We start from the raw sequence: 144,179 nt of genomic DNA, 5'->3' as shown, positions 1-144,179 counted from the left end.
TTGTCATCAGTTTGCTTCCTCTTGTGGTCTCGTCTATCCTTTCATCGTCATCTTTCCATCTCTTGGTATTCATTTTGCTTCTTTGTTGTCAGTGAATTCACTTTCCAACAAGAAATGTTACACAATTGTAGATTTTGGTTCTGTTCCTCCCAGTCAGTACCCATGAAGCTTATATAAATATAAATATAATAATATTTATAAATATAAATAAATAAATCAATTAACTATCCCTTTGTCGCTGTAGTATATGGTTGAGCACCACCAGTTAGATTCCAAGTAAAAATGCCATGCATGCAAGTCAACCTTTGGTTAGACCTAATTTTTTTCAACCTGTGGGATGACCTACACTCTGCGCTGTCACTGAATGTCTCACAACATGGATGACCTACACTCTGCGCTGTCACTGAATGTCTCACAACATGGATGACCCACACTCTGCAATGTCACTGAATGTCTCACAACATGGCTGACCTACACTCTACACTGTCACTGACCATCTCACAACATGGATGACCTACACTCTGCACTGTCACTGAACGTCTCACAACATGGATGACCTGCACTCTGCACTGTCACTGAACGTCTCACAACATGGATGACCTACACTCTGCACTGTCACTGAACATCTCACAACATGGATGACCTGCACTCTTCCCGGTCACTGAAGCAGCAGTTCACAGATGTTAAAGCTTGCTCCTGGACACACTGTTAATATCTTAACATAAAGTCTGTGCACAAAGGTACAGTAACTGATAGGTCCTCTAGCAACACAAAATAAGGAAATGTTTATAAAGAAGATGGTTTCTGGGATATTGTATTGACTTTGGAGATGCCATCAATTAATAATACACAGCAGACTCCAACAAGCTGGCAGCGGGTTGGGAAGGTTGGGGTGCTGTCATGTCAAAAGACTGTGGATGTGTGTTTGGCGGTTACAATCTCAGTTTTAGAACCATTGCACCCATCATGCGTTCAGGGAGTATCGCCTGAGGATTGCACCACATAACAAGAAAAGGAGACTTGAGAGATAAGATCTTATCTCGCATTATACAAGTAGATAACTTGTACAAAACCTTATCAGTGCGATGGTATCTGTCTCACACAGATTTGGGGCGTGTTAAGTCTAAATGAAATATGGCAACAATTATCCAGTTGCCTGATATTAGAATTGGCAGCAAGATGGGGCCAGCGTGGCAGAATGATGTTATAGTTGTAAAGCCTATGTATGACAACCAGTGACTGTCACTGCTTCTGTTGACCTAATTCAATTTTCTTTTCAATTACCTGTAGTATATTACCATCAGAGTCATTGGTATTGTGGTATAAATCACCCAACCGGACCCTGTGGCTACAGCAGACAGGCATCCCACTGGGTGATGTAGAGCTGTGTCCTGTCTGGCCCCTGTCTCCCTTAAATATATTTTAGATTAAAGAAAAGAACACAAAACACTCACGACCCACATTTCACCAGCCCAACTGCGCCGCTGGGCTCCTTCATAGGAACGTAATATATAATTACAGTGACTCAAGGTTAGAAACAGAACAACTGAAAACTGAGAACAAAGCTCATTGAGCTCTGAGATCTGAGAAATATTTGGGTTTGTGTAATTAAAAAAAAAAAAAGCCTGACTGCAATGTATTCTCAATTTTGCATCTTTGTTTCAGTGTTGAGTTTTCTTTACTCCTACAAACTAGTGGCAGGTTCATTGAGGTGAATGTTGGTTAGTGAGTGGGAGGCCCATTGACTGGCTTGTGTTACCAGTGTCACTTCAGTGTCCTGGGGTGAGGACATTGATTTATTCCACAGGGAAGAACCCAGAGGAACCAGGTTTGAAAACACCCTTTAATCAATAGCGGCGGTTCATCCAGTGTGTTTAATGTGTGAGAAGAATTAGTCATGGTGGTGCATGATGTGGTTACAGACCAACACTAATACAGCGGGTAGATGCTAAATGAAATGTCACACACAACTACAGGCTTCTGAAAGGTCATGTGCATCAGAGGTGAAGGTGTTTTTAGGTTTTATTGGCAGGCCAAATCAGGGTTAACAAGCTGAGCTGCTGTGTCTTTTGAGCAGTGGAACCAGCATCTAAGGCACATGCCACTTCCTGGCCATGATGGGGACATGTGTGTTTTGTAAAGGGGAGGGAAATGCGGTGGGAAGAATACATACCAAAGATTTACCATTTGCCAGTGCTAAGCGGCTTTGTAGAGGCTAGTTAATTAAATGAGATACCCGAGTTGACTTGCCTAAATTCACGGCCTTAATGAGGTTGATAAGCGTGTTCATTTTAATTAAGCTCTATTGTCTCTGACAACTTGTAAATAGAGCTGTAGTCATGGAAAAACAATGCAAATTGCTTGTGATGTCCTAGGACCTTTTGTTAAGAGATTTTCACACCAAACGAGTAAGATGCAGAGTGTGTTATACCTTGACAACAGGCTGTGTAGTTGTAGATGAGGCTAATTAACAGAACTAATACTTTACTAATAAATAACAGCTACATTCTTCTTACTAGGATTTCCAAATTCAACAAAGCTAGAAAAATTAGGAATATAAGGTTGCACTGCACTTTTTGAGTGTATTCTTGATGTTTTTACAGAACAGTGAAAAAATACACATGGGTTCACTGTATTTATACAGTTGTAGTAAATGTAAATGTTACAGTGTGTTTTTAAATACACTATAAACTGGTGTACTACTACTACCCCCACCACTGTTACTACTACTAGTAGTGGACTGACTATGAGTTGAAGATATGTGGACACATTAACCCAATAAATACATTATAGAAGCTCACATTATACCTGTGCTCTGTTTAGTTGTGCTGTTAACTTTCTCTACAGCATCTTTAAGCTGTATTAGACTGCATGATCCAGTGGAAGAGCAGGAGAGAAATCAAGTTTAGTTGGGAGGACAGAGCTTAGGGGAGGCCTGAAAAGACAATGTGCAGCACTTTATTTGCATTAAGTAATTTGGAGTTTTAGTTATATAAACATTTTTCAAAGGCAAAAATGCTCCACGGACAGAAGTAATCTTATTAGTTTAGTTAAACCTGGCAATGTTAAATGACCAAAGTTCGCCTCTGCCCCAGTTAGACCAGCTCTTCTCTAAGAGACTTAATTTAAGGCCATATATCATTTGCCAGAAATACTTTATACTTCAACAAGTTGGGGACGGAGGGCTGCACATGAAAACAAGCAGTTTGTATGCTAGTAGATGCATGGTTAGGAAAATCAATAGAAAACATTTCTGTCTCTAGACTGCATTTTATTTAAACTTTTTTTTATTTACCACTGGTGCATTGCACATTTTATAATGTTGAATGACAAAGTGGTCAAAACTATTCATCAAAGATGTCCAATAGACTTTAGTACTGATATACAGCCTTAGTCCTGCAATCTTCTATATTTATTGGCCAGAAAGTAGTTAAAGTTCAATGTACTGAGTCTAAACATGGTGCAACCAGCATGTAAAAGCACCCACAATGTGTAACGTCTCACAGAATAAACAATTTTTGATTCGATTTGATGGCACATGCAGAGAGAGTACTTACCACAGCTCAGTTTATGTATGATGAGCATGAACTTGTCAGCATTGCCTGAGACAGAAAACAGTTGGGACACACGCACTCACTTCAACTACCAACTTCATCAACCACTATCAATCTGTCCGTTAAGGTGACACAAGTGATTGTGGCTCAGTTTCACCTGCTTTGATGCAAATGTGACAACAGGTGAATGTCGTAGGCACAGACAAATGCTCTGTCCTTAACATTTCTGATGTTTTTTCTTTGCTTTGCTAGTGTCCTTGTTTGTGGTCCTAGTAGCATAAGGCAGTACATGCAGCCTAATCAGGTTGCTCAGGTAATTCAGTTACCCTAAGATGGCACCTCCATATGTGCATTCACAAGACAATTTTCTTAGTCTCCTAGCAAAGTCTCAAGAACATGGAGGAAATAGCTGGAAGTCATCTGTTACATTAAGCGTACTGGAAAGGGTCATACAAACACAACATCTCAGCAGCAGAACCAGTATCTGCTTCTTTGTGCAAGGGGAACTGAAAGAGTAGTGTGACAGTCCTACAAAAGGACCACCAGCAGGCCACCTCAGAAACAGACACCATAAGGGAGGCATGAAGGCCTGACATCCTGTATGTATGATCTGTGCTCAGAGCCCTGCACACTGCAGCTCATGTATAGAACATCAGAATTGGCAGTTCTGCCATTGGCCCTCTGGTCTATTTACAGATGAGAGCAGGTTCACACTGAGCTTGTGACAGGCATCAAGGATTATCATCAAGCATAACCGATTTGGTGGTGGGTCAGTGATGACCTGGTAAGGCATGTCACAGCCAATGGCACTCTGACTCCTGTGAGGTACCAGGATGAAATCCTCAGAGCGACTGTTAGACCTTACTCTGGTGCAGCAGTGCAAAAAGCAACCTGGAAGGGTAAACACAATTCCAGGAAGGAACCCAGGGCCTGTTGGACAGTGCATGGGCTCATGTGGATAGCGTGTGTAGGCAGTTCTTGAATGATGATGATGATGCCACTAACTGGCCTTCACTTTCCCCTCATCTAAATCCAATTGAGCACCTATGGGACCTTATGCATTGATCAATCTGACGCATCACTGTCCTTTAGCTCATTAATGCCCTGATCCCGATCTGGGAGGAGATCTCCTATGGCACAATTGCCAACTCCTTAGGGGCATGCCCAAACAACTTTGATCTTCAGTACAGGCCACCATGGGAGTTTGGTTTCCTGTGTCAGTTATGTCACTTTGTTCAGAACAAATTCTACATTAGTAAAGATTTACAACTCGCATAACTTGGTTCAGCAAATTTAAGTGATTTAACTTAACTTAATATGTTTGAGCTGTGTTTTTTTTCTAATCAAATCAAACCATCTTCTATAACACTACAGACAGAATGAGAAAATGAGCAGCAGTAGTTTTTACTGTTCTTATGCTGATTTACTATTATAAAGAAAATAAAAGAAGAGTCACAACAAAGTCACTTTAAAAAGAGTGGGCTGTAAAATTAATTTAAGCCTAATTATTCATGTTTTAGGATTGTTCTAAAAAAAGGCAAGCTATCGTATATTGTACCCAAAACAAAATTTAGAAAAGAAAGAAAAACAGACTATAAATATTTAATAGAATTGGCTTGTTCTATTGTGAATTGTGTTTACCCTTCCAGGTTGCTTTTTGCAGTCGTACAGCTTGTTGTAATGTGGTGTATTGCCGAAATTTCTGAGTGGGAAGGATGAGCGCCTGCCAGTGAAAACAGTCCATTTTATATTGAACTCCAGCCAGCCTGCTTGTCATTGACTGACGATTAACGAGGGCACCCTGTAGGTGGCTTGCTGTCAATTATCAAATCAGAGCTCTATTCCTGCTGCAGAGATAATGTCTGGCCTATTTTAAGTGTCCCCCTACTTCAATGGTCCTGTTTCATCAGAATTTGTTTTGTTGCCTGATGTCTGAAGAATTTACAATATGCAGTAACAATGGAGGGGAGTTGGGGCAATTTATTGAAGGTGGAATAATGTGTGTGTAAGAATGGTTGTAGAAAGTCAAACCCTATTACCACCAAACCACACTAAACAAGCAGGAAAACTGAAGAAAAATAAATGAACAAGCAGCCACACACGAGTCAGCATCATCCACAACACATTTTTCAAACGTGTTGCCTCCACAATATTTTGGAAATAAATATATTTCAAGACTTATTCTAGACATCTGATAATCTAAAAACAAATGTTAACCGCACACACAAGGATGAGCATGCACATGCACAACATGACAAACTCAGTAGAGATGGTGTCACATTGTTTCATGATTGAACGTTGTGTATCTATGCACCAACAAATGCAGGAAAGACGACATCTAAGGAAATGTGTTTAACACCTTTTAGACCTGATTTATATATGTAATCTCTTTACTAATAAGCACTGAATGTTAACATGTAACGTAAAAAAAAAGCTACACTACACACTTTAAGGTTATGAGAATTGTACCATTTACATTTTAAACTGAGCAGATTTGTGTTGATGTATTGATACACACTTTCTATAATATATTTAATTTCACTTTAAAATTGACCTTCAATTTGCTACATATTCATTATGAATCTATTTACTCACAATATATGGCAACTCATACGGTTATACAAATAATTTGTACACATTTAAATCAGCTCGAATTTACTTTCCACATATACAATAACAGTGAACCCAAAGTGATTTAAAGTGCAGAAAAAAATTGAGTCCATTCCATTTAGTACTAAAATATTTACAACAGCTGAACCTGCACAAAATAACAACATATTAGAGACTGTATTTGTTTTAGATTAGGAGCACTGTATAAACTGACAGCTATTAGGGTATGCGTAACACAATATACTCGGCTACACCTACATGTTTCACACATTTAGCCAAATGTCAGTGCATACTGTATTTCTCTGTGCGTGGGTCCACTTTGACCAAATGTGCCCCAGCGGTCAGACCTTAAGTTTCACAGTTACACAGACTAATGGAAATACTGCCCATTGTTGACCGCATTGTTAAAAAAGGCTGAGTGAATGTGGTTGTTCAATCTGAACTGCAATTAGCAGCAGAAAAGTTCCCCTCTTTGCCGTGTTCCTGTTTGTGCACTTTCCCAAAGAACTCCAGCAACAGTTATGTAAATAGTTTTGATCTCTTTAATTAGTTTCTTCCAAGTAATTGTGTCTCTAGGTGATTTCCATTATGTGTCCTTTTTGTTGTATGTTTATCTAATACGCTGTTTTAATATTTTAGAGCATTTATTTATTTTTTCTTGTTACATTTTAGTGATTTTTTTTTTTCAAATCCTCTACAGATGCTCACTTTGTGAGAACAGAACCAAACTTGACACTAACAGGAGAACACAACGAGCACAGAGTGGCCTCATTCACTGAGGGATGACCAAATGGTCTGACTGTACAGTCTGTCCCATCATTTCTGCTCTTCACAAGGATGTGTAAAACAGGAGTGCACCTGAGCTACAGTCACCAGCACTGCCATTATACATCAGCACTGACTGGTACTATATGTATGGAGTATTAAGTGTGTTAGGAAGAAAGCGCCACCTCTGCAGTTCCGCTATATTAGTTTGTCCTCACCAGGGCAGAGCGACAAAGACACCATTGCCATGTATCTGCTGACAGATCACTCCCCCAGCAGTGGGAGAAACCCTTATGTCAACGTGGTGAGACTGCGTGGTTCACCCTCCCCTCTGAACAAATAAGATCACAGTCAAAATGAAAAGCATTATTACTGCTGACATCTTTATCTCCGGTCTAGCTTATTTAATAACCAATTTCTTTCAAGGCTTCCTGGAGGAGTTTATCCTTTGGGCAAGCCTCTTTGCTGCTGAGAATCTGCTGTTTAGTTATGTACACTCTGTTGCCAGAGGGAAGACGCTGATTCATAGCTGTTAGCCTTATAGTTACACACTGCCTGCCACCTTGCCTAGTATTGTGTTTATTCCAATAAAGCTCTTGGGAAGTGTTTCACAAGGTGAAGGTGTTTAAAATACAGCACAGCAAGCAGGGGAATGAAAAAAGAGCTTGTTAAAAAAAATGTTTGCATAGTTTGCATATAATTTGTCTTTGAAAGCAAGAAAATGAGTAATGATTAATCATTTATTCTGTGTACTATGTGTCATTCCTGTCATTTTAATGTGGATCTATTCATACATAAGGCTAATACAATGTGTATCTGCACAATGGCTAAGAAAAGCAAACAGAAGTCTATGCAGGCTTGCTTGTGGCTCTGTTGGGCTGTACTCAGTCACGGCAGTATGTTACGCTACATGTGCTATTAGTGCTGTTTGTTTCTTCTACGTTAACCCCATTAAACATTTGATTCATTATTGCACATTAGAGTTCAGGTGGTAATTATGACTCCACTGATAAAAATACAGCATGGCCTGCAACAATACGTGCACATGATACATCAGCTCGTAAGATTAAAGGGCCTGAACCATGTTTAAAGTCTTATTAGCAATATTCTGCTATTCTATAAAAAGGAGTAATCTACTTCTACTATGCTTCAAGTACATTTTGGTGGTAGTGTTTACTGCATAACTGGATTGGCAGGAAAGAAGTATGTGTTTATTCAGTTTATTGATATGATCAGTATCAATGTACAGTATTTGCAACTTTCCATTAAGTTAGTTTTCAGCATATTCTTACTATGTCAAGAAAAATTATGTGTTTGCAATTACACTCCCTTCAAAGTTCAACATAATTATTACATTAGATAAAATGCAATGATATATAACAATATTTTGGAAGACCATCACTTCTACCATTCATGGCAAACTATTCATTTAAGTGTTGATATTTTGGTGTGGACCAGCTGACACCCCCACAGCATGCCACTATAATGGCAAAAAAATGAGACCACTTTATAGCATTTTTTGTTTGCTTATACTGTAGGTGTTTTCACAACATGAGTCAGTGTGTTGACATCTTGATGAGAGCACTCGGCTCTCAGCCTTGACCTTTAAACCATCCAGGCATCACATATAGCACAGTGAAGCTCAGCACTGTGCAAGTCACTGTCTCTTAGCTCTGGCGCTGTCTGCCACGGCAGACTCTTTATTGAAAACCGATGTAAAGCCACTGATGAATGAAGTTTCAGTTTTAGAGTACAACATGTGTACTGTGGAGTTTGTGATTGAGAGAGGATTTAGAATTAATGGTACAGCAAGGGGGGGGATCAATTGCAATTAGGTGTCTGTAGCACACTGTGGCTGATAAGCATCCCCATCATCGATCAACGTGCCAACAGTTCGGTCCCGTGAACCAGAGGCACTCTGTGTCTTCACGCAGCAAACCTAATTGACCCCACAGGGTCAATGAACAAAGCTCAGGATTTGTCATGGCTCCAGGATGATCCTGTATGTGAGGGGAAAATAGCAGATTTTGCATTTGCAGCTGTACTCATTTTCATGCAAATGTCCACTAATCTACAAACACACCAACACAGTTGGGGCAATGTGGTGGCATCCTGCTGTATGCTAATGCTAATGCATGAAGACTGTGAGATGTTATGAATTCTTCTGCATTCTCAGCACTGCTCAGCAATCCGAAGATTAGCTCACGGCACAACAGAGCCAAACACGTCAAGTCTGGTCTTTTAACACATCTGGACTTTCTCTACACTTCTCAGGGTCTTGGTTACAATTGGATATGAAACTATTTAACCTATTTCTCCATCTTTTTGGAAACAGTTGGTATTTTTCTTTGTGTGGTTTATTTTCTCTGCAGCACGACAAACAATTCAAAGCATCTCAGCTGTATAAACCTGCGCACGTGCTGAGCCTAATACCTCTGTGCCTTGATCAGTCGGTTCTTGTGCATTGATTAGTTGGATGTTCTGAACTACTGCAGTGTGTAGATTTGCAGATATACTGTAGTAGATCAGCAAAGTTCAGCAAAACGTTAAGTTCTCGAATCTAATGACCAGGTTTTGCAAGCTTAGGCAAAAAGTACCACATTTCACATGAACAGACATACATTAGGGAAAATAAAAACTTGAACAAGCTTACAAAAAATGTTAATCAGTTTCAATTTTGTTATTTTATTTCAACAAAATCACATTAATGAAAAATAAGGTTACTCCAACATCATCATTTTATACACTGTTGCAGAATAGGTCCCCCTCAAATATAATCACAGCTTTTAAATTTTAATTAAGATTGTGGTCTCAGCGTTTCTTGGATTCAAAAGACTGGTTCTAATTTTAATCCATACAGTTTTCACTGGTGCCAATCACAGCAGAAGTGAGGCAGACACAGCGCTGTACCCAGAGGGATGCTGACCCTGTCACAAGGCTACAGTATTTAGAGAAATGGAAAAAAAGAATGGAGGCGTGATAGATTAAAAGGCAAAAAAAAAAAAAACTAAAAAAGCAAACAAAATTCAAGAGCTGACTGAAAAAGAGTCAGAGGCTAAAGTGAGGGAGATAAAGAGCAGCTCAGCAGAAGTGTAGGCTGAAGACACAGGAGCCAAATGTCACCATTTGTCATATGCATCCAGTTTACACACACACACACACACACACACACACACACACACACACACACACACACACACCACACACACACACGTGAGCATGTGAGGCTTGTAAATGTCTAGTGGTCACTTGTTCACATGCCAATGATAAACATTCATTTACATTTACAGTAGTTATGACTGTAGTCAGCAGCTAAATCAAGGGTGGAAGTACTGGGACTATAGTTCTATAGAACATGACTACTGAGTTATGTTTTTGCTGTATGATCAGCAAATATACAACCTTTTGCTAGCAAACTATATTGATTGAAAAATGTCTAAATGTCAGTTTTACGTATGTTTATAACTCATTTCAGTTCCTGGCACTTCAAGTCTTTTCCGCTACCACGGTTAGAGATTCACTCAAGTAGGTAGTAGACGATTTGCGATACTTGCCAATATCACGAAGACAAAAAAAAGATGCACTGTGTGTAAAGCTCACTCTATAAACTCCATTCTGTCTCTATTGGTCAGGTTTGATGCCTTTGTGCTGAAACATCCCCTCCTCTGCTAAACAAGTGTGAGACCACTGACCTTGACCTTGAATCGCGCTTGTACATTAATACGTGTGACTCTTCCCTGGAGCATTCACAACACTGATTTATGATTTAGAGAGGTGTTCGGCAGCTTCTTGCCTTAAAATGTTTCTCATGCATTTGAAATGCTTCTGTGCACAACACTTTTCATACTAGCAACACCATTTGTTGGCAAAAAAAAAAAAAAGAAAATATTCAGAAGATGCTTTAAAATATCCACCACCATAATAACAGAGAGTGAGAGAGAAGCTCGTGGAGAGATTTTAACGCTCCTGCTGTTAAGGTCAGCGTCGCAGAGGAAGAAAGAAAATAAAGAAATAACTGAAACCAAGGGTCTTGACATTGTTATGTGCATTAACCTATTTTATACCAAACGTTTGCCTCTAATAATTCATCAGCACACATTGTAAGCAAGTCTAATTGATAGTGTGTTAGTACAGCATACGCTGCTAATTATCACTCTGTGCAGTAATGCATGGACCAAAACATGCATTACTTTCTTCTATCCTCATTCTACTTCTATTATTGAGCTAAATATGTCTTAAATTCCTCCGTGTTCTGTAGTATATTCTTTGTTCGGGTGCTTAATTACTGAGTTGTAAACTTAGTGAAATGCTGTTCTGCATTCTGACTGATATTTGTTAAGAGGTCAGCTGTAGCCACACATGCACAAAGACAGCAGCAACATGTGTGGGTTATATCACATCATATTGAATTTCACTTGATCCATTTCACTGGCTCTTATCTGATCTTGTGCAAATGGAATATTTGTCCATTCCCTAAGTGACAAATAAAGCTCTTAATACCTCTCTAATGAAATATGTATAATGTAGCAATGCACAGCTTATAACAAGCTTCTGTGGGAAAGAACTCCAGCATAAAGCATCGAGCAACATGAAGCGCAGAACCGCGTTCACTTTTTCCTGGAGCTAAATACAGAGAAGCAAAACATAACAAAAATCGTAGAGCCAACGCAGCCAGCCATCAACGTACTTTCATTTTAGGGGGAAATTCTCAGTCTTGTTGCTCCTGTCCATACGCCAAGAGGATTACACAGCTAACACTGTAATCAACATTTCCTTTCTCATGTATTCAAAGCCACAGTATTACTCAGTCTAAGAGGGTTAATACCTGGAGTGTTGCTTTGTGTGTGTAAACAGTCTTATTCAAATTCAAGCTGAACAGACTGCAATGCTTCCATAATTTATTTTAACACTTCTGAATCAGTTAACGTAGTGTACGTATGGTTTAAAATACTCTATACTGCATTAATTAGCTAAAGACAGATGTTGTTCCTTTAAAAAAGTATCTGGTGGGTCCTAAAATCTTTTTATATTTATACTGACAACTTTAAAAGAGACTTTTACCTAAACAGTTTGCAGCTTAATATTTACATCTCTTTGATGGTGCACATTACCGGACAGCAGTTAGTGCACCATCATTGTTTATTGCATCAGATGAGTCCTCTCTTAGAGGAGCTCTTAAAAGATGTAGTCCTGTATTCCTCGGGAACTGTCTGTATTTGTTATCGTTTTGTGTCATCTCTGGATTGCGGGGAGGAAGTGATGTATGCTTCTGTCTCTTGTCATCATGAAATAACCAGAGACAGAGCAACTATTGCAATTATTCAATTCATTCTGATGATACTGATGTTCCTACACTTTCATTCTTTGTAATCTATGATGCAATAGTTGCACAAGGTGCATCAATAAAACATTACACAAATGTAAAAGCCAAAAGCTGTGCGACATATGAATATGCTGATGAGTCGCCTTTAATGTTTTAAATGGTTGGAAACTTTGCTAAAGATGCACTCTTTCTCCACCCAGATATATATCGCAGACTGACAGAATTAGGTGAAATAAATTGGAGGTGGCACTTGGCAAGCCCCGAAGAGACCAGGTCTGCTGTAGTCGTAGTTGGCACCGAGAGTTTTGAAATGTCGACCGAAGAGGCCATGTTCAGATCAGAAAAGAAGTGTGAAGGGTTAAAGATTTGCAAATTCAATCCCCACCACCATGTTAGCCTCAGATACACCGCTTGATAAGGTCTTTGGATCAATATACTGATGGACACAGTGACAGAGGCAGGGTGGTTATGTACTCCGAACCACAAGGATCTCTTCTTGTGTTGTGTTATTGGAGGATTGGCTCATCAGGTTGGACCTTGACTGGCCAATGAATTACTTCACTGTAACATACTGCTGTAAACATATAAAATCTACCTGCATTATTATTTTATTGTTCTGTTATTTTAAACAATAGTGCTTCCAAATGTGAAGCATTGTTTGGGGAGGTCTCGTTCTGATTTTGACATGACCGTGCCCCCGTGCACAAAGTCAGGTCCATTAATAAATGCTTTTCCTGTCCCAGGTGAAAAGAAACTTGGCTGCCCTGCACAGAGCTCTGACCTCAACCCTTTCCAACTCCTTTGGGATGAACTAGAATGCCGACTATGAGCCAACCTCACTAATGCTCTTGTGGCTGACGGGGAGCGAATCCCTGCAGCTAGATCACAAACAAGAAGAATGGAGACCATTAGAGCAGCGGATTTATGCCCCCAGCTTTGGGGTTAAGCTCACTAAGGTGCAAGGTGCAATATTTGGCCATGCAAAATACTGTGTGCAGTAGTGCCAACCCTGGATGTTGACACGTTGATGCATCTGTTGATTAGACCTTGATGTCAAGTTTTGTTTATTTTTTTTATAGAAGCTATACTGTGGCAGCGTATAATCTATTACAAAGTGACCAAACCACAAAGCCAACTGTGATGAAAGTAGAGATGGGTGATGGAAACAGAGGGCAGAACAACCTCTTCTGCTGCTGAGTGTTCGACCTGCGGAAGAGAGACTGCATTCTGCACTAGGATTTTATAGCCGAGCTGTGCACATGTGCACATGTTTACTTTCTATGACTGTCAAGACATTTGATGTTTTTACATCATGATGATGAACAAAGACAACAAAACATGGCTGTCATAGATAAGATTTGAGACTCATGGGCGGATATAGGCATTTTAGGTTAACTGATGCAAACTGGGCAGGAGAGCAAATAATACGTTTCTCACATTTGTAGGGTGTTTTGCAGTGAAGGCATCAGAAAATAAGTGAACTAATACATCACAGGCACATGTTTTATTATCTGTTGCACTGAAGAGTGGACAGTTATCCTAAGAAGCTACCTGTATTTTGTTAGCAACTTTTCTTTACATCAAGTAGCCTACAAAAACATTAAATTACTTTATCTGCTGCTAAATACAGAAATGTTATTGCTGTGGACAATGTATTGAACTCAGCACTCTAATGGAGATCCTGCTCTTAATGACAGCAGGCCAGCAAGAAAAGAATAGATAGACATAGAAAACACAGCTTTTCAGTGTTCTATATGTGTTTTATTTCACCATGGCACTGATAAACATTTGTGGATGTGCAGTAGCTACTTGTGCCAGTGCAGGGCATGTTGCCAACTGCAGTTGTGTATGAACACTCTCCTGTACAGCAACAAAATCTGTGCTCCCGTGATGTTAGTGACACACACTGGCGTTCATACACACGAAAAATGAACAGCCAGCCGTGCCGTCCCAGTACGCTCTGCCCTAGAACGTGTACGGGCGAAGAGCAGTGTTCAAATGGCACAGTATAAAAATGCTATCATAGTACTGGGCCCAGGGACAGCAGAGATTATAAAACATTATAAACTAAAATTGGTTTGTTTGAGGTTGGTGTAGTGGTTAGAGCTGTCACCTCACAGCAAGAAGTCACAGGTCAGTTGTGTGTCTTTCTGTGTGGAGTTTGCATATTCTCCCTGTGTCTACACGGGTTCTCTCTGGGTACTCCCACTGTCCAAAGACATGCATATTGTCCCTGCCTCTCGCCCAATGACAGCTGGGATAGTCTCCAACACTCCTGCGACTCTTAAGAGGACAAGAGGTTAGGAAAACGGAGGGATGGATGATTTGTCTCACAAAGAGAGAAAGACAAAAACAAGCAAAAGGCAGTAATTTTAATAGAAAAAATCAACTGTGGCTGGGCCAGAATAAAAATAAGTAAATAATAAAACAGTTACATATCATAAACACGATACAACCACTATAGACAAAGCAGCTGCAGGCTTTTCTTCAATCTTGTTTTGTTATTCCAGGTTCCAGCGGTGACTCTCTCGAAGTTTTCTTCCATCTCACCTGTTAACCACTAAAAACAGGTTTGATTAACAAGCATTCATTTAACACATTCTCACTAAAAGCAAAGCAAGTGGTGCAAGATGAAAAAGTTAGGAAATCACCAAAGTCAGTAGGAGTCATTATCTAGCAATCATTAATGTCTGTATCAGATTTCATGGCGATCAATCCAATATTTGTTGAGATATTTCCGTCTTGACCAAAGGTGGTGGAGTGTTGAACAGGCAAACATGGCCTTTCCTAGGAACGTGCCTCTAGCATGACTAAAACATTAAACATTAAAGGCAGCAAAAAAATAAAGATCTCCAGTATCTAAATGCACTGCAGATACAAATCCTGAAGCTGTTTTCTTAGCAATTAGCTGGGATTCACTAGAGGCTGAGTTTGCACTAAATGTTTGTTTGAGCTGTTACAACCAAATGAGCTTTAGCAACAATCGCACTGAAGTGGAGGAGGTTAATCTGTCCATTAGCATCATGGCTGTCAAACTTGCGATAAGTACAGTGATGTATCTTGAGCAGTTTTATGAAGCTTGTGATGCCTTTTGTGAGATGTTGAACATGTTCAGTTTCCAAAACGATATCTATCTGCATGGCGCTCCTGTAGATTCCATTTAATTGAGCTACAGTTTGAAGTGCTTTGTGGTCTAAAACATAAAACCATGTGTCAGGAGACCTTGGGCAAGGCCTCCTTATGCTTACCTTGCCTTTGTATCTTGTACGTCACTTGTAAGTTCCTTTAGATACAAGCGTCTGACAAATGTCTAAATGTAAATGTCCCTTTGTGAGTAACTAAGCCTCTATCAGTGTCATTAGAGCTGCTTGTTTCTTTTTTTTTTTTTGTAAAGCTAAAGAATTGTAATAATGATAAAATAAAACTAAATTATATTCATTTATTGATTGTAATGTCAAAATCAAGATTTAAGATTAAAAACTCTTTTTTAATCTCAGGGGGAAATTAGTTTGCATTCTCACAGCCGCTCTCTGCTTTTTGTGTTGATTTAGTGTTTACTTCAATGAAGCTTCTTGAAATAACCTTTCCTTTTTGTATCTTAAACGTAATCACTGTTCATTATTTATTAAGTGAATTGACCACATTTGTCAAAATGGAAGTAAAAGATACAAAAGCAGGCATCATCGGCAGAAATATTTAACCATTCAATTTAATCTCTGTTTTCTCAGCTGAGACATCATGCATCATAAAAATTGACACTTCGCCTGTTATTCAGTTTGATTCAGTTCAATTTAAATTTATTTAGTTCAGTTGCTTACAAAGTATAACTGCTCTAAAAATGTAAAAGCAACAAAAGCCTGAGGGAAAGCAGGTTTGTGATGGAAACTGATTAATAGGGCTTCAAACAGACACAAGTGTTTCACTAATGACAGCATTTTGCAGGTGCAACTTTGAAGCTTACATAATATCACACGTATTTCAGACATGTCGAACAAAACGCTTCTTTGAGGTTTATATTGCAAATGTTTCTGCAAAATCACTGCATGACAACATGGGTGCAACTATAACATATATACTGTAACCACATACAGTGACCTTATAGTTACAGTTAGGTAGAATAAATAGATATAGAAAATCTAAATGAGAGATGATAAGATGCAGCTCTGTACTATTAAGACACAAATGACTTTTCAAAGACCTTCCTGCACCACTGTGTGTGTGCCCATCACCCTGTCACTAATAACTTTTTATATTATAAGGTGGAAAATAGTAGAGTTGAATTCTGGGATTTTTATAGCATAAAACAATTGTTTTATTAACAGTTTACAACCAGTTTCACAATTTTCCTAAAAACCTGGGACCTTGGACTAACTGAGTGACAGTGGAGCCTCCCAGACACAGCAAAACACACAAGTGTCAAATAAATCCCCCAAACTGTTATAAAATATTAGCTAATCTTTATACAATTCAAAATGACACGGATGGGGATTTTTTTTAACAGGTGCATTACTATTGAAGTGCCTTGGGGGCAGAGATTAGCTACTGCGCCACTGCATGACTGTAGGGCTGAATGAATAATGCCAAAAGCTGAGTAATACTGTGACTGCTACTATGAAGACTGATTCTGCTGCAATCTGAATGGCAATATTCAGTCTTATACTGTATTTCCCCCAGAGCTGACATTTGTTCACCCTTCAGCTATTTTGCAGCTTAAGAAATAATGTCAGAATCTGCAGTAATTTGTAAACTCATCTATTATTTATCATACACATAACCAGCTAGAGTGATGAACTCCTCGGGGTCACAATATATCTACACATTAACACATTATAGTGTGTGTTTATATTTTTTTATTGAATATACACCTTCTAATGAAATGCCATCTTTTCAGGCTGTAATAAATAGCAGAATGGTTGGAGGAGCAACTGGAATGGCACCTACTCAGCCTCCAAAAGAAGGTGCAAAAATCTGGGTGGCACAAGTTAACAAGACACGCTGTTCGCTGCACTTGTCAACATGTGTCAAGATGCCCTTTGGCTTGCATTTTAACTACCAATATGTCAGATGAGCTGCATGTGGCTATAATAAGTCGCTTGTACCATTTCACATCTGGCGAATGTACTTTGCTTGAACGGTTAAATTAGATCTTCTTGAAGTTTAGCTGAAATTATAATATAGTTTTGATTTGCTACCATACTGTATATGCATGAGGTTTAATTTGTTTGGACAGAACTAATTCAAAACCAAAACCAAAAACCAAGAATTTTAGGTTTAAGTAAATCAGCTAAAAGGATTACCCAAATTCATGCAGACAGCTGAGGTTCTGCAGAGTAAACACTAATGAACCCTGATGTGTCCTCGACAAGGATGCCTCCCTTCAGGCATGATGATGAATGGTACAGAATATGTCCATTGACAAATTATCAATGCATCAATAACGCGAATCGTTACACAAGGGGTTCGCTGGACACTTTGGAGACACGTTTCTATACACAGGTGTGAGCGGTGATGTGTCTCGGCTGTCCACTTGTGTTTCGGTCACTGAAACACATTTTAAAACGTGTAAACAGGGTGTTACAGGCAGACGGGAACAGAAGGAGGGTACAGGTAACTGGAACAAGCAGCAGGTAAAACAGCGCAAGGTACGAGTCCACAGCGAACACGAACAACTTGATAATCCTCTTTTAGGTGCAGGCAGAGATGTGCAGGTATGTATTATAAACTAGGAAGTAAATGGAGCAATGGGAAACAGGTGAGCGGGGAAGAGCCAGGTAGCTGTAAAAGGAGGGAAAGTATGAGGGCATCTGGTGGCTAGACGAGCAAGAATGACAGGAGGCATAAAGAAGGCGTGAACCATAATGACAAGCATGACAGATCGTTTGTATTAGTGTACCACTGTAACTATCAAAATCTTTAGCAAAACACGTTCTCCATTTTCCTAGCAACAGATCTTAGCAGCGTTTTTCACAGGAAGACCTTGAGGACCAGTTCTTAACTACTCTGCCCAATGATTGCTGCAGTATGGAACAGCTGTCTACCAGCACTGCCAGCACAAATCACTCATTAATCACCTGTTTGTCTTAAATACTGCCGCACGGAGGTGCCAAAAAGGTGCCAACAACTTTTATGTTTTCATTAGTCGCTAACGGTGATGATTACCTGGAGGGCATTTGAAAGTGATATTGAAGTTTTATAGAATTCAGAGATTATTAACTCTCTAACCTGTGTTAAAAAAAACATAAAGGGCTATACAGCAGCAGCAGCAGCAGCTTCGTGACAGATATGTATTTCGGTGACACACAGAGATAGGGAGCCTCTGCTGTGACAGAGATGAGATCACAAAAGAGCTAAGATGTTGACACCGTCCCTGTTGTCCTTATATAACGCATTCCTGTCGCAGGTCTTACACTTAGCCTTCCACTTTTGCTCATGTCCCCAGAGGTGGCTGCTTCCCACCAACTCAAGGTAGAGGACATTGTCAGGACACGATAGCTTATACATGTTAATGTTCCCTTTTTCCTATTCCACTCCTGTTAGATTGATGGCTCAGCAGTGGTTCTCATTGATCAATCAGACACAATCTGCGTCTCAAATGAACCCAGGCCACGGGGATTGTGCATTCTTCCAGGGGAACCACATCCCTAAGGGTATGACAGTGTGGCGCACTGGATCGATTGTTTTCTACTTATTTGTATAAATACATTGTAACCTTGCCGATTTATCATCTGCATTTCTTTGCCGCTGAGTGAGAAAACTACAATAGCCATCGCCAAGGCTGCTGACACGGGCCCCCCGCTTGTAATTCTCATCTTTGCGGTCAAGTCTAGAGAAGGATTACAAGAATGATGCGAATTAATTATGCATTTCATCAGCATGATGGATATCGCACGTTCAACTCAAAACTATATTTCCCTTGAGAACCGAGAGGAGTCTGCATGCTCCTTCAGAGAGTCCTTTGAGAGATGCCGTCAGTTCTCACGCTCAGGAGATGAAACTGTGCTGACATCAAATAGAAAAACAGTGTTATGACTTTTTATAACCACAGTGGTTCAGGTAGGTGGCTTTAGTTTTAGACTAATTTCAAGTGCAGTGTAATTGGGTGCAAACAAGTAAAATCACTATGCACTTATTCAAATTCAACAGTTCAGATGCAGTTCTTTCACGTTCCCTGTTACTTTTTACAGTAGGAAACCTTTGACTGTGTTATTGCACATAAATCACGTGATCTATCTATTTAAGCCATATCCACCAAACTAACCCACAATTATGGTTTGAGGTACAGAATTAACACTGTGGTAGTGTGTAACCTTCATCTTAATATATATATATATATATATATATATATATATATATATATATATATATATATATATATACATACACACACACACACACACACACACACACACACATATATATATATAGGTTGTGTTTTAATGATACCAACAATATTACTCAACATAGACACACACTAGACTAACAGAACATTACATCCTTTGTGTTTATTTGAATGTGTATTTTTGAGCAAGTGCTTTGTTTTCGTCTCAGTTAGATGAGGCAGGTGGCTCACAATACTTCAATACCTGCACTCTTCAGTCTTCAGACAAAGCTAACTTAAAACTCTTTCAGCCAGGAACAAAATGCTACACCGTACTTACTAATTCCTTTTTAAAACTGACCCTGAATTCCCAAAACAAGAATATTCTAAGTAGTGGATTGTGCATAAGTGAAATTTTCTTCTCCCCACATTAGAAGAACATGTAACAGAATTTTAAATCAAAATGCACCACAGTAGTTGCAGTTAACTCCTGCTCTGATGATTTTATGTACTCAAACTTGTACCTTTGGCTTTTTTTATTTGGAAGAAATTTACTTTTCTAACACTCTTCTATATGGATGATTTAATCAGGAGGGTGAATGTCCAAGCAGTAGGAGTGCTCCAACTACATCATAGGCATTTAAGATCTGATCTTTTTTTTTTTCTTTCCAGTTGGGCTTGAACAGCAGATTCTTCATCAATATCCAACAGATCTGACGGCTCACCTCGTCTCTCCACTGAGCCCTATTGTTGCTTGTTTAGCTTTACTTGCCTGTGAGCTGCCGACACTGACTGATGACGACAGGCGATGTGCACGTGTTCACACAAGTTGAGAAAGAAGGAACACGTGAATGAGAGCAACTGCGTTGTCAGTGATCAGATATGAAGAAGATATATGGCCGCATGCAAAACGTGGGCCAGATCTGATGTGATTAGTTTACACCTCTGAAAAAGAAATTGGGCCAGTTCAGCACCTAATGTGAATGCGGCCTATGAGTCACGTATTGTTGCCTTTGGGAACAAATGGGGTTGATGTTAGCATCTTAGCAGTCGTGGTGAGATGCAATATGCATTGAAGACCTTACTTATATTTGTTTTCTATCATGTATCTGTTTCATGTATAAAAAAAATGAAATAAAAACAAAACACTTGTTCCGGGAGATTTGCCTTGTTTCCCAGGGGTGCAGAGTTAGTGCTTATTTGGCAGATTCATGGAGGATCTGGGAGACCTCAGACGTCTCTCAAGTGATTGGCCAGCAGCTGCTCAACAGCTGGCTGCCAGCCACCACTCAGCTGTCTGAGCTGTTGCTTCAAATCTGCCTACGAATATTTAGGAATTAGACAAACAGTGATGTAGGAAGCTTGCTTTGGTTGAGCATTGAGAAAGCAGCTTGCACTTTTTTTTTTTTTTTTCCTTTAAATAATGTTTTGGCATCTTTTGGACTTTTCAATTGTAACCCAATTTCTTTTCCCCTCCATCAGCTGCAGGCAGTCTGACATATGCGCAGTCTCGTGTGGAGGAGGCAGACGCTGGGAAAAGACGTTGATGTTTCCCGTCGAATGGAGAGATCCACCTCAGACAGCGTCAGCTCCGTCCTTATTTGTCATAAGTGTCTGCTGTTTCCCATGGCTATAGACAAAGGCCAAAGAACGTATGAGGAACATGCATTTTTAATGTGACATCCTCATCAAATTCACCACAGTGGACTGAGCAGAATGCCAATGACGCTTTGTTCTTCCTCCAATTACACAGAGATGGAGCAACAATATAAATGTAAGCTGTGAAGGGCACATCTGCCTCGAACATGACGAAGCCCGAACAGTTCCGTACTTTGTGTGTTGTGAACTTGTGAACTTGAGGTGAGTGTTGTGTTGGATTAGAAAAGAACTTGTTTTTCAAAGCATTCATCTTTTTTGGGCAGAACAGTGGGTAAAATGTGAAAAAACAAATCATCGGTTTAATGTCAGAGCAACATTATCTTCCCTTTTTGCCTCCTGCGAAGAGAACGATGTCTCCAGTGATAGTGAATAATACAGGGCATAAGTATGCTGTATATCACCATTATAGCTTACGTTATTTATACAACATGACATCCCTGTGAATGCTGATTTGACCAAACTCACCTTTATCTTGTTGCAAATATGCTGACCATTAGACGGTGCCTATTATTTGACAGCACTGAAATGTCACCAGAGACTGAGAGATAGTCGGATTCACTGCTGTGTTCGGAGAGACGAACAGAGCAGGAATGTAAATAATTCTTGCCGGCACTAAACCATAGCTTTCATCTCTGATGTTCTTTTGCAGTGGTCGGTCCACACTCCATCATTATAATGAGGGAGGCTCAATTAGACAAGGTCCACAATGAGGGTTTTAAATGTCACAGTGCAGGTCCTGACATTTCTCTGTTTGATATGGAATCAGAATGGGAGTCGTGGAGTTCACAGAGAGAACTAATCTCAACTTCCGAAATAACAAAAGTCCACGCTGTCACAAAGCTCTGAGCGAAGGCTGGTGCAGCCACTTTGGAGACATTTACACCCAACAATGTCTGGCCCTCTTAGAGCCTCGTAATGATTGAATCTATTAGCATTGTTTAGGCTTGTAATTAGCCCTCGAAGGTTTACATGTTTACAAGAAGCATGTAATGAATGCTCTTTGGGTATTTCACCCAAAAGGTTATATGGTCATCAAATTAAAAATGACTCAGGAATGACAAAACTTTTAACTTGCCGTAATTGGACTGACCACAATTACCAGCAGGACTGAAGTGGAGGGTACATTGTGTGCCCCTCAAAGCCTTGGAAATAGTGTTTGTCAGCTTCCTGTGAGCTTTTAAGCATATTACACTCTACACTTTACACTTGCACTAAAAACTGGTCTCCCTGCCGCAGTTCCTTTTTGAACTGTTAGCATTTTGTGTTCCGCGCTCTGCGAAAACTTCTTGTCTTAATGCAAATGTAAGCAATGGTTGATAAATACTGTCTGAAGTAAGCTCCTGGAGTTTTCCTTTGTGCACCATTCCACTTCTTACCCTTTCACACTGGATGGATGTTTTTAGTATTTTTCCACTTCATAATAATATTCCATTATTCTGAAATTGGTAATTACGTGACTCAAGTAAAACAACATGAACAACAGTACAACATTTCTCCTGTTGTTCGCGCACTAAGCAGAGCACCTTGCGCACCTACAGCATGGCGTGCCCATTAACCCAGCGTCACCTGTGCAATACAAATTAAAACAAAGGCACCCTTACACAGATGAGGGAGAAACAAATAGTCACCTAATCACAGTCTTTAGTTGAGAAAAGGTTTTTGCCAGCTGACATTCAAACTCACGAGTTCAAGATGAGTCATCAAAAATATCACAGTGTTTAACAATATCTCATATAAAAGTGTTTATGATTAAACATATGTGTTACAAATATCTGCAGATAATTAGCTTAGAAATAACTGACTAATTCACTCAGGGGTGCACAATTGTACTTGTATTAGGCTTGTTTTCCACTTGTGTGGGGTCACCTAAAAATTTGGCAGCAATGGCTACGAGTCCATGTTTTACATGACATATAAACAACTGGAAAAATGTGTCCAACAAACAATATCCGGACAGATTTCGCAACTGGGTGTCATGACAGTTCATTTTTTAAATGTTACCATCTTAGGACGAGGAACACACAAAACAACAGCCTGAATGTCAAAAAAACAGACTGTTGCAGTACTATCATGAGCAGAAATAGTGGCGCTACAGTGGATGAATTACCATCCCCTCCATGTTTCAGTCCGGCTCTAATAGGCGCTGGATTGTTCACAAAAATGGAAAGAAAAGAGCAGGGAGGGCAAATGGATAGAAATCCATTTGTAAGTCGGGGCTGTGACTATTTGCATGGCGATGAAGGCCCTGAGTGTTCTGCACTGTTCAGATGTGAGTCTCAGACAATAGAGCCTGTGTTTGTTCTTCCCCGGGAAGTTTGAGGAGCACAGAAAAGAGGAGAAGAAGAAGAAGAAAGGGGAGGTCGTCAGCAGAGGGGATTACGCATTGTGAGAGCCACGCACATTTGCTTCTGCTATTGTGGTGGCTCAATTGCTTTCCAGTACCAGGGTTTTTAGTTAAGCAGCTTGTGGTTTCTTACACCCTATGATGATCTCTCTTGACAGCGGATGGTGGCAATTGGCTTGAGGGACGGCAGAATAACGCAAACAGGTGGGTGTGGTGACGGCATCATATAACAAGTGATCTTTTGCCTCAACGTTTATTATTATGTACAGTGGAGTACATTTTCAACGTAGGACTCAGCATGTTTCAAGTTAGATGCTAGCATTTAGGCAGCAATTATATTTTTAATAGGTATACACACATTTTAAAACGCGAGTAAGTAACAAATTAGGGTCAGTGTGAAAAGCCTTTTACCAAGTAGACTTTTTGGGGTCTCCACATAGTTAATCTGAAAGATGCTCCATTGAAATAAATAAGAGAAGTGTTTTCTTCTCTTATTGAGTCACTGACCTGTACAATGACTCTGCGACAAAACATGAGCTGTCAAAGTATTCCACCTTTGAAAACGGGATATTATTCAAACTGTGGCATAATGATGAGTTTCTGTGACCTTTCTTCAGTCAGAGAATTTCAGACATGCTTGCGCGGAAATAACTTATCTTATCCATTATTTTTGGTTCAGTTATTCAAGGACAGTAACAACTAACGCACAAAAAACATCTGCCACTGCAGAAAACCTTGGTAAGACAATAGGACGTCTGGAAACTGCTAACACCGTTACAATGACAGTCTCTAAGCAGCTGTGGGCTCACGGGCAACAAGACTTGAATGGACTGTGGGAGTAAACATGACAGTGGACACTCAGCTCTACCTTTAAAATGTTGTGTCGTAGTTGTTGGGTACTCTCAGAATATCAGATATTTACATTTACATACATTTAGTCATTTAGCAGACGTTTTTACCCAAAGCAACTTGAGTGAGGTACAAAGTACAGGCAGGGTACGCATAAGGAGGTCTTGCCTAAGGTAGACCACATCTAGGATTCAAATCCCAGTCTCCGACATGGAGGACAGCGATGTTACCCCCACACCATACAGACAATTGGAAGTTATTCTGAAACTTTTATTACAAACTCTTTTTTTAACACCATAATTAACAGTTGATATCTAATTTTCTGCGGTTTACTTCTTTTGTCACCTTCTTTAAGCATCAGTTAATTGTTTTCAACAGAAGAGAAAGGAGACAGATAATAGGGTGTTGTGCTACCGCTGATAAATGTCAGCGGAAAATTCCTGACACTTTGCTAAACAGCAATGATTTCCACTCGTGCACATAACAAAATCAAACAAATTACTTGCTAACAAGTACATGATGGCTTGACATTCCCCCTGTTGTTCTAGCTCGGTCTCTGGACTCGTTTGAGATCCTGAATTAGGAAACGTAAACTACATGACAGCGTTATTGGCTTTACAGAGCTGAACAGTAAACAACAAGTCCCATGATAGGCTCCCAAATGACCAATTAAGCACATTTTGACTTGGAAGGGTGATTTTAAAGAAGCAAGACTTAACAGATGGATTCAGTTTTTTTCAAGACTGCAAATAACTGTATTTAAATGAGAGATCTGAGTTTATATTTAGACCCATTGTCACATTTTAGCTTTACACGATCTCAGATATTTTCCACTTTTTTTTTTTTTTTTTTTAGCAATTATATAAACGTCAGGAGACTGATGCATGAAAAACAACATAATTAAGTGCAATGAAAAGATAAAATAACCTCACACGAACTTCCTCAGAAGTCGATGTCAGTGGTACATATCGATGCTGACGTGTCATCGGCGATGTCAAGTCGAAGCAGCTCTTCCGTTAATGCCGCATTTCAACATTTGCGTTGGCACATTAGACACATTTTAATAGCATCCCGGAACCATTACTACAACAGAGTGACATTTTATTAGCTAGAACACATCACCATATAGGAAAATAATGTGACGGTCTCGGCGCATCTAGTGCTTAACATTGTGAGACTGCAGCTCATTGTCATTCTATCATGTGGTAGAGTAGCGTACTGTACATACAGGCTACAGGAGGTCTGCTGGAAATGGGAGGAAGGCCTATTAGAGGTAATGAATGGCTGTCAACCACAGGGCACTCTGCATGTACTGCGTGTCGTGTAGAAATGAGAGTTTCTTTTGAAAGGAAAAAACTGACCGTATAGCTCGATAATGGCTCTTTATATTTTTAGCGTCTCTTCATTTTGCCTATATACACTTGGAAGTGATAACTGATTGTATTTTGAAGGGTTCCTATTAAGTGGATCTTTCACTGGATGTGTTACTTGAGACTTTGGCAGGGTCGCCATTATTATCAAGCACTATCAACACAGCTGTCACACACGGACTTGTGTTTTACCTCCTCCCTAACACCTTTGCTATTTACAGACCTGGAGCTAGGGTTTTTTTTTTTTTGTCATACCCATTAGTTTCCTAGAATTTCATCACTTATTTCTTGTAAGGCCCATCTTGTTAAATTGGCACCTAAACATCTGTTGACCTGTGCACTATTCCAGCCACATCAGATAAGTCTGATACCCCCAGGATGATTTTTTAAGCAGACTTCTTGGCATGTTGGCAGCTGAGCAGTTGCTCAGAGTAACATCATTGAGGGCTGTTGTCTCGTTTTGGCTCAAGGCGCTCAGTTTGGGCGCGTGCTTAGCCACCCTATGAAAGACCATAACAGCTCACGATTCACTGGCCACTAATTGGAATGTCACTCCACAATGCTCGGAGATATGACTACGGCCTGTAAAGACATACATAAGCACAAACTCATATTCTCTTCACATTCTATATCGAAATTGAATTTCAGAAAGGAAAGCCTGTATCAGTAATTGATTTTACCAGCTCATTACAAATGGGTCTTGACAGCTAATTTACTTTTACAAGATTAAACATGAACATTATGAGCTGTTAAAGCACTAATACTGCAACTACTGTAACTGCTGAAACAACTTCCTGCTATATATATTTTAAATTTCCACTGAGACCATCCATGCTTAAAAGCAAGCACTTGTGTTTCTGTGCACTTTGGATTAAAGCGCCCACATTCTGGGACTCTATATGTTATGTGCTGATGTTACAGTGTCAGAAAAACTCTATTAAAAAGATTTAGAATTATGGCTGTCGTGATTTCTAACTCTTAATAATACCTGATCCCAGCGAGCATATGGTTTGCTGCTTGACTAGAGAACAGTATAAAGTTAAGTTCAGTGTTTCATGCCCATACAATTCATTTGTTTTGCTTTTCAAAATGAAGACGCTTGTAAGCCGTACACTTACACTATGCTATGGAAAAAAAAAAAAAACGAAGCAGTGCATTCCTGAGTTCAAGAGGGCATTTTGGCAAATTTGAAGAAATTCCCTGATCGTGTTCACAACAATAAGGTAGACAGACAACTCAAAAAGATAAAACCTCTAGCTATGACAGACGCTGGTGTGCTTTTCCTAAAGTAATTTCAAATTGAACCACAACTAAAGCGTGTGTCTACTGGAAATTGAAGAATTTGTTGAACTTTAGGTCTGCTAACTGTACTTGGGATGGTCACTGCAACATATTGTATTTGTGTGGGCCTGACTAATTTGCTGTCTTGTCTGACTTTCATTGTCCTTACACTCTTGAACCTGAGCTTGGTGCACATTATAATTGGCGCATCGATTCAACTCATAGTTTGTCAGAGGCATGTGCGTCTCTGTTTTCCATGTCTGGGGAGACATTGATCTAATTAGAAGTCTTCATTAGTCAGCTGCAGAGTGCAGTGTCATGCTTAAGGAATGATGCTCATGCCCTGCCCCCCCTTGATGAAACACAATACGGGGCCTTGTCTGCATTCAAAACAGAGGGCTGTTTTCAGCTGCCTCTGCAGGACCACAGGATGCAAAACAAAGAAGGAGAGCTCAAACAAAGGATTTGTCTTTTTGTGGTAAAATGTAATTCTGCTCTGACTTTCTTGTTGTTTGCTTGTGTAATATATACATATACATAATACCACATATCTGACACTGGTTGTCACCTTCTGTATAATTTAATGATGTAACGTTATTATATCAACGCTGCTGTACTCCACTCGTATTAATAGCGTTTGTGTTATTTATTTATTTATTTTTTTTAGCATTTTACAACACGACTACAAATTTCAATTTCATCATTTCGCAATCTCTTGCACTCTTGGAAATTTCTCACCGCAGCCCTTAATTAAATTGTTAACTTTTGTTTCAGAGACATGAGCATGCATATAAAGCACATCATAACAAGGTTGGATACAGCATTGCCGGGATCATGAATTGCTGCACTGCTGAATGAAGAATTGGTAGCACTGGACCAGTGACACCTCTATCTGTCCACTATCCATGGGAAGTGCAGAGGAAATGCATGGATGGACAGTAAAAATGAGCACAGCGAGTGTTTTGGTCATGGTGGCAGTCTTTTCTATGATTCCTGGCGGGGTGCTGAGTGATATGAGAGGTACTCAGGGCCTGGAAATCCAACAATTGGCCCAGGGGTCCACTCATCTGCACCGTCGCCTGAAGAGAGGCTGGATCTGGAAACAGCTGTTTGTCCCTGAGGAAGATCCCACTCCTCGTGTTATTGGCCAGGTACCAGCACAGATTGAATGTCTTCCATGTCCTTGATACGGTACTTCACTGTGAAAATGCATGTTTTCTAGTAACATCTGAAGAACATGTTTAAAAAAATCAAGTCTCCATAACGCCCCCCCTTCTTGTTTTTGCAGCTCAGATCTGATTCTGATCGGGGCGAGTTTTCTATCAAGTATATTTTATCAGGAGAAGGAGCCGGAGATGTGTTTGAGATAAATGAATTTACCGGTGAGATCCGGACCCTGAAGAAGCTTGACCGCGAGGAAAAGGCTTTTTATGTCCTTCAAGCCCAGGCTATCAACAGGAGGTCCAACGAACCCGAAGAGCCCCAGTCTGAGTTTATCATCAAGGTCCAGGACATCAATGACAATGTTCCCCAGTTCCAGAACGAACCGTATGTGTCCAGCATCCCAGAGATGTGTCCAACTGGTATGTTTGTGAAAGATAAGAAGAAAGAATTCCTCTAATACTAAGAGTTGAAAATACAGACAGCCATAATGAAATTTAAAGCCCCGGTTCACGCAGATTACTTAAAAAGAAGAAGAAGAAAAACAGCATATATGACCTATCTTTTCAATAATTCTATCACTTGCGGGCGGGGTTGTCATCGTCTGTTGTAGCTTGTTTCTTGTTTACATGAATGTTTGCCTGATAAAAACCGTGTTGGTTGAAAGGTTGCAATAAGCTTTTTGGGAGCTTGTTTATTTCACCCTCTCTTCTTTCACATCAATTATTAACAGACTACTACTGGATATATTTTAATTACAACCAAATCATTTGCCAAACATGAGGCATCTCTTTTGACTTCTCACTTCTCAATATTTAACCACAAGACAGTTTTCACTGGTAACCTATATAACTAATGTTCACTATGCAAATTCCTCTGAACCAAAGGCATCATCACTGGGCACAGGAGCAGCAGATATGCAAATAGTGCAGTACTGCTCAGGACCTGTGTGTTAGCATGCCATGGATCCAGCCCACTGACAGAAGTATCGATACCCAAAAGACTTTGTATAAGTATCATTCATACTAGAGATCAGTTCTCTACAAAACCCCCAACATTCCCATCACTTTGTGTTTTAAGATGCTTACCATGTTGTACTAAACAGGAGCATGTTAACATGCGTATGTTAGTATTTAGCACAATTCACAGTTTCACCCAAATACAGCCTTTTTAAAACAACCTTCCTCAGTTTTTTAAGACAATGAACGGACTCTATAATGATTTGCTTTAAAGCTACGTAGGATTTCGAATTAGATGACCTATCTTTTAAAACAATAGCATTATTCAACAGCCAGGTCTGTGCCAATAAGATCGGTGTGTCCTCCAGGAAATTACATTTTTCAAATTTTAGACATAAAAGCATGATTGTTTGTGTGTGTGTGTGTGTGTGTGTACAAATAAAAGTTATCTATGGTTTCTTTGATATGCTTTTCAAATGAATCTTCTTAACTTAAATCTTCACTGAAGATGATGAAAGTGGCATAAGTTGGGGAGGTGCAGGAGCCGAGGGGAGGTTATATGAATGTCTGTCATCTGTCCTCATTCAGGAAGTAAAAGGTATTAGAGTCGCTATCACAGCTTGGATGCCTTTATGGATACATTACTTAAATAACTTTATTATAAACACTGCCCCTTTCGTACCACCAGCAATACCATCTCAATTTATACTTAATCTGCTTTTTGTAGCATAAAATTGCACTAGTGATGAGTCATAATACATAGGATTAAGAAGAGAGAGTGAGGGAGAAAGGTTGGATTGTGGTCATTGGAAAGTAAGAAATGCTGCAGTAAATCCCGGCCCGTGTGGGAGACAGAGCTCCTTCTGGGGGAAAAAGAATAAGAGACAAGAAGATGACAGGGGAGAAAGATACTGTAGAGAGCAAGGTGAGGAGAATGATATGGTCAGGGGAGAAATGGGTAGTAAGTGTGTAAAATGGAGGTGGAACTGAATCAGGAGCACGAAGGACAGAAAAGGAGGAGCAGGTGGATAGAGAGATGTCGCTATAGGGCTGGAGAGGCTGTCACACACACCTGCACAGTCTTACTGTGTTGTGGACGGCCACAATTCCTCCCCTCCCCTCCCCTCCCCTCCTGCACCTCCCACACCATTGCCACTTTGTCAACATCCCTCCTCTTACCCTACCTCAACCTCACCTCCCCCCTTCTCTTCCATTTCCACTGCTCCCCCCCTGAGCCAGACAGACAGGCCCTGCAGGACTGTGGCATAATCACTTTATTTCCCTGTCGACTGGAACTGCTGCCTGAGCTAACTCTCACTGTGTGATCTGCCGCCCCCCCCCCCCAACCCCCCTACAGGGACCACAGTGGCCCAAGTGGCAGCCACAGATGCTGATGATCCTTTGTTTGGAAACAACGCCAAGCTCATCTACTCCATCCTGCAGGGGGAGCCCTACTTCTCTGTGGAGCCAAAGACAGGTATCTCTGACAGCCACAGAGGCGCTTAGGTTGAACTCTGCTTTGGTTGTTAATCACTGGAGGCGAAGCACACTCTAGAGATTTGACTGTACAGAAATAATGCTTAAATTTATAACAAGTGTGCTTAAAAAAGACAGATGGATTCACATGTCTCCAATTTGAGCATGCTGAGATAGGAAACTGTTTTGTCTTTTGGCTGTGTCCCTCTGGTCCTACTTACTTTTGACAAGTCAGACACTTCTTCTCACTGTGAAAACTGTGAGCAGAAATCCCCTGACAACGCTAGCTCTTAAAACAACTGTTGACAATATTTAGCTACTTTGTAGGCCACCGGGACTGACTACACCAAATATCTGATTCAGAAGTCAGTTACACTTCCCACACATGTTCTTGACCTGAGCTGTGAAGAGCTACCGTTTGTATGGAAACAATTGTTAGTTTTCACTGAGTAGTGGTTAGCACATGACATCGGACCACTACATGTCATAGTTCATTGCCTCAGTTAACTCATGAGAATATCTTTGGTAGATCTCTGCTATTCTATCGTTTTCTCACTGCCAGCAAACTGCATTAAAAAATCTCATATTGTCTGTGTAACCGAGGACCGAAAAAAACTAAGAAACTAAATTAACAAATTCATTATGATGAAGTTAAGGTATTTGAAGTGGATTTTAAGGACATAAGAAAAAGTTGAGAACTTAGCTACTAAGCTGTAGTTTGTTTTCAGTTCTATTTTTACAGACCTGATGACCCGACATACTCCAAATATACAATATGTCAATGTGTATTAATCTGTAGCTAAAAGTAATCCCCAAAAACAATATTTAGATTTAATTATTTAGCCTTGTTTTGTGGGTTATCTGTCATTTTTCAGTAGGATTAAAAGATTTTGTGAAAAGTAAGGAAAACACCAGCATTATCCTTAAAAGCAGATGTTTTTTGGCATTGTTACTTCACCAAGCTTTAAAAGCTCTGCAAGATCCTATAAGTCAAGTGGCTGAAGAAAAGCTGAAGTCATGATTAGTCACTGGGCATTTATAAATTAGCTACTCTAATTCACTTAAAGGGGTCTGATACTATGTTCTTTTTATGTTCAGATGTTAGATACACTGGCGAGAAAAAGCTTGGAGACTGCAAGACATGGATTTGGATTTTTCCCCAAAAAAAAACAAAAAAACAAACAAAACAGCAACAATGTTTTCTGTTTTCATAAGCTGCCCCAGTATACAGCAGGATTTACAGCTTGGTTGTTACTGGTCCAACTAGACATAGCTCGGCCCAAAGGAAAACATCCACAAGCTGGCCAATCAGAGCAAACCCACAGGAGCCTTTTCAGGCTCAAGGACATCATAAAGAGGCTATAGTACGTTTTTGCACTTTTTAAACTTGAATATCTTATGATTGTATCAGTGGAGCCCCTAAATAAAATTAAAACCAATTGGCATAATGTGGCCACTTTAATTCAGATCCGCTTACTGTTGCCCACAGTCTCCACTTTGGCGAGACTGCGGGCAATGTGGAGACGGAAAGCCCTTTTAATATTTTATAGGAGTATTGATTAACTTTACAGACGGGTGTAGTTTGACTGCGTCACAATAATCAAAGGCTACTTGGTCCAAGGTTTGTTCATTTATATTGTGTTAAAACAGAATAGAAAACCACCTGCAGATATTCTTGATGCTGTTTTAATGAACCTGACTCCTATCTTGTCTACCCACCATCTATCTGTCTCTTCCACCTGCAGGGATTATTGTAACGTCTTGGCCAAACATGGACCGCGAGGCCAGGGAGCAGTACCTGGTGGTGGTGCAAGTGAAAGATATGCTGGGCCTCAGTGGCGGCTACTCCTCCTCCACCACAGTCACTGTCATTCTGACTGATGTCAACGACAATGGACCCACATTCCAGCACCGTGAGTCACTTATATGAGTCACAATGATGCAAACACCAGGCTACACACACACACACACACATACACACTCAGGGAATCAATGAAAGAGTACAAAGTGTTGCAGACATCGAGGACACGTTTAATATTATACCTAAGAAGTTTTTATTTGATCACACTTCTCCGGTCCGGGTGGGTGGTTTGTGCTGCTGGTGCCGCGCTCGGCTGTACACGTCTTGTTATTCAGCCGGCAGCCAAAATTAAAAGGAGACAGTGAAAGAATGAGAGAGAGAAAGACAGGAGGATAGAGGGAAAGAAAGAAAGAGTGAAGAGGAGGTGGGGATATTCTGTTCATCTGAGGGTGCACGTGTGCATGCGTCGTCGTATTGGATGAATTTAATCATTCACACATGAAAGGACATTTGTCATGACCTTTGGAAACAAACCTACCCTCTCAGCAATAAACCTCACTAAATTAAGGCCCTAGGAAGAAATCAATTTTGTAGCAATGAGACAGAGGATGATGCTTTTAACTATTAATGTCTCATTCATGGAGGTGTTACTGTATTCTGTGACTTCTATGCTCGGGTCTGATAAATATTGTATGGCCACACTTCACTTTGAACTGTACCCTCTGTTTTGTCACATTATTGCAAATGATTATCAGCAGGAATTGTTTTCGGGGGCAGCTAGATGCCTGTTGAGTTGTGGCAGCAATCCAAATGTCGTTGCTCAAAGACACGATCGTATTTTTCATCATCTTTTTAGAATTACAAAATAAATCTGCGTCTCACACAAACTGACCCTCCATCACAATGCTCTCCCTACTTATTGCTTTAGTCACCTTAGCAGAGTCTCTTGACTTGCTATTAACAATTCATGGTCAGATACAGTGAAGAAGCATTGTTGTTTTTTCTCTATTTGAGAATTCATCATTACGCCCTGTCAAAAAGTACACGTCTTGTAAAATCCAGATTTTGCATTCCTTTTGATTTTCTATTCCAACATGTGATTTTGCAGGATAATGCAGGAAACACCTTTGTTTTTTTCAGATCTGTACACCTTTGTTGTCTCGGAAAATGCAGCTGTGGGCACGACGGTGGGCAGGATTATGGCAGAAGATGGAGACATTGGCATTAATGCCAGAATGACCTACAGTCTGGAGGATGATCTGGAGGAAAGCTCCACTTTTATCATCAAAACAGACCCAGTGTCGCAGGAGGGAGTGCTTGTGCTAGCCAAGGTGAATACATATCTCACTGAATTTAGTGGAAATATATTTCTACTACATTCCTAATTTCAATTTTAATGATGTTTCAAGGGCAGTAGTCCAGCCAGAAATCAGAGTATGGGTGAGCATAGACAAACATTCTGTAATGGTCTCCTGTTAAATTAGAGCTGTTTAAGATTTAATTACCATTATAGTGAGAGTGGCAACATGTCCTGGCATTTTACAGTAAACATGTGAGCATACACACACACTGACAGCTGCTAGACACGACTGTAGCAGCATCAACATTATTAGTTATAGTTAACAGTTCGACAGCTTGGCACTGTGTTTCCAGTGCAGGAACTTAGAGAGCCAGAAGTGATCTTCACCCCTGAGTTCAGTTTCTGATTTTGTTTTCACTGACCTCAGCCAACATTTTTTTTTTTTTTTTGTTAATTAGTTTTGTGACTCCAACAATATTAAGATTGTTATGGTTGCATTCAGGCACTCAGCTCTGGATTAAGGTCAGGGAAATATGTGGACTATGTTAATAGTTCCAGGAACCTATAAAGGGTAAGAGATTGTAGGGTTGTCACTTAAGATTGGTTAAAGTAAGAACTGCCTCATCTCAAGCATAGAGAGCAGTGTGTGATCCATGTCAACCAATACAAGAGGAGAAGGAAAATTCAGTCCCAAAGCAAATCAGAACTGATCACCTTTACCCTACGAGCTCAGGTTATGGGAGGCTTCAGGAAACTCCATGTGGAATAGTCACACACATGTCAGTAAATTGCATAAGGCAGGTCTATAGGGTAGTCTAGGCCCACATGTGCATAATATATTAGTGTATACTAGGCTATGATGTGACAGCAGATAATGTAAATTGGTTGGGTGATGATGGCACATCAGCTCTGAAATTTATTACAGCCTAATTATTCAGCCAGTTTTGTTTCAGGGAAAGTGTGAAGAACTTGTAATAACTGTCATCAGTGATGCCCTATTGCCAGGCATCCAGACCAGCCAAGTAGCTACTGGGAGGTTGTTGGAAAATTGCGGGCCTGAATTAGCAGTGATGCCTGCCAACATAATGACAAGCAGCTAAAACGGTGCAGGTCCAGAGAGTAGGTGTTTTTGAGAATCTGAAGCAGGACTTTTTTTTAACTGTGTAAAGCAGCTGGTTTGTCCACTAATTGCAGGTTAAGAGGTTTCAATTCCTGTCTCCTCCTTGTCCACGGGCAAGACACTGACCTCCAAGTTACCCCATGAAATGGCAGCTAAAACATGATCAGTGTGGCCTGAATCTTCTCCTCGCCTAGTTAGATGAGAAGATTGATGCAGCCCGTGTTTGAGACTTAAGTATGAACTTAGAAAATTCAATTAAATTCAATTAAATGTTTTTGTATAGCACCATATCACAACAGAAGTCATCTCAAGGCATTTTACAGTGAAAGGTTTAAGACCTTACAAAATATAACTGTATACAGAATTATATCGCGGAGAGGAAAAACTCCCTTTAGTGGTGGGCGACCATCTGCCTCGACTGGTTGGGGTGAGTGGAAAGAGGAGAGGCAAGCAGGCACGTTATGATGGAGCTTGATTATTAAGGACTTTATATGTGAGGAGAAATTTTTTAAACTCTGTTCTGGATTTTACAGGGAACCAATGGAGCGAAGGTGATGTAGGAGAAATATGATCTCTCTTGCTAAGTTCAGACAGAACTCTGGAGGCTTTTTAAGGAGTTATTGGGACCCATCATCCCATCAATAGTGAATAACAATAATCTAGTCTGGAAGTAACAATTTCATGGACTATTTTTTTCAGCATCACTTCGAGAAACAGCTTATCAAGACAGAAAACTATTCATTATATATTTTGTTTGTGTAAAAAAGAAAAAAAAAACTGTAAAAACGACAAATTGCTGTTTTACAAGGGGGCTGCTTGCTGGATTGCTCATTTGCAGGTTGTCTGAAAACTTACGGTGAAAACAAGATAGAAAGCTAAGCAAATAAATATAATTATCTAAGTTGTAAGAAAAGTGCTTTGTTTTACTAGCAGACTGTACAAAAAAGGCCCCACAAAGAGTCAATAGTTGGATAAGTTACACTTGTGTGTTTTTTAGTTTTTTAATTAGTGACTTAATCCAGAATTCATTGAACAGTTATTAATCATTACAAAAGTTAATAATTGTAACTTGTTTTTTGCTCTTAGACTTGAGCACCAAACCTACATATTTTATGCTTCTCTATCATGGTACAGGAGGTTTAAATTTAGATGTCGAGATAATAAGAAAACATTATTGACTGTCTGTAAATCATTTTGGGAACACTATAATGGTTTGCATGCTGTTTTCTTATTACTGGCATCATAATGTTAATCAAAAACACAGCATTACTTAAGTGCATGCTCACAGCTGGTAACTTATTGACATTGACTAAACAATTTAAACATCCAGTCTGAGTCATGTCCAGCTCTTAGTGGAATAATCATCTGTCTTAAGCACACGTTGCCAAAGCGCATTTGAAAAGATATCAGTCTTTAAGCTTTCTTAATGATGATGAACAAGATATTTTCTGCTTTCAACAGCCACTGCATTAATATGAATTGTACGAGTTGTTTCCTTCCTCCGCAGCCTTTGGACTTCGAGGTGAAGAGACGCTTTGTCATGGCTGCAGAGGCCGTTAATGATCACGTGGACACTCGGTTTTTGCCTCTGGATGAATTCACGGACAAGACATCACTCAAGATTTTTGTGGAGGATGTGGATGAACCTCCAGTCTTTCTTTCACCGCTCTACGAGTGGAAAGTTCCTGAGAATGCCGCTGTGGGTACTGTAGTAGGCAGTGTTAGTGCCAGAGACACTGACACAGTCAATAATCCCATCAGGTATGTGAATTGTCTAAACTAGGAAGAATGGCATCTGCCACCTAACTGCCAGCATGATAATGACGAGGTAGATACCCAGGCTGGTGGAAGAAGAACATCCCTAGACAGCTTCCTGCATGGGGTGAAAAATCATCCCATTTCAAATAGTGTTACTGCCTCGGTGCATCCGTTTTTACCCTTGATCTCTGGATACCCCGTACATGGTCATATTTATCTCTTATTACTTTAGTAGGAAATGAGCCCTGCTGAATAAATCATGACGATTTTTTTTTTTATACCTCAGAGGCTTTTCTATCTATTGCTGTGGTATTATCACAAAGCAACGTTGCTAAGACGTGGGAATGTAATAAAGCACCATACCAGGTAGCATATGGAATTGAGATTTTCAGTAATTTGCAAGTGGGGCACGTTGCAGAGGAGACAGCAGCACTGGTGCCTGTAGTCCATCTCAGCAGAGCTTAAGAGTGGCAGGAGCTGCATATCATCCTCAGTATAGCGTCTATTACTGTCCCTTTGGTGACATTGTCTCATTGATTAATAAATTCACGCTGACATTTAACAGGGTTCTGCAGTTCTAGTAAATATGATTGAGTTAAGCTTTGTTCAAATTGGCTTATTTTCTCTTTTGTTATGAGGTTCACAGAATCAGCTATAATAACTATTGTTACAGTGGAATGAAAAAAAGGTGCAGTTACAACATAACAATATATTTTAAATAAAAAATGTATTGATACTTATGCATTATTTTAATTTTATGTCTACAGGTCCTTACAAGTCTTAAAGCTGTGACTTCTGTCATGGCAGCTGCACCACCTGTAAAATGTGAAGAGACTAATCAGTTTGATCACAGCACAGCGTCACTGTTCCTAAATGATTGGACACTTCCTCACTTATAGCAAAATTGAAATAATCTGCACTTAAAAGAACAACACAAAAATGTGCCCTCTGTCTGAGAAGCTTTGTTTTCACAGTCGCTGTCGCCTTTCACACTAGTTTGTGTGTATATTCTCCTTGTTGGATATCTGTCAACAGATTAAAAAATTGAGCAGTTTGCCTAATTAATTTCCCAGTGGCAATCCAATGTTTTGTTTGCCCAGACAAACAATCTTGCCTGCTAAATGTGTGTCTCTGTGATTTCTCTTCCAGATATTCAATTGACAAAAGAAGCGATAGCACAAAAGCTTTCAAAATAGACCCAAACAATGGGACTCTAACTGTTGCTAAAGCTTTGGACCGAGAGACTACAACCTGGCACAATGTGACTGTTGAAGCCAAGGAAACAGGTAAGGTCTTCATATGACCAGCATATTGCACTTACTATTTTTTACTGTGCAGTCTAGTGTCTGGTTTGGAGAAAGCAGTGAAGCATCACTCGCCTTTTTTTTTTTTTCGAGTGTTTGCAACAGTCATGATCAAAGAAGATGTTACATTTATCAGTCTTAAGTATTATTTTGACAGAGCTCTTACAAAGCATTTATGATACATGCACCCAGTGGATCTCTAGCAAATGTCTGTCTTCACTACTGCAGCCCAGAACCATTTATCCTCCTCTGTGGTGGTGTTCATCAAAGTGCTGGACATAAACGACAATGTGCCGAGGCCTGCAAGAGATTACCAGCCATATATCTGTGAGGGGACACAGGCGGGAGAGGTATGTATAATATCATGTGCTGATTTTTATGATTTACTATCAACATTTCCATCAATGTGGACGGCACAGGTTCTCACGTGTTCTTTTATTCTGTACGCCATTTTTAATATTCCATTGCTACTAATTTACTGATTTACATTCATAACATTGCAGGCTGCTGAACGAGAGTCTAAGTGTCACATCTGTCCTCCATTCAGCTCATGTGTAGCTTGTCTATATGTGTTGCTCATATTTCCGGTCTTTATTTCTTGCAGGTCATTCAGCTGCTTAGTGCAGTGGATCCAGATGACCCTGTGGAGGGACACCACTTCTACTTCTCCATGGTCCCCGAAAAGCACATCAATCCCAACTTCACCATCAGAGATAATCAAGGTGACATTCTGCTGGATAATAAGGCGCACAAAATACTGCGGTGGTGTAAACCCATTCATGATTGCATATTCAATTTTCAATTTCATATGGGACCAAATCACAACAAAATTAATCTCAAGACACTACATCTTAAGGTCAAGACCCTAGAGAATTAAAGGACATATCAAATACAGCAAAGGAATGCAGCCTTGTAGCTGAAATAGCTTCTTCTACATACTCTAGACTCTTGTGTGCTTAAGAAAATAATTCATAGAAGATTTAAGGGAAATTAGTTTCCTGCCCATGCATAGACTCATCTAAGCCTCAGTCAGAAAATATCCTTTTTATGATAACATAATACCAGGCTATCTGTGAATCCAGTTTCTAATCTTTATTGTAAGCTAAATTTTAGGTTCGCTTTTGGGAAACAAACATAAGTGGGCAATAGGAGTTCTCAACTAGCTCTCAGCAAGAAAGCTAATTTCAAGCACAGCCATTAAAAACCATGCCTGCGCATGTCAACATTAAAAGTCACATATCTTATTTCTTTCTTACTGCAGAGCTCAGATGTAGCTCTGAATGTAAAAAGCTAAATACCAGAGAAAAACTCTAAACTAAAACTCTTTGGGAGATAGTTCATAGTTAGCTATGAGGGAGGTCTTTGACCAGATCTGGATCAGGCCTATCAGTGAAGCAACTCCAAAAATTAGTTTTTTTAATATCCAAATTGAATATTTACATTATAAAGTGCAATGAACCAGTTGCAGAGTGACTCAATACCTCTTGTATCAAAATAAATCATCTTGCAAATTATTGGCATGAAACTAGATGAAATCATACTTAGAGCCCTGTTTATTGGCTGGAATAAAGATTATGAGCAGTGACTGAACTACAACATGTACAAAAAGTGCTGTGTAACTGTGCAACTGTGCGACAATGATAAAATGACAGTGTACTTTTTTATGGATACAAGAATTTTAATTTTAATTAGTACTGTAGGTGTTTTGGTGCATTCAGGACTTGAAATCCTTCAGTAAGTTGTAGTTTTCTATCTCTGACAACCGTTGAAGTAAGTAAATGGAGAGCGTATATGCCTTGTACTCAGTGGGCAGTGAACCTTTTATACAAAGTTTATAATGAGAGAAAAATCAAACAAACACTGTTGCGCAGCAGAGGGACGTTTGGGTGTGTTGAATAAGTTAGAATGAAATATATGCTGGTGCAGTGTATTGGTGGTTAACCAGGCAAGCACAACAGTCCAGTCAGCAACCAGGGAATGAATAATGAATCAAGAAGGAGCACTTTTAATAAAACACATTTCCATATGCCACAAGGCATATTTGACTCCCCAAAAAAGTTTATGTCGAGTGCGTTGATGAAGTATTTCAAGTGCACCCAAAACTAAAGCAGATTTTCTGAATTTACTTTACTTTACTAATATCTAATTTACTTAAAACTGAACGTGGTGCGTAACTTTCAGACAGCCCACTGTATTTAAAAATCACATCACATAAGCCACTTCACTTGTTATTTATCTGATTATTGAATTCACCTAACGCACACAGAGAGCAGAACTTTTTGTAAAGCCTGACATTGTACCTCTCCCTTTCAACGTGACTTTTAGACAATACGGCCAGCATCATGGCACGCAGGAGTACTTTCACTCGCAAGGATCGAACCCAGTACCTCCTGCCTGTGGTGATCACAGACAGCGGCTCTCCAGCTCTGTCCAGCACCAACACATTGACCATCAGAGTGTGCAGCTGCCAGCCGGCCGGTCATTGTCCGACAGGAGGGGTAGAGGCCCTGTCTCTGTCTATGGGGGTCAGCCTGCAAACATTGTTAGGACTTGTGGTGTGTCTGGTCACACTCACAGGTGAGTAAGTAAGCATAGTGTTAGCATGGCAAGCATAGCACATCCCATCCTAGTCAAGAATATCAAACTATGATACATAATGGCAATGATATACAGTACATAAAGAAATGCTATGGATTCTTTGGAGTTCAGTCTCTAGGAGGTTTTGACATTAAACATTTTAATTTAACATTAAAAAAAAACATTCCTATCAAAAATGAAGGTTAGAACATTAAATCTAAATCTCAAAACCAAGTCTCAAAACTGATAATTATAATTAAAGTCAAAAACAATAAATAAAACAGGATTTCAAATAATTACAATGAATGCATAAAACTAAAAAAACGTATACACTTACGCTGCTGTAGTATCACTTTCTAAACTCTTAACTTTAGCTAAATCAGCTGACAAGCAAACAAAGCTATCTGAGATTATTGGGAAGTTTTTTATCATTCTTGTTCTTATTCGCATTAATTCGTGTTTTAAATATTAAATCCCAAACATTTATATAGTTATATACTTTTATTTATGATGAGTAATAACAAAATGTATTGAAGATGTTTAATGTTCTTAGTTGCTAAATGCTTTAGCTGCTGTTACAAGATTGTATACAATTCATTTTATTTAACAATATTATTGACTAATGTATCCAGGTATTCTTCTGGTAACCATAGGTCAGTTTTTGGGCTCGACAAGCCCGACACATTTGTTCAGATACAGAAATGTTATCATATATCAGCAACCGATGTACTATGTCAGTAACAGACACCTTCAACCTCTATAAGGCAAGCAGCAGGCCAAAAACAGACCCTTCATATACTTTTCTCCCAAAACCAAGAAAATTACACTTGGCAGGAGAATTACAAATCCTCCAGAGGTGCCGTTTCTGAATCTTGGCATTTTCAGGTTTTTAAATAGTTGATAAAAGGTCTGAACAAAGATCTTGCTCTGAAGATCTTTGGCAAGACTATGAGAAGACAGATTGAACAAGATTACTCTTGTTGTAAATGTAGCTTGTTTTGTTACTTTACAATAACAGTGAAGTGAACTGGAGAGATAACATGTTTTTTTTTTTTTTACTGTGGATTCACAAAGGGTTTCACTAATGATGTAAACTGGGATTTTTGGAGGATATAAACTCCATTATTGGATGCTAGTTATCTATTATTACTTAACCCAGTGGCTGAAACTCCAACGTATCAAACTCTTGGAGAAATTCAAATAACAGCCTCGCTGATGTTTCATTGTAAAAAAAAAGTTGTTCTTTTTCCAGCTGATCTGTTCTAGAGCAGTTCCACCTCACATCATTTGGCAAGTACAAACGTGTGCTAAACAGTGGAATTCTTCATTAACAAATTTTCACTTTCGTTTAAATTTCCATTTTAAAACTCACCGGCGTGCCTTTAACACACGCTTTCGAAATGCTGCAAGCTTGCATACTAGCAATGATGTCAGGTAATGAGCGTATTGGTTGCAATACATCAGTAGCAATGCCATCTTGGGACGTTGATGGGTTTGCATAGTGAAGAGCTTTATTATGACCTCGGCTGCTTTGTGTCCTCCCTGTGCCCATCACATGAAAGATTAATGACAATACCTGCTATGCTAACATTGTGTCGGATGTCGAGCACAATACCCAGTGAAAACACGGCATAATAAATAAACACTCCTTTAGCATTCTGTGCCATGTGGAGCAAATAAAACATTTTTTTTATGTGCAAGCTTAAATTAAAAAACATAATTTATAGCCTAATTCGACTTCATTTTGATTTTTGCATCCACAACAAGTTGCAGAAAAACAAATCTGGCTGCTATTCTTTTCAGTGCACTTGTACATTCTACGTGCATGCTCCATCAGGCACCCCAGTTGCTTTTTTTCCTCACTAAGCTCATGCCCTGGTGTTTATCTGTAATGATCTCCTACTGCGTTGCGTCTGCAGTGCTGTCTATTCTAATGCTGATGGTGAGAAGACACAGGCGGAAACAGCAGGGAGGGGTGGAGGTGGTGGCGAAGGAGCTTGAGCTGCCTGAGACGGTGTCACAGAAGGTGCTGTATTATGGAGAAGCAGGGGGTGGAGGAGAAGGCCTGGACTTCCGTCAGCCTGTCGTTCCGCTGCGCCCCCATCCCAGGAGGAGACAGAGAAGACTGCGGAAGGAGGACGTCAGGGCTAGCATACGGATGTCCCTCAGAGAGTCACACCTCATCGGACCTGAGGACGAGGTCTTCAGGCAGTTTATTCTGGACAGGTTGGCTGAGGCTGATCAGGATCCTTATGTCCCCCCATTTGACTGCCTCAGAACCTATACATACGAGGGGTCAGGGTCCCCCACAGGTTCCCTGAGCTCGTTGGAGTCTTCCACCTTTGAGATTCTAACAGAGCAACCTGTTTGTAATACTCCCAGACCATACTTAGTGCAACTTAGCCCCTGGTACGGTAGTGGAGAGGAGGATACCACCTTCTGAGGGATTTCTTTCATTTTAAATGGCTGTTATTATTTTTTGATGTTTGCCCAGGCCAGTGAATTTGTCACCATGACAGAAAGAAGACTTGATAAGTCATGTTAAGAGTTGCTCTTAAAGGAAAATCAGTAGCCTAACTCCATCTTTAGTCTGGCTTTAGAGGATATGGGCACTGACCTAATTGATCTTTATTAGCTTCTTTTACTGCATTTCCTAAATTGTTGACCTCTTACTTTAAAATAAAGTTAAGTATCAAATAAAACGAGCTATTGTCAACATGTTTTTGTGGAACTGTATCTATTTCTGTTTGCTGTAATTGTTTAAACACTGTATCCCTGTTCAAATAGAGATCACGTAACTTCATATTACGATATTGTAGCTACAGCGCAGGATTCTGAGGACATGTACAGCTATATGGCATTGCATATTGATGGTTATATTAGAACATGTGCCAGTGCCTTACAATTAAAGTGTGAGATTCACTGTTTCGCAGCCAGGAGAGATGATCTGTAGGATGTCTCCTGAAGAACAATACCAGCTGTCGTTTGTACAAAGGCTAAAAACTGACAAGTGACCTTTTGTATTGCAAATTGTATGTTCTTTTTAAGAATAGCATGAGTGGAAGTCACATGATATAGCTCGTGTACAGTATATATAGTATAACTCCGGACACAGCAAGTCGTGTCCTTTCTGCTTTTAAAAGATTTTTTAGCCAGGACCTTTTCCTGGCCTTAATGCCACAAGTCACACCATGACACATCATCACCTTGTTATGATGAAGCAGACAGCAGCAGTTGTTTTAAGTTAGGATGACTGATAAACTGTGATGACTGTGGTCCAGTATTCACTCTCCTTATTTTAATAACCCTCGGGTGGTTGTGCAGTTATTTTCTACTTGGCAGGTAGCTTCCAGTGGGTAATCTGTAATATCATTCACTGATGCAACTTTAACTTAGTCCCTTTAGGTCTTAAGCTTTAACTAGTTATAATCAAATGTGGCAAGTTAGAGAATTCATTGGATTCGTTTTGGGATTAGTCACAACAATCAATTACTATATTGCACAGGTACACTGTTAGTTCTTATTGCTTGTGCAGCAGCAGCCAGCGACCAGAATGCAATCCATCCACGAGACAGATAATGTATGCAAAAGTTTTTTGATAGGATGAACCTTTGCATTCACTAACTAACTGTCACTGACATAATGATGGTGTTGAGTAAGCAGGGATGCATTTAATTTTTGTGCACATAAAACATGAATATGCTTTAATTATAGCAGTTGTTAAAATTTGATTATTATTACTGTATATTCAAGATGTCCAGTTTCTGAAATATCATTAGTATTATTTAGTTATTATCATGTTGCTGTTCATATTTGTTATTCTATGCTTATAACAGTTTGTACTATATGTGTATTTGTATTTTACATCATGAAATTAATAATTTCCCTTAATATGTGCATTGTGATATATAAAAATGACTGAATAGCTTTATTCTCACAAAGATTTGTCCTACTGTACAAAATGATACGTGTTAAATATGAAGTATTTCATATGGACTATGCTGTAAGATATGATCATTCTATTGAGTCACTGGAGAGTCAAGACACTACTCATATCTGCCGATCAGCAGTGACGGGGCACATGGGTGACGTCCAGCAAAGAAGGGTTAAGTGAGGAGAAAAAGTTTGAAATGCATAAAGGAAGTTAAACTCTTCAGAAACACAACATCTGGAGCCCTGTAAAAAAGTGCATAATATATAGCATCTGGCTCGCCTTTCTTCACAGACATTTACACAATTATCGGCAAACACTACACGCTTGCAGTTAGCTGTGGGGGCAGCTGCTTGCAGGGTGACTCGAGGTATAATTGCATGGTGATCAGGTCCAGCCCCCTTGACCTTCTCATCCACTAATTGGGCTGTTTGCTGTTAGTGAAGGTCAGTGTTTGGACCACAGATAATTTAACTCCCACTGAGTTAAAAACTGATGGATTTCATGTACAGTACGAACCTCCTTTGTCATGCTGTAACTGAAACACCTAAAGGCAAGAGAAAATATGAGGGAAAGAACTTCTTGCACAGCTCTATTCAGCTTCACCTTTTCTGCCGTGGCTACTTGTATGAGTAGGTGTACCGCTCAGCTGGGAAATTTTCAAACATCAGTGCAACCGAGTTTCAAATAGTTGCCACTGTGGGAAACAATCTATCCAGCCAGTGCTCGTTAGACTAAATCATTGTCTCACGATCGTTTCTAAAGACACAGGTGTTCACAAAAAAGGCTTTTCTAAAGTCTTTTCAAACCAATCTTTGTAATCCAACATGTAGGGTATTGGATTTGCCCATAAAGGCTCTCTTATAATTCCCTTTTCAATAGTACCTTAATGTCAAAAGTCATTCAGCTCCTGGTGTCGTTTAACCTTCGGAATTTCTGTCATTAACCATGGTGAATATCACGGGTAATTTAACCTAACAGCCCTTTTCTTTGTGTAATTATACCCATTATAGCAATGTGAAGGATTTCACTCAGTCAACTGTCTCTGTCCTCTCTGCTCTCCCGCACAGGTTACAGATTCAGCTCTTCTTTTCAAACCCAGTGCCAAACTCATCACAGAGTGCCACAATGCTCACTAGAGGGTCTTTGAGTGGGGGCTCTCATTTGGCAGACAGTGGGTTGATTGAAAAGATGCCTGAAAGGATTTTGAGAGCCATTTTAAAAAAAAAAAGAAAATCATTAGTAACATGCATGCCTTAAGGTTTGGCTGTAGAGAGATAAAAATCATTCATGTGTAATTTAGTAAAATGAACATAATTATACAGTGTGAAGATTAAGATCTGGACATGATTCTGACACAATAGTGTCAACGCGTGTAATAGTTGTCATCCAACATAAGGTTTTAATGGACAGTGGAATGACTTCTATATATGTATATCTGTAGACTTATGTACATAAAGGCACATAAACAAACACATACAACATAGTGACAGTAAGACAGGTTTTTAAGATATTTAGAGTGACAAAATGAAATGTACTCAATCCAAACAACATGCACACTAAATATGGCTGATTGCTGAATCTGCTGTTGATGGATATCATTCTCCAATGGTTATACTATGCAAGAAAAGAATTGAATGAGCTGCACAGCTGGAACAAAACAAAAAAACAAATTGTGGATGGTGGAGAAACAGCTCTGTAACGATCTTAGAAAACACAAATGTGTAATTAATCCTGAAAAATACATTTTGCTTGCAGATTAATTTGAGTTTGAGTTTGATGGATGTGTGACACATGTATTATGCCATTTGCCGTTAGCATTAAGTGATTAAATATGTTGATGTTTTGTTTTTCTAAACAGTATATTGACATTAGAATGAACAGCCATGCTAGAGCACTGTGAGGCTGAGCTTTGAGTTAAAAATCCTAAAGTCAGCACGTTAAAATAGTCACAATGTCAATCCCTTTTGTTGTAGGGAAAAATGTTAGTGGGATTTATAATCTGGGAACACTGAACACCCAACATGTTCCAATCCCACAACAGCACATACTGTTGCTTTGTAAGTCCTTTGACATCTACCAATGGAGCGCCACTATTTGTTGCCCCAAGAGTCAATATTTGATGTCATGGGAATGATGGACCGCTGCCATGACGACAATCATAAATGCTTGGGTACACTTGTGTTTGGTTCTATTTAAGCAGAAGGACACAAAGACAGATTGTTTTAATGTTCTGGCTGATGTATTCTGGCCAGTGTTTAGAGAGGGATGAAGCTAGCAGGCTTAACTTTGTGAGAGGTTGAGAGGACAGGGCACGTGGTGACAAATGGTTGTTTGTTACATGTTTAGCTTGTGAGAAACAAGGATGAGACAAGTCAAATAAAGCTATGTAGCTAATGTAAAGACATGTTACATCAGGATGTGGAAACCTAAAAATAAAAATCTAAATGAAACCTATGCACCGGTATTTGCTGTTTGACTCTCACCATCCACTGCAACACACACTTAGATTAATCAAAACTCTCTCCCCAACTCTGTGGAAGCCAGGAAGAAAGAAGACAAGCATATGAAGACAGCTCTTGAGGCCTGTGGATATCCTAAGTGGGGGAAGAAAGTGTAAATAACCAGCAGAAGGACGACAGACAGAGCTGAGACTCTGTCTGAGACATGGCTGCTGTACGAGAAGCTAAAGAAGGCCCAGTGGAAAACACCACATACCTGTTGTCCGTGTACCAGTAGAAAAAGGGCATAAAACATAAGAGTAGTGCAGAGTATTCAGAGATCTACATTGGAGATACCAAGCAGTCTCTACACCTGAGGAGGGCGTGGGAGGGGTAACTCCTCAAAACATGTACCTCCATCTGTAGGAAAAAGGACACTCGTTTGAACACAATAACACAGAGGAACAGTGGTCTGAGGGGAGTGAAAAAAGTTGTCAGTGTTCAAGTGTGATCTTTCTCCGAATAGGGAAGGAAGTCTCAGACAGTCTGTCTCTCATTTTCCATGCTGCCTTTTCATCACCAGGAAGACTGAGACCATATTTTCAACCATTCTGGGTCTGGGGTTATGAGTGGTTGAAGGAGTTGTTACAACTTCTCTGTTGTCCACCTAATGAGTCTATTTAGGTCAGGGGAGACCCTGGAAGACATCCAGTGGCAAGAAAAAGAATGTGAAACTCTGGAATTTCATGGTTTTCTGCATTAAGTCATTAATTCACATACTTTTTCCAATAACACTACCAGTTTTTTATGGTTGTTCTCAATAAAGACATGAAAATCAGAACAAAACAGATGGGCACATTATATTTGTTCACATTTTATGACAAATGAATTCAGAAAACAACAAAATTCAAGGTTCACATACTTTTTCTTGTCACTTGTGTTTTGGATTCCCTAACAAACCTTCCTCAGACCGAGGAGGCTACTTGGATGAGTAGTGAAACTGTTGAAACTAACAAGAAGTCAGATTGCCATGACTCAACTTTCAGATATAATGTACTACAATAATCCCTGCCAGGAAAGCACTAAGTCTTCTTCATGTAGAGCTAAGGTGTACCTAAATTGTTTCAGTAATTTTAGTGCAGGCCTATGTTGGGCTGACTGTGTGCTTTCAGTACTAATATAAGAAAACATGATTACATTTAGACAATGTTGGCTCATAAAACATAGTCAAGACGTTCATACTTTAATGTCAGACACTGAACACGCTTGCACCTCACTACAGAAATAGAGGTTGTCTGGAATGTGAAGGAGCCACAGAGTCAGAAACCTGGATAAGATTAGAATAATACTAGAGCCATGAAGGAATATGTACTGCCAAGTTTCCTATGTTGTTCTTATGTTGGAACATTGAGGCTGACAGAGAAATATAATTCAATTATTATAATACCTATCATTATACAGTATTGTAATGAAAACATCCACCCCGTCACACACAAAATGTCCAGAATTCATTTGCACAAGTGAACACTGATCAGGAAACAAAAAATGGCCACACAGTGTGCACAGTTTTGATGAGACCACAGGATAGGTTCATGTTTCTCAGACTAGTTCTGAACTGGGGAGGACTGCAAGCAAGAACATAATGAGATAATGAAAATTACTGACAATGTCAAAGCTAAATACAACACAATATACAATTTACCACATGTGAGGCAAAGAATAATAAAAACCTCGCCGATATCTGCCAGTATATTAATAGGTTTAGGGAGATCTGTCAACTGAACTAGGAATCTGTGCATGGTTATACATTAAAATTTATTAATTAACCAGTGATCCAACATTTGGCTATAATATTTAAGCAAACTAAGACGGGATGAAATAGCTTTCATGTGTGAACTCTTACACGCAGTCATGCTGCTATCACCACAGCGTGTGTGCTGGAGTCAAATCTGACAGCGAATGTGTTAAAAGATTATGCAAACTTTAAGGATTTACAGAATACATTTCCTGCAAGTTATTTCAAGCAAGCTTTCACTATTCTGGCCCATTAATGAGCTTTTGCTCATTGCAGTGAGACTTTGGGATTGCCACCATTTGAAACGAAATTAATAAATAATAATAGACAGAAACTTTGGAAACTTGTTTTGTTGAGTCTAATTGGCGGCTTTTTGGGGTGTAATAGCTGTGCAACCCTGTTTACGGCACAGTTTGTTGAAACAGTTTGATATACCATAGGAAAACTGGATTATTATCAAAACTTGTAGAGGTTCAACTTCTGGTTTGGGAGGGATTGCTGCTGGCCGTTGTCCATGTTTGTTTTGTACAAGAACAATTGGCATTCTTGCAGGATTTGTGCTGACAGAACCCCAGTCATTACTGACCAGTCACTCAGTTTGTGTTTCTACTGCAGGCTTCAGCTAGTCTTCAGGTTTGTCTGGAGCTTTACTGTCATGAAACTGTGCTTCATATAGTTAAGGTTAAGCATTTGCAGCTTGTTATACTAATGCTGATGCATCTCTAGGAAGCAGGCATTGCCAAGCACTAGCAACACGACTGACTTCTTCTAAAAATTAGAGGAAAGCAGAACAGGCTGCCCTGTGATTGGGGAGTTAGTGAGCCTGTAGCTAATCACCAATCATCATTTTGACTCCAACATAAAATGAACATGAAATCATGCCCTGCCATTTACTTTGACAAATCAGACTGCAATTCACCACAGCTCATGAAAACTGAATGGCGAGCAACACAAGAGGCAGCAGAGTGGTGTTATGAATGGTAGATAGGTCATCTTTCAACAAAAGGCTCCGCTTCAAGCCCCATCACAGCCACTGTCAACACTAGCACTGGCATTGAATGTACTTCATATTTCCACTTACTGTGCTTCCTGTTTGCCATTTATTTGTGGGAAAGAACTTTTCTTTTTTAAACTAACCTTGCATTCATGGTGAAAAATCAAAATAAATGAGCTGCCCTTGCTGTGTAGGTGTAGGTTGCAAAGAGGATATCGATGAGGTGCTTGAATTAAAAGATTGTGGAGTTTTTCAAGGTCATGAAAACGTATTTATTTAGTCAAATATTGTCGTAATCATTGAAGACTATTTTGTAAATACAACAGTTGAACAAAAAATGTATTTAGTGCGGTTTTTATGTACTCTTTTGAAATGAGAAGCTATTTAAACCCAATAGCACTTAAGCTAGTACGAGCTTTAGCACATTTAGTTAAACAGCATTGTCAAACCACGTCAAACAGATAAAACACATAACGATTTAATTCAACAGAATACAAAGATAGAAAGTTAGTTACGACCAAATGAGCACTCACAGCTACTCACCGCTAACTAGAGCTGCTCCTGCTCCAGAGCCAGTGGCGCCCTCAGAGGTACTATCCTCACGCCACAACCCCCAGTTGCTGTGGCTAACACTGCATTTGCAAGCTAGCAAGTTAGCTCTGTCAAATGCACACACGCGAGCAGTTAGGCGAGTGGAGACGGGAAAGCTGGTGGCTGACAGAGTGCAGGTGAGTAGACAAGATGGCAGAGTGCAGGTGAGTAGACAAGATGGCAGAGTGCAGGTGAGTAGACAAGATGGCAGAGTGCAGGTGAGTAGACAAGATGGCAGAGTGCAGGTGAGTAGACAAGATGGCGGAGTGCAGGTGAGTAGACGAGATGGCGGAGTGCAGGTGAGTAGACGAGATGGCAGAGTGCAGGTGAGTAGACAAGATGGCAGAGTGCAGGTGAGTAGACAAGATGGCAGAGTGCAGGTGAGTAGACAAGATGGCGGAGTGCAGGTGAGTAGACAAGATGGTGGAGTCAGAGGCGAACAGGTGGACAGCAGAGGCTCGGCCCGGTGTCAGCATTGCCGACAGACACGTGCTCAGAAGGAGACACACACATAAGCACTGTGCCTCGTGAAGAAACTGCACAGTCTCTACTATACAGAGAACTGTAGAGCAAGGAAGTCAGTAAAAATCTGAGGAAAATCCAACATCAAAATCCACAATCTACCTAAACCTAAATCCCCTTGACACAATGACACAACCGAAAACTAAAATCCAAGGAGAGACGGGGAGCACGTCAAGAATAATGTTCAGACAGGACTTACAACGCCACAGGTGGAGACGTCTGGTGGATAAGTCATGGATGCTACCTTCACGCGGGTCATCTAGTACATTCTTTTACACTTCCTCGTCCCCGTCTCCTTCGGTTGTCTGGCGAGATTTTCCTCCTCCATCAGAGTTCAGCTTCTTATAGCTCATCGTTTTTTTTTTTTTTCTTCTTCTGAAAAGGTGCTGCTGAATTTAGAAAGAAATACCTTCCACTTATCATTCATAACACATCCACTTGATCTGATTTCATATTGTTCTTTCCTTAGTCCCGTAGTGCTGTAGTGAAACTGCTACTGTGGAATACCAAAGGCCTCGGGTCCAAAGTGAAAAGTCCCATTAATAAAGAAGAGATTACTTTCACTTGCTGTCAAGGCCCTGTGCTGCTGAAGGATTGATGCTCTCACATTAAATCAGCCCCTTGAAAGGTCCTTCTAAAACTGTATGAGTGCCAACTGTAAAGGTAATTTTTTTTTTCTCTATTATGTTTCACTTTCACGGGGCATGTTCAGAAGTATTATAAAGGCATTGATAGTGGGATTTTTGTTTGTTTACTGGTCAGATTTTGAAGAAATACCCTGCACATTTGTCTTTTTTTTCCTAAAAAAGTTTGCATACTTTCCTTCCTTCTTTCTTTCTTTTCTTTTCTTTCTTTCTCTCTCTCTCTTCTTCCATTTCTCTCCTTAGAGCCACGGGGTTTGTTGTTCACTTTTTGTTGTCTGAGCCATCATACAAAATGCAGGGCTTTCTTCTGACAGGCACTGAAGCAAGGAAATGAGAAATGACTTACACAGTTTAGCTCCTCTTCATGTTCACTTGCCTTATTATTATCAAACACGTGCACGGCCACGTCTGCACGCGCACACACACACACAGACACACACACACGCAGACACGTATGCTCGTGTGCACGCACTTTTCACAGATGATTAGTGAAGTCTCCTCAGCGAAAAGACACCCAAATCTGTAAAGTGCTGAGAGGTTTTTTGTCAATGTCCACACTTCATGACATACAGCACATTTAGCAGACGTTGACACCGCACGGAGCGATGGCCCCTGCCCACCGCTAATTAGCTGTCGCTCATAAGTGATTAAAGCCCAAATGTAAATAACACAAATGGAAACTGAATTTTATTTTCGGGGGAAGTCTCGTCAACTGCCTTCGTTTGGGGCTTCGCTGATGCCAAATGTAAGCATGAATGCATAATTTACGTAACGATGGTAAAAGGTGAAAGAGGCTAGAGGTGTCACGTGATTTAACTGAAGAGAAGAGTGTAAGTTTCAGTCCTCACACATTTCCTTTCTAAATTCTGGGCACGAGGGGAGTAGACACAGCACTTAGAATCTGACATTGAGTCCGTCTTGACTTGACTTTCTGTACGTGCATTTTTTATTTTATTTTATTTTTTTTGGAGATTGCAAAAAGAAAGTCATTATGTTGAGAGTATTTTTCACTTTCCTTCACTGTCTTCTTTATACACTAAGAAGCAGAATCTCACCCTGTGTGTTTCTTTGATGGGGAAATTAAATGAATGAACTCTGCAATTTATCTATCAATCATTGGAAACCAATGATTTACTCTGAAATAATACGTCATCCTTTTCATTTACACTGTTAAAGAAAAAGAATGATTTATTGTTTAAGAAATGTTTGAAAAATAAAAGGATGCACATTACGTACTGTAGCTCTGGCTTTCACATCAGGTCATGTTAAGAAACTGAAACTTGGACAAACTTGGAGAAGAGCTCCGCAGTGCGTCTTATTTCTTCTTTTTATTTTGTTGCATAAAAATGATTAACAGACACACGTCATTGTCTTGAATTTGACTGCAGGACATTTACCTGTAACAAAAATGTTTTCACATTGTGTTAATACCAAAGACATCATGAAGACTTAACACGGCAGCCAAATGCAGTTTGGCTAATGAATTCAGGATCCATCAGATTAGATGGGAGGAGTCTGTGAACTGACATCTGGAAAACAGATGTTTTATGGTTTTAAGGCTGAGCTTTGGCCAGGACACTCTTATTGACTTGTCCTGAAGCTGCTCCAGCACTGTTTTGGCTGGATGCTCTGGGTCATTGTCATACTGAAAGGTTAACTGCTACCCAAGTCTAAGTCCTGTGGCTGACTTCTAAAGAGCTGTTAGAGTGAACATTGGGTTCTTATTATCCAGTTACTCCTGGTGGCTCACAGCTTTAGAAATGGTTTTGTGCCCATGTCCTGATCTGTGCCTCTACATGAAATGTTATTTTGGAGGGCTACAGAGAGTTCCTTAGATTTAATGGCTAAGTTATTTTTTCCTGACACACAGTGTGAATTAAAAGATGTTATATACACAGGTCGGGGCCTTTCTAAACTATGTCAAATAAGTTCAATGTGCCACAGGTCGACTCCAGTCAATGTCTAGACTCATCTCAAGAGAAGCAAAGTGCAACAGAGTGGAGAAGTCCCTCAGCAAATAGATTAAAAAAGAAAAAAAAGAAAACATATGTAAATGAGAGATTTTTTAATCTGTAATTCATTTTCAACATTTATAGAAATATGTTTTCAGTTTGTGTTGTTTGCGATTCTGTCTTCTATGTGCAGTACTTGTAAATCACAGCATGTAAAAATGAATAAATAAATAAATAAAACCGAGTCCAGTACGTGAGTGTGCATTTTAGACTTCAGTGTGGCAATTTTAGGAATCACTACCAGCCAGGCACCAGTGTCTTCTCACATTTTGGGTGTCTGTGTGTCTCCATTGTGTATGCACATATTGTGAAGAATGTGCTCGTCGAGTCAGAAAAAAAGCCATCGATGCAGTCCTCAGAAGTAGCACATCATTAATAACGGAGGGACCTTTGAAGATCCTGCATAAATGTCTAATTAGGTTTGGTAACCTTTAGGAAACTCAAGTGGGTGAATACTAAACAGGCTTGGAGATCTTGTACTGCATGGCAAACTAAGCACTCAACATGTGGGAGAGAGCGTTGACATTGAGGAGGTTTGTTCCCCTGCCTGAAAGGGCATGCAATTTAAGCTGCATTACAAGCGCGTCTGAACTCATTGGCCAATTTCGGGCCAATTTATTGTAGTTAACCATCCTGTGTATGCACATCATCATGGAGGTGGAACAAAAATATGCAATTTTTTTTTTGTCCTGCCCTTCAAGCTATGTGGATCATTGTTCTGCATAACTGTGACAAGCCTATGTGGCATTTAGCAGACCCTTACGTGTGAGTGTTGGAGCCACCAGCCATGTTCGTACTGATACAGTGTTAGACGGCTGTGACCTAGAAAATACTAGAAAAAGACAAAACAAGACAAAACACTAAGGCTGGTTTAGTGTCCTTGTCTGTCTAATAACATATGTATTAGAAGATGACAGCATATAACAACAGAAACGTTGCCTTAATATACCCACTCTGCTGCCATCACAGTATTGCAGATAGCTAAGCTGCAGCAGCATCCCATGTGATACACTGCTGTCTCACTGTGACTTTGTTGTTGTGTAACAACAGATTTTAGCCAGAATAAACAAGAAACTGCTCTCAGACAAGTGAAAGCAGCTAAAAAGAGTCATGCTGTGTATGTACGCAAATATCTCCTCAATGTAAACATATTACAGTGAACAATTTACTGTTTAATACGATATATTTGAAGGTAGGAAATTCCTCTTTTAATGCAAAAAAATGAAACAATAATAACATAATGGAGTAATACCAACGTGTAATAGAAGCAATCGGCTGCATGCATGACGCTTGACATACCAAATACTAGCAAATGAAGGCACTTTAATGTAGCCCAACCTAAAAATAGCTATATATGATGTGTGACAGAGATGCATGTTGTGACTTTAAGCCTAGAAATACAATAAAAGGTGTGAAAGACAAGAAATGATACCCTCTAATTTAAGCAGTAGGACAGGATCCAAAACTACAGTGTGTACGAAATGTCTATGTTATAGTTACAATAGGTCTGAATGGAGTTTTATAAATGATTTTTGTGTGCTCTATTACCATAAACAGATTTGGGCTGTCCACATATTTCTATAAATAAACAGACTGTCCCGGTCATGAAGCATTACCTCAAGCTCTTTGCTGTAAAGTTATATAAGCATATGCATCCCAGGACACACATCACAGGCAGAGACACTCAAACATATTTATTATATGCACCCACAGATGCACATACAAATATATAGTCACACACACACACACACACACACACACACACACACACACACACACACACAGAGCTGTCAGAGCACAGTGTAAAATCAGAGGGGCTGTTAATGGAGGCGGACAGCTTGGCTGCTGTTTCATCAAAGTGCAGAGGAAATGCAGATCTGTGTCCTGCAGGATGCAGGGAATTGGATCAGCTTCCTTCTGTCTACCGAATTTGAATCACATACCACCAGTGTACAGTGACTTTCTAATGCTCATCCATGGGAAATATTTACTCACTGGGTTGCATGCGTAGATATGCCTATCAGGAGCCCAAACTTGTCCCCTAGCCAGATTTTTATTTAGCTGCCAGCTATGAGACAACTGCGAGGATATTTTCTTTATTTGACTGATACAAACAAGCCCGAGCAGCTCAGACTTTTTGTCTGACTGTGTGTCTAGGTATCTGGGTTTTAATAATAGCATTAAAACGTTGCAGGTCCTTTTTGGCAAGTCACATCAGCTCTATGTTCACACACACAAAAATGACAAATACAAAGAAAAGAACGCTGTACCAACTGTGAAATACAGAGGAGGCTCGGTTATGTTCTGGGGCTGCTTCACTGCGTCTGGCACAGGGATTCTTAAATCTGTGCAGGCTACAAAGAAATCTCAAGACTATCAAGGCATCCTTGAGCAAAACGTGCTGCCCAATGTCAGAAAGCTTGGCCTTTGTCACAGGTCATGGATTCTCCAACAGGATAATAACCCAAAACACAGCCAAAAACACCACAAGAACAAAACATTATTCTGAAGTGGCCTTCTATGAGTCCTGATCTATATCTTATTGAACATCTGTTGAAAGAGCTGAAACATGCAGTCTGGAGAAGGCACCCTTCAAACCTGAGACAGCCGGCTGCTCGAGAGGAGTGGACCAAAATACCATAACCCAAAAGCGATGTCTGATGTCTGAGTTCATTTTTAGTGTTTTAGTTTTTATTTCTCATTACTTTTGTCAGTTTCAAGTTTTTTCAGTGACCTTTGTGGGTTCTTTCTTTAAGTAAATTTTGTCTACATCTGTGTGTCATTTTTCTTATGTTTAAAACGAATCCTTCTGTTCTGAGTTTTGGTGTCCAGCAGCTCTCTTAAATGGATAACATAACTGGTTAATGTTGCTATGACTGGTTGTTATATTATCAGTGGGATCTGCAGCGTCTCAAAAGTAGAGGAATTTTAAGCCATTTTCAGCTAAACACAAGCATTAATTGATTAATGGTTTTGTTTTACAATGCTGAGAAGTACTCATCACAGTGTCACAGTGCCCTAGGATTTGTCTTCTAATTTGAATGTTTTGTCTGACCAATAGTTTGAAAACAAATTACTCAATTATAAACCAAAAAGCAGCAAATACTCACACGGAGACGCCGAAATCAACAACACCTCACATTGTATTCATGCATAATTGCATGATTGATATTCTGTTAGTTGGCTACCTATGCTACTAACCCTTAACCCCTAATCCTATACCACTGCTACTACCTGTACCTTTACCCCTCCTGTAAAAACTACAACAAATGAAGCTGCCACCATACTCTCATTAAAAACTACCACTGAATCTGCACATTTAGCAACACCTGCATTTTAAAATATTTACAGAAAATATGAATTTTTAGAGCTAAATTCAGCACAACTCTTTAGCTAAACCTTTATTCCACCCCTTGAGAAAAACAATGAAATGTGTGTGTGTGTGTGTGTGTGTGTGTGTGTGTGTGTGTGTGTGTTTTAAGTTATTCACAAAATATGAAATCTATGTTTATTGTTACTTTCTCACGCTCACAGTTGATTAGAAAGAAGAGCTCAGACTGGGTCTGAGCAAAGAAATCGAAGGAAAAACTACTAAAGTATAAACGCTGATTGGAAACATATTTGTGTGTGTCTTGTGGGTTAATTAGAGATGCCAGCTACAGATTTTTACAATATTAGTGGTTAATTGGAACTTAAATTACTCTGTACATCTTACATAAATTGAATATTGATATTCCAGGCCAATGAATATATGTAAGAAAATTAGAAAGCCATGCTGTTGAAATAGTATTTTGTTGTTATTATATTATTAACTATGATCTTCCTTTGGATTCCAGGTTATGCGCACAGCCCTTGATTTATTTCCTACAGTATATAACTGCAGGAGTGATAGATTGTATGTTTGAGTTGTTTGCATGACAAATATATAATTGCTGTGTTGGAAAAACACTAAAACCATCTCTTTGTCAGTAATCCAAAAGCCCTTCAAGTTCACTAGTTATGGAGTGTTCATAGCCTTCTTTTTATGTTTTCATTTATTGTGAGTACTACATCCACTTCTACTTCCAAGATTGCTCCTTCCAAGACTGAATATTTTTATGTGTGGGAGAGAGGAGAAAATGAGATGAAATGGGCATTGACTAAACCAGGCTGACCTTGGATTTGGGCACATTAACATCCTGAGCCACCACTCTCCTGTAATAGACAGAGTTATTTGTGGCAATGCACATTTGGTATTTCTATGTGGATTTAATTTTAACCTCTAATTATCCCAGAGAAGAACTGCTTCAATTTACAGCAGGCAACAAAAACAAGTTAGGCTTCCTGCCATTATAGGTGTCAAAACAAGGTATTTACTCAGACTAAATGCTGGAGCTACAGCAATTCCATCACAGCACAGGAACAATCTACCAGATGCTTTGTCATTAGGTGTGAAGACAGCACAGTTCATCTCCACCATTCAACAAGGACAAGGTTTTTACAATAGCATTTAACGAATCACTTTGAGGCTGATGTTACTTTAGGAGAATCCATGTGAGCCCTCAGGAGCCATAATATGCAATTTTATCACGTTCCACAATCTGTCAGCAGTGTCTTTCTACTTCAAGACGAAGGTCAGGTAAAAAAAAAAATGTCAATTTGATTCTTTGCTATAGTTATATTCCATCAGTGGCAGCCACAAAGTTTTGCAAAGGAATATTATCAAGAACCACCTGAAACATCAGTCTTACTCCAACGCCGCTCTTCATCCCGTTTCTCTCTTGAGAACCACTAAGAGAAGGTGTCAACTGGTTTTGCCAAATTGATGGAGCTGGGGGTCTACGGAGACCTCTAATTTTCTGAGTGAATGGTCCCAGAAAGAGCTAATGATATGTTAATGCTGAATGGCAGACATTAGGGAGGCCAAATGACGGCAATCCCAATTACCTCAGAGGGACGTGCCTTGTGTGGTTTCGTCACGCAAACAAACTCTGTAAATACAAATAATGTGCGGAACAGTGGCTGGAAGGACTCAGGGGTTGCTGACAAAATGTCATAGATCTGAGTCAAGAACAGAGGAACTGAAGACCATGCAACTTATACTCAAACAATGATTACGCCTCCGCACTTTGTTTAGCTGTAGGAAATAAAAGAACATAACGGCACCTCACTGTGAGAGATTTGCATCTTTCATTTCCCGTGAGAACAATTATGTCGGTACCTTTCCAAAAGTGTCACAAAAGTTGGATGGATCTTTGAAAATATTGCTGCAAACTTTTTGATTGTTACCTCCGTTTGTCCTTTCATAACTTTTTGCCGCTACTGACGCAGACTCCAGTTTGGCAGGAATAGGGGGATATCATTGTGTTTACTTTAGCAGCAGTAGCTGCGTGGGGTAGCAGCAGTGGGAGGAGGTTACTTTTGAATGGCATGAGATTGAAATGTGCCACGGCAGATTTTCAAATTCCCAAGCATTCCCACTTGTACGTATCCCCTTGTGTGGGTTTTACCTGTGAATGTATCTGTTAGCATGTATGTGTTCCTGTTTGGCTGGGCTTAGCTGCAGATTGCTTTTCCCCCATCGCTTCCTCTAGTGTATGCAGCATATGGCCATTGTGATGGAGGGTAAAAGGAAATGACAGGCCATTTGAAGATGCTCTAGTCCCTGCATCATGAATAATGCAGAGGGTGCAGTGAGCAGGTTCTCAGCGCAAGCTTCAAAGTTTATCGGCCTCCCATGTCTCCCTGGGAGAGAGACTACAGTGCTGAGGGGAGATTAGAACGACACTGAGCAGGGACCTGGTCAAACTCAATTAAATACAACCAAGATAATTCCATCCTCTCATTGCGCCATTCGGTTTTATTAGAAAAATAAACCCTGCACGCTCACACCTTGAAATGACAATAGAAAGGGAAAACAGGCAGTGAATTATTAAGCAGGGAAGTGGTTGTGTGCTCAGTTGCTTCATGTAAAAATATGTAAATTAGTTGATGGCAGAAGACATGATCGATGAATATTTTCATTAATTATGTCAGTCATACATCTTAGCAGCAAGCAGAGAGAGACAAGCCACAAACAATGTTCCAGAACGATTCAAACTCTTGTGACTCGGACAATTTTGCTAATATCAACTCAAGTAACTCTGAAAATTAAACACACTGTGATAATAAAATGAAGAAGTGGTGTTAAAACAATTGTTCATGGCTTGTAATATTCCCATTGATAGATGATTTATTAGCTAACCTGATCTGAATGTATAATTCACCTGAAACCCCCCCAAACGCCTATAGTCAATCTTGCTGTTTGTTTAAATATGCATGTTTCCTTTCACAGTTTCCAGAGTCTTTTGAGATCTAATTAGCCCTGAAGCCCCTCCTGGTGGCAGATGTAGGCCTACAGAAACACTCCCCTTCACCAAGGCTGTTGTAGCATGTAACTATTTTCCATGTCTACATGATAAACAAACACTTATGCCACCCACACATTCAGCGCTATATCAAGCCAGGCTTGGCTAATGATGATAAACCTACGTAAAAGTACAAAGTACTGCTAATTAGGCCTGTGTTGATTATAGCTCATTAATGCTGATGTTGCCCTGACGGGTTTTTGCCAATCATCACTGGAGAAGGCTTCGGTGCATCATTTTCTAATTACTTTAATTCATCATTGTGCTGTTGCTCCAAGCATGTTCCTACCGGTTCCACGGTCACGTGTTTGAACGGGAATTTGTAGGAAAAAATGACCCAAAACGAGTGAAAACGGGGGGACGGCTATGCAGAGATTGTCCTCAGTTTCAAAGAGATATTGATCCGAAAGATTTTCTTTCAACTTTCCAAAGCAAAATAGTTATTATTTAATTATTTAATAGAAATGTTTTTTCTTCTAGGGTGTGATTTTAAAGCTCAGAAGTTTAAAAAGTCAGAGAAAGAATTGCAAGAAATCAAGAATAAACTAATTTCTATGATTGTGTACAATATAGTAGTGTAGTAGTAAAGAGACCAGTGACTAACAGATATAGCATATCATAGTGCAAACAGGGGACGCAATCAAAATGCACATTTTAACAACTTCTTATTTATACCTGAAGCCACTAAATGTGCAGAAAAATTGGTGTATAGTTGTACAGTTCACTCTTTAACATGAGTGAAAGCTGAATAAGAGTTGACTTGTTCTCACAATTATCTTGTGACCTTTTCTGAGACGAGCGGGATGGCAGCCTCTGAAAGCTGAATGTGCTGTTGATCTTGATGATCGCATTTCTTTTTTTTTTCCCACACTCACCTCGTTACAACTCTGTCCAGTTTCTTTGGAGATTGATGCATCAAACGATAGATCAATTTCGAGTTATTTTCCAGTTATTATCCTAAATTTCTCTTCTTTTTCACCCTATTACCCTAATCTTGCCAGTTTGACCTACTTTTCAGCTTCCTGCGTTCCCCAGGCGCTGGAGCAAGCTGTTGCACTCCCACTCAGACACACACCTCTCAAGAGAATTATTTATATTGCCCAGGTCTGGGACCAGTCTAATTTGGGTGGAACTATAGAGTACACAAACCTCAGGTCTGACATTTCTCTTGCTGAAGGCAGGCGAACTGTGAGCGCAGCTGGGAGAGACAGAGAATAAAACATGGTGCTGCAATAGTCTTTGATCTTCCTTTCACTCCTTTTCTCTTTTTCAAAGCACCAGTGAGTCCAGCCGATGTCGGAGCATGGGGCCACATTTCTCTGCCACCAACAGGCACCTCAGGATGCACAGCCAGCTGATTATTTATTTTTATTTTTGTTCTGTGTGTTTGAGCAGGAGCAAGAAAATGGAGACCGGCTCTTTGGAGTTTTGTCTCATGCTGGGTAATTGCAGAAATAAATATTCACCCACACGCATAAATATGCAAGGACTTAGTCCCCAGTTGACTTGGAGTTAAGCTTATATTTCAACTAATTTCTCTGTGCTAGAGAGGAGAGGAACCTATACTAGAGGTAAATGTCTTAAACCAGACATACCTAACGCAAGTTTTTCACCGTAGAGTAACGTCTATGATGATATTGTTTCCTTAATTCATTACATTCTGGCGCAAACATCACGCATCATCTAAATTTTGTCCTTCTCAAGTACAAACAACACATCCCGAGTAAAGAAAATCATAATGTTGATCATGTAAAAGTTGTTGTCTGTCGTGTAGAACACTACATGACAGACGATCTCAGACACGTGTTGCGCACGGAGCCAAAAGGCTGCTGTGGAGAATGATTTCTTTAACAGGCAGCCAAGAGGTCAGACTCTATTAGCGACGTTCCAGCAGACAATCTAAAGAAAAGCATGTTCCTCATCTCACTGAGAGTCTCTGAAAACGGGCGCCTCTTTGTCAAGGCAATTTGTTGATGATGCACGGTTATGATAAGAATTGAGTGAAGTGTCTGTAGCTGCCCAAGGCTTCCCATAGCCGAGGTGCCTGGGCCAACTCCAGTAATCAACCAAGGTTCAGATTAAGCCCCTGATATCAGAGGGTCCCTGATTGCTCATAAGTACCCCGAGGCATTTAAGACACTTTTTTTTGCTGATTCTTTTTGATGGACAGCTGCTCAATCAAAAAGAACATCTGGTCGCACTTGCTATCAGTGCTGGAGTTTACATCAGATATCTGTGCTCATGCCACTGTGCATCTCTGTAGAAATCTCATGAACTCTACATGTGATCTACCAGCTGTCTACCAGCTATGATATCACTAAAATCCTAGCGTGGGTTTACTTGTCTTCCTTTTTTCATAAATGTTCCTGAAGCCCAGAGGGGATTGCATTCGAGTTTTAGCACATTCTACCAACTTTTGCAGCAGCAAGTAACAGTTATGGGATGATTCTGTAAATTACTGTTCAACATTTCGCTAAAATGTCAACCCTGTCTCCTCAAAAAAGTACATTCCTTTGTAAGTAAACTGCAAACGTGATAACATTTCTGAAAGGGATGTGTTATACCAAATGCAGTAAGTTGTGATTCAGTGAATTTTGTTGAATGAGTGACACATTGCATTCATTATTGGAAAGTGAGTCTCAACGCGTCGGCTGAGTAATATGGTGCATGTATAATGCTTAGGACTGTCATATTACCAACTTGTGTTTGGCTCCAGACTCCTAAATATGGCTAAGTATGGGCAAGAAAAGCACGTTGGGTAAAGGGACACTACACTCTATATTACTTATACTATATCGTCTAAATGAAGTTTGGTTGAATCAATCTTCTGGCCTCTCCCAAATCGTGACACAATAGATCTAACTTGGGGCATTGTTACGTATGTGGTGATGGACATCAAGTAAGTAGATTTTTGGAAAAAAGATATTGTAAAATGAGGTTAAAAACCCTAGATATTTACAGTGTATACCTGGGGAGGGTTTCAAAAGTTGTTTTCCTATAACAGCTACATGCTGCTGAATCAAACCACAGACTAGACAACAAGCTGAAACTTGCTATGAAGCCAATCAGAGCTGTAAATTCGAGTGATAATTGCCTGTAGGATTTGTGTGCAATCAATTTCACATTGTCACATTGTTTTCTCATTGTCAATTGATGCATTCTTAGTGTAAAATATTGGTTATAGCAGTTTTGATGTTGTGCGGTGTGGGTTCTCTCTCTCGTGTGTTCTTTCTCATTAGGAGCTACGCTATATTGCAGCAAAATCTCAGAGAGTGTTGAACTGAAAGTTGGTGTGCCTTCTTTCTTCAAAAGTTACATGGTACTACATATGTCTTTCAATTTAATTGCATGTTTTTTTTTTTTTTTTCATCTACCCACGCCTACAAGAACTCTTGTTTGCTATGGTACATCTACCTCACACGAGCGTTCTTCGTTGTTTTGAATACGCAATGCAAGCGGCCATCCCGTGTAATACCTGTGAATTTTTAAGAAAGCACACACTCGCCCCGCAAACTGCATCATAATGAGTGCACACTGTGACCTTGCTTACACCTGACTCATGCTCAAAAAAAAACCTCAGATATTTTGTTTTTGCCAGGTTCAAAGCTTTGGAAACTGTGTCAATACCTGTAAGGAGACGACATATTTACCAAGCGAAGACGCATAACAAGTTCCTTGCAATCTCTTGCATCATCATCAATTATACTGTCAGTAGCGTTCATGAAGCTCTGAGTGCTGTCGAGATGCAACAACAGATGCTATTCGGCTACTTTTTTAACTTCAGTCTACAGTATATTGTGCAGCTCGTGGACACAGTGAACAGCAGAATTTCCTACAACAAGGTCAATTCAGCAAATTCAAATAGCAAAACTGAACAATTATGTGGTCAAAACCAACTTTATGTGGTAGGAACAAGCACATGTTCCAGTCTAGGTCCAAAGCTGGTACCATATTGCACCAACAACAACAACAAAATAAAAACCAGAACAAAACAACACTCGAGCTGCCCACTAACTGGAGTGACTCAAAGCCCCAGTCCAGCTGCTTGCAATAGCAGCTCACTGGAGGGTGCAGACATGCTGATCTTTAGCTACAGCAATGTTAATTCTCTCAATAGAGACACACAGAAAAGCTTCCTGAAGTAACAAAAAGTCTTTGTTATGTTTATGATGTGTCTGATTGTTTTGGTGCTTTCTGTTCTAGTGTAGATGTTAATGCAGCCGCTGGAAACGTGATCTATGTGTTACTGTTATATTAACACTGATTTTGAATGAAGAACGTGTATGCAGGTTACAGCCTGTCAAAATATTGACATGTTTTTCACACCATATGTGTAAAATGTGTACATGTTTTCTTAGACAGTGTTACGTGAGATATAGCACGCCCGTGTGACGCAAGCATACTGTAGCTCTCTTGCAAAAAAGGCTGTTCAGATGGCCGATGGTGAGCCCCACAGTCATCACACACACACACACACCTTTGTAGAGAGTCGGTGCTTTCTCTCGATCAGGCCTTTCAACTACAAAAGCCTCATCAAAAAGAGATATGAAAGAAGAACATTCTTTTTTTTCTACTCCTTCATCTCTAACCCCCTTTTCTTTGAGTTCCCCTAAATTAACTAGAAATAAGAAATTCTGAAATCATTGCTAGAAATAAAGACATTTCTTGAGTGTTTTAAGGAACTGAATGTCAATTTTATTTTCAGCAAAAGGATAAAAACATCATTTGCACAATTCTGCCTCTTGAAAATAAATAATAATACATATCGGTTGTACATGTCGACACCCAACTGTAACGTAATTTGTTTAAGCTGTAAAAAACAAACAAACAAACAAATAAAATAAAAAAAAAACTGGCACAATATGATTATCATACATTGTGTCCTTTCACCATCAATAAACAAACCATAGACATTAGTGATTTCTTTTCTGAATGACAATATATGCTGGACTCTGCAAACTACAGAAGCAAAATTCATTTACTTACAAACGGCAGCTTCGCCCAGGTGTGGGGTCTGTCGCTCCCGAAACAAACTTTTTTTTTTTTTTTTTGAGTCTCGTAATCAAGCACAACAAAGGGTGATCCTTCAGTGAGGCTTTGTGATGTAGCAGACATTCCCACACTCCCTGCCTCGTACAAAAGCAACTGAATCCAGACATTTAGTAGCTCGGAAATCATACATTAGATTTGGCAATAGAAAGTCGGAAGAATAAAAAAACAAACAAACAGACAAATACTTTGCAGCATTTGCAAAATGTATTGTTGAGAGAAATTATACACGTCGCTATTTCACCTTGAGGAGACATCAAACTGACGAGTGTCGAAATTCTTTTGATCATTTGCACTTCTATCTTATCACGTCACTTCCTTAGCACGTCAACTACTTGTTTACACTGTACTGTGTGTGTGTGTGTGTGTGTGTGTGCGCTTGCACCCTTCATATAGTGTTGAGAGGTATGACTGAGTCCATGAATAATGTGGCTCTGTATTTAGATGTTTATGAAAAAACACCCCCTCATCACCCTGCTCCTTCAACCAGAAAAAAATAAATTATAAAAATAATAAATTAAAAAAACAGAAGAGAAAAAAACATAGAGTTGTCAAAATTCATATGAACAGTCAAGTGACTACTGATTAGCCGCCAAGGACACAGCATTTCATGAGAAACTTTTTTTTTGTTTTTTTTTTTAGCACAAAGATAGCAAAGGAATGCATCAAAGCAAGAGTGCTGGGCCCGTGCCCATCGCTGGAATGAAAGGACAGGTGCCTCACAGTAAAAATGCTCCACATGTATGCATTCTGCAGTCAATGGTTGGACTTGAGCCCAAATTCTGAAACCTTTAATGTCTTTTGCACACAAGGTTTCTTCCTCACTCAAGCCACTTTTGAAGTCTCTGTCAAAACCCACCATGGCACGCTTTTAAAAATCCATACAAGGAGGTAAACAAACAAACAACAAAAAACAAACCTTTGAAGTCAAAGTGTTTTTCTTTCAATCTCTCTTGTGTTGTCTTTGAATCTTTTCCTCCGGAGCACTAAGGCAGACAAAATCATTTTCTCTGACAATAATTTACTCTTATTTCTTTTTTTAAGTCCAGGAAATGATAAGAAAGACATTTAGAGGCTATGACAATACACTGGTGCCGTCGCTGTTGCCGTACAGGTCAGCCAGCTTTTTGAAGCGCGGCCCCCAGTTGCTGAGATAGTCATAGTTCTGATCTGAGTCTGTACTTAGTGACTCCAGTGAGCTTAGCGATTCTGCTACAGAGCCACTGCCTTCAAAAGCATATGTCTGCAGCGAGTCATATGGGGGAGCTGACGGATCCACATCAGCATCCTTGAGTCGATCCCAGATGAACTCTCGAAACACCACATTGTCCGGCAGGGATTTGTAAGACGGGCGAGTGCCTGATGGGTAATGAAAGAAGGTCGGTGTATCAGGTGTCACGTCTCGCCGCACGCTGGGGTCTCTGATGACATTGAGGTTGCGGAGGGTAACCATGTCAAAGGCCTCCGTGTCCTCCTCTCCCCCTCCTTCGTCGTCGTAACGGACAATGTTCTCTCTGATGTCTCTCTCCTCCTCGAGAATCAGGGGCTCCTTCCTCCTCCGACGCATCGTCACAATTAGCAGAACCATCACTGTGGAGTTAGGGGAGAGATGTCTTAGTCAATATTGACTGACGTATATATGTATGCATAAAATGGTATGTGGCTCTTAAAGACATTATGCCAATGATTCCCCACTATACAAATTACATTATGTAATTGTAGGAAATGTAATCATCGGATGAATGCAACATATGTTTTGTGTTTTGTATGTTCACTGCATTTCATAAAAGAAATCAAGAGGCAAAGAGGTGGCTGAGGTGGATGGTGGGCTTATGGTGTGAAGGTCAATCAGAATTTGAATTTAGGCTAAAAAACACTAGATAAGGTCTAAGAAACGCTACGGTTTTGATTAAAGGTTAACAGTCAAAGTTCAACCTCTGCAAAAATAATGCTGTTAACAGAAAACTTCAGGTTTCAGAAATCAGGTTGCAGTTACATTCTATACAGATCACATTCATATGTAGTTAAGTTGTGTAGTTGTGCACACATATGTTAAACTTGAACCATTTTAAATAATTATAATTACCAGATAAAAGTAGTAAGCAACAAGTTACATTATCATAACAACAGATCCACTTTAACACAGCTAACCTCCAACCATTCATTGTTTTAACTGCTTTTCCTGCTGGGGACTGGTGTTGCAGAGTAAACCGTGCACAGGCTGTCCATCTATCACGAGGCGGACTAAATACCATCCATTTTATGTCAGTTAAAAAGTACATGTGGAACAGTGCACATGGGGTCAATGAAGGGTTAATTGAGTTCATCTGATGGTGCTCAGGCAATATGTCTGACAAAGAAGGGTGGGACCAGTGACCCTTCTTTGCAAATTCTATCAGAGTTTACTAAATCAATTATTCCTCTAATCCAATATGTTGTACCCCTCTGCGATTTTCCTACACCAACATTTTGCTTCAAGACCAGTGCAAAACTCCAAAAAAAAAAAATGGAGTCCATGGCCCTCTGAGATCTTACCAGAAGCCGTCCTCCAGCCCTGCTCCCTCTCCCATACATTATTGCTGAAAATAACTCTACGCCCAAGCAAACTGGCAAATGTCTAATGATCCTCTATCCATCAATGTCAAGCTGGTGCCAGTGAAATATCGTTCCGTGGGCCCATATTTCTTTCCCTTCTCGGTGTCGAGCTACTGCAGGCAGCAGAGAGGCCCAGGAACCGAATTCAAACACCACTTCACACCCTCTAATAAGAGAGCAAATGGAAGAGATGGAAGGTAGCAAAGGCTGCAGGAGATGAATGGGTAGCTCTCTGTTGGCTATTTGGTGACTGCTGGGACCCTACAACAGCAGCACTGGTATCTCTACTCAACAGTTCCTTTTTTGCTTTTTGTGAAATACTTGGAATGGTCCCTCTAGTCTAATAGCACCACTAATATCCATGACATTTTTTAGTGCTGTGAGAGTGAATGCCAAACATTTCTGTCTCAGATTGTTTCCTCTGATTTCAGGAACTTGAGTCATTCTGAATTCTTTTCAATTCAGTAAGGCTTCTCCAAAGTGAATTACAAAGTGGCACATTGAAATGGAATATTCTCAGTGCTTTCCAGCAAAGCTCTTTAGGGCTTAATGGCTAGAAAGCAACTATGATGCTTCATGAACTGGAAACAGTCCAATGCCCAATCGCAGCCTACTAGGACGAGCAGGTGGATGGCCGAGCATACGTATAACCAGTCTGCGCCGGCTCGGATCCGACAATTAGCAAAGGTCCCGTGAAGCTGACGATGGTTTCCACCTCTGACAGTTTAGCAAATATATAAATGTGACACGGCGGGAAACACACTCCTCGTAAAACACTTACTGATGATGTACACTAAATGAAAAACAGGAGTAAAGCAGATCAATTTTGTGTTACAAAGCCTTTTGCAGTAATTGAATTGTTTAAAGGATCTGCCTCGCACAATCAATAGTGAACAAGGTGAGTTTTCTGTGTTGCCCTTTTCTTACCAGCGTGCATCACTGAATGCACTTCCTCATTAGTACCTCTCCTTCTATGCACTGTGTGATTGTGGTGAACCCGGAACTGATTATTCACTCATGTCCTATGTCTTTGTTGGATGTTTTTTTTTTTCACCAGTTCTTATGCACAGTTTGCAATATAGGTAACACTTTATACTAAGTGTAAATGGATTATCATAAATGTGTGCATGATTTCTAAATAATCTACATATTAGGACCCTACAGGAATTAACACTAACGCTACAGCATGTGTGTTAATCTAAGAACAATGCATTAATTTAACACCACAGCTAGGGTATTTCAAGCATCATTTATGATTTATGAGCTATTAATGATGTTCATATCTTCTCCATAGTTAATTCTGCAGTAATCCTCACATTCGAGAAGGCACGGCTGGGGAACTGGGGATTGTTTAGCTTTTGTGCTTCATAAATGTCTCAAACAATTACAGTGCGATAAATAGAATTTACGGACTTAAAATGTGTAACTATGAGCTCAGAGAACACGAACATGCATGGAGGAGAGTGTGTCAGAAAATAAAGGTCTCTTGACAAATGAACATGTCTCGCGCCTCCTGAACAACATGACAGATTTCACTCCATGGATGATACTGTTGATCGCAGCAGCAACATTCAGCACGAGGTGATGGAGGGTATAGACACAACCAGTCCACGCTGCTTTATATATCGTGCATGGTTCAAGTTGCTCCTATAGTGTCTTTCTTTCTATCTGTCACATTAGTGCATTAGTTAGTTTATGCCTCTGTGCTTTATTTTTGTTTTTACCATTTTATCAACATTTCTGTTTTGTATTTTGTTTTCTGTATCCCTCTGCAAGCTGTTAGCAATTCCCTTACAAGAGGTCTTTCTAGCATTTCCAGGCTTTCATTAAAAAGACAAATTTTGTCTTAACTGGCTGATTCCTTCATCTTCTTTTTTTTTTCAAGCACGCCAACCAGTGTTGCAGTGATCACAAATAATTACATCGCTTACACATAAAAAAATCGAATGAGGTCATTTGCAGGTTATAATGTGCACAATTGAGCTTAAAAATTAGATCTGAAAAAGAAATCGGCTTCTGTCTGAGCACAGACACATAAATATAAACGCAGACAGACGGCTACGAGACAGACAGTAAAATAAGTGACACATGAATGGACAGGGTGATTTATAGAATGAGTCTGATAAGCAATACTCAGACAGAAATAACTGTCTGGAGATTTGGAGTGCTATGTAATGTCCTAATTGGCCCTCTGGAGGATTGAGCAATACCTGACCTGCACCGTGGAAAAAAAAAAAAGGCACAGGATCTTAACAAGATAATGACTGTCTCAGTAGTTCGGATGTATCATCCAAAAGTCGCTGCATCATTAAAAAACGGTTTTAAATGTCATTTACAAAAAACATATTTGTGCCCAGGTATTTTCAAGAGTATTATTGCGAGGAGTAGAGGACAAGCACAGTAATTAAATCTAAAAATATAAACCCATGATTAATGAGCACTTAGCTTATGAGTATGTAGAGCCAAAGCTAATGTGTGCGCAGCTCTACAGTATGTGGGTTAAAGGCAGTTAGGTGGAAACGGCACAGTTTGTATCAACTCTTGTGCTGTTGAAGATCTCAGACACAAATCCTGAACACTGAGACAAGAAGGAGGAGTGGCGCTCTGAAGAGCTCTCCAACATGCATTGTAGTTATTAGACTAACGACAGATAACTACAATCAGTGCTGCTGGTGGTGGCCGTGTGTGCTCCTCTCACCTGATGAGAAAGAGAGAGATCGATGGAGGAAGCAGGCAAAGGAGAAAAATAAGCAGATTTAAGACTGACAGCACCTGAGGACGACAGCAGCGAGACGCCGGCTCGTGTCGCATCCGAAACAATACAATCACACGCAATCATAGTCTGAATTGCCACCCACAGATTGAAAGAGGTTTTGATGGAAGACCATCAAGGAAGATCAGAATAAAGGATTGCACAGAGTGGTCGCGCACGGGCCGTTAATAGAAGGAGCGAAGAGGGAAGAAGGACGAGCACTGGGGAAAGGGAATGAATATGCAAGAAGAGGAAACCGAAACGCAAGCACAGAGGCTCATACAATTGAGCAAAACAGACTGATGGGGATAACTAAGCACACACACTCACACAATCACGGAGACAAGGCAACTTGGAGGTATATTAAAATGGAGGCCATTAGTTCTCAGCCTGTGGCCTGAGGCCATGCTGAGCAGAATAGAGGCAGTCGGTTCAGGGTTGCGCGACCACGTATTTCCCCCTGTTGCTCTTTTGAAGTTTTCATTTATCACAGAAAGTACTCTCTGTTGTAATAAAAAGAAGAAAAACTTCAAGGGGACTGAAGTAAAAAGCAAAGTTTGACCCCATCAAAGAACTCATCTCAGTTATTGTATATGCAGTATAGATCCTCCTCAGCTTTCAATGACGATCACCTAAGCGTTAAACTATGACTCTGCCCTGATGGGGTAATGCTTTGTCTGTGGGTTTTATGAGCAATATCACAGCCTGGAGGTGATGGCTCAGTGCTGCATCATCTTTAAGGATATGCTAATGAATTCCCATTTACAAGTGGCTTTACTAACATCTTAACATATGGTGCAACACAGAACACAACAGGGTTTATGTCCTTGAAATACAGTTTTCCATATAGTATGTATAACTATAAACTCCATGAAATATTAGACTTAAGTACACACTTACCCATATCTGGGGAATGCCATCATCAGTGCACCCTTAGATGAGGAAAACAGTCTAAAATCTGAAATCTCATCACTGACTCAGCCTGCCTTCAAGCACTGCTTTCTCTATGCACATCATTACACTTTATTTTTTACTGTGGTGTGTTCAAACGCAGTAGGGGCTGCCTGTCACAGAAATGACACATAATCATAATTGGCAATAGAGGGTTTTAATAAAGGTTTCTGGAGACTTTAACTTAAACTATAAATAGATATTGAATATATGGTAATGTCATTACAGACATTGTGCTTATTTTGGGTAGTGGCAGACTGAACATTAATAATCATATATAATGAATTACAGTGTATTTCAGATGTCTCAGTTTAGTGAACAAGACACAAAATGAATATTAGCATTCAGCTAAAAACCCACTAAATGAAATACACAAATTTCCCAAAAGCCAGGGTACCAACTGTTAATTGATCATGTTGGCAGGATTTCACTTGTAAATGCTTGTAAACATCCCTGCTGCTATTCAGAGCTGACTGACCTGGGTCATGTGTATTTACCAAAGAGGAAAAATGAGGGGAAGATATCCACCCTAGAGATTTGACCTGTGCACAACCTCAAGATGCAACTGTGTTTTAGCAAGGTTTCTCTCGCACACAGTCTTAAGAATGCAGAGCGGGGCGAGGAAAAGCCTGAGTGTGGTAGGTACGCAATGTTTTGTAGGTTCTTAGTTTTAAAGGAGTACGTCAAACATGAAGCATCTAAATAAAAGTTTTCAAATGCACCAAAATACAGTAACCATGTAAATACAATGTATTGATTAATTAAAGTACCGTATCAAAACTAAAAGTACTAGTTTGACAGAATTCATGAAATATCATTAATCATTACTCTAATAGATTATTAATACATTAATCTGAAAGTAGCACTGTATTGTTTTAAGTGGTCAAAACAGAACTAGTTTTAAGTATTTTCTTTACAGTAATTTCATTTAGTGGATCCCAACCTACAGTACAAGGGTCAGGTCCTTCAATCTGAAAGGGTTATGACATAATTAATCATAAACAACTACAACAAAAACTACATTTTGTCACAAAACCCACAATTTAAATTCTCTATCAGTTTGTACCGGTATTTACTTCTTTTATCTTTGGGAGAACCAATGACAAACAAAACTTTTCTGAATTAACGTAGTTAACATCTGCCATGATCTCCTCCTCATATTAATGCTATTTTGCCTTGAGGTGGTGGAATGGAAAATGTTATTCATGCTCGTATCAAAGGGAAGAAGTGGCATGGTATAATGTGGATGTGGATGATACGATATGGTACAGCATTGCAAGCCAAAAACTGAATCCTGGCATTGTCATCTTGGAATATGAAAAAATCCATTGATGGAATAACCTGGTCATTCAGTATATTCAGGTAGTCAGTTGACCTCCTTCTTTGGTCACATGATGACTTTTTTTTTCTTTGGATGTCAGTGTAGAAATGCAGCAGTACACAAAGCTACATAAAGCTGTACTGCCAAAGTATTGGCTGCTACAACAGTAAGTTTTCGCAGCACGCTGGTCTATTTAAGCCATCAGTGCCCTGCCCACTCTTTATGCTAATTTGCTCTTTGACTAGCACTGGAATTACACATTCAACAGCTTGCATGCAAACTGTCCAATCATGACAACTTAGGAGAGTTTTTAGGAGACATAACCATATTTGTGTTCTGCTGCTACATGCCTGCATTCAGTGACTCATTTCGCTTGTCGCTGATCACATTACAACTGTAACGGCTGATCGGTTTGCTCACCAACACACATTTCAAATCAAAAGTGTAGCTCTCCTGCTCTATGATCAGAAGCAAGTGGCGGCAAAAGCTCTTCCCAAATGTTTTTCTGTTTACTGATATCCCAGGCATCACTGCTTTACTTCACCAAGCTAAATATTTGCTCCTAGTACTAATATCTACGTCAATAGTTGATGCTTTGGCTCTGCTTAATTTGTGTTTGTGTGCCTGGTAACAATGGTATCTTTTAGCTGTGGATACTGCCGCTTAATTACTTTCCTTTAGATCAGCCTTTGCTATCTGCTAATTTCTGCTTATATGCTGCTGCCATCTACTTGTGTAGTAACTCAACATTCACTGTGCATTAGCTGTTGTAGTAATTTTCTTGTAGATTAGTTAATACCTTTTGCTAAAACAAACTAGACTGTGGTACATTTATTCAAGTAATGTACTGAATTACAAGGTCCAGTTTATAATACAACACTAAATTTCAGACAAGAATCAGTAATTTAGTGTCTTGTCTCCACACTCTGTAACATATGGCCGGTGGAATTAGGGCTCAGACCGCCAACCTTGTGGTTGATAGGTGACCACACCACCCGCTGAGCCTGCAAAATAATCACCTGTACAATAATGACACTGTTCAGTGGCTTCATATCAATGTGCAGCTACAAAAAAATCAAACATCAGTAGTTGTGACATGAACTTTTTTTTTTACACTAAGGTAGTACATCTTACCCAGAAGTGTGATGATGCAGCCCAAAATAGCCAAAAGGGCACCGGTGCTAAGGCCGGTTGCCGTGTAGGCCACCGCGCCACAGGACAAGGCCACACCATCAGAGTCACAGTCACACACGCGCACTGAAAGTGTGTTTGTGCTACTGAGAGCAGGACTTCCACTGTCCACGATCAACACCGGCAAGTGATACACTGGCTGCTCTCGTCTTCTGAAACCACCTCGCTTTGTCAGTATGGACGCTGTGTTGTCTGTACAAAAAATAGAACAGAGAATAAAAAACATACATCAGCCAAATTTGTGAGGAAAAGTCTGGGAAGCTGTATTTAATTTGCATTTCATGTTTAATGGCTTCAAATGAACAATGAACTGCATATATATGTACATGACTAGCAGGAGACTTAAGTTCTACTCTGTAATGATTGCTGTGCTTTGGTTGTGCAGTTCAAAATGATTTTACAGTATTAAAAGCAGGAATGCCAACAGATGGTGTCATTAACACAATTCATTACATGACACACTGCGGCGTCTCTCCCTGGTCTTGACCACCTGTTGGCTAATAACAGCTTTGGTTTGATGGTAAAACCGTATATGAAATTTCAGCATATGAGAGAGAAAGAGGCAGCCGGAGGAGAACAATGCGCTATTACAGCAGCTAAAAAAAAACCCATTTCATGACAACTATATCAATAGATTGAAATGCACTTTCAAATTGAGCAGTCACAATTGAAATGTAGATTTTGCCTTGAAGAACAACGCCTTTGTTTTTCTGAGTGATATTCAGATTGCTTTCAGATGTCTAAGAACAAGGTAAAAAAATGAATATAGAGATGGGTTATCTTGTAAATGCCACATTAATAAAATCAGCAAAATGTTCTCATGGGTGAAGAAAAACACCTGGTTGGTTGATAAGAGCTGTGATGGGTTTTAAAATAAAATGCTTAAATTGTTAAATAAATATCTCCTTGTATGAAGTGTTAGACATTTGGTTGTATTTGTTCTCGTGGGACATCTGTGTGCAGTAAGGCAATAAACACAGAAGTAAAATAAGACATTAAAGAAGTAAAACTATACGAAAAAAGTAAGTGTGACACTGAATAATATGCTAATGCTGCTGCTAGATGTCTAAACCCAACTGTACCCTGTTGGAAGTGTCACAATGTCAAAACAGGGTCAATCATTTCTTTATAGATCCTGCTTTTTTACATGAGGGTAATATTATGTTAAAACAGGAAAAGGTCTCACCTAGTCCAGTATTCCAAAGGAATACTAATTCAGCAATTAGTGTGCACAATATGTAGTGAGGTGTTGAGATGTGGAGACTGAGGTGGTGGATAGCTCCGAAGGGTGTCCAACTTTTAGACATTATTCTGTATCCCATCACAGACTGGCAATGTGCATTAACCATAATGTTTCCCTAACTTCAACCAAGCATATTAGTTGTACCTTCTTGTGGATTGAACATCATGCCAACTTGTAAAATCAGCTATGGTTAGCATATGTGATATTAACTTAGGAAAAGCTAAGAACCTTGTCTGGTTCCACTGATCAATCAGAGGTTGAGAATGATGCTTAGGTCCTACTTTACTCTGAAACATACCTGTTCAGTTTAGCTTAGTGAGACAGTTTAGGATTTGTATTAGTGCCAGCAAAACATTTTGCACAAGGCTGTGCATGTTGGTCTTGATTTCTTACAGTACTCTTCTCGAGTACTCCTAGGTGAAATTTGATAGTGTGTCTACAGACAACTATTGTTTTAGCTCAAACATTAAGTTCATCATGTAACACGGGTCTAAACTCACAGATTACTATGGCACAACCAGGCTGCTACTGCAACCTATGAAATGTAACATGACAGTCTTAGCTCAGCTCCCATATGTGTGAACAAAACATTCAGCACGGGGAATTACTTCAGAGAGTGTATCAGCTCTGCACACGTTTGCAAAGCAGCAGGAATTTGTGTAAGCAAGTAATGATGAAGTAGAGCACAATTCTCATGTGTCCTTAAAGCTTTATGCAAACAAACACTTCACTTTCCTATATGGGAATATAATTTTCTTCATCCACCTACTGGTTTGCATGTAGGTGGTGAGCAAATCATTGTGGTACCAGAGCAGTTTTAAGCTTGTGTGTTAAGGTTAAGTTATTCTGTGATTTAGTGCACAGAGACCCTGCGTTAAGCAGAACAAAGCTGTGGAGTAGAGGACTGTGGCACGAACTGAGTTATCTCAGATGTGCTCCAGTTGCAAAGGAAAGTTGGTTTTTGCATTACGTTTTGACGTAAAATTACGAAAAAAGGGGTAGAGAGGGCATTGTCATAGCAGAATTATGGTTTCATATGGCACGACTGGGCTTGCCGGCAGGCACCAGTTACTCCGTGCTTCTTCTCCTGAGTCAGACTGCAGAGTAGAGTGTGTCCAGATACAGGGCAGATATAGAGTCGGAGTGAGCAATGGCCAAAGTGTCAATTGCACTGCTGCCAGGCTCAATTCAAAGGAAGTAAGCAGCAAATAGACCATACCTAACTTGACCAACACCTTTTACAGACTCCAGAGGCCACTGGCAATTTTCTCAAAGGAGTTTTTGATGTCACGGCTGCATGCAACAGGGCTGATCTGACACATGAACCTTTGCCAAGGACGTAGAAATCTAGTATAACTTTAAATTGGTGACTGACACCAGGGTTTCAGCACCAAGTTAAACTTGAAGCCTTTTTGAGACCACATAGAATTATACAATTTAATATCAGCAGTGGAAAGTCACTAAGTACATTTAATCAAAAAAATTAAATTCAAGTTTCACTGATACTAGCCACACAGTACTCTATGGTACTTTATACTTATTCTTCATCACTTTTCAGAGTGAGAACTATTTTTATTTACCATCTGTAGTTACTTTGATTTTACAAACATATGATCAGTACATTGCATAAATGAATAGGCAACAACAGTAATTTTAGGAAGTCAGTCCTTTTGCAAGGTTTTAAAACCATCTGTAGTCACTTTGATTTAGCAAACATATGATCAGTACATTGCATAAATGAATAGGCAACAACAATAATTTTAGGAAGTCAGTCTTTTTGTAAGTTTTTAAAAACATAACTATCAGTCTGTTGACAGACAATACACAGATCCTACAAATAATAGGTTACAAGGAAAACCTCTCTCCACCACTCAACAAAAAACTAAAAATAAACTAAAAAACCAAAAGGTAAATTCAACCCTGTCTTTTAAAAATTATGTTTCTATGTAACCAACCTACCATCACAAATACATGTTTGTGGATTTCAAATGTATATATATATATATATATATATATATATATATATATATATATATATATATATATTTTTTTTTTATCCTGCCTGAGTACTTGTTCGTGATAATTTTAATGTTTGTTAGAATATTTTATTTATATTTCTTACAGAAATCAACACCTGAGCATCCTAGCTGCTTTAGCTAGCAGTAGTGCTTCGTTCTGAATACCTGTCAAAATAATCCTCTTAGTTCATAGATGCTTATGTTTCCCCAAAATCCTGCATACATATAAACATCTTACAATCAATATTGCTGCCCATGTTAGACCAGGGAAGAAACCTTGTTGATTTTTGAGGAGGCTGAAGGTAACCTGACCGTATTATCAAAAAAATAACATATACAAGTTTCACACCTTTGTTATCTCGCAGGGTGAAGTTGAGGTTGCCGGCAGCTGGTGCAGCCAGGGCGAAATAAAAGCGATGGCCACTCAAAGGTTCGTCCTTATCCACTGCACTGATGGTCTGGATCACCTGAGGACAACAGGAATACAAACAAAGACATTTAAGATAGTTACCTTGCTGATCTTTATCCGATCTGACTGGCTGATTAGGTGTTAACTCAAGCTGTAAATTGTCTAATGTGTGCATGCAGTAAGAACTGGCTGCTGTACCTCATGGTATCAGTGTGAGGAAAGCATTGTCGTCGAGCCTTTCGTTTATCCATCACTTTTCACTCTGTCATAGATTTATGTACACGAACGCATAACTCTTTCTTTGATCGAGTCTTAGTCAAATCAACCCTGTGACTGAACTGAAATAATCAACTTCATTCTGATTGATGAAAAAAGATTTGTTTTATAACGTTTGGCTGTGGTTTTTTTCTGTCATTTATCTCTTGAAGTACAGTAAGTGCTTATTTGGCAAGAGCTTGGCAACCTCTTAGCAATGAAGTGTTTTATTTTGGGAAGTGATTTCTCTGAAGCAAATCATTGTCCAGCAACTGCTCTCTGAGTTCCAGTAGAAGACCACAACGCACTTAGCGATAACAGTCGACATCAACACTTGGTTAATCTCGGTCTAATAATCTGACCCAGTTGAAAACGAAGAAAACCATCTTGGGCACAAACATTATTAATTTCTCAAACAACTATTGAGGCCCATTTACACCACAAGTGCACTTAAGTAGACTTCATTTTTGTTTATGGAGATAGCTGTATGCAACACACAGTAATGTAAGGGGATTTTTTTAAACATTGTACTTACTCTGAATGCATAGCTAAGTTAAATCTTTACAATCATAACACATATTGATATCATTCCTTGTGACTTACTTCAATTTCCCTGCCGTAGTCTTATTTTTAACGTCCATAAAACAGCTTAGAAAAAACAGACAGACAACTTCAGAACTTCGCTGCAAAGATGAACTGCTGTTAGCCAATTTATTATACTTTTAATGGTGCAAATTTATTGGAATGTAAACAGATATAAAATACGAAAAGTACCTGTATGTACAATACAAGGTATTGCACTGTATGTTATTTGTTCCTAAACATTTATCATGTATCCAGATGAACAGGAACATATTTGACTTCCTCTGTTTTCACATAAACATCAAAGATCTACTTTGGGAAACAAGGGCATTGTTTTGGTTGGGATTTAAATTACAGAGTGATGGGGATTGACAATGATGATGATGACTTTGTGGCCTGGTATGGTTCAGTCTGAGTGAGTTCAGTACAACCAACGGTACCACGAGACAACACAGCTCCAAATATGCTTTACTAAATAGACCATTAAATATTTTAACATTATTCTTATTTTACTATCTCAAATACAATTAGATCTGCCTACCAGAAATATAAATATATAATATGAATTCAATATCAGGTTAGTCCACTGAATGTTGTTACACTGATGCTGTTCAAATAAGTGCATATACAACGCAGTCAGGCATTTCTTCATTATTACTAGTTTGAAAATGACTCATGAGAGAAACTGCTCTTGCTAGAGGCAATGCAAGACAAGCATTCATATCTGTGAGTTAAACAAGTGATTGCTATTTGTTTCGGCCCACTTTATTTTGCCTCTGAACTCAGGACTAAACAGAATCTTACTCCTTTTATTATATAGATGCTTTGACAACTATAAATAATGCAGGAAATCAAATTACCACATAAACCAATTTATTTACACCCACCAGCATGTGCTGTAATGATTTTTTTATTCATACAAACATGCTATCTGAAAATCAAGTTATTTCTTCTCAGCACAAACCCACTGAGCTTTAATTTCAGTGTCTTAGCTGCAGAAAGAAAAAAAGGGAAGGCTTGCTCAGTACATGCTGTACGGGAGAAGCATATCACACACAAACATGCCATATGGACGACAAATGATAGCCACCACGGCGGCCATCAAAGTGGGTGTTACTGCAGCGGTGTCCTTATAAATTTAGATCAAGAGTCCTGAGTCCTTTGTAGGCAATTCGAGAAACTCAACCCTGTGACAACTCACGCCTGTGGACGGGATCCAAGAGATTCTTTAAAGCAATTCACACTGAATTATCACATATCCCAGCCCCAAACAGCTCAGTGTCTAGCATCAAGACAAAGGCAAAATTAAAAAAAAAAAGAAGAAGGGGCAAGGAAGAAGAAGAAAAAAAGCCAAAATGATCCATCAGTGCTGAGACATGGATTATCAGTTGTCAGCTGTGATTAAATGCTGCTGGTTACAAGCTGTCAGGTATTAGGGGTTGGTGTAGGTGGTAAATGACATCCTGCCAATTATTAAAACTGGCAAGCGGGGGTAAATTTCATGAATATTTTACTCTGTTCCTTAACAAAGTTAAAACAGCTGCTCTTTCATCAGCACAAATAATCACAAAGTATGTCTTTTTATCTATTGTGTTATGTTGCAACGGTTCATTTATATCTGAAGCAGAAACGCAATAAGGTTATCTGCTCTGGTTCAAGAGCATTTGTGATATCTTGTGCATAAACAGGCAGAAGTGATGTTTGTGTCGGCACCAGATCAGTGACAGGTGAGACGCAACAATTGAGCACCTAAACATGCGGAGTATGGATGCTCGGCGGCATATCATGAAAGCTGCCCTTGATTCTGGGATCATAATAACTCACATGCCGCTTACTCTGTTATGGAAATTTCACATCTGATAGAAACCTTTCTTTGTGGTTTTTACACTGACGATGAATCCTATACACAATTTGAACCCTTTGATGTCCTTTGAATATTGCAGATGGATTCAGAGCTTATCTGAAGGAAGGTTTTCATTCTTCACTGCTGAAGGGAAAGACTGTAAATCATCCCTAAATCAAACACTTTGTAATGTATAATACCTTTCATTAGTGTGGCTCTGATGCAAGGCGTTACCGGGAACCTGTGGTGGGGAATTCTCTAATGGGTTGAGTGGGAGAGACGCAGAGAGAGGCATGGATGTAGACATAAATTCTTACTCAAAGACATTAACTGTGGCAGCAGAGTGGTGTCTGTCACAAGCCAAGATTGAGAAGGCCTATGAATCACAGAATTAAAGGGTTTCGAGTTTACACATGACTGCACGTCAGATCAGAGGATATAAAAGGACAAAGGTTGGAGCTTATCTTTAAAAAGTCTCTATTTGTGGCTTTGCTGGGGGTGCAGCTGAAGAATGGGTAATAGAGACAACATAGAACCATCCGCACTGACTGCAAATATTCTGAGGATATTTGCTTATTTGTAATCATTAGTCAAGTTTCCATCCACATGTAGCGCAAAATTTAAGTAAATTATCTAGAAAATTGGCAAAAGAGAATGTGTGTCCATCCATTATTGTTTCTTGGTCATGGAGTTGGAAAGAAGTGAAAATTTAACGGGCAGGGGATTTGTAATGAAAGACAAAAAACAAAACTAAATCCAGTGTTACTGGAGCTTGGCCAATGCATGTGACTGGAAGTCAGGATATCTCTGCCTCTGCTGCTTCGATTTAGACCATTTCTTCCTTCCTTTCTTTCTTTCCTCTTTTTTAAATCTGTCTCTAGCAAGCTCCACAACTTTTTGTAAGTGGCACATTTAATTGGGCAAAGTAGGAAAATTCAGTATCTCACAACAGTTTTATGTAGCAGAATGATGTTTTTGCCATAAATCTAGGCATAAATCTTCTAAGAGCTGCCAATATTTGGCAGATTTTGCTAATAAAAAACATATTTTGTTATCTTAACAATGATTTGTAAAACAACTGCTGGTTTGGTACTGGCACCAAACGTCAAGTTTAGTTTTGGTACTAATTTAAATCCTTTAAAAGTTAGCTCTGAAAAGCGCTTCAGGTGTAATCAAAAAAAGGTTTCTTTCTTTAATCGAAAGCAAAAGTGTGAGTCTGGACTTTTCGATTGAAGACTCCAGTCTGGTGATTTGGACCCAGTTTTCTCGAGGCCTCGTACCACCTGGATAATTGAACTGAAAACTTCACGGACCAAATACTGCACAAGCACTAATTCCACATAAGACGTCGCTCCAACTAAACTGTCTCTGTTCTCACCAGTGTGCATGCACTTCAAACAATTAAGATTTAACTCTCCCAGACATCTATAGAATATTAGGGAACTACTGTGACCAAGATTCGCTGCACCTATGTAGCATCTGTCCTTTGGAGCTGCTTTGTGTTGGTGTCGGCTGAAGAAACAGCCTGAAATTCGGTCTCTGTAATGAGGAGAGACCAGACTGAGATATTTTAGTATGTGAAAATGTTAAGTGTGAGAAGACGTCTGAGAAATGACAAGTTTAAATAACACTTTCCTCTCTTTGAAGCCTGTAGACTGGTGCACTGCATTTTAAAATCAACTCCTTTAGTTGTCTTAAAGATGTAATCATCACATTGTGAACCGGATGTGATTGGATCTAGAGCTAAGAGCCTTTGATTCAGGCCACCTGAAGTCCTGTTGAAAGATGAGTCATACAATACGATCAGAGCGAGCCACTTGAAAGTTGAACTAAGAGTATAAATAAGCATTGCATCAAATAGGTGGCACTCGTTGCCATGGCGATGACAGCTGTCACCAGGGGTTGTGTTGACGAAGGAAGTGGTGGGCCCGCAGTTTTCACACCCCTCACTCTGCGTTGCTCTGCGGCGGCTTCCTATGACATCGACGCCCCGAACATCACCAGCATGTGACACTCATAACTTTGTTCACCAACAGATCAACAGCACCCGCTCGCACATCCCCTCCCCCGCTGTCACCACACGCACTCACCCACACACGCAGGGTGCTGTGTATAAACGTAATGGCAATCAATATGTGCTATTCAACAAATGTCATTGTTCAGTCTCTTCTCACTTTTTCTAAGCCAGCGCTCTCATTTCACATTGATTGTCTGAGTCAGACGCCGAGATTCGTCTTGTCACAACCGTGTTTGTTGGCATGATCCTGACAAGTCAGAACTGCTGAGGCTAAAGTGATCTCCTGGAGAGAACTGAGATTAAATTTGCTCCATGTTCAGTCTTTTTATAGAACAGACAATATGCTGCCACACACTAATATTTTACGCATCCCTTGTGCCTTGACATATCTGTTTTCATCTCCCACCTTGATGCAACACCTATAACAAACTGATAATTTGAATGACGACTGGAGGTGTGAATATGTTTTTTTGTTGTTTGTCTGAATGATAGTCGAGACAGCTGAGGCACTAGTTAAGACGAGATAAATGCAGTGTCTTTTTTTTTCCCTGATAAAGCAAAAAAGAGACAATTGTAATGTTCTTAACCAGGGGTTTTCAAATTCTGACATGACCCACACTACACAAAATCAAGACAGCTGCAGTCCTCAGCAAGTTCTGGAGTTATAAAGACTGCTTTTGTCTACTTATGGAGGTAGGCACTTAGGCAGTGTAAGATATATATATATATGTATATTTATGTGTGTGTGTGTGTGTGTGTGTGTGTGTGTGTGTGTGTGTGTGTGTGTGTGTGTGTGTGTGTGTTCAGATTTGATTGACTTATTTAAGTGTATGGTATTACACAAATTGCAGAAATCAGACACTAGGGGTTTTATAAGTGAATTTCATGACCACGCTGGTAAATGAGCCAAACCACTTGCTGTTTCCTGCAGAACAATGGCTTGCGCCTATCTTTTTCACCTCACACACACTTTCCCGTGCAACACCGTCCCCAGTTAGAAAACCTCTGTTCTTGACTATCCAACATTCACAAACCTCTCGGGGATGATCCTCCTCGGGGATGCTGCTGGAGTGCAGAGAGGGGCAGGGGAGCAGATTGGGGGCAGGAGAATGGCAACTCCACTCATGTATGTAATGGTTACACTGAAGTGATTGTACAACGTGACCTCCCCCCCCCCCCCCACCATTCCCACTGCCCCTGCCCCCTACACCCCATCATAATATCAATTAATATTATGGCAGGAGACAGACGCACTGATGATCCGTAACAAGTGGCATCTCTGGAGAGAGCCAGTGCCACGAGACGGCCTTAATTAGGCCTGAAAAATGGCAGGTTATTCCATCCTTGCACTCCCTGTTAATCTATGCTACAGAGCCACAGAGTCTACCTTGGCCCCAACTGGCAAATGTTATTATTTCATCTTTGTCGCAGCTGTGGATAAGCCAATGGGCGTGACAGTCAGTGGGCGGCCTGAGATTTTCAACAAAGCTTACAGGGAAGGAGACGCCGTTAGTACAACCAACCGCAACGGTCGGACCTAGAGTACACAACGGGAGTATTTTAATTAATTAGGAATCAGGGAGGTGGTGGAGCGCACATCTGACAGGTTACAAGTCCACACAGTCTGTGTGCTAACAGACAGCCGACACCTAGTTGTAATTCAAACAGTGTTTTCACATTCAAATGTCAACCTATCTCCTTTCCTTTGCTCTCTATGTGTTTTTGGTGTAAATTTCATCATGGAATTTCCATTTTTGCCTGCCTTCATTATTCAGTCTGAAGCTGCAATCCCGCAGGTACTCTTTAGCATTGCCTAAACAGAAGCCTGTGTTTAACGGGGCTGAATAGAAATTGGAATTAGGGAAAAGTAAAAAATGATAACAGGCAACTCTTGCCTGTAGTAGTTGTTCAGTCGAACATTAAGGTGAAAGAGAGGTGACGCTGAATCATATTTCTGAGAGAATGTACCACATGTCGAACAAGAACAGCAATTCACAAGTTAACCATAAGTTGAACAGGTGCATATTTTTACATGTCTGAGTGAAGAAGTCAAATACAAACCAATAATTCGTTATTTCACATCATATATAAAACGACAACCATGATAAATGTACAGTATGGCTTGAAATAGGTAAATGTCATATTATAAAGCACCCACTTCTGAATCAGTGAAAAATATTTTCCGTTAGAAAACAGCTCATGTTTGCATTACTTTATGTGTATTATTAATTAAAGATTCACCAACATAAGTGAAATGAAAATTATAAACTGAGTACAGTCGTTTTTCTAACATTTGTCTCCATATTTTATTTCTCAGTGATATTTTTACATTCTGTCTTCATGCTGTTGGTGATGATCTGTTCCTGGTCTCTAGTTTGTTGTTGTGCTCTATGGGTGGTTAATCCAATCTGAAGTTTCTTAGTAACTAACTTGCTAACTGCCTGAATTAATGTCTGCACGTTGATCTTTGGGTAAAAATAGGAAATATGAATCTATTTCATCACGCAGATATCTGTTGGGATGTTTCACTGCGAAGGCAAAAACATGTCCACGCACAACCACAGACACAAAGACTCTATTTTGTATGTTGGGGGTGTCTTGGCTATTAGTATGGTAAAACTAGCTCCTAGCTATGACAGCTCATTTTATGACTGCAGCACTTTAAGACTATATGGACAAAATTTGAATGCAGCGGGGCTTCTCGCTGGGTGGACGAGCACAAAGGCCTCCATCACAAGCAGCTTCTCATTTTGCAGCAAAGTAGCTTCTAGCTACACTAAGGGGGACCTCACAGCTCAGCTATCACTGGCATTGAGTAAGCAATCTGTCTGCTTCAGCTGAGTAATTACAGATTTGCTGTACCTTTTCCTGCTGATGATGCTGTCATGGGCCATGGATGTTGTTATGTCCCAGGGGTTGGTTTGGCTGTTGGGTAATGACTTTGTTTCAGTATTGTCATAGTCTCTGTGTCATAATTTATCAGGTGCTATTGGGGAGAAATGTACAAATGATCTGTTGAATATGAAAGTCAGGGTGTATTGACGTTTGATAGATTGTCGCTTATGTTGTTCTCAATTTGATGTCACTGAACAACAACAGTCATGTGAGGATAAACTGTAGGATCATTAACCAAAAATAGACTTTCAGCTCTGGTAGAATGCATTCTTCAATAATGATGGCAACTAATATAGAGGCAATGTTTATTCCAGTAAATACTCGGTTCCCTAAGGCTAAAATCTGATAAATTAAAATTTAAATTTAGGAACATCTCAAAATACCTCAAGGTATATTGAATTCCATACAAAGAATGTGTTTTTTATTATCTATTTGTCGACGAGTCTAAAGTAAAAAAAAAAAAAAGGCTGAAAGCTCAACACAGAAACAAAGGCCCGAACATCCACAATACCTGCGAGCCTCTGCAATCTTGTTAAAAAAACAGAGACACATTGTGGTCAAGCATCATGTGCACGGAATAAAATAAATAAATAAATAAATAAAATGCAAAATAACAAATACACATGAAATATGGGCTCTCATTTTTGCAAATGAAATCATTTGCCATTTTTGTTCACTCTCCCGTGAGCACGGTGACAAACAACTGCAAATATAAATGCAAATAACATATTTAAAAGGGCCTAATAGCCATTTCCAATACAATGCATCATTCTGATCAATTGTACTTATTCAGGTCTACACGCCTCCTTTACCCTTCGCATCTGATTGTATTTTCCAAATGCCAAGAGCAGATGAATCGCCGCCACAGACACACAAGTCATTTAGCAACAATGAGGCCAAATGCTAAACACAGGGAAAATGTGATGCATGGCTACGGCTTCTTTGCCCTCCTGCTTTTCCTGAGTGAAATCTCCAACTTCAAGCCCTAAAATCTCTCAGGTTTCCTTTGCATATTATATTGTGTTGCCTTTTCTGGCCCAGTGTCCTCTGTGGTGATCATGTAATTGCACAGGACTTCAGAATGGAAAGGCAAACAGTGGCAGTACACCACTCCATCCCAGCATGAGATATCACATTACGCCCTGATATCATTGTGCATTAAGACCACAGGCAGAGTCAAGCACTGTCATTAATTTAGTTGGCTTTGACAGTTTGGAATGAGAGTAACATCTCTAATGAATGATAACACCTACAATACCTGCCATTAAATCTTAAGGGTGTGTCTCATACTAATGATGCCATCTCCCTGGAATGACCTGAAGCTGTGGAGTGGGTATGTGCACAGTGGACTTGTTTTGAGGAACAAGAAAGAGTTTTAATGGCTTTGAGACTCAGCAGGCTGTCTTTGTGAGTCAAACTTCAAGCAAGTGTGGAGAGGGAAAAGGGAAGAGAAGCTTGGACCAACTGCAGAGACATTTCTGGGTCTTACCTGTCCTGGCATGGCATTTTCACAAAGGAGAGTTTCATAGTCTATGGCAAAGACTGGGGCATTATCATTTATGTCCTGCACTGTGATGAGAGCGATGCCTTTCCCGATTTGGGTCGGGTCTTCTGAAAGAGAAAAAGACAGAAGAGTCTCTGTTCATGTCACAGCACTCAGCAAACTCTTTTAAACACTTTCATTTTGCCTTAATTTTGCAACGATCCACTTGGCCGAATTATAGAATATTGATCTTTCTGATGTGTTTTAATTAATCACAAAGTAGGAGAAAAAAAAAAGTGCTGCTGTAATGAAATATGCCGTGTGCTTCCAACAGCTGGTGTCCTTACCCTCTCTGCTGTTGGATCAGCCAAAGTGATTACACTCAATGCGGGCTTGTTGTCGGGGGGGAAGGCTCTGCGTGCGAACGAGCCATCTTCTACCGTGGGCTTCACGCCTCTGTCTGCCTGACACACACTGATGGCTAAATGGCTGCGTCTGAGTGCAAGATGATGATTTAGGCTGGCGTCGCCGCCATGCTGGACAGAGATGATGTGCTGACATTCGGGCCAGCTGATTTGATGGTGATAAAAAGGACGCGCAGGGCCCCGGGCCACAGACTTGTTGTCATTGGCATGGTCTGGGCTGAGCGGATGAAAAGTGAGTGACTGCAACTCAAATGCGCAACATCCTTCAACCAAAGAGTCCCTGCACCCTGTTCTGTTACAAAGAAGCCATTTACTATAAATACTGTCGTAAGGCATGCGGGGCAGTGGAATTTGTTGCCAGCTTGAGAACTCAGCTTCTGAGCTGAAAACAGTGCCCGAGTGTCACTATGTGTCAGAAGCCAGTACCTCATGCATGAGGGACTGCTGTGACATTTCATATGACTATTATTATATGCAGCCTTCTCTTTGTTGCTATATCAGGCAAGCGCTCACGCTTGGGAATCAACCAAGTAGAGCGTATCTGCGCGCGTGTGTCTGTGTGTCGGCTGTTAGATGTAAATAAAAACACATCTTTGAAGCACAAAGTGATAAAAAGGTGTTAAAAAAAATGAAAACCCTTTTTCACACAGTGATCAGTCTGAAGATGTGAAAGCAGAGGAACTGCCAGGCTGACAGGCTGGTTGTCTTCTTTAACTTATACTGATGGGACACAGCTGTCTAGAGCGCACTGTGGATTTTCTAGTGATGATTTTTGTCCATTGTGTTTCTGTGATGGCAGTGGAATGATAGGAATGCTGAGAAGGAAGAAAAAAAAAAGACTCATGTCCTTGGAGCCGCTGAGAGATGAACTTCTTCACATCGCATTAACATAGTTCACCCGTGGGTGAGATCGCCCACCCTTAGTCAGCATCTCATCCCCACGGCTCAGGGAGACACAGAGGTCAAAACGACCATCCTGCGTGTGAATTAATATTCCCCGACAGCCCTACAACAATTCCAACAATTGTACTGTCCACAGCACAGACACATTATGAAGTGGATAATAGGACACAGAGGATCTAAGGTTCCATATACGTCTTCACAGTGACAGGTAACTGATCACGCTAAATCCCAGTGGCAGATAACTCTTGAAGGTTTTATTGATTTGGGAAACAATAGGTTTTTTTGATTTTAAATTAAGATGTACAAAAGCAGCTGGGCTGTGCTCTGCTATTGGCTACTCCACCACACTCTGCCCAGTGCTTCAGGTAGACGTCATTATGAAATGACAATAAATGAGAATACTCCAAAACGCAATCAAGCAGAGAATAAACTTTGCACTGTTACAAGCAATCTCCACATTTAAGGGTTTCTTGTATATTTCTAGTAAAAACATCTACCTTACTTATATTTGACTTTGGATGTACTGTTGGGTTAGCACTAAGTCAGAAAAGCTAACAATAGCAGCCTACTTTGGAGCCCACAGTTGAATCCATTCCTTACACTACTGTAGTTTCTGTTTCTGGTTTCCACATCACTACTTTAACATGTGGAGAAAAACCAAAGCTTGACAGATGTGCTGTGCCATTACAGTCACTGAGCTCTGGTTGAACAGTCACTGCTTGGCAGAGGAATTTAGCAAACGGTCGATTCTGACTGATACAGCATACTGGAGAGCGTTCGCTTTAAGTAGACTTACGGCTCTCGATGGCAAAGATTGTGAGGTTATGGATGGAGTTGGCCTCTCGGTCCAGAGGCTTGGCTGTGCTGATGACTCCACTTAAAGCGTCCACGTTAAAAAAGCGCTCCAAGTCTGTGTTTCTGTCAATGGAATACCTGGACACAAACACACAACAGATATGGTTTTAAAATTGCTTTTGTATAGTGGTATTGATTTGACATTTTAGTGTTTCTTCTATTTTTAAGGTAAGGTTATGACATTCAACATTCAAACTGCACATTTTTGGTTCACAAATTGCGTCGCCCCGTCGTAAAACATGTAAGATGTCTCGTTTGCCAGTGTTCAAAATGCATAGATAATTAACACAAGTGCACAGAATTCTTTAAATTCACAAATGCAGCAGAAACTTTTGAGCACAAACGACACAAAACCCTATTAAATTTTGATAAAACTGAAGGCTGCCTACTTGTCCCTCAGCACACAACACTGATCAAACCCTTTCAATACATAGCAACTCACATTTCTAGAGAAAATTACAGCTTCAATTAGCCTACATCCAAAGGGTATTATTGCAATGTAATTTGACTCTTGTGGCTGCATTAGTTCCACAATAATTTTAATTTCAACAGATGTAGTGAAATATATTACAGACGCTGATAACAGTCACAGGAGCAAAAAGAGGCAATTTACAGCTACAATGGTGCAGTAATTTGATTTTCTGATTAAGATTACTAACAATCCTAACAGACCAAGCATGAATACCATATGCTATTCATTCAATTAATGCAGAATATGTGGGCATCTCAAGAGTGACACCACACAGATTGGCAACGCGAGTGCTTGTTTTGAGTCATAAATGCCACAGCACATGTGTTGAGCTTTGACCCTCCTGCAGGAATGCCCTTCTCTTGTTCAAGATGGCATTTCACTTTTGCAAATGCTGCACTCCTTAGCCCTCCCACCATCTGGCACTGTCTTTGTGACAGCCACACAGGGATTTTTTTGAGTGTCTACAGATGTTTACACATAATATGGAGTTTCCGGGTGGATCGACGCATTAGTCAAGTTCATTTGGGAATATCAGAGTACACTTCTTTTAAATCAAATATCTCTTGAAAGTTAGTTTTTAACAATTTGCTGAAACAGCGTTAATTATGACTAGAAGGACGAGTTCTTTGCTCATGTTGTAAATACAACAAACACATAGTTTGTAGCTTTTTTTAGCAAATCTTCAGTTACCTGATGGCACTGTTGGAGGTGTCTGGGTCATGGGCAGAGACTCTTCCAATTGAGGTGCCCACTTTGGCGTCCTCGGAAACAACCATCTTGCTAAGTGGCGAGGAAAAGACGGGTGGCTCGTTCACATCTTCCACTGTCACCTTGACTGATGTTGTGTCGCTAAATGGGCCCAAGCTCAAGAAGTCGGAGTCAATATTCCTATTTGTGACTTCGATTCTCAGCGAAAAGCTGCTTTTTGTTTCAAAGTCGAGAGGCTGGAGGAGACAGACAGGAAGAATGCACATCACATGTGAGAGATCTAGGCTTTTCTTGTCAATAAATAAATAAATAATAAAGTGGGGCGAGGTCAAAAAAATATCTGCAGATAATTTATGATGAAAAAAAATCTTTTTTGGAAACGTCACAACTGCATTTTCAGTTCAGTCAGGGGTTAGTTATTATATGTATGTAAATCTGTAAATCATTCACACAATGCTGAGATATTGAACCCAATTAAATATGTGGACTTTAAAGACCTTTTACAATTCAACAGTTATTTGCTGATGGATTATAGCTACTTTGTGCTAAAATTGATTTTAAGAAAAGGCAAACAAGATGGAAAAAAGAACCGTGAAACAAAAGCTTTGGAAAGATTTTGTCATTTTGTCTCTTATTGAATTCCCCATTGGAACATATAATATACTGCAGGCGAACATTGATTTGACACTTTCATTGTCGGTAACTCTTTCCAGTGTTGTAATTGTCTGAGTTTGGTGCAAAACAAACAAAGGATAAAATTGGCCTGTCTGACAAGAACTGCAAGTGCCCAACAATGGCTCTCTCCTCTACAAAGGAGCTGCGGCAATGAACTGTCACATCCATATGGCCTGAAGAGACCATTTCAAGTTCTCTGAAACCCTGAAATGTGAAGTATGAACCTTGGTGCGTCCAGAAGTGAGGCAAGAATATGCAACAAATTTCCTGTATAAATAAATAAGTGGCTTTGCATTTAACTAACTTACACGTAGGCATGTCAGTGATGTCGTTTATCATATGGTATGAAAAGTATTTTTCAAGTGTTAAAATATAAAATGTTTGTGTTCCCTCTATTTGAAACCAGAGTTGTTGTGGTAGTAAACCCAGTGACCACGGGATGCTTACTCTGATCAAAGACTAATGCTGGAGATAGTCAATACTGATTTGTCATTAGTGATTATCACTTAATCCAAAGGTAAAGGAAACACAGTGAAACAAGAGGAGAAAGAGACACTGGGAGAGGCAGTTTTTTTCTCATATCCTCCAGTAAACAAGCGTCTGACACCTGGTGCATACAGATCACAGTGGGGCTAAAAACACGTGAAATGGTGCCAACATTTTTAGGCTATTCCTGCCGACTATACAAATAAGAAGTACGCCATTTAAAATGGGACAGATTTTCATCAGCGTTTTATCCAGTTGCTACACCAAAATCATTCAATGAAGCGTCTCTCATTTCTGCTTCATAAAGTCCAGCGAGATTTAACTACAGTGCTCTGGGAGTGGAGGTTCACTGATTGCCGACTTACAACTATTTGCTTGTCAAAATTTTGTAGTTCTGATTGACCTGCTCTTTCACAGGTCCTCGTCATAACATCACCTGAACTGAAAAACTGATGATGTCCACATGGAGGAGCTTTTTAAACAGAATCCGAGATATTGCAATGCAGGGGAGATAGAGGGAACTTTAATCCAATCATACATGTACACTTAATTTCCAAACTATCGCCATACGAAGCAAGTTGAAAATAGTTAATGTTATGAATAAAACAGTGAATTTCAGTTATGTTGTAAAGAAAACTGTGGTTAATGCTGTACATGTACCTTCAGTAGGATGATGACCCCCTCTTGTGTGTCCTCGTCTGTGGTGATGTTAAACATGCCTGGTCCGTCTCCATCCATGATCCTATAGTCCATCTCTGCATTGGAGCCTATATCAAAGTCTGCTGCTTTGATTCTGGCCACCACAGACTGCACCGGCAGCGACTCCAACACTGTGTACTGATAGCTCTCTGGAAAAGGATGGACAGGAGCCAACGCTGGTAAGGGATGTGCTTATTTCACTGCTAGCTCACCTCCAAGCAGCTCAGTTTTTGTTACGGCCCTTCAGCTTTGATTCAACTGTGTGGGCCCTTAATAAATTCATGCTGCATAACGCAGACAGGCAACAGTAGTGACACAATAAAGCACTTTGTTTTCACTTCATACTGCAGTATAGGCAGTGGAGAAGGCAATGGGAAAGCAAAATATGCAATGAGAAAAGCCAAAACTGTCTTTAGTTTTTTAAATTTAAAACTTAGGTAACATATTTAGCAAAATATTGCAATTTCTAAGAGCTGTCTAGATGTAATGCATTATCCCTTCAACCAACCAAAAAAAAAAAAAAAAAGAAAAGAAAAAAGAGTAGCCGGACTCATGCTTAGATCTTTTTGGTACTTTTCACAGGATGAAATGTCCACTCGAAGATTCTATTACTCCCCAGCTCTCCATTGTGTTCCCTGAGCTTTTGTCTGACCCTTCAGATTTAAAGTACTCTTATAAGAATAAAGAAGGGAATCATATTCATAATCATAATCTCTCCAATCACCATGGCGGAGCTCATTACCAGACCTTTCTGTGTTCCTCACACTGTCTCCCTCAGCCACCGTCTAAATGCTAATCTGCCTGACATTGTTTGCCGCCATGTAATCTTTATAATGGCTTTTTAATTTGCCGTGGAATAGCAGCTCTTTAAAAGACCAAAAAATTGCTTTCCTCCCTCCTTTTTGCCCCTGCACCTACCCTTTTTCCCTTCTCCCCCCAGCTTGTCCTCTCATGCAGCTAACCTTGGCTCCTTCCCCCTCGTTTCTTCCTTGGACTAGATATAGCTTCTCTACTCTATCAGCTCTATAGCTCTGATGATTCATGATGGTCTATTGATTCCTTACCCATGACCCTGCAAGTGTGACAGCAGGAGAAAAACCCAAAACTCCTCCAAAGTCTCTTTCTTCCCAGCATGACAGCACTGGGTTAAAATGGCATTGATGACTTGTTGTGCAAACTTAAACCTTTCTTTCCCCCCAGGAGCCAGCAAATTGACTGGGCTTCATGGCAGTCCAATGGCAAGTGCATCAGCCAGACAGTGGTTGGGCTATCAGTGGTAAACCGATTGCTGGCGCTTCGGATTATCATGAGAAGCGCTGCATGCCTTTGAATCCCAAAGCTCGGCCTGGAACCCATTAGCAGCCCGTGAAATAGGCTGACAACAACAAAAAAAAAAAAAAAAAAAAGGGAGGCTGATTGATCCTAGTATCCAATGCTGAAGCAGCCTTCAGCTCTGATGAGGAGTAAAAGCAAGGAGGTGCACACCTTGCAGGAAGGCTGGTTTTTAATTTGGTCATAAAAGTCCAAATGTCTGTTGAAAATTCAAATGCAGGGGAGAAACTAAGATAAAGACAGAATGAGGTTAAGAACACAGATAATGTAACCTTAGATAACTGGACAGATGAAGTTCAATTATCAGGCTTTAATGACTGGGTCTCTCTTTTCTGAGTACTTTCTGTTCAACCTTGTTCTCACAGACATTATAAGTCTGCAAGAAGTCTAAAATAAATGTTGTTGTGTACATAATATAGCAAATGTAATATTTTCCACTGACTTCTTTTCAAGGGTGGAATAACAGCTCAGCCTTTTTGTACCGCTGCATTCACTGTGCATAGCACAAAGTTAATTTGGTTCTCTGAGTTCAAGTGGTTTTTCAGTTATAAAAGATCTTTAAAGGACCATTGAGCTGGAAAAAAATACTACAAATGAAGCAAGGAGCTGGTGGGTTTATTCTGATTGCTGAGTAGCTGTTGAGAACATGGTATGTACTGTGTTTGACAAGCATAATTGACACCGTAAGGACAATCAGCAGTCTTACTGTGAGTGAACCGAGGTGGGTTGTCGTTGACATCGGTGAGTGTGACGGTGACGGAGGTGGTGCCGGAGAGTCCGCCCATCTGACCCACCATGTCTTTAGCCTGGATGACAAGCACGTACTGGTCCCTCGTCTCCCGGTCCATGTTTGGCAGAGCTGTTCTGATGACACCTGAAGACGGAGAGAGCCAGGAACGGGGGGGGGGGGGGGGGGGGGGGGAGGTCAAGTACTGCTTCACTACATGTCACATTTCAAATACAGTCTATAATAAGCCATTTTAAACTGGATGTTGTTTAACACTCAGTAGAAACAATGCTAATAATAATGTTCAATGTGCGACGTTAGCTGACGGCTCTTTACCAGAAAACTGGTTTATGTTGATGGTTTTTAGTATACGTTTTAACCATTTTTTTTTATGTTGATCTCTGTGGCTTGTTTTCTCATCTTCACAGCAACACATCACATTCTGATGTTACAGTTAAATCTGTATTTAAACTTTTTAAAATAGTAATTTGCATTTTTTTTAATTACTTCAAATTAGCTCTGCAATATTCATGTGTCAACTGTCAAAGTGCCTGTCATCCAGTCCAATCAAAATGAGTGATTGTGGTCGCACGTTTGCCTCTGCCTGATTTTTACAAAAGAAGTAAGTAAGCATTAAAGCTACCAAACAAAGAGTGATTAAAAGACATCAACAAAATAACACATCACGCCCTAAAATTACCTTCCAAGGCATCTGGTGAGTAGACCACTCAAGTAATGGAAGGCTCTATTCATGTCAAAATTAATGGTCTAAAAATCTTAATTCCAAATGAAAAGACCTGTCCATCCATCAACCCATCAAGTAGCAATTACACAAATACATGACTTGAGGGCTAATGGGGATGTCCATAATGGCTGGTAAGCTTGTTTACACAACAGCAATGACTTGTGACTCTGCTGTGCCATCAAATGCGCTGTCACTCCTAATAGTTTAGTAGGCTGACATGTGATGAGCTTAATGTTAAGATGCTGTCAGAAGAGTGAGCCCATGCAAGTGGACAATTTTTAGCCGCCAGGGGAGGTATTACATCTGCCTGTCCCCCCTTGTCATGATTGATCTGTATCAGAAATGGATCGGAGATGTAACGACACTGCCATCAAATGACGTGTCTCTGTAGCTCTCTGAGCTGTTGTTTTGCCAAGTTGTGCTACGCATGCACAAAATATTAAAAAGCCTTGTAGAGAAATCTTTTTTATTAATGGCATTTTTTTCTTTCTAATCTCAACGTTATCTCTCGACTACAAAGGCGATAATTCCGGGAAAAATTAACACCATGCGTTTAAATGCAAAGAAAAGTGTCCTAATCCTTCAAAAGCAATCACTGTTGCTTTCAAAGTTAATGACTTACCACACAATGTGTTTTATTCATTAAATGGCTCTTATTAAAGATTCCTACAGAACATGGGAGATTACTCATTAGGAACCGCACAAAGCCACAGCATACAGTTCCTGAATAAATGAATCATTTTGAGGTGCTTTATCGCATTCGCAGCCCGATGAAGCAGATCCCTCTTAGAGCCGGCACCTGAAGAATTTCTCAAAATGCTTTAAATGACATGTAAGAGATGCCCACTCTCACAAAAAAAAAAGGAACAAGTTAATATTTTTGAGTTCTTTTACTTTTGCTTCTACGGCCCACCACCCACAACCTTACTGTTTTAGTACAGTCTCATTAAGCTTTTTTTTCTATCCTAAGCTGACAGCTGTTTTCAGCTAAAAAGGCCCTGTTAAACCTACTCTATGTTTCCAGCCCAGCACCAAAAAGCAATGTTAGTGAACTGCTGGTGGACACAGGATGCTTGTAAAAATCGTATTCATTTCCATAACACTTGTTTGGCACCTCCTCGTTTAACACTTTTAGGTTGCTCGGGACATAATGACTAGATCCAGAATTAAAGGGGACAAGAGGTTGCCACTTCTGAAACATTGTTCTACCAAATACATGCCTCTTATTCAAGTAACACTGTCTTGTTTATCTGAATAAGTTAACATGTGAGATATGAAAGTACAACTTTAATTTACTTGGGATGTTTCCCTGTGCACTTTTAAACTCATAAGAACACATTTGTCCGTGAGTAGATGTTGTAGATGAGAACGTCATTTAGTGCATTACTAGTGCAAATGCATTAACACGATATAGTCGTAATCAATAATGACGGAATTGTAACAGCCTTCGCACTATGTAACTGTAGATGTGTTGACAGCAATAGGAAGTATTGCTTTTGATACCAAATAAGAAATGTGATGACTGTGAGGATGTTAAGTTAGGAGAGTCTCATTTACATCAATTCTAAACGGGTTTATGTATCTGTCTCCAACAGATAGGAAGGAGCTGCTATCATTAACATGATTAAGGTCCGATTCCAGCAGTATGTCAATGAAGTCTGTGTGTTTTCTCCTGACTGATTTATGACTGAAAAAAGACAGATGCTATTTTTATGACCGATGCATCATTCAGGTGCTCATGTTTACTGTAACACGCTGTGAATATAAAGCTTTCCTTCCCTAACCCAAAACTTACAGCCCTCATTACGACGTAGGTACTGCGCCACGCCCATTTGCTCTCTAACCTGAGGAAGAATTTCAAGTTCGGTTCTCTCAAGAAGAAAGGTGAAAGCATGCACACACTCTCACACGCTCAGATGCTCTTAGAATTTACAATTAACCTCAGTCCGAGAACAAAGACAGGAAGGACAAACAAACCGGGTCGAAAAGACTTCAAGGGAAAAATGAAGATGCCTTTTGACCGTCAATCATGGCTCGAAAATAAACAATTTCATAAAGTGTTTAATTTTCTCCCTGTGTCATCCTTTATTAATGTCATTACAGTCCGTCTAGCTGAAAACTGTTATTGGCTGTTCTGACTAAATGGCTCAGTTAGCTAAATTATAGCGAGCTGTCCACTTGTTTTCTCTGAAGTCCCTGCCAGTGGGCTTACAGTGGGACGACAGTGGTCAATAAAGCAATAATCTTTTGCTGTTGCTCTACAAAACATGCCATTTCAGTCCTGCATCAAATAATGAACAGTGGGACGTTGTCATGCAGCACTGAGGGAAAAAACACGCCTGCCTTTCTCTCTCTTGCTTTAGCCTCAACAACAAAGTCAAAACATGTCATCTGTTTCTGTTTTTTTTTTTTAAGCCTAATGCTTTTATGCTGAGAATTTAGGCATCTCTGTGCTGTGGATATTCACCCATCTGCTCTGTTTATCCCTTACATCCTTCCTCCATCCATCCATTCATCACTTTTCTGTTGCTTCTTCCACAATGCAACCTCATAGCCAATTAAAGAGCACCACCACTGCTCGGGAGCCCACTGCAGTGACACCTGTGAACCCTGTTTACTGAGTTGCAACAGAAAGGTTACTTCAAGCCTTCAATCCGACAAGGCTCCCTTAATACTAGCTAGACACAAACAGAAGAAAACTTTTCGATTCTCCGCTCCGTACAACACCACCACAAGGACAAAGCATAAATATCTATACTTAAAAGGAGCATTTTAAACATTCAGAGGCAAGGCTGAGGAGGAAGCTGGATAATGGCTGGATTATAATAACAGATGCAGCAGATGGCTCCTAAAAGGTGAAATAAAAAGACGTTAACTTTGTGCAGTAACAGTGAGACAAATGGATGCTCACTCTAAACCACATAGGCTTCACACACAATTTATATACTTATTTAATATCAGCTTTGTGTGCTGGAGCCTGAGAGATATTGGCTGTGGTTAATGATGCCATGAATCCTGATTCGAGCATGCTAAAAAAAAACAAAACAAAAAAAAAAAAAACATGTTTCTCCTCCCGCCTGGCCAGAAGCACACATACTTCTCATTGAGCGACAATGCTAATCCACACGGCAATGTTGTGAGGCTGTTGTTTGTCTGCTGGGTGCCAGCCCCCCTCGCACTCTATCTCTGTTACCCCGTGCGGCGCTGGTGTCATTCCTGGGGAGAGGTGATGATTAAAATCCTTCTGTCGCTTTCACGGCACGGCCTCGCATCGTGCTGTGACTCCTTGCCTCCAGTGCAAGCCAGATGCATTGTAGCCGTGCATTTATCTAGCTGTCTCCACACCACTGGCGGCAGACGGGTGGGCCACGCTCCCTGCTAAAGCCCAGCTACTTGACATTTGTCTTGAGAAAAGGAAATAAAAGTGCAGACTTCGGAGGAACCCTCTGGCTCTGCGTGCAGCGATGAGAGGTGCTGATGAAGGTGACGAACACTTAAACATGAAGGGTGCAGGATGTGATTTGCTGAGCCCTCAGGCGGTCCACTTACAAGGCAAAGATCCCATAACACAAAAGCGGGACATACAAACAGGGAATAAAACCTGCAACCCAGGTTGTTTATTACTAAGTGACATTCAGCCCTCATGCTCTAATCACAGGTCACAACAGCTACCAGTGTGAAAGGACTAAATAATGCTACACTACATAAAGACATGTGTTGTATCAGTATATCATTATGTCCAGTACGTTAAAAACACACGATCCAGTCCAATGTTGAGCTGAAAGGAAAGTTCATCTGTACAAAGTGTGTGTGTGGGTGTGTGTGTGTGTGTTTCTTGTTATTAATTTAAAAAAAATTGAACCCCCCCCCCTCTATATAACCTGCCTGAACAGCAGGAGTCAGACAGATTTATATCTAGCCTTAAGCTGTAATGTTTTTGATTTAGTGCAGTCACCACAACAAGAATCCTATATGGAGCAACAATAACACAAACCCTTAAAGAGCAAGCTAAAGAAGCTCGTATAAGGTTCTAAAAAGGTCATGCTACTATCTTAATCAGGTTGATCACAGCGAACCTGCCTCCTCCTGATACCGGCGTTAAACTTTCACGTGACGAGCCAAAGCTCTTTGTTTGAATGTTTCTCATTTAATTAGACCCCGGGTTCAGTCCATCCAGCCTCCTATCACCTGAGTAACTGTCGTATTCGCATGTCATGGCTGTGTTTTGAGAGGGAAGCTGTGTCACATCTTAAATACCCCCTTCAGAATGTAATTAATCCTCTCATTCAGGCACCTGGCATTTCCTGCTAACTAAATTTTTCTCTTGTTATTCCAATCACTGAGGTTTGTGTGCATGTATGCACGCTTTTAATGTGCGCGGATAATTGTTTCTAAAGGACTCGCCATATCGCCAAGGTGTACGGTGCTGAAGGCAGCTGCCATCAATTAGAACACAGTCCTTAGCAGCTTCACCTTCAAACTAAACTACTAGCTATCAATCAATACATATTAGAAAACACTGTCTTGACTGAGTATCTTCAGGCCTGGCAACTTATGTATTTTGCTGAAATTATCTATTGCTTGGAAGTTATTGGAGCTATTCAGGATTAAGTACTTTTCCCAAGGGCACCTTGTAGATTCAATTTGGGATTAAGAACCAGAGTAAAGAGACTTGTTAGGCGAAAGAGAGCCAGGATGCTACCCACCTAACACCAGGTCACACACATCTCTTCCCCTCTGACCATTAGCCCTCTGCCACTTAATCGCTAGTGCAGTATTGCAGTGTGGAGCTTAGAGTGTATTTCAGCCCAGGCACTTTGTCAAAGTCACCCTCTGCTATGGCCCGGGCGTGTGCTGCAAATGGGACTAATTAGTAACTTGCAAAGACAGACGCACAACGCTCATCCCACAACACTCAATCCTGGGCTGCTGTCTAAAAGCTAGTGTCCCAGCCCCTGAGTGCATTCTGTGAGATACATGGTATTGACAATATGTTAAAAACTAACAATTACCACAAACAATGTGGTCTTTTGCACAGTCAGTACACAAGTCGGAAACAGTACTTTAAGCCTGTAAAACATAATGTAAAAGACCCCAGGCTACTGTCTGTAAGTGGTACTGACCTGAAACAGCCACGCAGGACCCAGACTAACGTGTTTGCTGATAATGACAAAATGTGCAATGGATCAAAAATGAAGCAATAACGTGTACCATCTGCTAAAAAACTATGATAAATGCACAAAATGAGAAGAGCAACAGAGTAGGTAATGTCACCTGCACAGCAATCTGTAGCAATAGTTAGTTACGTTATCATTAACCAATATTAGACCCCATATGCTACTGGTTATAACAGACCTAGTAACACTGTAGCAACAAACCAGAGTAAACTGTTCAAAATGCACAAAGTGCAACATTAAATATAATAATATATAAATAATACATCTAAAATGGTGTCAAGATACAATCTACATGTATCTAAGATACCTTCACACATGCTTTTAGCACAGCTCCAGAATTCAGACTGGCATTTGGTGACATATCTCACATCCACCATCTTGGATATTTACCATCAAGCACAGTGTACAGAGAGACGTGCAGCAGAAATGAACTCTGATTAGCGTCACAATCGACTGTAGGAGACCACTGGCCTCTCGCGGTAAGGAATCATAACCCAGGAAAATCTTTTGAAATATCAACCTTGGTATTTAAAGAATCCACTTAGCTTAATGAAAAACACGTCATCGGTAGAGGCAGAGAATGGATGAGCTCTGATGAGTTGAACGGCTCTAGGAAAAACATGATATGAGACTAATGTGAACTTTATGGGACAGACATGCTGTTTGAACATCACTTAAGTAAATGTCTGCTCTTGCTTTAATTGGTATTGGTGTTCATGTAAGTCTCACTTGAGACTCATCGATGGATCCAAGTGCTCTCACGGACTTTGTTAAAGAGCACTGAACAGCCCGGAGTGAGTGGTCAGATTCCCATCATTTCTGTTGGACAGTTCTTCTTCTTTATAATGATAATCTACATTTCGTTTATAATAAGAAATCGCATAAATAACAGTGGATGACCACATTAAAAATGAATATTTCCAAGTGAGATAAGTTGGTGGCAGGTTTATAAAAGGTGCTACAGTGCTAAAAGCTGATGACACAACAGGATCCTGTTTTTAACAGGAAACCAGCAAAGCATTTTAGTGGCATAAATTTTTATTTCCCCAAGGTAGTTCTTCTTGAAAGGTAACTAAATGAAGATGAAGATAAAGAACACCAAGTGAACATCTAATATTTACCTCAATTACAGCTGAGTTTGACAGTTTTTCAAGCAGCAATGTAAGGGAAAACACAGTTCCACTAGCTGACAGAGATTTCTAGTAGCAGTAACAATGCTGCTTTCAAAGCCTACAAGAACCCCCCCCCTTAAGAAAACAGAAGTTACTGTTGTTTAATATGTATAAAATGTGTGTTTATTAAGGTTACCTCTGTCAAAAAGGAATACATATCTCTATGCTTCCCTGCATCAAGTCCCTAAAGTCACACCTCTCTGACGGTCCATGCTATTCAATTCTGATACCAATACCGCGTCTCATCACCATGAGATTTTATCACGTCCTACGTGCATGGAAAGAGAGCCAAGTACAATCAGTTGTGGTCAGGCAGCGATGGGCAGCAGAGAGCTGAGGTCCTGGCAGGGGCCCAAAGACTGTATCTGGGAGATTTTAGGTGTGTGTGTGTGTGGGCTTGTTTGACAGGTTAATAAAGCAGCCATTGTCCTGCAGAAAGAACACCAACGTAGGACTTATCTGTAAGCGTAAAGTTTTACACTTAATACTACGCCAAGCAACTTTCCACACTTAAATCTAATAATCACTGGGCAGACGACTTTCTGAAATATACACATCAGGAGCATTAGAGCGCTACTTCAACATGAGGACAGGGAAAGCCAGGAATCAAGGTGCAACAGGAAGCCGCCTTTAGTTGCCAGATCGGGTCTAGCAAGAAGGACCTTCATACTGTATGTACAGTTGCAGGCCACGGGAATCAGTAAGGAGAAAAGTCATTGTGCCTTGGGGGACTATATCACAAAACAGCACACACTCCCAACCTCAATAAGGTCAGGAGGTACACCACCAATGTACTGACTCCTCAGTGAATGTCTGAAAAAACACAGGCAACAGAGGACTATCCTGCCAGGCTCGAGGCCCACTGTCTGGACAGAAGAGACAATGACAACTCCAGGTCAGAGACAGCAGTCCAGCACTAACTCCCTTAACCTCGCTCCGGAGGCTGCAGCTTGCAGAAGGAGAGCGCCCCAGGACGAGGCGTAGTGGATTCAGAACTGTGCTCCCTCCCAGTCTTACATAATCTGTAAACATTTGCAGGATTTTAGCAGGTTGGTGACATTAATTCTGATGAATTCTAAACAAAAAGCTTTGTCTCTTATTTATACAGCCTTCCATCCTAAGCAGACCTTCTTTAATGTTCCCCCGTTCAACTCCTCCTCCTCGTCTGTTGAACCCAGACCATTCACCACTACAACAGTGTACAACAGTCTATGCATGCCAGATGCAATCATTAGCATTTTTCCATAAACAATACTGTGCAAAGTTTTAAGTACTAAAACTAAAGTGAGGACACATTCAGAAATAATACCAGCACAGTAAAAGAGAAAAAATAAATAAGTCAAATCAGTAATTAGTGGGACCATCTTTTGTCTTTATAACAGCACCGATCCTCCTAGGTACACTTACACACATGGTAGTTGGCTGGGAGGTTGATGTTGAGATTGAGGCTGTCGGGACCATCTGTTGCAGGACTCGTGTCTCTGCTGATAGTTCTCTATGAGTCTGGTTACATGTTTGGGGTTGTTGCCATGCTGGAACTGATCAGACACCTGCCTGATGGTGCTGTGATGGATACAAATCTAAACATTGAGTTTTTTCTTTAAGCACGATAAAGCGCGAACGAGGCACCAGAAGCCGACGGTTTACCGGTACATGCAAGAAAGAAGTATTGAGGGAGAAAAATGAATTTCCACAAGTGAAGTTCTCTGATGAAAACTTATATGAATGCTCTGTTCATGCGAAGGGACAGTAGCATCATGCATCTCCCAAAATATCTACAGTATTATGTTATGATATATGATGTGAGGTATGTACATACACGTGCATACTGTGGCAACAAAGAAAGAAAGATAGAAACATCGTCATGGAAATCGTGGATGCTTCCTCAACAAATGAATCCATCTCAGAAGAGAAAATTAAGAAAAACACCAAATTCACAAGTTCCAAACAAAGCTCAAGCAAAGGAAGGTGATCACAGCATTTTAACACATTAATTAGCCCACAAAGTTTGTGCTTTCATGCAGCCCATGAGGAATCCTTCGCTTAAAATCAAAGATTTACAGTTTTAGAGAGTTCCCAGTAGAACTGTCAGAGCTTAAAGAGTATCCACGAGGAACTTTTTCATTTACAGTTTATAAAACATGTAAATGTTTGCCCCAAAACATGGAAACACAGAAATGTTGGCTAATGAAAGCTTCAGCAGGAGGCTTCATTAGTCGAAGGTCTCTAGAAAGTAAAAAAAAAACAACATAAAAATTCTGTGATCCTGTGCAGGCTTCACAGCTAAGTGTGCTGAAAATCTGACGCTCACAACATCTTTTCCCTCTTTTCAGACACCACATCCATAATGCCGGCACAGTGTGAAGTCATTTCCTTTCTTGTAATATACATTCATTTTTCTTGAATGCTCCATTTTCTTCTGGTGGTTAGGCTTACTGAATGTTTACCGTCAACCCCACAGGTCACTGTGTTGTTTTGCCATCGAGCATCGCTCTTATTTCTGTGTCTGCCCAAGTGGGAAAAATAAACGGCAGAAATCCCTGCATTGCAGTGGCTTTTCAGCAGTTCATGAATTAGAACTACATTTATAAAAATCCCACCATGTATGTATGCGTTGCTCTCCAAGCAGAGGATGAAGCCTAATATTATGGGATGGCCCCATATTTTTCTGTTTTCTTGTGAGAGCGCTTTGCATGAAGTAGCCGAGCCTCGGCAGGGGCAGTGGCTAATGAGCCGGCGATGAAGATGTAGCGAAGGCTGCCACTGCACTTCTCAGAAAAAAAAAAGAAATACCCCAAAGCCAACAGGCTACCTTATATCTTGTCTTGCAGAGTATTTTATTCACTTTCTCTGGCTTTTTAACTGAATTTTTACTGCTGTTATTTACATTGAATCAAGTGATGATGGGTGACTGATGTTTGGCTCAGAGTTATTTTCTCAGTTTTCAGTCTTGTTACATTTCAGGTAATGTAGTCGCCAGGTTTTTAAAGGTAAGAAGAAAAAAAATGTATAAGCTAAGTGTAAGTTAAGGTAAAAAAAGGTGACACAGAGACATAGATCTCTTTTGTTGAGTGACATAACAAATAGTATAAACTGTTGCAACCGAATATTCTCTTTTCATAAAAGGCCTCAGCAATTTAAAATATGCAGCGCAGCCAAATCTGTGCACTCAATCAACCCCACTTATGTCTGACAGATGTTGGACCTACCTGTCTTAGGCTCCACTGAGAAGTACGGCTGCCCGTGGATGATGCTGTAGACCACCCTGGCACTGTTCCCATATGTTGGATCATCTGCATCTGTGGCTGCCACTTGCACTACCATGGTTCCTGTGGGCAGACAGCCCTTGATTAGTTTCTAAGACAACATCCAGAGCCCAAGTCAAACAGAGCTAAATGTGGCAATAGCCATCATTTCAACAGAGCGCGTGACCAATTCTGTTTGAAAGGAGGAAAAGGGAGAAAGCAATGAAAATGTAAGTTCTTAGGCAGTAAATAATCTCATTAGTGATTAGTCATATCACTGTCTTCCTTTGTTGTCATGGTGTTTACTCTAGTTTTGTGCTGTGCTTCATTTGTTTACCGAATGCCTAAATTTAAAGCAGTTTTTCACCTTCTGTAGCACCAAATGATCCGACATGTGTTGTGTACTGGCTCTTGGCCCCAAATGCTGCTGAACAAATAACACCTTCAGTCGGTGTCATCACTTGCAGCAACGCTGCAGCAGGACTAAAGCATAACTTGTAGCCTTTGGAGATAATTTCGTTGCAATTGTTTCCATTTGCCTCCTGCAGATCAGTTAGCAGCATCTTTCCCGGTAACTTCAATCTGTTGATCCAAATTCGGCAGCCAAATGGGTTCCGCAGCCCATCTGTGCATGTTAAAGAGGCTGTTCACCCGCCCCAAAAAGACAAAGCTAAATTATTATGTATCTCGTGTGATACTGATTCCACAACTGAAGCATCTTTTTGTTTTAGAAGGAGTCCTCTAGCGATGTCATAGGAGCACTGTATCTTTGTGTTGTATTAATTCCACTGTACTGGAGATTTTAAAAAAAATCATGACAGACACAGTTGGACAAACTATTTTTCATTTCATTCGTCCCTCTTTCATAAAACTTCTTTCTAGTTTAAATCTTTGTTAGCATGCACAGATGGTAGCCCATCTAGTTCCACAGGCTGCTTCTGGAGATGTTGATGTGCAGAAGGGAAATTGCGACTATAAAAAAGAAATTATATCTGAAAGCAAGAGAGCAGGATAACGGTCTTGTAGTACAAGCACCTCGAGTCTTTACATTTAACTTTCCTTTAATTTGCATATTTATTTGAAATATTTAAGAAAGTCATTACTGACTGTACAGCCAATTATGAATGTGTGTTTATTTATTTGTCTATTTTGAAACACACGGAACACGGAAGCGTTTCCATTGTTGGCTCTATTGTCTAGTGCCGGATCATTCAGTTGTTGCTCAGCAGTCATTAAGTGTGTTGCCCACGCTCTACTCAGCCACCAGGTGCGTGCTACTTCCAGACTGTCAAGGACTGGTAAGCTGTGATCTATGGTAATGTGAACCGTTCAGTCTGTGAAACTATTTGTTTGTGCAAGCCTAAAGACAGAAGAGTGAGCTCATGTAGTATGCAATATGTGCTGTATACATGCATAGACACAAGCTTATACATATGGAGGACACACATACTCTACGTCTTATGATTGGTTCACTGTTTACCCTAAAAGCCTTACCAAGGACAGAGGCTGAAAATGAGATTTAGACAACCGTTACATCTCTTAGAGACTGTACCAGCAGTTTCTGCCCAGCGTTTTTGATTGTTTAGTGCCGCTTGCTTATATGTTTGGGGGGAACTGTCACAACAAAAGCTCATATGAGTCGTATAAGAGGATAAGAAAAACCAACCTACAGGTGCAATAAGAGCGGATGACTTGTTGATGTGTTCTGTTTCTAATCTTTACTTGAATAAACTCAAACTTCCTGTTAGTAAGACACCTAGGCCTAATGGGAACAATCAACACAACACTCCAGCACTGCACATCATTGGATACAGATTGAAAAAAGGAAGTCTGGCTACATTTTACTGTTTATATTACTGTTTTATTTTCTGTTGAACTAGAGAAACGCAGGTTGCCATAGGGGGAAGATATATAGAGAGAGAAGAACTGACATCATGCCGGAGAGTACTGTAGATAAAGTTATAAAACCTAAGATATAATGCCTGACTTTATTTTAGTGCCCAGTAGTGCCCCCGAATCCCTAAACTTCCTTCTCGCTTACAAGAAGGAAATTTGTTTTCAAACTCGACCGTGAACTCTGCTGACAAATGACAACTGTTGTCTCCGCAGTACAGTATCGTCCTCTCCCACTCCTCCTCCGAGGCAGAGAAGAAGACATCAGACATCTCTCCTTATGCATTTCTCTTTAAATGTACCCACTGAACGTGGTTGATGTGACTTAAGCTGACAACCATGGCCTGGAAGGTAAGGAAGAAACGTGTTTGAAGATTTTACAGAGAAAACATAATCAGTGCCAATCAAATTCAATAGGTCATTCATCATGGTAGAAATGAGTCTTGTTGCTACAACTGCGCCCATTTAATGGTTACATTTTTTTTTTTATTATTGTCAGACAAAGCAATTTTAGATTAAAGAATTGATATCCATCTAATAATAAAGAGGAAAAGCCGTGTAATAAATTGTTAAATTATCACAAACAACCATTATGTAGGAGGCTATTTTTTGCTGTTAGACTGTACGTCAGTGTTCGGGTCTTAAAAGCTGACGCCTACAGTAGTCTCACAGTTGGCAACGATGAAATCATCAACAATAGACAATGTTGAAATAACCTTGAGAAGAAAAAAAAAAACCCACAAATTTTCACGAGTGTGTCTTTTTCAGGTGGTGAGACGAATAGCTGGTTTATGCTTGAATATTTCACTTTAATTGCAAGTTGCACCTACCTGACGAGGCTGGAGCCTATATCGTATTGTACTGCCAGACAGAAAGTGCTGTGTTATCGCACGGTGGTATTTTACTTTGAAGCAAACATCCTAATAAAAATCTCACTTTTTAACATGAGATGTGTTTTACAGGCTTTTACAGAATGAAGAGTCGTCCGTTTTAACCGTAAAGCAGAATTAACAGGCGCTGGCAGTGGAAAAAATAATAATAAAAAAAAAAAAAGCTTGGTGAAGCTTGAGAAGTTATCACCATGCTGGTTGTAGAAGGACACCGAGATTATATCATCACCTCTTAGTCGTGACAGGTTATATTACAGGTAGTTTAAAACACCAAGGTCAAAGGATGAGTGAAAGAGATCTCAGGCAATGTCTAAATCTCTGTTACAGGTTGATAGTTAAAAATTCCCTTCACACAAGGTTTGGCAGACGAGGCTGTAAATTAACATTCAATACGGAGCCAACGGACCCAGAGCACTGTATTTTTTTGCTTTCTTTCTAGAGGTTGTTTGCCCCGGGAGTCAAACAAACACCCTCTTCTAACAATGATGTTAGTATAAAAGGTAATACCATCTGGATTCAGCTGGATGTCAAAGAAACTGATGAACACCCTGAAATTTAAATAGATTCTTTCTGCTCCACGAGGCTGTCATCCCCTACTTAATTTGCCCTGCCTGTGGCCCTTCAATATTTGTCCATCTTCATCGATGTGATGGATCAGATCTCCACATTTTTTATTTATTCCCTGCAGCTTTGTACAAAACAGGTTTCCTAATCAATTCCGTATCTTGGGTGAGCAACTGTCATCTGCCAGTAATGAAAATAAATGTAGCATACTTAATGTGAATGGGAGACAGGTATTCTTCACCACTTGCATATCTAGGCTGTGTCTGACTGTCAAAAACAATATATTGAATGCATGCACACACACACACACACACACACACACACACACACACACACACACACACACACACACAATATATATATATATATAAATCTGTTGATTTTGGGGAGGGTGACCCAGACTGTGTCTTATGAATTATAACAATATACATATGCAATTTAAATTTTAATGATGGGTTATTTTGCGCATGTGGAAAATCTGACTAAGGGTAAATGAATTACAAACTAAAATCTGTGACCTGAAAATTGAATGGCAGTATCCATTTATTAAAAGAAATCAATATTTAAACATTAGATTTAAGTCCAGTAATTCTGCAATGCCTTCATGAGTATTCAAAGCTGCCACCGTTGATTAAGTTGATTATATTCTTGTACATTCACACTTGCACCCTGTTGTTTCAGATAAGCAGGGATTATCGCTTAGAGTTCATTTCAGGTTTATTTCCTATTCCAAAGTGAAAATGAATGAAAACACTTTTAAAGAAAGTAACTAACTGTCTGCTGTTTCCTGTATGTGTTTAGGATGTCTATAAAGTTCAGCTTTTTTCACACATTTAATTACATTTCAGCCCTGAGGTCATTTTTAGTGCAGACATTGCACTGGGCTGTATCATATTCTTCAGAAGTCTCAATACAACATAGTCCAGTACAACACCACCTTCAAAACCTAAACATTATGAACTATGAGAATATTTTATGGACTGTTGCACTGGATTGCATTTGATTGTACAGGTGTATCTAATCGTATATTTAAGAGTCACAACGCAGAGTAAAAACACTATGGTACCAAAGCTCTCCTGATGATGACAAAACATAATTTGGGTCAACTTCCCTTAAACTAGAACACCCCTTTTCATTTCCGCAGTTAAACGATAATCCCATCTCATGAATTAGACAGGAACGATGACAGCTGGATATAGGACTGGTGAGTAGTAAATTCAAGAGCTGTGGCCTTGGGTTGACATTACATTTTCTATGCTTGTAATGAGCCCTCAGACTGGTCCTCTGGTCCTTTGCTGTGCAGCGGGAGAGTTGTCACACCTCCAACTGTCCTCAAGCTCTCTTGTCTTTTATTTGACATCCCTGTCGTGATTAAAACAAAAGGCTTCAGAGATCCCCGGGCCATAAGGTCTCCATGTGTATGGATGGGCACTGCCCCTAATTACTTTAATTAATTAAATTCATGATTTCCTCTAAATTGAACTCATTCATCAGCAGTGCAGAGCTGTGACCATTAATGATTTAAAGACATCTATAAAGGAATTACTGAGGACAAGAGGTGCTTGGCCCTTCCCTGTTCTTTACTGTATTGATAACTGCTTTGAGCAGATATTTACAAAAAGAGGCAGTGCACTATTCTCCTGTTGTTCTCACAACTTGTGATGAAGACCTTCACAGCAACTGGCAGAGTAAATAAAGTGGCGAGGGTGACCCTGCTTCTGGGGGCTCCTGGTGTGAACGCATCCTCCTTTGTGGTTGATGTACTGAGTTGCCGTCTTATCTCCAGTTGGACACGAGACTCCAAGCCCTTGTACTCTAATCCTCTGGTTCCTTAAGCCTGAGCTCTGTACCCCCCGTTGACAGTCGGCTGTGTAATCCTTCAGAGATCTCCCTGCCTGTGTTGTAAGCAAAGCACTGCTTCCCTTGGAACGACTCCCAATGCAACCGTATGCCTGCTGAAATTTTCCTTTTGACTTTGAAGATTGTAAAAAAAGCCAAAAACACCTTTGCTTTCACTCATTTCTGTGTGTGAGGTATTGAGGTGATGGTGAGACACAGTTTTTTCAGCTCTGTGTTTATATGTGTGCTTGGATATGGCCGAGCCCTTAAAGCAGCTTTAATAAATAAGGATTGTTACCCACTTCTACTCTCATTATTTTATTTTGAACTCGAACTCCAAGTCACTGATGAACGTTGTGCAGCATTTAGCATCTTAGCATCCATAGATGGTAAGCTCAGGTCAGATGAGTTGGCTGGCCAGTCAGGCACAGCAATATCATGGTCAGCAAGTCAATTATCGGTAGTCTTGGCACTGTGGGCAGGTGCTAAGTCCTGCTGGCAAAAGAACTCAGCATCTGAATGTTGCTGTTGTGGCTTGTCTTTGTCTGTTGTTTATTTGAACATTCATGTTAATTCTATAACTTATTTAATATAAATTGAATAAGTAATCTACATCTACTTTTCAACACTGTAAGAGGAACAACAATTAGATCACAGTTATGTTCCGACTGTAGATTGAAGTGCTTAATAAAATAATTTTGTTTAAGGAAACCAGAGACTCGTGTCAGCTGGTCTCATAGGCAGAATGACCAAGGTAAATTAAAAATTGCCCTTTGCCTATGACTACAAAGGTTGGCAAAACTGAAGAAAAGGTTGCAGTGGGCCAATGTGCACAAATAGTGGACTTCAGATGACTGGAACAAAGTCAAAGTCTTGTGGACTGATGATTCCAAGTTTGACTTGTTTGGATCGAAGTGAAGAACATACAGCACAGAGGTCAGACACAGAGCTCATGAACAGATGACAGCCGCCCACCTAACACTAACAGTAAAGCATAGAGGGGGAAACGTGATGCTCTGGAGATGCTTTGGTAGTGGGAGAACGGGTGCATTATGTGAAAGGCATCCTCAATCAGAAGAAGAGGAAGAGACTGAAGAGCCATGCCAATACCTCTGGGCAATGACTGTTGGGGAAAAACTTCATTTTACAGCAAGACAATGAGCCTAAGAATTCTTCTTGTTTGATTTATTTGAAGAAGCATTTAGCTGCTGGAATATACTTGGTGATAGCTTGAAAAGCTCAACAATTAGATCTAAACTTCATTGAGCTTGGCCCGACATGGCCCAACCTGCTTACTGGGCAGAAAGCTGCAGAAGGCCTCAGAGAAACCGTAATATCTCCAAAAACGGATCAATAAAAGCCTCACATTTGTCAGGGCATTTTTTATACAGGTAAAGTTTAACATGTAATTTTCATATGACCGTTATTCTGTGCTCAATCAACTTGAATCGAAGATTGATTGTTGTTAATGTTTTTTTTTTAAGAGTAAGAACATGTATGTTTGTAAGTGTATCCAAACTAGTTCTTGTGCTATGTAATAAGTTCTGTGTTTAAAATGATCTCAAACGTTAGCTCAGTATTTTTAAATCAAATGTGGATATTGATTGACACCAAATACATTTGTCTCCATCTCATCAATCACAGCTCCTAGCATGCCTTGGAGCAGCTTGGAAACCCCGAGCAGGAACCGGAGGAAGTTAAGTATCTCTAATGCTGCACTACTCACTGTGTTACCACTGTGAGGTGGCAAGATAATGGACGGATAGGAAAGTATTTATCTGTATCAGACATTTTCCAGACACATTTTCAGCAGCCAGCTACCTGTAAGTACTGGCTAGCATGAACTCTGAGTCCAATTTGTGGAAAGAATGCCTTTGGCCTCTGAGGCTTATTCCGACATTAAGTTTGCTTTAGTCAGTTTTTCAACATGCATCATTCATCAACATTTTTGAGCCTAGAGGTCTTTGCTGGCATATGTGAGGTGATAAATATGTAAATGAAGACACATCAGACTCCACATTACAATACTGAGTCTGGATGACTAAAACACCATGAAAAAGCATATTGAAAACATTTTATGCAGAGCACCACCCATTTCTCGATGGCCAAAATGTAGAATTTTAGTTTTAGTTTAATACAAATTCAAAAATAACCTAAATCAGCTTTGGTAAACTATTGACATATGTTTTCATATGAAGTTCCATATAAAGAGCTCATAGACCGCAGCTTATCAGTATGGGGGCCACTCTATCTTGCACTGTGTTCCTCATACACCTGCTAACCTGAGCAGCCTCAGGATGTTGTTGTCGCTCATTTGCATTCACTCGCATTTTGAGCTTGAGCGTGACCTGTTCAAAACCTTGGAGGAAATCTTGACCATGCAGCCAGTTAAAGGCAGATATTATGGCATCCTCCAGGGATGTATTGAAAATACACAGATAAAGGAAATAAAGTACATGCAGTAATAAATGCAAATGTAATCAACAAATGTGAATTGCTTAGTCCATATCATGACTATAGTACACTATTTAATATTTTACCCATGATAGCTGTGAAACTCTAATTGTCATTTAGCTTGTCCACTGCTTTTGATGACTTTTCATATGAAATGTTAAATCATTGGATGGACTGTTATTTTTTTTATATGTTCACAGTCATAACCATGTTGACATTCATTCATGACATGATGAGTTTTCCTCTAAATTAAACTTTTTACTTATTCAGTAAAATAACACTATACCTACAACAGCAATCTACGAGATAGATTAGACCTACATTTTGGCTTCCTTAGTTCCCAGATGAATGAATCCTTATGACTTTGGTGATCCACTCACTTTTATTCTATTGCCACCATACAACTGTAGTAAAAATGTTTGAAAATTCAAATTTGTCAGATTTTAACATGCTAACATTTGAAACACGGTACATATTGAATTGCACTGACATTTGTGGATTCACTAATGCGTGCTGACTGAGTAAAAGATTGAAAAACAAATTTAATGAAATACAAATAAAATCTCTTAAACTGTACAATACAAAATTGCCCCCATGTTGAGAATGGACAAAACCAGTGTATTTAATTGGTAAAATATTAACAACCAATATTGTTAAAACATACTTTTGTGTCTCTGAAAGGACCCACTGCTAGCAACAGTAAAACTGTTGCTAAGGTGGGCCCATTTATTACATCAGCACCAGGAAAATATTTAACTTTGGAACATGCAAAGCACTAGAGACATCATTTTGTTACAATTATGTGAATACGCCTTTAGTCTGAGAAGACTAGACATTTAGATGGTTAAAGAAAACATTTTATATCAAAGTGTTTTTAAGCAATTAGTGAGCACTTTATAAGACAGAAACTTCTATTTGTAGAATTACCAACTTGAATTGATTACAATGGAGTTGCCAACTCCTCACTCCTTACAACCCCTTCTAAACCTCTTTACAGAACACAATCAATCTGTTTTCAGGTTACATGCTACTCATTCCTGAAACCCAAACTTCTAGAAGATTTGAGACTTATTACTGTTTAATCATAAGGCTAAAAACTTCGGTTCATCACTGCTAATAAGATTTTGGGCTGCTTCAAATAGTCACTGATCTCTTTCATTTAACATTTTGCACTATTTCTTATTTGTTTAGCTTTTACTTTTTGAATTTTATTATTTTAATCTCAGCATATCTGCTGACGTTCCATGTATCTCATTGCAGTTCTATTTCTTAAACCATGTTTTCAAAAACTTAATCAAGGGAAAAGCTAAAAGCCAATAGCTTTCTTTATCAGTGTTAGTGTAAAGACAGTCGAGCTCCTAAACATCCATTATCTGGCTAAGGAATGCCTACATCCAAGCAGTTTAACCTGGACCTCAGTTGTTGTGGAGCCCACGTGAAAGAAGAACATGTCGTTTAAATTGGGCCCAATTTGATTAGCAGACAGTGAGTCTAGTGAGTCTTTCAGATTGAACACACTGGATTCAAATTAATATTGCAAACTTCCAGATTCCCCCTATGACCTAAAGACTGAGAGAGATGAAGAGAAATTCAGTGAGGTGGAAAATTATCAAATGCAGATGTTGGAGTGAGGGCAAGTCAAAGAGAAAGTTAAAGTATGAGAAAGGGCTTAAAAGAGGGATCAAGTGCATAAAGTATAAAAAGGGGACCTGTTATGGGATTATATATAAGACAAATGGGGAGACTTACCTAAAGGTGACATCTCCGGCACCCCTGCCAAGTACGGTCCATCAAGAAACTTTGGCTCATTATCATTGATGTCCTGAACCTTGACCACAAACTCAGACTTCGGCTCCACGGGTAAATTGGTGAGTCGGTCCACAGCTTGAGCTTGAAGAGTGTAGTAGGCCTGTGCCTCCCGATCGAGCCGCTTTGTAGCATGGATGTCTCCCGTGTTCTCATCAATAGTGAAGATAGAAGTGGCGCCCTCTCCAGATAACACATACTTCACCTTGCCATCTCCTTTGTCCACATCTGAGTGTAGCTGTTGGAAGAAAAGGGAACATCAGTGTAAAGGTGGCAATATGACAGGAAATGATCTATGGAAGCAAGGATCTCTTACATGTTGTAGCCAGGATGCTAGACTTAATAAAAAATGATTTACTTTCCTAAAGCACTGCTCCGCTAAAGATTAGTCAATAATGATCAAATAAGGTCGATAGTTCATATGACCTATTCAGAGACAGCAAGCAAAATTGAACTGGTATTTTAACTTTCTGCATTTCATGTCACACATCTTGTCTAATATAATCTATAAATATCTCATGTTAAATACCCCTAAAATATGTACTGCAAATGCTGTATAAAATATTTAATATTTACACCATGTGAATTCTCATTTTCATTTAAATGTCTGATGGCTGATGTGTTTAGTGCATTAAAACAACACAAGCAAACAGAGTTCATGTTTATTCCACAAACTTCCAAATTGGAAGTTGAAAGATCAAAGCATGCACCACTTATCTATGAATGAATTATGTTACAAAATCCCATCATGATTTGCATTTTGCTACAATTAATGGAATGAAATGGAATGCTGCCACATACTGTAATGGTACTTCGACTTTCTAACTAATGTAATGTCTACAGCAAATGATCGAAAAAAAATGTTTTGGGGGCCATGTATGAAAATGTCTGAATGGAGTTTTTCTTGAATGATTCATTTCAAACTCAGTGTGGTGATGTACAGTGGACAAAATAAAAAAAACTAAATGAATTTCCATTATTTATGAACAGTAATTAGAGTATCTTTATAGCTAGATAACCACTAGAAGCTGCAGTAATAACATTAGGTGAAGTTGTATAAAGACAAAGTCAGCATTGGTAAAGAAGGGGAGAGGTGGGATGGATGGGTGAATCAACAAACTTTGTTTGCTGTCTCAATTCACTAGTCACTAGTCAAACTAGTCAATATTGCTTCTTTTAACCAAGAGTGTACATTTGCAAATGGGCATGTCATGTGGAGTGAAGTCACATTACATCAATGTGTGTCTAATGTGCCCTCTCTGTTGCTACATCTACTAGATGGCTAATTTAGGCATGATAAGCATTTGCTTATCTGAAGGCTCATGTTATGTGCAAACGGTTCAACATGTTTCCTGCTAGACACAGAGTAGCACTAAATGTGTTGAGACGTTCTGTTATCTGTCGTGCTGCTTGTGGGAGTAATGTTAAGCATATAAGGGATGATTAATTTTAAATCACGAGTTGATCTTCAATCTAGAAACTGTCAGTTCACTAAATTCACTCATATGTCACATTTTCCTCTTTACTCATTGTATTTACTTTAACTTATTACTTCCTAAACTTAACTTTGTAGTTTCTGTTTCAGAACCTAGCTAAACCTTTATGTTCTGTAACCATGATGGTAAACAGCCAGTATGCTGCTGCCTAGACGCTCCATGTGTTTATCATTATAACCATCCCAATGAGGGACCCCTGCCGGCACAGGGGCACTATTTCTGGAGATTTTCCTTTGATTTGTATCAAAGGGTCGGGACCAAAAAATTCTATAGTGGGTTATATTTGATGACTTGCTGGATTGAATCAATAAAACAGCAACAATTCACCAAATAGACCTGTGTATCTCACATGTTTTTTATCCTGTAGACTGTCATTAGAAATGTCAAGGTAAAATGGGTCCTGAGAAAACATGTATCACCTACATTTGTCAAAGATTTAATGCAAAGCTTTCTAGGTGCACTTCATAACTGGCTGGAAAACCTTTAATGCAAAAATCCATCTGCCCGTTGGAGATACTTTAGTGTATGTTTGGTCTGCTGTCAGGTGTAGATACTTCTTTGTCCATGGGTAGTAAAGAATCTGATATATTTATATATAAAACATCACTTAACTAGCAGTGAGTGAATGTGCTGTTGAGTAAAACATGTACTCTGTGACTCTGTGTTTTATGTTGCTCTTCTTTTCATCCATTTTCTGCCCTTAAGAATAAAAGAAGCTCAAATGGAATTGCAGTTTTTCGGTGACATACTGTATTGCATGACATCTGGATACTGAAGCTCAAATATTTTCTGCCATTAGGAGCAGCCAACATGCAAAGTATGGGTTTAAGTTTATCCACTACTGACAAAAATGATTTTGCAGGTCTTTTGTTCTCTGAAGATCAATAGCATGAGCCCGTGTCAAGTCCCAAGAGCCACGCTGGTAGATCAGTCATTTTTAATGTCCATATGAACCATCCTCAAAACTGGAGGCATACAAGTTCATATTGTCAAATCTTTTTCATCTCAAAGCATGTGGCCCACCTCTATGAAAGCAAGTTTCTTTTTCTTAGAGTAACTAGAACAGGCAAATATATTAATAGGAGTGTGTTATAATGTTCCATAGACAGACATACAGGTCTACAAAGGAGTCAGACAAGCTACATTTTTATCAGTGAATCTTTGTAGTCATTACAACAACCCTCTGCTTATGACAGAGGTTTAATCTCAGAAGAACAAGCCATGAGTTTAGAGATGACCTTAAGACCTCTACTCAAAGTAGAACTCTAAAAAAATAATCCTTGAACAACTCTAAAGAAAGAACACTCAAAGCTTTTGGAGCATTAAAATTACCATGACAAGTAACAAACCCTGAATAATCCTATTTGAAGTCTGAGCTGTCTGATGGCCATCAGCCCCCTCAGTGAACATCACACTGATCAGAGAAACTGTCGTATATCTGAGGGGAAGACCGTTGTCGGTATGTTAAGATGGACATTTCTGTCAGTATTTAGCAGAGTAAATAGTTCTGTCTTAACACCTTTAACAAAAACACCTAGAGTAAGAGAGCAGTTGCAGTCAATAGTGTGCAATCTACCAAGTATCTTGTTTCCTTTAAACCAGCAATGTCATGAAGGGCCGGTGAGTATTTCCATCTGTCTGTCTTTAAATAGCTTTTTCTAGCTACTTGCTTTTCCTACTTACTCAGAAGCCAATCTCTCCCAAACCTATTGCACTGAGACAAATGGTTTATGTAAAGTATCAGATACAGCCATCAATAATAACAGTGTCAACAGAAAAAAGGGTTCTTCAGCATTGTATTATTGCACTTCCATTAAGTTAGATGACACTCAAGAAACACATTGTAAAAAGAAAACCAATGTCAAAATTGATGCTGCACAAAGATATCCCCACATTTAGTACCAAACATGGGTCAAGCTCCAAAACACTGGACTACATTTTCCATAGTGCCACTCAGCAGCCTCTCTCATTAAATCCCCTGCCTCCATAATCAGACTCTGGACATCTCGCTCCACGACTACAAAAGACATGACACATTTTTTCAAGACACGAGTGGCAATGACAAAGGCAGTGAATGCTGTGTGTATAATTATGGTAGGGTTCACCTGTAATGAGCTAATGATTTTCAATGTCCTACCCTACAACTACTGTAAAATTAGATCAAGCAAAGGTTTATTGAAAAGATCATATTTGAGCAATTTCATTATTTTTATTACTGTATTTTGCTGTCGAACACCCCTCACCCCCCACATAAATCACTATGTGCACATTGTGTACAGTGCTTTTCAATTAACTACTGACCTCTTTCGTCGTTTACCGCATAAAGCAATGACAAAAAGCTATTGTGCAGCATTTCTTTTAATATAACGGTCTACTCACGCAGGATTATTGTTGAAATTCTTCTTTCAATTTATCCGTAAATGTCAACATCTCATTATGGGATAAATAACAATGGTATTTCAGGTTCCAAGCAAGCGCTGCAGGGGTGGAGAATGATTAGGTCAATATTATATTGGTGGTGCTGAAGGAGTACATGCTGAACAGAAGATACACCACCAACACAAAGGTCTTTTATTAATGGAATCCATCAGCTGGCTGATGGATGCCACGTTAGGGGCATGATGATTGCGCTAGCGGTGTCCCGGAGCCTCAGCATGCATATGCCACCTCGCTTATAGAGCTCAATGTGTTTATTCACCATCTGCGGCTGTCAGGTGCAAACTTGAGGTAAATTGTCAGCCGTGGAGACAGTCAACATTTAATCTTGAGGAAGCCATCCGTGGCAGTTAGTTTCCAGTAAGTGCAATGGACAAGAAGGACAAAGCTGACAGGCCACAAAGCATGCAAGCCAGGTCAAGGATCACTATGTTGAAGCACACTGTGTTGTCTTTTCAGTGAGCTGTTTGGTTTGCTCCATTTTTTCCAATCTCCGCCCGGCTGTAGAAGGACACACAGCGGAGCAGCAGTGGGCTTTGCACATTCTCTTCACAGATCTCTAAATCTCATCAACACTGAGGACTATTAAATATGTATAGCTTGGCAGGGCTTATTAAAAGTATACCCTGGTCAAATACTTTCCTCTCTCATTAATCTAACCCATTTTAAAACAGTCACTGCTCATTTTCAGGTTGTATTTGAAGTTTCATCTCTTATTACTTTTACTGAGGATGATATTTGCTTCACTTGCAAAAATGTAAATACTCTTCTGTAATTCTTTTTTTTTTTCCTCCTTCTTCTTCTTCTTCCCTCGAGGTGAGTGTAACACAGCACAGTGGTGAAGCTCAAAGGCACTCCCAGGGATTGTGAAGGCGGGGTGGGATCTGAACACGAACCCTTCTGAAATCAGTGCTGACACTTATCATCACTTTGTATGCAGGCAGTTCTCCAGGGACTAGCCTGCTAGCTTTGTGTTTGCTTGTTTACCTTGTAGCAAGGGAGAAGGGTAAAAAGCATGAAAGAACCCATAACAACCCACTGATACAAGCTTGTCCTATCACTAAAACTATTGCATTTGAGTTTTTTGTTCTAGTATTTCAATTTGAGTTTTTTTTCCCATTCGGTGCAACATGAAAACTTTGTGGAGGGTGTGTAAATCTATTTAGTTCCTCTTTGTGCCCATTTCGCTTGGCTCAGTACGACGCAAGAAGTAGAAATATACAGAAGCCTCACATAAAACAAAAAATAAACAGAAACAGAAAAGGTTTAAACCTCAGAACACGCTTTCGAAGCTTTGTATTTGCGTCTGTCTTGAAAAGAGTACAATTTCTTCTATTCAATGGACTGTGCACAATCCAAAATGGATACAAAAGTCGATACCTGCAGGCAACCTGTGAGCAATCCTGGATCCAGTACACTAAAACACCCTCTGCCACTGCTCAAGAGCCCTTAATCAACAATCGCCCTCGAGATATTTCACAGAGCAGCTTGAACGGCAGGGCTTAACAGGGCCTCTACAAGCAAGGTAGCAACCTGCACATAATAATCCTTCCCACGACGTAAAGGAAAGGCCGCATTTTGATATCCAGTAGAAATCATGAATTTGCTAATGAATAGACGTTGCTACTGGACACTTAACATGTGTCTTATGTAAAAGCTGTGGAGAGTTCAGACTCCCATATGATGCTCAAATAAAGCAGGACAGTAGACTGGGGCAGAGAAGGGTCATTCTGCAACAAAAAAGGACTAAAAACGTGGAGCGGGGGCTTCATCGCAGCTGTCACTGACATCAGTTCCCGACATGCTTGGCTTTTCATCTATTTACTCGGCCACATTCTGGTGAGTAGCCATGGTGCTGTGCTCTGAGAGAGGCTCAGTGGCTCAGCCTCTCTTCTTTCATTTCAAGCTGGGAGGTGGGGAATTAGTGATCACCATGAAGAAACTGGTAGCTTGCACACAGCACAGTGTAGACGCATGAGTTCTGTATTTTTATTCTCTGTAAATATATATTATTTCTTATTGTTAGGAAATAAAAATATGTTATTATATTATCTCTTTAAGTTACCATCTCCTTTATGTTCATGTGACATATGTTGTATATGTGAAATGTTTATTTGTTTATAGTATACTGTAATGGCTTTTACTGCGTGGGTGTAGTTTCATATCAGCTAGTACAGCACTTTGGCATTTCGATTTGGAATAGTGTCACTGTTGTTATATTCGGTCCAACTAGATTCGAATTATACAAACAAACACAATTATTTGACATGACATGATCTCTGTGTTTTCGTATGGATTAGCGAGGAACAGAGATAATGATTCCAGCAGCACAACTTAAAGTGTATAAAATACACAGACCTTTCCTCAGTTCGTGAAGCAAATTAAGAGCTGTAGTGAAACGTGGATATTGCAGATAAGCACACATTTTCAGATTTACTTCATTAAGTTTTAAAGCTCACATGTGATTTAAAACATATGTCCTAATTCTCTTATCATTACTGGAAATAAATGTTATAGTACTAACATTATTAGTGCATTGCTTTCACAATTAATTAATGCTTGCTGATAATTATGACTTACTTCCTCTTAAGTTTGAGAAAACAAAAGATAATTACAAGATATGGATCGTATTATTCAGTTAATAAAACATAACTACAACCAGCGCTGCTATCATTCTGTATATACAGTAGCTGTCACTTGAAAGTTTGTGAACCCTTTAACATTTTCCCTATTTCTGCATAAACGTGACCTAAAACATGATCTGTCTTTCACACGTAAAAAGGGAACCCAAATAAACTAAATTAAAATTACACATATGTATTGTGGAAAATTATCCAATCTTAAACATTTCAGAGTGGAAGAAGTTTGTGAACGCACGCCTTTAGTAAATGGGTTGACTCCCTTTTGCAGTAATAACCTCAACAAAATGCTTCTGGTAAGTGTTTTTTAAGGCTGCACATCAGCTTGAAAAGGATTTTCACTTCCTCCTTACAGAAGAGCTTTAACTCAGGGATGTTTGTTGGCTTCCTTAGATGAACTGCCCGCTTCCTTCCTTCTATGGTATTTCTGTTGGCATATGAGCAAAATCTATTATCTAGTTATTTTGCTATCAAGAAAAGTACAGAACAAAATTACATTGTGAAGGTTTTGTTTTCTTTATCATGCAAATCAAAAATGAGTCCAAAAATCATGTCATTCGACTGTCACGTCTATACTAATGCATGAGTGTGACAGCAGGTACGAAGTGAGTGCTGAAAGCTCTTTTCCGAAGATAAATATGAAAATGTGGAGGCGCCGTTTGCAGTGAGGATAAGGCCGGGTTCACTGCTCTCTGTGATATGGCGACTATTCACAATCTGTTTTCAGACAAAGTCAAAAATAATGTTCTTAGGATGCTGACTGCCATACACACACTTAGTCTCTATCAGACAGTGGCAGCTCATATCTGCACTTATACTGACTCAGTCACAACACCAAAGAGATAATAGCTCTGTTTCCATAGAGGGAATATGTGCATTGTCATCAAAACTAAATCATTACTGCAAAGAGTTTTCACGTCATATCATAAAGTGGATGTTAGTTATGTGTATTCATACCTTGGTCTGTGCTTAATATAACAGTGACTGTATAATACTGTATAATGTACTCATCATCTGCGGTGCACAGGAAGCTCTGCTCCTACAACAATCAGATCTAACAGACAGCAATGGAGCAGCTTTGGTGTTGCAGAGCCAAAGAGCAGGCTGTCCAAACCACACGTCGCTTCTTTGAACACACTAAAAGTATTTTGATTAATGATAGTTTGATGCAGCAAAAGACAGTACATATACCATAGAAGGGCAATACAAGTATAACTAGAGGTAAATTCAATTTCTATTGTTCAAAACAGGACTAAGTAGCTGTATCAGTGCCAATATGAATGCTACAAACAGTGGAGTATCACTGCACCTGACAAACTACCACTGTGGAAACTTTAAACAGAATTGCATTAAGAGAGAAATATAAAAAAAGGGATATGCTGTAGCTTATCAAGACTGCCCAACAGGAACATTTAAGCAGATTTCCAATGTGACAAAAATTTCTAATTTACTAAGACAGTGTTTTGAGTAGCCCTTGACACATGCATGTTAATTAAACTCATGCAGGAGTGCTTCCTAGGCTTCAATCTGGTGCCCCACTGCCTTTGCCAGACGTGCCACCATGCCGATTTGTCATTCACATCAATGAAAGTAATCAAGCTAGCAATCAGGGCAAGCTTTCACTTTTTTTATTATTATTGTGTGTGTGTGTGTGTGTGTGGCATTCAGCTGCCCGCATCATAAGGACAAACAAATGGAAGACAGCAATAGGCATCCCTTTCAAAGCATTATGGGGAGGGAATCAAAATTCTTTTGTCATAAAAAGGCTTCTTAGACGCTATCGTTGTGATGAACAATTTTATTTATTTATTTATTTTTCTTGTTTGTTTGTTTGTTTGTTTGTTTTTTATGTGCAAGTGACTGAAGGCTGGAAGCGACAGCCTATTGAATCTAAATGAAAAAGTGAGCAGTGAGAAAGAAAACTGTATTTCCATATCAGGTGGTATCAATACAAGGAATCATATTTGAAGGCTGAACTTATAATAACATCTGTTATTTGCTGTGTTTGGAGGTTAACCTGAAGCACAAGTAGAAAACTGAAAAAAACAAATCCTTTCAAAATCTTTCAAACAGGTTTTAGACCTTTTTGTTAGCAAGGATGACTAGTGATATGTGGACTGATGTATTGTATGCAGACTTCATCAGCCTCCAAATAAAAAAAAAAGTATATTTGCAAAGAATGATCAACTAAAAATGAGTAACGTGTTCAAGTGACATTGCTGTATGTGTATAAGGAATACAGTGACGAAACTACAAACAAACCTGATAATGTGAAATCAGTTTTACTGCTAGTGACAGGATGGCACAGCACAAAAGGCTACAGTGAGATATAATTATCACTTGACATACTGTGCTGAACCCCTCAGTCCCGGTCTCCAACACACCCTATGCTGCAAACATTGAACTCACAGAAACACCATGTTCATATAAAATTCTTATCCTGGCTAGTAGATTCTTAGTTCTTATTAACTCGTCACGGTGTACATTATATTTCAGCGTTATGATTGCTTAATTGAAATAGAAAGAGTATTCAACTCCAGCAGTAAGTGGGTCAACTTACTGTATCTGCTTTCAAGTTGTACATGCTCACAAAATACTGTACATGCATTGCATATGCAATGCAGGATGGTACGCTCTGGAAGTTGCACTTAAAAAGCCTACTATGTAATAAAGAATAAGAAAGAAATGAAAATGGAATTAGCAGAAACTCTAAATGCTAATGTGCACGTTGACTTGGTGTGTGGGTGGCCTCTGCTGTTATTCAACTCAAAGACCTTTATTTGAAACTCTTTATACCTAATGCAAAGACAAACTCTCCTCAATATATATAACCATATATATATAACCACTGTTGTTTGTGTGCGTTGTTTTATTTCCCTGATTTTTCTTATAAAACCTTCTGCATATTTTCACAATAAAAGTATTTCACACAAAAATTTACGATATGTAATATGTTAAAATATTATGACATTTTTATTCAGTGACCTCTACAATTAAACATTTTCCTATTAAAAGTGGCTCAGTCAGTAAATCTTGGAGGTATCCTAACTACATTCTCCCTTTTCTTTTTGTTGGCTACATGAAGTAAAAGTGCTTTTTAGAGTTAAAAAAGGTGGCTGCTAGACAAAAAAAAAAGGAAATCAAGGTAAGGTGTATTTAAAGTATTTAAATACAAAACGTCTGCTGTTATCTAATTTTTCTACAGAGAAGTCCTTTATATCCGAGCGCAGTCAAAGGTCATATAGTCAGAATTAAAGATGGAATTCTATCTGAATTCAGAAATAACACACAATAATAACTCCGACAACAACAGATGTTCAGAAAGTGATAAAAGTCTTACACGTCTATGTGACCTCCCCTTGGATTAAAATGAACGGATTCATTCATGATGCTAATGGAGCTTTGTGGGTGTAGCTTCATCAAGATGAAGGTTACGTTCATCTAGTTCTGGTTCTCCACAGAAAACTCTTGTTTCACAAAACAAAACAAACAAAAAAAAAAAAAAGGACAAAAAGGAAAAGAGAGTCAAAGAATCACCACAGATGAGCTCCAAAACAACAACTACATCTACTACAACTACAACATACTGTAGAGGACACAACCAGGTACGGTACAACCGTTACACTTCTTTCTTGGCTCACAAAAACAGCAGACCACAGTCTACTTTGTGTGGTCCCCTCTAAAAAGTTAAAATGTTGAGCAACTTTAAAAAGTGCTCCACTCTGCCAACAAAACCCCTTCCAAAGTGGCTGCGGTCCATCTGTCTTGCAGCTGCTCCCCATTGGCTTCACTATGAAAAAGGCACTGGCAGTTTGTTGAAACGCCTTAAAACTGTTTTAAGAGGCTACAACAGTAGAGCTACTTTTTGTACACAGATAACATTACAAAGATTGCAGCAATAATGCTCTGTTGTACATTTGTTTTTTGCATATTTAGAAGCGTGAAAGTCTTCCGAGCCAGCTCGAAAGCTTTATCAGTTTTACTGACTCCTGATGATGGGGAGCTCCCAGACATTTAAACCCCTGCAGGTTGTTTGGGGTCATTAAGATCGTATGTGAGGTCGCATAGCACTCATGAGAGTCATCAGAGTCACATTAATTAAACTGTGAAGTGGTGAGCAACTGCCTGGGAAGGGATTTTGGGACAGCACTTCAAGTAGTTAATCACAGAACTCGTCTGTACCGGGATGATTGAGTCGTCCAATAATTTTTTAAGTCCTACCAGCAGAATAGCTCTATGAAAGGCAGTGTCATTCTATTGCTATACCACTTTGTTCCAGACTGAAGTAGCTCAACATCTATCAGATAAAGTGGCATGAAATTTGGTATAAACGTCCCTTTGTCCCAAAAAGATGAAATCAGAGCGACTATACATTTTAGTGACTCAACAGTTACTTCAGAGCTGCCATACATTTTGGTACAGACATTCTTCATCAGGCTGGTTTATTATCAGATGCTGTACCTGCTAATGGAATTTGCATCAACCTAAGATATATGGTGTTTAATGTTTATTAGCAAATGTTAACATGCTTATCTGAGATATCTGAATGTAAACATTACATCTGACAAATCCACTTTACATACTGTCAGCATAAGCATGCTGGCTTGATGCATGGCTGTAATAATCTTTACATCCTTACATCAGACCAATCTAACACACAGTTTTAGAATCAGCACGACTTCCACTTCCCGCAGACATGATTATCTCAGATGTTCTTTGCAAATAGATTTTCATAAATCTGCTTAAAAAAACTGCTTCTTTTTTCGAACCTGTCTGATTTCTTTCTTCTTTTTCTGAGTAATTTAGTAAGTTTTGTGTGAATTGCCACAAGTCAACTGCTCATCACTAATTCATGGTACTTTTGATGGAGAAAATTTGCCAAAATGTCAATGTACAACAGGCTCTAGTTGTAATTTCCTGTCTAGCCAACTTGTAAGGAACTGGAATAGTCCTCGATACAAGGCAAAAGACATGTTAGTGATCTATCATCTCTGCAATGCTGCCTATTCATGTAGCAGCTTCTTGTCTGTGATACCAAACATGGTATATTTGATGTTCAATCTGCATCACAAACTAACTGCAATTCACAAAAGAGAAATTCTAACAATCTTTTCCAGCATTTACAACCCCTCTAGTCCATCCCGTTGCTGCTTTCATGTCATTCACATATTTTTTGAATGCTTGGAAAAAACATAATTGCCTGTGCTTGTTTACTCTTGTTTTCCACATGCACTCAACCTCTCCACAGTAAAGAGGTTTTGATAGTGTTTGACACACATTATTTTGATTAAAAACCTGTTCAGTGACGAGTACTCATGGCTGGCAGCACTCTGAGGTGACCGCCTGATGACAGTGACATCAATAATCTCTTCTCAGGCACCGGTCGCCTACAACACATGGATGAAGATTACCCACAAAGACAGTGAACAGCCCAAATATTGGAAATGTGGATCAAGAGAATCATAACCACTTCACTATTTTAGAAAAAGCACATAGATAAACCACTATTTCTACAGCTGTGGTGAACTTAATGCTTTATACCAGACAAAAACAAAACATTTACCCAAGCAGACAACTTCGTTAATCAAAACATTATATTTATGCTATAAATAAATATACACACACACACACACGCACACATATGTATATATAAATAAACAAATTCACGAATAAACAGCCAAACAAACATGTCCTGTTTAATACTATTACAGTATGTTACATAAATTTAGATATAACTATTTACTTTCAAAGAACTGTCTTTTTCTGACAAAGCTATATTAATTGTTTCCTTATGTGAGAGTTAGAGCTGCTCTCTGTGGAACCGAGAGGAACAAACTACACCCATTCTCGTAGTGGATCACAGGTACACATCAAACAGAAGAGGAGGAGAAAACTGCACACTCATAACTCGGATGCATCTTAAATTCTTTTTTAGTTTAAATGCGCCACAGTTTTGGCACATCCTGTCTTCTTCGGGAGAGTAAGGATAAGGTGTGAAAAAAGCAGCATGTGCCAAAACGTTGATCCACAGAATTTGAATAAAAAGATCTCATGAGTTGTGAGTGTTCAGTTTTACCTTCCAGAGCTGCTCTCTGTAGCTGAAGTGAAACGAGTCCTCATCAGTGATGGGCTGGGGAAAGGGTTCAGCGTTTGGATGAGCGCGACGTGAAGTGAAAGGGCAGGCCTCTTCAGTGATGGGAATAAATACTGCCATCACCAGTGGGAACTGGTCCATTTGTTTAATGTGCCATTTCCGAAGTGGAACCCTTGTAATCCTACAGACATGGCAACCTCACCATGTATACCACCCCTGTGGAATTTGATCAGAGCTAAAACTGTTTACCAGTGTTTGGAGTCTGACATTTATTGAAAGTGGCCTTTACTAAAAGTCATAGCTAGAGCGTGAAAAGGTTTTCTGATGAGTCGTGAAGTTTCTCCATCTTCTGAGGCGAAAAAGACAGACGCTGGTATGTTAATATAGCAAAATATCAGTCAAATCAACTGACAAGCGTGTTCCCTTAGAGGTCTCAGTGTCCACACACTTTTATCTGTATGTATTTAGACACAAGCAAATCAGCAGTGCAGCAAATTTAGAATAGGCTATTGAAGGTTTGGGGTCGTACTGAGAGATTTTAAAGTTAATTAAAAACACTTTCATTAATTGGGAATTGAAAAAAAACACTGAAGTGTTACAGTGAATCTGTTGAATTTGTTTTTGTGCACTTTTCACCTTGCTTACCACATCTCTATAAGGATGACAGTGTTCGCTGGTGAGTCAGTTCAGATGAGAAACTATTGGAATGGATTTACTATGAATTTTGTTTAACAGTCCCGAGAGAATAAACAGATCCTTGACCTTTCCACATGTATCACCCTTAGGTTGACTTTTTTTTTTTGGGTGGCTGGATAACCCTTAAGCTGTCATTGTCCCCAGAGAATGAATCTTAATAACTTTGGTTTTGCCATGACTCATGCAATACTTTCACATCTACAATATGTATTTGCAAAAATTTTGATTCAGGGACGAATGGTTCCAAATGGCAAAGCTTTATTTATGCCTTTTTTTTCTGTTTTCACTGCTGCAAACTGAATTGATTGTAATTTGATATAATTTGAGTTTTTATTGTGTATTTCTGCGTTTTGAAGACTCATAATATGCAAAGAAACTGATGTATAAAGATTTTTGATTCGTAAACAGTCTACATGTTAACTCTGAAGCCATAATTTTGACTCTGAGTTTCCTGAAAGCTCCAATAAAACCTACAAGTACCTTGGGCTGCAACTGGATGACAAAGTGGACTAGACAGAGAACACAGATAGTCTCCAGACAAAAGGACAAAGCTGGCTCTACCAGATCTGATACCCTATATTAATCGCTTAAAAAACAAACATGGATGCCACACATCAGATACAGTCTCTGTGATTAAACTACAGTTTATCAGACAGGGCTTTTCATATTGTCAGTGGACTTTGAATTCTGATCATGACATGATATTAAGTCAATCATCTGTCAATCACTTGTCTTGATGACTTGAGCATTCATTTAGCATTAACATGGGAATCTTTCTACTCTCTACCATCCACCCCGCGTCATACAGATGTTGTACACATAGCTGTAGGCTCTTCATCGTTTTGCATGATAAACCAGCAGAGACTGGGAGACTGAAAGGTAGGACTTCTTATGCAGCCTGATGGTATTTTGAATGAATAATATGGACTTGGCTTTAGGGAAACACTGAGAAGTGCAGACACCTTGAGCATTCATGCAATAGTTGTGCTTTCTTGGTGAGTAAATGTGGTATAAAACCGCACGCCGCTGTGTTCCATCTATTGCTCACATGACATTTATCAATCTCGCTGTCGAGAGCAAATCAACTTTGATATTGTCTGCTGCTTTTGTGGAAACCAATACAGTACGTTGTTCCTGTCGTAGTCCCCTCGCCTTAAGTACCCTAGACAGCAACAGAGTCAGCGTGACATCTCTGCTGTTTGTGCCACCGTCTTCTGAAAAGACCCCGAAGCCAAGACATGGAGAGTCAGCAAAACTTTGGGCAACACGAGGATGTCATAACTCCTTGTGGTACACGATGCTAAATCAAACCCGAACTGCATGACTTGGCAACATGTACCTATATTTCACCTCATCATTTATCTGAAACAGGATGACTCAGATGTTCCCTGACTAACAAGAAAAGAAGCCAGTTTGCATTTCTTAGTGCCATTAGGCACATGTAAGAAAATACTCTTGATTATTACAGGCAGCTTTTAATTAGAATTATTAACTAGACTAGCGCCTGCTGGCTGGCAGCCAGCTACAGCAGCTCCTCTGTTTCTGTGTTGTTTTGTTAGGTTTGTGTTGGCTGTCGTCTGCCAATGAGGTGACATGAAAATGTGGACTTCTTGGGAAATCACAAAAAATCTTGTATAAGGATTTTTTGTGATTTTTCGAGAAGAACAAATGAGCATGGAAACAACAACAGTTCCATTTCTATTAGCTAGTAGCCCTGTAAACCACAGGTCTGCTACCAGAAAAGAATTGAAATCTGAGGAGGCAGAGGTGCATACCTGGACTGGTCACATTTACAAGCCTGATGGGAGTGGTGAGGATTTTTTCGCTCCTCACTCAAAACCATCATTCTGGGTTGGGCTTAGCCATGCTTCAGGCTCATGGTGTGAAATATACCAGGGCAAAATTACTGGAGTGGGATACAGGGCGTATGTGTTCAAATCCCAAAAAAAAAGTAATTTGCCTTGACGCTCAATATTTGTTTGGAATTATTTACATCATGCTGTTCATTACATTGGAGAACGGTTTATAGTTCATTGTCAATAGTAAGAATAAGGCTAAATGGCAACTGCAATATTTCTGTCACTAACTGAAAAAATTAGAAAAGTGAATGTCTGACTTATTTCATTCGCTGGGGTTAACTTGTGTAACAAGCTTAGTCATGATTTGAAGAGGTTGTGACTCATTATATATAATTAATGACAAATAAATATCTAAATCAAAGAGTACACTTTAGTAGTTTTAATACGGTGTGGAGTGGACATGAATTTAGTTTGAATTAGTTGGGTTTAGTTACTTTGATTTTGTGCACTGTATTAAATTGTGCAGCCTCTTGTGAGAAGAGCATCCATAGCAAGCATACATGTACAATGTGTATGGTATAAAGTACTTTTTGCACTTTGTACTAAACAAACATCCTTCTGGCCTTAACCCACTTCAATGAAACGCTAGAGCTGTATTATGTCACAAGTGCAATTAATTCTCAACAACATATTGCTACTCCAAAAGTACTTAAAGTAATTACTTTTCCATTTTAGTCTGGGCTGAACCTGTTCTGATCTACATTTTTCCAGAAAGCAAAGAGACCTCATTTTATGTGTAAGCATATGAGAAAGCGAAAGTGCTATATACAGTAGTGTGCATGGACCACAACAGTAAGAGCAAGAGTCGTGTCTTCAGAGGGCATTCTCTCACAGATTTCATTTCTGCCTGTATGACGTTTTCTTGACATTTACCATTAGTGCTTCAGATCTGTAAAATAAAAATCTGTAAAATTTATGTACTGTAGAGAGACATTTAAGGGTTGTATTTTTTGCATTAAATCATGGTAGTATTAATATCTGCGGCAGCTGTAGATAGAGATTTTCAAGCTCACTGACAGATGTGATTAAATTCACAAACTTTTAACCTACTGTGCTAATTTTGGAGTGAAAAGCAAATTACTTTTACATGTAATAAAATCCCCACATCCCTGAGTGTGTCTCAGACACCATTGTAAAAATCTCGGGAGCAGACTACAGGAGCTTTTATTTTTACACCATACATCAAAATCTCAAACTACCTGCATAGATCTGCATTTGTCCTGAGTGTCCCGTGCTTAAAGGTCTATGCAGTATGTAAATGCTGCGAGAGCTGCTGGCAAGCAGACAGCTCTATATGATGTGGCTGAATTGATGCAAAGTGGATCCGATCTGTGGTAAATATAAGCGATGCAAATGACCACAGAAAGCATTTTCTCCTCTGCGTTATGGTCCACATCATTAAAGCTTAGCTTGCAGTCAACAGTGACTCTGTGTCCACACCACGCTATAAGAGTATGAAATACAGTAGCTACGGTATGACATATACTCTGTTATGTCAAATTTCTTTCTCCATCTCACATGTCAGAGGTGAGTAAAAATGTAAAACTTGCTACATCTTGTGGAGACTGTATGCAGACTCCAATAACTGTAAGTATCAGCTAATGGTCAATTTACATGATGCAACTTTTGTTTTATGTTTTTAAAGACCTTGAATTTTTTTTACCGCTGGAAGTGTATGTGTGCATATTATACATTATATTTTTGGATTATTTAAAATGTTCCTGTTCCTGAATGTTCCTAAAAAAATAAAAAAATCATATCTAGGCCAAGCAACAACTAGACATTTACAGAGCTGCATCTACCAATAAATTTCATTATTGATAAAGCGGCTTATATTGATAAATTCATGATTTAGCAGAAAATTGTCCAAGGTGACATCTTAAAATGTTCTGTTTGACTCAAACACTCGTTAATATTTGATATTATTCACTTTACTGCAATATCAAGAGGAAGGAAGCGGGAAAGGCTCTAAACATTTCACTTTAACCTTTTTCCCGATTATGTGCTGCAGCCTGTGCTCCATATGTCTCTCCATCCATCAGCTGTACACTTATCCAAACTTTCCATTTAGCGCCATCACACCAACAAACATACCCGTCGCCCATTGCTGCCACTGAAGTATATAATATGAAGCCTAAGCCCTGTGACTCAAACCTTCTCTTAGTTCTTTAGGGAGAGAATGAAAAAGCCCACCTGGATTATACAATGTAACCAAAGCCTGGTACCAGTGAAAAAGAAAAGAAAACACGGGGATAATGCCATCTCTTTTACACTACCAACTGTGCCGCTACGATCCAAAGGGATTATAAACAACTCAAACAAGCAGTACTACTTCAAACAATAAAATACCTTATTAAACCCCAACATGAGAAGGCCTTTGGGAAGGAAGACTTTTGATGTGTACACAATCCCTGCAGTAGTGAATATATTTAGTCTCGCACCAAGAAAAAGAGCAAATCACTCTCCTGACTCCATTCTTCATTCTGAGAGATATCAGGAGCCAAATTCAATAACAACCTTAGATCATAGCCCAATCCATCTCTGAATCATCCCATAGTCTTTGCATAGCCTTAGCCCTCGGCATAATTTAACACTGTCAGACTACGAACTCATCTCCTCCACAGAAAATGAATGGGCTGGGTTCCAAGAACAGGATATCTTCACTGAAATCCCTCAAACTTCTCTGGAGCCACTAAATTTAACTGAATTTTTTTTTGGCTATGTCAATGTGATATCTACTGGCAAGGAAAAAATGACTGAAATGGAATGAAATTTGGACTGAATGGAGGGAAAATAACTCGTGTTGCACCTTTAGTTTAAATTGTACGTAGGCCACAACCAGGCACAGCCAGCTTAAGGCTAAGGTCTGTTTGAGAGAAAGTAAAGTTGAGGTTTGAGGAAGAACAATCACAATCTCAGAGGGAAAGAAACAAAAGAAAAAGACAGGGATAACTAGAAGAAATAAATCACACACAGTTTTTGTGATATAAAGTAAAATTCAAATGACATGCTTAAATTTTACACTTGGAAAAACTCCTTGGTTTTGCACATGAATTCTCAAAAGACCCGAGTACAAGAAAGCAAAGAAAACAAATACTACTAATATTTTCTGCACAACCCAAGATCTGCTTATCCCTGTTATCCCTGAAAATGAATGAATGCTTTGGGGTGAAACAATGAAAAGAAACAGAAATTGATTCCGCTACCAGCTATTTTCAATACAGTTATTTTGGTTTTATTTTTATGAATTAGCTTAGGTCTCCGAGAGTGTGGACTGACTGGATCGAATTTCTAAAATCAGCCATGTCGAGGCATGGGGGGTGTAGGAATGAGGGGAACTTAGTTTGTACACTGGAGTATCCAGATTAAGGTAATAATGGTTTTACAGCCATGCCGCTACGTGAAGTAAGAAGAGAGCAGAAAAGGTCACTTGCATTCTGATCATTTCCTAAAACATTTGGTCTTTAAGTTCAGGCTTTGAATGGGACACCTTTGAACAAAGTGATACAACCTAGCTCTCCCAATGCAATATTAGTAGTATTTGTCGTGGACACGACACAAATGTTTATGGTCCAGAAGACGGTTTTCATGATCCTCTAAATTTTTGTCTACAGCCAACATGAAGGTAATATATTGTTGGGCCTGTAAGTGTGATAAAAGCTACAAGTAGCAGCAGTAGCTGCAAAAACACATTTTAAAAAATCCCTCTAAACTAACCATGGCATTACTTGTCCTTGGATGCAGCTTGTTTGTTGACAAGTCGCCTGCCCTGCCTAACTAATCTGCATATTTTGATCCAATGACAATGAGGCAGAATGGAGAGAACATGAATGCGTATTCATACTAGGTGTAAATGGAAAGACAAATAAATGGCATAAATGGATCTTTAGTCTTGCTCCAGAGAAAGAGACGGAAGAGGGGAGAGCCTTACAAAAAGCGCCGTCCTTTTTACACCACGTGAGACATCTGTTTTTCTGTGCCACATGATTGATAGCAAGGGGCCATTACCAGGCAAGAATAAAAGCTTGACTTAAAAGATGAAATTTCACATGCTATGATGTAATTAGTGACGATGTGCAATTAAGTTGAAAAAAAAAAACAGACTAATGAATTCAACACAATGATTCAAACATGCACAACAAAGATAGAAATCATAATTAATGGACTTCTTTGCAATGCAAGCAAGTGCACTATTTCTTCTCTATCTGTGGCCATTCAAAGCAGGAAAATAAAGTATGCATTATATCTGTGTCCTCCTACTGCCAAGTTTATTTTTTTACACAATGAACCGGTGACAGTATCTTGGGCTGCAACCAACACGGTCTGCAATTGATAAAATACACCTCCTGGAGCAAAGGTACAGAGGCACCATTGTGAATCACCAACATTAGTGTGATGACTGGCTCATGGAGTACACTAATTGCCTCGTGCTTCCATGCACAGATTCGTCTCTACGGTGCAATGAGCCGTCGCCGGACGCATTGCTATTCAACTTACAGAACGTTAGACGAAACCAAAAAAATCAAAAAAGGAAAAAAACAAGATATTTGATTTGACCACATTATGAAGAAATACTCGCAAACTGTGGCATGAAGCGGCTCCGTGATTGTGTTAAGCGCGCCCTGTGTGATGCAGTATATGCAGTGGTAGTATATAAATGAACAGCACTGACATGGAAATAAGCGTGCAGTCATTTGCTTTCAACACAGCTCAAAGTGAGGTTTGTGTGTGTTTGTCATGCTTTCAGTGCTGATGCCAAGTAAGAAAGCAGTAGTAGAAAGGCTATACTAAGAGCTTTTCCACTACATGTAGGTCATTTCTCCTCCCTGTGGAAATATACCCTGTTTTAGGATTAGGGGCTATGATTCATTATGACTGGATTTAATTACAGCGAGAGGTGGCCAATGCATCCTCAGTTTTAGCATATTAGGGTCTCTTCATCCATTGGATGGTAAATGTCTAGAGGAGGGTGCGGGGCTTGGCTTGGGATAAAAAGTTGATGTATTTGTGTGTTGGGGGCTGAATGGGAGGGGTGGGGAGGAGAGGAGCTAAAACGGCTTCAGCAGAGCTGTAATTTCAACACGTTTACAAAGATACACACACGTGAAAGCAGATTACTAAGTGTAATCAGGTTAAGGAAGGAAAGTTGGATAACTCGTTTATGTACTTCCCTTCTGCCCTTTGCTAAAAATGGTCCGTCAGTCAGAACCCTCAGGACTGAAGTGCGTGGATTTTATTACTGTGACACACATTCAACTGAAGGTTTGTTAGAACAAACGTATTGCTGACACAAGAACAGTTAGTGCAGTGTTTCCCAACCTTTCCTTTTAATCGAATGTGTGTTCACAAGCCTGTCAATGAGCCCTCCTGTCAAATCAACTGTCACGGGTGAAATTGAGTTTTTTTTTTTAAAATAAAGCGAAGGTAAAGCACATTATGGCAAACAACAAATAAAAAGGGAAGTTAAAGTCAAACTTTACTGTTTAAAAAAGGCGGTTCACACATCCAGCCCACTGAGATTTAATTCAAACAGTCACACATCAGTTCAGGTCTCAAACACGAAGCATTCACGGTAAATGTCTCCTCCTAATTTAAATGAAGAATCTAAATTAATTGCTCTTCTTTAACAACTTGTAACAACATTTTTCTGAACTGTTTGAGTTTCATTTACAGCCACTTATGAGGAATGACCTGATGTTAGCGATCCTCATAAGTTAAGAGTGAAACCACTTGGTAATGAGTTGATCGACTGTTATTGAAAAAGTTCAGAGGGACTGAACCATGAAGCTGAATGACTCTTGCACACTGAAGAAGACATTTTGAACTACATGAAAGGGAACATCTCATTGATTTGGGTGTGCAAACTCTTACAGCAGCAGATTCATGCTAGTGATGTGACTCTGGCAATGTCAGTGTCGGTCTCAGATCTGTCAACTGAGAAGCTGTGTCGTCTTTTGTCTTTTTTTTTTTTTTTTTTTTTTTCGGCTCTACATGTACTGTAAGTACAGTTGTTTGATTGGTTGCCAATGATAACCATGGGTTGTAATAACACCTCATCTAGCATCATCATCAGGTCATGTTGGCACTAATCCAAACTACGATTTAGAAAATGGAAAACATAACATTCCTGCTTGTGAGCTTGTTCTCTTATATAAGAATTTAGCTATAGTTTGAACAAATGTGTGGGAATAGTTTTTTATTACTGCTTCTGCCATTTGGAGAGGCAGAACGTGCATATTTCAACATGTTATCCACTACTCTGGCTAAGTTGTATCATGAGGTCTGAGCTGTTACAACTAACTCAAGCCAGTGGGCGAAGTGTTGGAGTTTATTAATTGCTGCAACAGTAACATACTAAAGATCAGCCACACACCAGTCCACGGGCCTATTTGCATTTTATTCTATATACGCACACATATCTTTTAATAAAATCATAATATCTGCAGAGATTTTACAATTAGCTTAGTTGGCCGACAAGCTTTGCAAGTAAATCCCTGGTTACTTCAGTACAAGGTACTTCTGCGCCTTGGTGTGGAACACAGTGTGTTTCTTTTAAAAAATGATATTACATGCAACAACAGCGAGAAACCGGAAAATGGTTATATTGTACATGTCTGTGTAATCAGGTTTCACTTTCACAAATTTAGTTGGGTTAATCAAATTATCCTTCCTCTTGTAACCTGAAAAAGAAAACCTGGTTTCTCACTCTGATGGATGTTTCTGAAATTAGACTGCTGCGGAAAGTGGGGAATAATCTGATTACTATGATGCTCCGATGTTTGTTAGAGTCAAATTCAGTGGAGTTTTGATAGGCTCAAAACCCTGGGTCCCATAAGCGGCAGAGGGTAATACATAATGAATCAATCTCCAAACACATTTGACAGAATGAGCAACTCTCTGAAGGTATCTGGAGTAAAGGAGAAATAATAGAGATGGGGAAACTCAATATCTCGCTAATCTTAAGGAAACAGCTTTAATGCCTCAAGTCCTCTTGTCTGGGGGTGTATCAGGCTGTGTGAAAGCCAATTTCAGATACACTGAGCTCAAACTGCTTTCATTTCATACAGCTACACATGAAATGCAATTAGCCAATCCATGAAAAATGAGCTCTATGATGCTTCATTACATTTTGAGGAGAAGTAGCCTCTGCACACAAACCCCTGACCAGCATCTCTTTTTTCCTCTCACGTCACGTCTTTATTCTGCTTTCCAACTGAGCAGTTGTACAAAGTACAATTTTAGATTTTGTAAAATGTTAATAGCCTTTGCACCTCTTCTTTAAACTGTGAAACCTTCCAGGAAGAACAAGTGACAGAGGTTTAACCGACTTCTTTGTAACACGGGGACAGCAAGTCTGCTGCTGAGCCCTGCCATGCCAGGCACATCATTCAGTGAAGTGAGGCAGAATGCCTGATACCACTGTTAAACCAAACACAATAGTCTCCAGGCCACCTGTTATCCACTTTGTAGAGAAAATACAGGGAGATCTAAAACTTAACTTTTTGTGTGTATTCATAGTATGTCTATACTCGCAGCACAAGCTGTGGACCCCTCTTGAATTATTCAGGATCAGACCTGTTGGGGATGTTGAAAATTCAATACATCAGCGCTTCAGGAAACTTCGGCAAGCACGTGCTCGGCCCGAAAAAAGCACATAAAACAAGATACAGACAGAAAAAAATATGAAATAAAGTACATAACTTGCAACTCCTTCAGAACGCCCTTTACCCACAATATTGCTTAATATTTAATTAAGTAGCAACATTACTCACTACAAGAAAGATGATTTATCCTGTACTCCAAATGCCAAAATGATGTACCTCTGTTTTTAGCAAGCCATCATCAGACCATCATAAATTTGAAGAACCTTGCTGAGGGGTGAGTCAAGAGGAGAGTGAGTAAATCCAAGCTCTAAATAATAATTTAGGTCTGGGACAAGATAAACAGCTTCTGTAATAAGTACAAATAAGAGAGGTAAATCACTTTGCAGGCCCAATCGGACTTTTCCAGCATCAAACAATTGTATCTCTGGCACTCACTGATGTGAGGTAGTTGTAAACAAAGGTTCATTTTAAAATATAATATAAATACAGATGTTAATGGTATTGTTGGTTAATTAGAACTTATTGAGCACTCACCTTAAACCTATTGTTAGTGATGCAACTGACCACATACACTGTTACACTATCGATTAATAGAGTATATAAACTATTTGACCTGATCATTTTCTGTCAATCAACTTGTGGACTAATCAGGTAACTGTGTTATTCTCTGTGACATGGGAGAAAAAAAGGTGGATTTTCTTTATGTTAAAGTTTGATCAGAATTCAGCATTAAGACATTTCTGGCCAACAGTGAAAAGTCAAAGTTCAACATTACAAGTAAAGAATCAGACTCAGTAGTAAATACTACAATAAAACAGCAGATCTACTTTTATGTTGATCCATATTTTCTTTTTTGGTATTGAGTCGGTCTCAGTTTAGACATAGAGACTTGACATTGTCCTGATCTCCTTCCTGACTTTGAACTAAACTTTCCTGGACGTCATCTAAAAATTGTCCTGCTGATCTTCACTCCAGCCTTTGCCCCTATACGTGAGAGGGAGTGCGAAGTGTGAACAGTGTTCTCTTCCTGTCCTTTCCCCTACCCCGCTCATAACTACCCTCTGGTCTAGTTTCTGCTGCTGTTTTCATCCTCTTTGATTCTCCGGCTCAGATAAAGGCTTTCCCACCATCCCAGAGGCCCCCAGGATGCCTCTTGAGCTCCCCACTCTGTGAGCTCTTGTCCCTGGGTACCGTGTGTATGATGTCCCCCCCTGTCAGCTCGAATCACCCTTCTCTACGGCTCAACATGCTTCCCTCCCCGCTCCCCAGCTGCGCCGTCGTGTTTGCGGCACCAGCAAGTGTGAGTAGATGCTATTGAGACTGACCTTTGCAGTGGCGCCCCGTGCTCCATGATTCTAACCCATTTGACAGTGAACGTCTGATAGAATGCCAATGAATTATCTTGCATACTAAGAAGTTCGGCTCACTCTATTGTAATTATCTGTGGGACGATGCCCATGATGTATATTGTTTGATTATTAAACTGAATTACTTTCAAGCACAACACCAGTTCCTTGCTACCAGGTCAGATGCATGCTGGTAAAATGTCTAACGACTGTTGTAATGAATATAAACAATTAGGAACACTTGTTGCAAAGAAGAAAAGAGAACATTTCCTGTTTTCTGCAATGTTTGAGACGAGCCAATTCCCTTTTTTCCGTTCATATTTGAAGATGCCACAACAAGCTATAAGATATTCTTCCATCAAGAGATGCTTCCCATTTTGTTGCTCCTCATTGAGGCTCTTTCATTTGTGAGTGAAGCAGGAGAGCCCGCGCTAATGCAGACTGAATGCAGCCTGAATTATAAGGTGAAATAAGTCCATCCATTACTCGGATGGTTACTCAGACTGCCAATTTTGAAGACATCTCTATAAATAAGTGGGATTCAGCATAAGGGCTTTGTCTGTGTGCTTGTACCTCCCACAATCCAAAGCAGCACTCTTCCTCAGAGGCTTTGAATTTCTCCACTTGCACATAAACAGATCTATGAAGAAGTCCTTAATAGCATGGAGCAGTAGCTTTACAAAAAATATATAAGATGCGGGGGGTTGGCGTTAAGAAAACAAAGTTCTAAACACTGATTTGCCGGCTTTCCGTGTTCCAAAATTGCACGCCTGCTAACATTGCTTATTCAGCAGAAGCCACAGATTGGTATGTTTCAACACTTGCAAATATTTAGTCACACGAATACCCTGCAGAAAATGTTAATCACATCATGTTTACCAGTAAGTGTTTGTTAAGTGGATGAGTTGCTCGCTTGTTTAAATATGTGTGTCACCAATTTGCTGGTGGAGGCTGAGGTTCTTTAATGTATGTTTCTACTGGCTTGATGCGACTGCAGCTGATTCCAGGCCAGCACACTTACCCAAGGCAGAGTGCCAAAGCATAATGAGATATTTGGTTGTGAAATTCAGAATATGACAGAATGCATTAAAGCCAAGCAGACTGCAGATGCAAAGGAAGCAGCCAGGCCAAAGTGATGACTTCCCATTTCCTAGCGACTATATCATATTTCCCCCTTGCTTCCAGCCAAACAAATGACCAAACTGTGCAGCGACTCAGCCATTGTTTGGACACAGATTCCTATTGTTTGTCACATTACATTCCTGGATACATGTGACAAAAGCAATTACTGGTCTTGTCACTCTGGTGTTTTTTTGCATTTAACCTTCTGGGAATATTAAAGCTGAGCATGAAAAACTTGTTTGGCTGAAGCTACGTAAAGATTTCATTTCGACTGAGGTCATTGTCCTGACATGTCAGGACCATCCATGCTGTCACAAGGTCGGGGTTTACTACCCAGACCTTTTACAGCAGCAGTGCGCCCTTGTGATACCAAACAAGCACACACACACCATGTGACAACTATGATCTAAGGGAAGAAATAATGTGACAGCTTCTCGGGCTCCCAGGCAGCCTGCTCTGCCCATAGGGGGGTAAATGAATCCGATTTTTCATATTTCTGAAAGTGTTAGATTGAGCTTGTGCATGGGGTCAGATGTAAAGATGTAGACAGTCTGACTTTTTACATGTCTGCTGCTGCACTATATATACTGTATAATATAATATATATATATAATATAATATAAGCTGCAAATACCAAAAAAATGTGATTAACCAATACACGAATTGGAAAATATGAAAAGATGACCTATTAGAAAGGGGCTTACAAATGAGTGTGTGTATATTTCATGTGAATAAGCAGACCTCTACACTTAGATGAATAACTAATCAGTCTGTGCCCGTCCTTTGGGGTTTACTAACCATCTAACACAAGCATGTGTTAAAGAGAAAAAGCACCTACCATTGCACACTACTGTACTAATGTCTCTTCTTCAGATCTCAAATGGGCAAAACAGAATACAGACATTTGGAATCAAAGACCACAGTACATATGTTCACAAGCAAAAAACCCACCCCCTAGTCAATCAGAAAACCCAATATTTAAGATGATATGGACACTTGGACAAGAAATAACCTTTAGCTGAACTCCAGCAGTGTCACAAATACGCTCATTCTGATTTAGATGCTTTCCTGCAGCATCCCTCTGGCAAAAACAGAGAGGAGAACAATAGGACAGTGAAATGTATCCTAATTCCAGCTAGAGACGCTAATCCAGTTCAGAGACAGCAAGGAAATGGGCTTGTGAGAGCAGACCCGGCAAATACATGCAGATGAGAATGATTATCCTGCAGATGAGCGGAAAGATGAAAACTAATTTAATAATAAGACCAGAAAATTCTCCAAGATAACAGGGATCTAGAGACCAATCCAAGACCCATCTGGCCTGCACAGCACACACTAGACCCATTTTCATTGTTTGTGCAAACCAAACCCTGTGGTGTAAACCAACAATTTTACAATGGGCGGTTTCACCATTACTATTAGAAGAAAACAAACTAGGAGCTGTGGATTTTAATAAGATCTGAAAAGTAACCGAGTACTACAATTTAGTTTTATTGTACTCCACCGCATTTATTTGGCTACAGTTACTAGTAGTGCTGCCAATCGCAATTGCAATCGCAAACGCAATATCAGCCTGCACCGTTAGATAAATGCCAACGAAAGGCTGCAAGTTAATTAAATAAAATGTGTGTGAATGTCACAGACTATTCTCTGAGTGGAGTTTCTTCAGTATTCATGCACTTCATAAAGAGGTGTCCAGTCATTCTCTGTTTAGCCAGGAGGTGAGTGGTCACATGACTTTTCAGTGTGCAGTGTTTGTTTGTGCAATTTAGCTCACGGATTTAGCTCCTGTGCCGGTACATTAACAACTTTTCAAACCTCTTTAGCATCCGTTTTTTGTTTTTTCCAAAAAACTCTAGCAAGTTTTTTTTAACGTCACTAATTAGATTTTTGATTTTACTTTGAGTTTAGTAGTGTGACTTAAAAGTCCACATAAAAAGCTTCTAAAATTAGAAGTAGATGTTGGTACTAATAGTGGCCTAAAATAGTTGTATCTATGGAGATTTTTCTATATATATGTTTTTGCTAGTTTGGATGCATGCTTGAGTTGAGAAATACACATTTCAAAATGATCAGTAATCTGCATTTGAAAATTTCAGAGGGAAAATCATCTATTTTATTTGAAACATTGCATTTATGTTACTGTTATGTCCACGTAGAGGATTTCTATCTATAAGTACATTTTAATCCTTTATTGTATAAAATATTAATATTTTGATGCCAAGTCCCAACTCTTGTTGAGGTGTTTCTACCTTTATTTTAAAAAAACATCACCTAAATATCTTCTTTACCTTTGGTCTTTGCCTGAGGAAATGTGATCCATAATAGCAAAGCAGTGTTAACTTATCTAAAAAATTGCACGATTAGTCACTTCCTCATGTTAACTTTGCCATTTGTGCCTTGCTTTAAATGTCATTTGGAGGGTTTCGTACTTATTTACCTGCCAAAACAGGCATTACTTTGATCTATCTGCTTGTACTTTGGCAGAACAACTACAGTACAAAGACACATTTGAGTAATATATACCTTTTCCAGGGACTGATTACAATGCAAATTACCTTGTCACATCGTACGCCAGCCTCTAAACTAAAACTGCACATTTGCACAAGCACATACTTCAGTCTGACTGGAATATAAAGCAGAATATCTCCTTACACTGTCTGTGTTTTGCCTTTTTGTTTGTTTAACGTTGTATATAGGGCGCCAGGAATATATACAAATCTATAAAACTCTGTGGTGTCCCAGATTCTGCAGGTCATTACGGTAAGAGGCTATTGATAAGTGTATTACTGTACAGGTGCAGTAAACATGGTGCCAGGGCTGCAGAAATAGGGTATGTGTGTATGTGTGGATCTGTTTATCACAGGTCTGTATCTAACTGGAGTTAGGTTCATTCAGATGTGATGTTTTTATCAAACTTGTGCTAATGCTGTCACATGAGCAGCCACAGATCACTTACCTTGCCAACATAGAGTGGTTCATTGCCTGTGTACTCTTCCAATACGAAGAACTGGTTCCATACCCAGCTGCGTTTGTGCCTGTTCAGGATCTCCCAAGGGTCTGGATCAGAGTGCGGGGACTTCTCCAGATCCCCAGAGTTGGGATTCAGCCCCCAGCAGCCCCACTCCCACAAGGGAAACAGGAGTGCCAGGAGAGTGAGGGCTCTGCATATGTCTAAGCAACACCACCCCATCATCTGGACCCCCTCCAAAAAGCACAAAGGCCAGAAGAGGAGCAAAAATTAAAAAAAAAAGAAAAAGAAAAAGAGTGAAAATCTGAAATGTCAAAACCCTCAGGCTTTTATCCACACAGTCGTGACCCTGTGTTTCACCAGAAAGCAAGAGCAGTCAGCCCCTGAAAAGAGCGCATGGCTTGAAGAAGAGTCAAGCTCTGCATTTTGCTGTGTTGCTCTTCTCCTTTTCCTGATTGGAGACTAAAAGTGGGGTAATTCCTTTCACTTTGGAGCCAGGGAGTTGACATTAAAGCCGGCTAACAGGGTCAACGGCGACGAGGGGAGGCTTCAACACAGAGGCTGTATAATTGGCACCTATCAGAACAGAGAGAGCGAGGAAAAAAAAAAAAAAAGAAGAGAGACAAAGACATAGAGGAGAGAAGAGAGAAAGTACCGTCAGCAAAATTGCCTGTGTGACCGCAGTCACTTTAGGCAGCAAGTAATGTGCCTGCTGATGCAATGATAATGACATTTTTCATCAATCATAAAAAAAAAAACTGGTCAAAAATGAATAGACAGTAAATACAATCAGGATAATGTCCTTCACATACACACTCTCACCTACACACAGGCAGAAGAGAAATCGGGTGAGGTCAAAATATTAATAAGGATAAGATGACGGAGGAAATGACCTGGCTGCTCGACGCTCATAAGCAAAGAGATCTCGCAGCGAACCAAACAACAGTGGCTGCGCAGAATAACAATCAAATGCCATTCGGCAGGTTCCCAATTATCTGAGCTTTACCTCACCAAGGTCATTATTTTGTCACATTTTCTTCATGGTTTCTTCAGATCCTGGTGTGATGTTTGGCGGGGCTCGCCACTCGACGCTAACAAGCCGCATGATCTGTGTGTGTGCCGGGCTCTCATCACCAAGATTAAAAATAAATCTGAGCTGTCAGCAGCATGATGGCCAGAGCGCTCCTGACCTCTACTCCGAGCAGTCTGTTTGCCGGCCCGAGCACATGCAAGGGGATCTGTCTCCCTGCCATCGTCATGCTGTGACAGATCCCCCAAGATGCCAGAACATGAGGACTCGTCAAAGCAGAGAAAAGCATCAACTCCTGACAGATAATGTTCTTCATGTCACAACACATCCTGGCAGTCCTGAGTGGTTGAGCAATTACACACACACACACACACACACACAGAGACACACACAAAACTTCATAATATCACCGATATTATCTGTATAATTTGACACATAACAATGACTTCAACAAATTCCCTCAATAAATATTTTGAAGGAGGATCATAAAACCACTCCACACATGAAGTGAGTGAGGCTGTGCAGCTGTGCTCGCTGGCAAATTTATGCAATATCTCGGGGATGATACTGACTCAGAAATGCCATTTAAACTTCGGGAGGTCTTCTGAAAGGAGATGTTTAGAAAACGGAGAGCTTGACCGCACGTATATTTATTTCCACGCTGACCTCTCTTTCTCTCTCCTCGACTGCCGAGTATTGGCAGGGCCCTGGACGAGGAAGGTAATTGCTTTGGCATACAGTGACCTCTTTCTTCCCACACAGATTCTCCAGTTCTCATTTTGCTTTCTCTCCGTTCCCCCTAGCAAAATAAAACAGCACACCACACATCCTGTGGAAGTGATTTGTTGTACTTCGCCACGGCAAACTCATTATTCAGTGCTACTAATTAACACGGAAATAAGTCACAACAGCCTGGTCGTCACCTCTGCAGGCACCTATATGCCCGGGAGAAGCATCCTCAAAACATAGGATTTATATTAAAAATATATTCCATTTGTTTAAGGGCGCGTTGTGATATTTCTTTATTTAGTTCAAGTTGACTTTTTGCATTTCTATATATAAGGGCAAATAGTACACAATCTCCTACAGGCAGAACCAAATCCAAGGGGCCACGAGGCTGTGGAGGCTGCTTATGCTTCTATAAATAATTAGCCAATCAATCAGTCGACCTGCATAAAGTAATCAGCTATTTTGCTTCTTTGAGCAAGTAAAAATAGTGAAAGTGTGTGTGTGCCATATCTCATTTAAACTAAATATTTTGCAGTACATTTGAAGATGCTGGAAACTTGTGAAGTTGTTTCTTGAGTTTCATAATCTCAGAAAAAAAAAAAAAAAAAGCACTCGAATCGATGAGCATGTTTGCCATTTCC

The 144,179-nt window shown here is 39.7% G+C and overlaps 2 protein-coding genes across 4 annotated transcripts; one reads left to right on the top strand and one right to left on the bottom strand.

Moving 5' to 3' along the window:
• The first annotated feature begins 23,630 nt into the window (after positions 1-23,630).
• Positions 23,631-44,284, top strand: cdh19 (cadherin 19, type 2). 2 transcript variants are annotated; one of them, XM_026364431.1, is made up of 12 exons: positions 23,631-23,777; positions 27,848-28,224; positions 28,362-28,656; positions 30,551-30,670; positions 32,415-32,582; positions 33,611-33,801; positions 36,398-36,651; positions 37,798-37,934; positions 38,181-38,302; positions 38,557-38,674; positions 40,278-40,529; positions 42,449-44,284. In XM_026364431.1, the coding sequence occupies exons 2-12, from the start codon at positions 27,979-27,981 to the stop codon at positions 42,970-42,972; spliced, it is 2,427 nt and encodes an 808-aa protein (XP_026220216.1). In that variant the 5' UTR covers positions 23,631-23,777; positions 27,848-27,978; the 3' UTR covers positions 42,973-44,284. The 2 variants fall into 2 exon arrangements, with proteins under 2 accessions (XP_026220216.1, XP_026220217.1); XM_026364432.1 differs by having other exon boundaries at positions 41,782-42,501.
• A 21,685-nt stretch (positions 44,285-65,969) lies between these two features.
• cdh7a (cadherin 7a) lies at positions 65,970-142,070 on the bottom strand. Of its 2 annotated transcripts, XM_026363054.1 has the most exons (11): positions 141,768-142,070; positions 113,460-113,754; positions 104,035-104,154; positions 93,711-93,878; positions 91,634-91,821; positions 89,795-90,048; positions 88,574-88,710; positions 86,456-86,577; positions 77,315-77,432; positions 73,648-73,896; positions 65,970-66,484 (listed from the first exon to the last, which is right to left on the bottom strand). In XM_026363054.1, the coding sequence occupies exons 1-11, from the start codon at positions 142,002-142,004 to the stop codon at positions 65,970-65,972; spliced, it is 2,403 nt and encodes an 800-aa protein (XP_026218839.1). In that variant the 5' UTR covers positions 142,005-142,070. The 2 variants fall into 2 exon arrangements, with proteins under 2 accessions (XP_026218839.1, XP_026218840.1); XM_026363055.1 differs by lacking the exons at positions 104,035-104,154; positions 141,768-142,070 and having other exon boundaries at positions 113,460-113,487.
• Positions 142,071-144,179: the final 2,109 nt, after the last annotated feature.

This window comes from Anabas testudineus, chromosome 2 (assembly GCF_900324465.2).
Source record: "Anabas testudineus chromosome 2, fAnaTes1.2, whole genome shotgun sequence".
NCBI classification, from domain to species: Eukaryota; Metazoa; Chordata; class Actinopteri; order Anabantiformes; family Anabantidae; genus Anabas; species Anabas testudineus.
This window is presented reverse-complemented; position numbering and strand designations above follow the sequence as displayed.

Bases quoted from the DNA above. Each gene is read 5' to 3' on its own strand.
- cdh7a (XM_026363054.1), bottom strand. From the start codon at position 142,004: ATGATGGGGTGGTGTTGCTTAGACATATGCAGAGCCCTCACTCTCCTG. The intron at 93,879-104,034 runs GTAGGTCCAACA...CTCCGTCTTCAG, and splicing joins CTCAGTGGAGCCTAAGACAG to GTGTCATCAGAACAGCTCTG. The intron at 91,822-93,710 runs GTAAGACTGCTG...ATCCTTTTCCAG, and splicing joins CCCACCTCGGTTCACTCACA to AGAGCTATCAGTACACAGTG.
- cdh19 (XM_026364431.1), top strand. From the start codon at position 27,979: ATGGGAAGTGCAGAGGAAATGCATGGATGGACAGTAAAAATGAGCACA. The intron at 28,657-30,550 runs GTATGTTTGTGA...ACCCCCCTACAG, and splicing joins CCCAGAGATGTGTCCAACTG to GGACCACAGTGGCCCAAGTG. The intron at 30,671-32,414 runs GTATCTCTGACA...TTCCACCTGCAG, and splicing joins CTCTGTGGAGCCAAAGACAG to GGATTATTGTAACGTCTTGG.